The 113,588-nt window shown below is 44.9% G+C and overlaps 1 protein-coding gene across 1 annotated transcript; it reads right to left on the reverse strand.

Moving 5' to 3' along the window:
- Window positions 1-21,311: 21,311 nt before the first annotated feature.
- On the reverse strand, window positions 21,312-113,314 carry LOC148508415 (sulfotransferase 2B1-like). The gene is made up of 7 exons (XM_088444466.1): window positions 113,261-113,314; window positions 107,996-108,137; window positions 68,954-69,162; window positions 54,070-54,196; window positions 34,353-34,447; window positions 26,302-26,482; window positions 21,312-21,451 (listed from the first exon to the last, which is right to left on the reverse strand). The coding sequence occupies exons 2-7, from the start codon at window positions 108,129-108,131 to the stop codon at window positions 21,336-21,338; spliced, it is 864 nt and encodes a 287-aa protein (XP_088300592.1). The 5' UTR covers window positions 108,132-108,137; window positions 113,261-113,314; the 3' UTR covers window positions 21,312-21,335.
- Window positions 113,315-113,588: the final 274 nt, after the last annotated feature.

The following is a 113,588-nucleotide window of genomic DNA, read 5'->3' on the forward strand; positions in this document are numbered from 1 at the left end:
CTTTCCAAACATCCTGGATACAACATGTGGCACATATATAACTTCAAGTGTTCTGAACAAAAATAAAAAGGAAAGATTCATGAATAGACATCACTTACTAAGGGGCTGCTGTAGAGTTTTATGTAAGTGCATTTTTTGGTACAATTTGCTCTTTTTTGTACTGCATATAATGAATTCTAACTCCATGTACATTCGTACACATTTTGTGCTTAAGCCTCTGTACGCTTACTGGGACATATTCAATTAGATGCGAGAATAGCACAAATGTTGCACCTTTGGGATTTTACCCGCAGGTGCGAGATTTTCGCTACAGTATTTAGTTAGGTGCTGGGTTTTTGATTTTTTTGCTAAGGGACACTGTAGGGGCATGGAAGGACATTGTGGGGGCAAGGAGGGACACTGTGGACGCATGAAGGGACACTGTGTGTGTTCAGAGGTTCCTCAGAGAAACCACATATAGGTAAGGCAGATTTTCAAGTGACTGGCCTGTACCTGCCAGGGCCCCCGAGATGGGTGCACCCGTAATAAAATGGGTGTACCGGGCCCCATGATTTCTGTTGCCGGCCATGTCTGGGGCTCCTACGACAACCCCCTAATGACTAATTAAGCAAATGGAAGTTTTCACTTAGCTTAATTAGCCCACTAATTACTCATCTTCCAGCAGCATTGTTTTTCTTCTTAGCTTCCTGGAATGCCTGAAGTGTGTGCAGTCACTTACCCTCTCTGGCTGGCGTCCTTCTTCATGCAGGGGAGCGCAGGAGCTGGTCAAGCAGTCAGAGGATGCAGTAGTCGGCACAGGCGACAGCAGAGCATCCGGAGCAGGTGAGATTCACTTTTGTTTTCTTCTTTTATTCTCACACCGCTGGGTATTTAACGCAGAAAACCCAGTGTGTATTTTTGTTTTAATTGGATACCATGAGTATGGGGAGCATGCATGCCCACAGTAATCCAAAATTGGTTGCGAGGTCCACGTACTGGAATTATTTACGAGGAAAACCAATTGAATATGCCCCATAGAGTCAGAATGGACATTGAAGCGGTTTGCTAGCATTGGCCGAGTACAGTAAAGCCTCACTTGTAGATCATAACAGAGATGCATATGCTCCTATTAGGACGCATATTACTTGCAGCTGATGGAATGAAGATCGGCCTCCACTTGTGATTGGCTTGATCCCCCTCACTGATATTACTATAAATAGTGTGGCTGCTGTAATGTATTCACATTATTATGGAGATATTTGCAATTGGTTCACGGCAGTAGGCAAATTCCCATTCAGTTTTTGAAAGAGGAGGATAACAGATGTTTGTACTTAATTGAACTTATCAAGCACTGTAATGTTGTATTTATGTCTATATTTAAATGTATTTTACATGGCAAATGTGACTTAGTGTTTATTACCGACACTGTCCAGAAACAGGGCCTGATTCAGCAAGGATTGCAACTGGGATTGCAATAGCGATTACGCACGCAGTCTCACTGCGATCATATGCTAATCCATTGCGATCACTATGCCGCCGCAGCACAACATAAGGATGCCCACTTTACCTTACTCACATCCGTAATAGACTTAGCAAGTCTGCGAAACCATCGGTAACATTGAGTAACATTGCAGACTCATGCACATTTGCACAAGCTCTGAGCTTATTCAGAAATTGCTAACCTTCAGGTACGCAGTTAGAGCTCAGGCTGCGTATGGCATCGCAGTGGATAATTTCTGCACCACCTGCAACGGCGTTAAAACACACTGGCATGCCTGCGTGTTACCGACTACTCTCCTGTCACCACCCACAAATGGCACTTCCTGTCAGTCACTGCGATTGCAGCTCCGATTGGAGTGTCTGGATCGCGCACAAGCCCTGCGATGCATACACATGCGCAGTATGCAACACTCAGCCGATTGTGTGTATATTAGCAGTTGCAATCCTTGTTTAATCAGGCCCACAGACAGACATATTATATGTATATGATACATCATTAAAGAACTAAATTGTGTATGAATTTTGTTATGTAAATTTATTATTTACTACTACCACTGTCAAGCTGCATGTCCTGGCGTAAACCAGGTACATATATTACTGTTTTCCAGGACCGGCTCTAGGGGTGTTCGACCAGTGCGGTCGAACAGGGGCGCCACCCATAGAGGGCGCACCCCTCACCAACATCCCGATTTCAGCAAAGTGGCCCGCGGGTGCTAAAATCGGGAGGTTGGGGTGCCGGACTCCGGAGTCTGAATGGATGCTGCGCGCATGCGCGCGGCATCCATTCAGTGACGGAAGAGGGCTGGGGGAAGCCCAGCTAGTGAGGTTATTGGCTTCATTAGGGTTAATATCCAGACGATCGGGATGTCGACTGCCGAAATCACAGTGCGGCAACCCCGACATGACTGGGGATGCTGACGTTGGAATCCCGGCACCCGGCATCCTGATCATAAGGAGTCCGTGGCATGGTATTAGCTGCGCGGGGGGAGGGTTAGCTTTAGGCACCCTGGGGGTACTTAGGGTTAGGCTGTGGGAGGTGGGAGGTTAAGGTTAGGCTCCACACAGGGGGTGTTAGGTTCAGGCACCACCGGGGGGGAGGTTAGGGTTAGGCACTTAGGGGGCAGGGCAGTGGCGTCCCTCCCCGCGGTGACACCTGGTGCGGGGAGGGATGCCTTGTGCGCGGCGAAGCCGCGCGTGCCCCGAACAGGGAGTGTGGTCTCAGAAATGGGTGTGACCTCAGAAAGGGGTGTGACCTCGCAGCCCGAACCCAGTCCCCGGCCCGTGTATCTCTATGGAGTGGTGGGGGGTGCCAGAGGTGCTGGCACTGCAGGCCTCTCACTGTGACAGGACCCGAGTGCTGCACTTAATTCTACAGTGCAGCACGCGGCTCTTGTCACTGAGGGGAAGCCTGCACCTTGATGTCTCCCCTCGGCTGGTGACACCCGGGTGCGGCCCGCGCACCCCTTGTGACACCACTGGGGGAGGGTTAGGGTTAGGCACTTACTGGGAGGGTTAGGCTGCAGGGTAGGGAGGGTTAGTATGAGGGTACAAAAAGGGTTGGGGGGTAAATAGGACAGGGGAACAGTACTTCCCGTTCCCCTGTCGGGATTCCAACCTTCAGGATGCTGCTGTCAGTGTACTGATAGCCGGCATCTCCTCCGTCGGTATTTCATATCGATTCCTTTTAATGATAATACTATACACACAGCACTGCGCATGGTGTGACCATAATATTTTCATATCCCTCTTTCATACATTATAGAAAGAAGTCCAATGCCCAGACCTTTTACATCAGACCAAAGCACACAATTTACATGCTGGCCAGATGACAAGTCCTATTTTCAAACAACTATTATCTTGCAACACAATGGGTAATAGTTCTGTCAACCTATATAAATTTTACACCAAAGTAAAGTGTAGGAAACCATAAAGTGTACTTTAAAACTATTACATGTATTTCCCTGATCGTTGCACAAAAAGACTGATGGACTGCCTGTTTGGCAGTTTGGTGTCTGTATGAGAGGCCAATAGAGACACATGTATATCTGTTCTGCTATTTGCTGAAACGCCAGGTTTAGAACAGAGTTTCTGCTCTGAAGATTAAAACCTCTCATTCTTTACAACAGACACCACAAACTATACATGTTTGACCAGTCTTTACCTCTTTATAAACATTTAAGATAAACGTATTATCAAAATTGTAAGCAGAGACCCGGCACATGTGTTTAAAATGACTGCTGCGGGACTGAAGGGGTTAACCCTTTTGCCATGGTGCCACATTTAAAGGGACAAATCAGAATGTGGCACCATTTTGAAATGTTTAACCAGTGCCAAGCGCTCTATGTTTTAAAAAATATATATTATGTGGTGTGCCGCAGCCCAGACTCCCTTCTTCAAATGTGGGAATGGAATGTTTAAATTCCAAGCAACAAGGGATGTCAGCGAGGTGCATAGGGTCTTTGGAGCCCAAGACAAGTTCAAGAACGGCGCCAGAAAATTGTATTTGACGCGTGGCGAAAAATTGGCGTGGTCATATACTGAAGAGGCGTAACCACTAAAAATGGGCCGTGCCAACATGACATGCCACCCATTTCTCGTCACTCTTTGCCATTACATATGCACCTTACCTATACAGTAGTTTATCACAATGTGGAACCTCTGAAGAAATGTATCCTCCCTGTTCATGTAGGTCACATCATCCGGAAGATTCCTGTTTGTGTAAGAACTAAGAATATTAACAAGGTCATCATCATACAACAGCGGTTCAACCAGACTCATTCCCCCTGTGCAACTTATTGCCCCCTGCATCTCTCAGCCACACCACCTCCCCCTGTGTTGTCTCTTAGCATACCATCACCTCCCCCTGTGTCATCTCTCAGCCACACCATCACCTGCCCCCTGCATCGTCTCTCAGACACCATCGCCTCCTCCCCCCCTGAGTCGTCTCTCAGCCACATCATCACCTCCCCTCCTGCGTCTCTCATCCACACCATCACCTCCCCACCGCATCATCTCTCAGCACACCATCACCTTCCCCCTGCATTGTCTCTCAGAACACCATCGCCTCCTCCCCCTGAGTCATCTCTCAGCCACATCGTCACTTCCCCCCTGCATCTCTCATCCACACCAGCACCTCCCCACCGCATAGTCTCTCAGCACACCATCAGCTCCCCACTGATGCATCTCTCAGCACACCATCACCTCCCCACCGCATCGTCTCAGCACACCATCACCTCTCCACTGCTTCATCTCTCAGCACACCATCACCTGCTCCATGCATCTCTCAGCCACACCATCACCTCCCCCCTGCATTGTCTCTCAGCACACCATCACCTCCCCACTGCATCATCTCTCAGCACACCATCACCCCCCCTGCGTTGTCTCTCAGCACACCATCACCTCCTCCCCCTGAGTCATCTCTCAGCCACATCGTCACCTCCCTCCTGCATCTCTCATACACACCATCACCTCCCCACTGCATCGTCTCTCAGCACACCATCACATCCCCACTGCGTCGTCTCTCAGCACACCAACACCTCTCCACCGCATCGTCTCTCAGCACACCATCACTTCCCCACTGCTTCATCTCTCAGCACACAATCACCTCCCCCTGCATTGTCTCTCAGCACATGATTGCCTCATCCCTGCGTCATCTCGCAACATACCATCGCCTCCCCCCTGCATCATCTCTCAGCACACCATCACCTCCCCACCGCATCATCTCTCAGCACACCATCACCTCCCTCCATGCATCTCTTAGGCACACCATCACCTCTGCCTCTGCATTGTTTCTCAGCACACCATCACCTCCCCACCACGTCATCTTTCAGCACACCATCACATCCCCCCTGCATCGTCTCTCAGCACACCATCACCTCCCCACCGAATCATCTCTCTCAGCACACCATAACTTCCCCCTTCCCCCGCATCGTCCCTCAGCCACACCATCTCCTCCCCCATGTTGTCTCTCAGCACACCATCACCTCCCCACCGCGTCGTCTCTCAGCAAATCATCGCCTCCCCCTGCATCGTTTCTCAACACAGTTGGCTAGTAATGTCCAGCTATGGGATAACATTGTATCCACCCTTCTGTGTCATCAGCATGAGTAATACAACTCATGCTGAAGACACAGATGGGTGGATACAATGTTATGCCATATCTGGACATTACTAGCCAACATCCTTACTGGGATCTAGTATTTAAAGCCAGTTACAATTGGGTTCTTGATCATCTCTCTGCTGAATCAGCTGAATTATAGATAGTGTGTGCATCGAGTCGTGTCCAGGAATTAGAACCTGAGGTCTATCTTGGTTGTTCATGCAGATTTAAAAGTGGTGTATTCCACTTTATAAGGTACACCCCCATTCACACAGAGGGTAACCATATCTGGTGAAGGTTACATATATACCTAATAATATTGCACTAGGAGGCACTCTCTCTCCACACTTTTGATTTATAGGAACTCCACACTGTCTGAACAACAGTATATGGGAGAAGGAGCTGCCACCTGTAATATCTGGGGAGTGCATTAGTTGATGAACACTAACATATTGACTTGATTAAAGGACCTAGTGCCGTAAACTACACTTTTTTCTTTATATATATATATATATATATATATATATATATATAAAAAGCATATATATACAGTACATCCACAGTTCTGCCGGCACTCAATGCATCCCATACAGCGTGATCCTGTGCCAGAATTCAACAAACAAATAGCTCCAACAGATGAACGTCACTAGGACACCATATAAATGTAGAAAAATTCTTGTATTAGAGACAACAGTTTCGGAGCTACCGCCCCTTCGTGAGGAGCATACAAGCATGAAATAACACAAACACGAACATATATACACCTACCCAGATCACAGACATCGCCTCCCACCAGCTGCAGTAATCACCAAACTGAATTCATCTTCCCGCGGCAGTGACCCGGGCGTCACTGCCTCACTTCCTGCATCATGTTGCCACGGATACCGGAGTGCTTGCGTACCACACAGGCACCATCCGGCAACACTAAGCGGATGCACCTGCCGGACACCCAGCAAGCCAACACATACAGTATCCACCGGCAACTGACATAATTATAAAAATACAGTAAATGCAAGAATATGGAGGCATCCATGTATCAGAGCCACAGCCCCGATCCACCCACATCACATAGCCCCGCAAATACATATATGCAACAATACTATAGACACACAATCATCAATATAAAAAAACTGTATCATCAGTCTAATTATACACATTACTAAACAACATCATTGTATGTAACAATTGTATAATTGTATCAAACAGATTACACAGAATAAATTCCAGACACCTAGAATCTTAAAGAGCATTCCAATTGATTTTATCGTTTAAGCCACCTGGATATAACGTGCCTAATCTCAGGATCCAGCTAGTTTCTTTATTTAAAAGAGGCTTAATTCTATCGCCCCCTCTCAATGACATAGGAACATGATCAATGGCAAAGTATCTCAGTGATTCCAAAGAGTGCCCCAAGGTTTTAAAATGATGTGCCACTGATTAATCTCTCTGCCAGCTAAAGTCAGCCGTATGGCTGATCGATGTGCTGACATTCTTTCACTAAATTTACGTGAAGTTTGTCCTACGTAGTATAATCCGCAAGGACAAACTATCACATAAACAACAAAAGAAGAACTACACGTTAATACATACCGAATATCAAAAATCCTGTCAGAGTGAGGATGTTTAACATTTTTACAGGCAATGGTGTAGCGACATGTAGTACAACAACCACACCTATAATAACTGGCTGGTTTCACAAACAGATTAGGAATTTTGGGCACACCTATACCCGTAATATCTGTACGGACCAATCGGTCATGTAAATTTCTGCCCCTTCTAAAAGCAGCCATAGGTTTTGTTTGTCTAAACACTGGCAAATCCAGATCGGTGGACACAATAGGCCACAAAGCCTGCGTAGCTTTACGAATTACGGGGCTCGCTGTAGTGAAATCACTCACCCATGGAATACGTTTCATTTGATTTCTTTGTGAGGGTGTAAGTAAGTCATCCCTGTTCATACCTAATACTTTTAATTTTTGTATTTGTAGTTATTTACGATCATACCCTCTATTTGTCAAATTTATCAATCAAGGTGTCCAAATGTAATGACACCTTAGACTTGTTGCTGGTAATACGAGCAATCCTCATCATTTGGGACAAAGGAAGTCCCTTCTTGAGAGGTTCTGGATGGTGACTAGAGGACATTAGAAAGGTGTTACGATCTGTAGCTTTATTATACACCTCTGTTTCAATAACGCCCTCAGAAATCAATACCTTCACATCCAAAAAAAATGCCTCACTCAGACTACTAGAGTATGTAAACTTAATGAAAGGTGACGTTAGATTAATCTGTGACATCAAAGACTCAAATATAGTGTATGTGTGTATGTATATGTATATATATATATATATATATATATATATATATATATATAATGTTAGTATAGCTAGGAGTGACAGGGCTGACCTGGACAGGGTACCGCTCTGGACAGACAAAATAAATACATTTTTGTTGGCTTGTCTAATTTCCACGTGTGTATTTGATGGACACAGATACACACACACACACACACACACACACACACAGACACACTCACACTGACACAGATACACACACATTGGCAGATACACAGACACACACTGACACAGCTACACACACACTGACAGATACACACACACACTGACATAGATACACACACTGACAGATATGCACACACACACTGACACATACACACACACACTGACAAAGCCTACACAGACACACACACCTCTTTCACACAAATGCAGCCAGCTAAATAAATACAATGCTGGCATCAATTGATTTAAAAATCACCCCACCCCTCCCCCCCAGCAAAAAAAATCTAATACACATCTGCTCTAGAGCGGAGAGAGTGCCAGGGAAGGAAGAATGACTCTGTCACCCGGCGGCAGCTTTCAGTATACAAAATGGGAAGACTGCATGGGAGGGCTGCGCACTCCTACAGCAGCCCAGCCAGCACCAGCAGGCACAGTTTCCTGAGCATTGCATCAAAGTCTTTGGTTATGGTGCAATGGTGATGGGGGGCGGGCGAGCCTTGTGGGTACGATGCCCTGGCCGGCGATGCCCCCTCTGCTGGGCCTACCAATGCGCCCAAGGCACGTGCCCAGCTTTACTCCCCCCTGACATATATATTACTGTTTCTTATGCACTGCAGCATGTGTACTAAGAGCTGCTGTAGCCGGGAAGCAGTCCCGGGCTGCAAGGCTGTATGTCAACCGCTGGGGCTCGGGAGCTTACCTCTCGGCATGGAGCTGCTGGGCTATGAGTGGCTGCATGCTGGGGTCCAGGAGCACTGGCTCCCAGTATCCCAGTGTGTAGAGTGGTGCCAGGTGTGCTGCAGCCTGAAACCATGTCCTGAGACTGCAGCTCCTGTATGCAGTAAAAGTCGGTAGCACTGGGTGACCAGGAAAGCCAGCTCCTAGTACCCTTCAGTTCTGAGAGGGGTCAGCTGCTGAGCGCTGCAGCCATTATAATTAAGGATGAGCGGGTTCGGATTTCTGAAATCCGAGCCCCCCCGATCCGAGTCGTATCCAAGTCAGGCTCGACTTTTCCCGCCTGACTTGGATCTGAAATCGAGGCAAAACGTCATCATCCCGCCTTCTGGATCTCGCAGGTTTTGCAATCTATAAATGGTCCCCACGTCGGCACCATTTCTCACTCCGGCTGTGGACAGTGAAGAGGGAGGCTAGGGCTGGCTGGACAGTGTTGCGCTGCTGTTGTCCATAGGGGCTGTGACCACTCAGTCCATAGGGACTGACTGGGCTGTGTTGTGCTGCTGTTGTCCATAGGGGCTGGCTGGCCTGTGTTGTGCTGCTGTCATAGGGGCTGGCTGGGCTGTGTTGTGCAGTCAGTTGTCCATAGGGGCTGTGTCCACTCCAAAGTCTATAGGGGCTGGCTGGACTGTGTTGTGCAGTGTCCCATAAAGGCTGTAGTCCTAGAGGGGTGCTGTAGTCCAGGGGGTGATCTGTGCATCAGGGGTGCTCCCCCAAAGTGCACTCCAAAAAAAAATTAATTATTTTTTTCTGTGCTTGTGAATAGTGTGCACTGTGGCTGCACGTGCATCAACAAAGAAGCAGTGCCAAGCGTGCGCCTGTGTCATAAGTAAAGGGCGGCTGGATTGCCCATTAAAGGGTGCTGTAAACCCCAAAGTGCACTGCAAAAAAAATATATATGTATTTTTTGTGTTTGTGAATTGTGTGCGCAGTAGCCGCACGTGCATCAACAAAGTAGCGCCAAACGTGCGCCTGTGTCATAAGTAAAGGGCCGGCTGGCTCATCTGTTAAAGGGTGCTGTAACCCCCAAAGTGCACTCCAAACAAAATAAAAAATTATTTTCTGTGTTTGTGAATTGTGTGCAATGTGGCCACACGTGCATCAACAAAGTAGCGCCAAGCGTGCGCCTGTGTCATAAGTAAAGGGTTGGCTGGCTCGTCTGTTAAAGGGTGGTGTAACCCCCAAAGTGCACTCGAAACAAAATAAAAAATTATTTTCTGTGTTTGTGAATTGTGTGCGCCGTAGCCGCACGTCCATCAACAAAGGAGCAGCGCCAAGTGTGCGCCTCTGTCATAAGTAAAGGGCCAGTTGGCTCATCCATTAAAGTGTTCTGTAACCCCCAAAGTGCACTCCAAAAAATATTATTTTTTTTTCTGTGTTTGTGAATTGTCTGCACTGTACGTGCATCCTCAAAGCAGCAGTGCCAAGCGTGCGTCTGTCTGTTAAAGGATGGTGTAACCCTCAAAGTGCGCTCCACAAAAAATAAAAAATTATTTTTTTTCTGTCTTTGTGAATTGTGTGCACTGTAGCTGCACGTGCATCAACACGCTGAGGAGGAAGATGGCGAGGAGGATTCTGATGGTGACGTGGTTGTTTAAATCAGGCTCCAGGGGAGACAGTTGTTGTCCGTGGGATGAAAAAACCCATCACGGTCATGCCTGGGCAGAAGACCAGGTGAAATAAGTAGGGACGTTATCCACCTAGGAACATCCTCCCTTATACGTCACCTGCAGCGCGTTCATAAAAAGTTACTGTCAAGTTCAGAAACTTTGGCTAAGACCGTAAGCAGTCCAGGGACACCTAAATCCCTTCGTCCTGTTGTATCCAAGCGCCTGCAAACCACACCATCAACTCCCTCCTCGTCAATTTCCTCCTTAGTCAAGATCAGAAGTAGTCCTGCAGGCGATGTTACTGGCATGACTGACTCTCCTATCCAGGATTCCTCCTGAGGATCCTGCATTGCTACGCCTACTGCTGCTGCTGTTGCTGCTGGGAGTCGTTCATCATCCCAGAGAGGAAGTAGGAACACCACTACTTTTACTAAACAACTGACCCTCCAACAGTCCTTAGCGAGGAGGATGAAGTACGACAGCAGTCATCCTGAAGCAAAACGTATAACTGAGGCCTTGACTGCTATGTTGGTGTTAGAAGTGCGTCCGGTATCCGCCATTAGTGCAGTGGGATTTAGACAATTGATGGAGGTAGTGTGTCCCCTGTTCCAAATCCCATCTAGATTCCACTTCACTAGGCAGGCGATACAGAGACTGTACAGAAACGTCAAAAAAAAGTGTCCTCAGTGTCCTGAAAAATGTGGTTGTACCCAATGTCCACTTAACCACGGACATGTGGACAAGTGGAACAGGGCAGACTAAAGACTATATGACTGTGACAGCCCACTGGGTAGATGTATCACCTTATGCAGCAACATCAGCAGCATCACCAGTAGCAGCATCTCAGAAACGCCAGCTCATTCCAAGGCAGGCTACGCTGTGTATCACCGGTTTCAGTAAGAGGCACACCACCGACAACCTCTTAGAGAAACTGAGGGAAATCATCACCCAGTGGCTTACCCCACTTAGACTCTCCTGGGGATTTGTGATATCTGACAACACCACCAATATTGTGCGGGCATTACATCTGGGCAAATTAAAGCACGTCCCATGTTTTGCTCACACAATAAATTTGGTGGTGCAGAATTTTCTGAAAAGTGACACGGGCGTGCAGGAGACGCTTTGGGTGGCCCGAAAAATTTCTGCCCACTTTCGGCCATTTAGCGACTGCATGCCGAAGACTGGAGCACCAGCAAACACTCTTGAACCTGCGCTGCCATCACCTAAAGCAAGAGGTTGTGACGCGGTGGAACTCAACCCTCTATATGCTTCAGAGGATGGAGGAGCAGCAAAAGGCCATTCAAGCCTATACATCCACCTATGACATAGGCAAAGGAGGGGTTATGCACCTGACTCAAGCACAGTGGAGAATGATTTCCGTGTTGTGCAAGGTTCTCCAGCCCTTCGAACTTGCCACACGTGAAGTCAGTTCAGACACTGCCAGCTTCAGTCAGGTCATTCCCCTCATCAGGCTTTTGCAGAAGCAGCTGGAGAAAGTGAAGGAGAAGCTAAGACGGAGTGATTCCGCTCGGCATGTGGGACTTGTGGATGAAGCTCTTCATTCGCTTTGCCAGGATTCCAGGGTGGTCAATCTGTTGAAATCAGATCACTACATTTTGGCCACCGTGCTCGATCCTAGGTTTAAAGCCTATGTGGTGTCTCTCTTTCCGGCCGACACAAGCCTGCAGAGGTGCAAAGACCTGCTGGTGAAAACACTGTCAGCTAAAGCGGAACGTGATACGTCAACAGCAATTTCTAATTATTAGGGGTGTGCACCGGCCACTTTTCGTGTTTTGTGTTTTGGTTTTGGATCTGAATCTTTCTTCGTGTTTTGGATCTGGATTTGTTTTGCCAAAACCACCCTTCCGTGTTTTGGGTTCTGGGTTTTGTGTTTTGGATCTGTATTTTTTTTAAAAAAAGAATAAAAACAGCTAAAATCACAGAATGTGTTGGTTTTTCTGCTCCTATGCTATTATTAACCTCAATAACTTTAATTTCCACTCATTTCCAGTCTATTCTGAACACCTCACACCTCACAATAGTCTTTTTATGTCCAAAAGGCTATGTTAAGCGACACGAGTGGGCGGCACAAACACGTGGCCCATCTAGGAGTGGCACTGCAGTGGCAGACAGGATGGCAGTTTGAAAAACTAGGCCCCAAACAGTACATAATGCAAAGAAAAAAAAGAGGTGCAAGATGGAATTGTCCTTGGGCCCTCTCACCCTCCCTTATGTTGTATGAACAGGACATGCACACTTTAACAAACCAATCATTTCAGCGCCAGGGTCTGCCACACGACTGTGGCTGAAAGGATTGGTTCGTTTTGGGCCCCCACAAAACAAGCTGGCAATTAATCTGTCCCTGCACAAACTGGCTCTACGGAGGCAAGATGTCGTCCTCATCCTCCTCATCCACCGATTCCTCACCCTCTTCAGTGTTGTGTACATCCTCATCCTCACAGACTATTAACTCGTCCCCGCTGGAATCCACCACCACAGGTCCCTCTGTACGTTCTGGAGGCTGGTCTCCCTGGAAGAGTTGGTAATTCATTTTTATGAACATCATCTTCTCCACATTTTGTGGAAGCAGCCTCCTACGCCTTTCGCTGACAAGGTTCCCGGCTGCACTAAACACTCTTTCGGAGTACACACTGGAGGGGGGCAACTCAGGTAAAATATAGCCAGTTTGTACAGGGGCCTCCAAATTGCCTCTTTTTCCTGCCAGTACAGGTACAGACTGTCTGACATGCCTACTTGGATGCTGTCACCGATGTAATCCTCCACCATTCTGTCAATGGTGACAATATCATATGCAGTGACAGTAGATGTGTCAGAAATTGTTGCCAGGTCCTTTAGTCCGGACCAGATGTCCAAACTTGGTCCTGCCTGCCCTGCATCACTGCCAGCGGGTTGCTTAGGATACCTAAGTTTTTTCCTGGCAGCCCCAGTTGCGTGAGAAAATGAAGGAGCTGTTGACGTGTCACGTTCCGCTTCAGCTGACAGTGTTTTCACCAGCAGGTCTTTGCACCTCTGCAGGCTTGTGTCGGCCAGAAAGAGAGACACCACATAGGCTTTAAACCTAGGATCGAGCACGGTGGCCAAAATGTAGTGGTCTGATTTCAACAGATTGACCACCCTTTAATCCTGGCAAAGCGAATGAAGGGCTTCATCCACAAGTCCCACATGCCGAGTGGAATCACTCCGTCTTAGCTCCTCCTTTACTTTCTCCAGCTGCTTCTGCAAAAGCCTGATGAGGGGAATGACCTGACTCAAGCTGGCAGTGTCTGAACTGACTTCACGTGTGGCAAGTTCAAGGGGTTGGAAAACCTTGCACAACACAGAAATCATTCTCCACTGCGCTTGAGTCAGGTGCATACCCCCTCCTTTGCCTATGTCATAGGTGGATGTATAGGCTTGAATGGCCTTTTGCTGCTCCTCCATCCTCGGAAGCATCCACCGCATCACAACCTCTTGCTTCAGGTGATGGCTGGGCAGGTTCAAGAGTGTTTGCTGGCACTCCAGTCTTCAGCACGCAGTCGCTGAATGGCGAAAGTGGGCAGAAATTTTTCGAGCCACCCAAAGTGTCTCCTGCACGCCCCAGTCGCTATTCAGAAAATTCTGCACCACCAAGTTTATTGTGTGAGCAAAACATGGGACGTGCTTTAATTTGCCCAGATGTAATGCCCGCACAATATTGGTGGTGTTGTCAGATATCACAAATCCCCAGGAGAGTCTAAGTGGGGTAAGCCACTGGGTGATGATTTCCCTCAGTTTCTCTAAGAGGTTGTCGGTGGTGTGCCTCTTACTGAAACCGGTGATACACAGCGTAGCCTGCCTTGGAACGAGCTGGCATTTCTGAGATGCTGCTACTGGTGACGCTGCTGTTGTTGCTGCGTAAGGTGATACATCTACACAGTGGGCTGTCACAGTCATATAGTCCTTAGTCTGCCCTGTTCCACTTGTCCACATGTCCGTGGTTAAGTGGACATTGGGTACAACCACATTTTTCAGGACACTGAGGACACTTTTTTTGACGTTTCTGTACAGTCTCGGTATTGCCTGCCTAGTGAAGTGGAATCTAGACGGGATTTGGAACCGGGGACACACTACCTCCATTAATTGTCTAAATCCCACTGCACTAATGCCGGATACCGGACGCACGTCTAACACCAGCATACCAGTCAAGGCCTCAGTTATACTTTTTGCTTCAGGATGACTGCTGTCGTACTTCATCCTCCTCGCTAAGGACTGTTGGAGGGTCAATTGTTTAGTAAAAGTAGTGGTGTTCCTACTTCCTCTCTGGGATGATGAACGACTCCCAGGAGCAGCAACAGCAGTATCGGCAGTAGTAGTAGGCATAGCAATGCAGGATCCTCCGGAGAAATCCCGGATAGGAGAGTCAGTCATGCCAGAGACATGGCCTGCAGGACTACTTCCGATCCAGACTAAGGAGGAAATTGATGAGGAGGGAGTTGACTGTGTGGTTTGCAGGTGCTTGGATACAACAGGACAACGGGATTTAGGTGTCCCTGGACTGCTTACGGTCTTAGCCAAAGTTTCTGAACTTGACAGTAACTTTTTATGAACGCGCTGCAGGTGCCGTATAAGGGAGGATGTTCGTAGGTGGTTAACGTCCCTACCCCTACTTATTTCACCTTTACATATGGTACATATGGCAAGACAATTGTTGTCCGGATTTGGATAGAAATATTGCCAGACCAAAGAGGTGGAATGTTTGGTCTTCTGCCCAGGCATGACCGTGATGGGCTTTTTCATCCCACAGACAACAACTGTCTCCCCCGGAGCCTGATTTAAACAAACCACATCACCATCAGAATCCTCCTCGCCAACTTCCTCCTCAGCGCCAGCTACACCAGTATCCTCATCCTGTTGTACTTCAACAGTGACATCTTCAATTTGCATATCTGCAAGTGGACAGTGGGTGCTCCTTTCAGCACTTGCAGGGGGCGTGCAAATGGTGGAAAGAGCCACCTCTTCCCGTCCAGTGCTGGGAAGGTCAGGCATCGCAACCGCCACCACACTTGGACTCTCCTTGGGGATTTGTGATATCTTCTTAAAACGCACAGTTCTTCGCTGTGCTTTTGCCAGCTTAACTCATTTGTTTTTTTTAGCGGGAAGGAGGGCTTCCATCGTCATGTGAAGCTGAACAACTAGTCATGAACATAGGGAAAGACCTTAGCCGTTCCTCCGTGTCATAAATGGCATATTGGCAAGTTTACGTTTCTCTTCAGATGATTTAAATATTTTTTTTAAGGTCATTTTTCTGAACTTTGTCATTTGGGATTGTATGTACCCTCTACTATGACATTGGGCATCGGCCTTGGCAGACGACGTTGATGGCATGTTATCGTCTATGTCATGACTAGTGGCAGCAGCTTCAGCAGTAGGAGGAAGAGGTTCTTGATCTTTCCTTATTTTATTTTTATCGGAGAAAGCTTGGTCCTCCATTTATGTTATATTGATTTGATATATATGTGCGGCTAAGGTGCACACAAATACAGAAATTTTTTTTTATTTTTGCTGGAGAGTAGTGCACTTTGTGGGTTACACCACCCTTTAAGAAATGAGCCAGCCGGCTCTTTACTTATGGGACACAGGCGCACGCTTGGCACTACTTTGTTGATGCACGTGCGGCTACAGTCCACACATTTCACAAACAAAGAAAATATTATTTTTCTTGTCTGGATTGTACTTTGGGGGTTACAGCACCCTTTAACGGACAAGCCAGCCGGCCCTTTACTAATGAGACACGGGCGCACGCTTGGCGCTGCTCCTTTGTTGATGCACGTGCAGCCACAGTGCACACAATTCACAAACACAGAAAATATTTTTTTATTTTGTTTGGAGTGTACTTTGGGGGTTACAGCACCCTTTAACGGACAAGCCAGCTGGCCCTTTACTAATGGGACACAGGCGCACGCTTGGCGCTGCTCCTTTGTTGATGCACGTGCAGCCACAGTGCACACAATTCACAAACACAGAAAATATTTTTTATTTTGTTTGGAGTGCACTTTGGGGGTTACAGCACCCTTTAACGGTCAAGCCAGCTGGCCCTTTACATATGACACAGGCGCACGCTTGGCGCTGCTCCTTTGTTGATGCACGTGCAGCCACAGTGCACACAATTCACAAACACAGAAAATATTTTTTTATTTTGTTTGGAGTGTACTTTGGGGGTTACAGCACACTTTAATGGTCAAGCCAGTCGGCCCTTTACTTATGACACAGGCGCACGCTTGGCACTACTTTGTTGATGCACGTGCGGCTACAGTCCACACATTTCACAAACAAAGAAAATATTTTTTTATTTTGTTTGGAGTGTACTTTGGGGGTTACAGCACACTTTAACGGTCAAGCCAGCCAGCCCTTTACTTATGACACAGGCGCACGCTTGGCACTACTTTGTTGATGCACGTGCGGCTACTGTGCACACAATTCACAAACACAAAAAAATATTTTTTTTTGCACTTGGGGGAGCACCCCTGATGGACAGAGCACCCCCTGGACAACACTACAGCACCCCTTTAGTACTGGGACACTGCACAGGACCTTGGAGTGGACACAGCCCCTATGGACAACTGACTGCACAACACAGTCCAGCCAGCCCCTATGGACTTTGGAGGAGTGGACACAGCCCCTATGGACAACAGCAGCACAGCACAACACTACACAGCCCAGCCAGCCCTAACTCCCCCCCTCCCTCTTCACTGTCCACAGCCGAGTGAGAAAATGGCGCCAACGCGGGTACCTTATATAGGATCCAAAACCCGCGAGACCCGGAAGGCGGGATGATGACGTTTTGCCTCGATTTCAGATCCGAGTCAGGCGGGAAAAGTCGAGCCTGACTCGGATCGGCCTCGGATCGGGGGGCACGGGGCGGTTCAGATTTCAGAAATCCGAACCCGCTCACCCCTACTAATTATAATATGTTTTAGTGTCATAGTGTGTAAAGCCTAGTGCTGAGCACTAGGCACGTAGTATTATATATTCAATGTAAAAAAAAGTTTAAATGCATTTATATTTAAAAGGTAATTTAAAGGTAAAATGCATTTACCCTTCCCTGGTAGTATAAGAGGATCTGGAGCTCTTTGTGGGCTGCTGGGTCACCCACCCCCCCTCCCAGGGAATTGGAATATGCTCCTCTGCAGCCTCATTCCTTAAAGTGGTATGAGGAGACACAGAGAGAGCTGGCAAACACAACCAGCCAATAGTTGTTTTTTTTAGCTACAAAGAGCTTCAACTGGGCAGCCAGGAGCTCTCTGTTTGGGCCTGGAGTTCAGATTTAGCCAGAGAAGGTGGCATGGTCCCAAGCAGAATCCTGGAAGTAAGTTTTGGAGGGAACTATCCCCTCAGTCTAGATGTGCCATCACCTGGGTGGCGATTGTCTGACCAGGAGGGCTCAGGCACTGAGGAGTAATGACTCCCAGTGTTCATAAGGAACAATGTTAAATGTGTGCAGTTCCAGGGGCTGGTTTAGGAGCCTGAGAGAAGTGGCTCCAGGTGCCAGTGAGGGAGCCTTTGAGTGGAAGTAAGCGGTTCCAAGTGCCGATGAAGGAACTTGGTGTTGGCAGTGAGTTACCCACCCACTACGCAGTGGGTGGAGCAAGTAACAGGTGGTTACTGACAGTGAGAAGAAATTCCTAAGAGTGGTTAAGTAAGACCACACTCTTTTCTGATCAGTGGATAAAAATATCTGTGATCGCCTGGCAGGGTGAGGTTATCCGGTCACACCAATATTTTTTACAATCATTAATATTCTAGCCATACTGATAATATTCTTTGTACCCCCATCTAGAATTACTACATTACCACTGCACTCACCTGCCCTTGATCTCATCATAGTGACACTACACAGAAACTAGCCAGGCAGTGGCAGAACTGTGGGAGACAATGGAGCCAGCCCCTGAAGGGGGCACCTCTGCTCCTCCATTGCCCCATTCCATGTCCTCCTGCTGCAGTGCTTTAACAGAGGAGCCGCTGAGCTGAGCACCGATCCTGAAGCTGCCGGGCCAGTTGACAGACACTGCATGTGTCTGTAGTACAAGGGCCGGCTGCTGTGGAACACAAACTGGAAACTCCCAGCTCCTGTGTCCCCTCCCTCAACCTCTGCCACCTCTGTCCATGTCCCACCCCTGCCTCTGTGGATGTTACAGTCGGTCCCACAGGAGCAGTGCAACAGGGTGCTTCTCCTCTCCTTCGCATGATGTCTGACACCTGTGCACCAGCAGCAACAATAAAGACATGGAGCCGGCCCTTTACAGAGCAGCACTAGGTGGGTTCAGCAGCCAGTCCCCAGCGGCTGATGCAGTCTCCATAGAGATGGCCATCGACCATCGAAGATTCAAAATCATTGATGGTTCAAGGCCAATGTTGAATGTTTTTACCATCGATGGGGGGAACTAGATGGTTTCCCTCCAGCATTGGTAGACGTAGACATAACTAAATTTTTTTCTTTGTTTGTTTTTACATGGCACCAGGACACGGAACATAGGGCCCGATTCAGACCCTCTCGCTAGATGCGCTCGATCTCAGCCGTCAGCTGCAAAAGTATGCAAATCCCGTGATCACACAGCAAGACATTAGCATGCCCACTATGTCTTGGTGTGCAATCACATTATGTATTTAGACGTCCACCAGCCTGACACAAGAAGCCCATTTTCCCTTTGTAAAATACTCCAGGAGAAACAATCAGTAACATCGAGTAACATCGGAACCATACGCAGCACTTGTGGCTGACCATACCCTACCGCAAGCACTGCGAATGCAGCAGTGTAAAACAGCCATCTGACGTGTCTGATGATGCTGCGTCTTATTTAAGCACGCCCATGAAATGGCGATACAATGCACAGACTTGCATGTGTTCGCACCACTACTCCCCCGTTCCCATCGACCAACCCGTCACCACCCACAAACGGCTCATCCTGTCACTCTTTCTAGCGAGGCACCTATGTACAAGGGGCAATCGCTTCGCGATCGCATGGACTGGTTGGCACACACGCACTGCGGCTTATACACATGCGCAGATTGCAAACATCAGCAGGCTACGTGCGAACGCATCCTAGTGAGTGGGTCTAAATTGGGCCCATAGCTCCACCCCCGGCACCCGTGAAGCCCCGTCGCCAGGTTCTGATTGGCCCATGGGCCAGTCAAACAATAGGGATGACCATCAGTTGGTGAAACCATCAATGGCCACTTACTATATCTCCATCGATGGCAGCCATCGATGTCAACACCTCCGATGGCCATCCCTATGTCTCCCTGCTGCTGCACTGGACTCTGCACATTACATTAACCCCTCAGCAGTCAGTCAACACCTCTCACTTCTCAACAAAGTATAAGGGAGTATCTGCACAGACCACTTCTTTAAAGATTTTCCTTCCCAATAATTTTTCATATAATTATCTAATTATTATCATATAGTGAGGTGTACCCAGGAATAGAATAATTATGACAAAAAGAGCAAAGTATTGCTATGACGGGGCACTCACGGATTAGTCATACAAAATATTTCATCATCTAGTGAGCCTTAAATTAGTAAAATATAACTTTTATTGAGTCCTTTTAAGATTAGGTCAGCGAAAATATATATAAAAAATGAAAAATTATAATAAACACGCTGTGTGCTGGGCTGCTGTGAGGGGGGGCAGTCTCCTATGCCTTTGGGGGGGAGCGATCACACTGATTGCGCCCCCCCGGCTTTGAGCAGGGCTGAGGTGGCTCAGAGCGCCCCCCCTCCCCAGCGCGCAGCGTTCGCGGCGCTGCAATTAATTTTTTTTCTATTTGCCGGGAAGGGAGCGTGGCCACGTCTACCGCAATTAGGCCACGCCCCCCACTATTACCCGGGCCCGCCGCGGCTCTCAACGGCGCTGCATACATTATCCACACTATCCAGGCCAATTTGCTTGTTTTAGTGTTTTTCCTGTGGGGGGCAATGTCTTTTTATATTTTCCTTTGGGGGCAAAGGGCTTTTTTATTTCCTGTTGGAGTAAATGTTAGTTTTTTCTGTTGGGGCCAATGTGTTTTATTGTTTTCTGTGTTGGCCAATGTGTTTAATTTTTTTTTCTGTGGGGGCTAATGGATGTTTTTTTTCCGTATGAGGGTCAATGTGTTTCATTGTTTTATCTGGGGGCTAAGGTGTATTTTTTTTCTGTGTGGGCCAATGTATTTATTTTTTTCTGTGAGGGCCAATGTGTTTTTTTTTCTGTGAGGGCCAATGTGTCTTTTTTTCTTGTACAAAGTTTTTCATCTGCGATGCTACTGAGTTGCACCGTGCATACTTCGTACAGCGTTGCAGTACAGATACAGACACATGCAGTATATCAAAAATGTGTTTTTGGCATTCCTAGGCGCTTACAGGGGGTTGGCTAAGCAGACACAGATGTAACGTAGTATGGGTGTGTTGTTAACATATCTTGTGTACAGTATAGAGACGCTGAATTGCTCACATTGGAGGCCATATTCAGATGGGTGATATGCATCTAGCATAGGGCTGGTGAAAGTTCCAATGGTGCGACTGATGGTGACATCTAAAGACTACAAAGCATGATTGCAGCGTCTGTAGACACTGGAAGTAGACATCTCAGTCAATGCATATTTGAATGTACACCAGGGAATGGAATCGTAGCGGCATTGGCCTATAGATGTTTCAGACAGGTCATCACATCCTGTGGATCTTCAGATTCTCAATAATAGTTTAGATGGTACAGTACATTATATACATAAAAGTACTTACATAAAATATACAGAACATTTCTATCACACATCAAAAAAATTTCTTAAAAATTCTGTGTGTTACTACTTTACATTACTGAAAAAAATACTATTGATGCCATCAGATTTTTACAGCTTTTTTAAAATAAGGAAAATATTAGATATCAAAATTCTTCCCAGAAAAAATGCATATTTAGATCTTGCATCTTCTCTTGATAAATTTTATCAAAATGCTCATTCTGGGCAACAGTGAAATGGTTCTTCCAGTCTCCAGTGATTCCTGCAAAAAAACATGGAACCTGTTTAATGTTAATAAATCAAAACACACACCAATTAGCACAGTACATTCACATCAGTCTCTGGAGCCTATTTATAAAAGGGAATTTTGCTTCAATTCGCATTCTTAGTTAACACCTATATAAGAACTCTGCTATTCAGCACCAATTGCTATATAGATTGTAAAATGTACAGGAAGCAAACAGCATGAAGGACCTGATGCAGCAAGAAACTCAGTTGCGTATACGCATGCAATCGGTTGATTAATTTGCACTGCGCATGCATATGCACCACAGTGTTCGTGCGCGAGCCAGACGCTGCGGTCAGAACTGCGTATGCAGAGGCTATGCAGGCGCACGACAGAGTGACAGGAAGTGCCATTTGTGGGTGGCGACGGGATGGCCGTGCAAATGCAGGCGTGCCAGTGCATTTCAACACCGTTGCATGGGCGTGCATAAATTATCCACTGTGATACCAGACGCCTCCTGAGTACTCATAGTGTGCACAGAAGTTAGCAATTCCTGAGTGATGTCTGGGCTTCCTAACTGTGCGTCTGTCTGGGTCCAATGTTACTCGATGTTACTGATTGTTTCGCTATGTTGCCCTAGGATACGGATGTGAGTAAGGGGAAGTGGGTGTCCTTATGTCATGCTGCGTTCGCAATGCGAATTGAAACTCTTAAATATCACCGCTGATATTAGCAACTCAGTTGTGTGCGTATAAGCAGAATAGAGATCTATGCTGAATCAGGCCCTGTCTGTTTGTGACAGTATAAACTAAGCAATATCCTAATGTCAAAGCGCAAACAAAGAAAAAACGCCAATTTACAATTCTGCTGGGGAGAGTATGTAAACCTATAACAAAGAATAAAACATAATTCTACTACTGTAGTTACATTATGTTAAAACTGTCCAAGTGCCTATGACAGTAATTTCTCCACTATCTTCAATAACCGTGCTCAATATACAAGACTAATAAAGAAAATTTTAGTCTGAACTCTGAAGAAGTAAAAATGTTATATTATATTTGTTTTGAATGCAGCCGTAAAGTAGAACAACACTTAACACATTTTTTATTATCATTTAGTTATATAGTGCCACCAACCAACACAGCGCTGTACAGAAAATATATCTCAATCATATCGATCTCTGCTCCATTGGAACTTATGGTCCAAGGGCCTGATTCAGAGATGTACCCAATAATGATGTATACGCAGATTGAGCGTTTGTTTGCCATTGCACAATTGTTATGCAACTACGCCTGCACAGAAGATCCATATGCAAAGTGAGTGACAGGTAGTCAGCGTTTGGGGGAGGTAACAGGGGGGGGCTAGGCAAACGCAGGCGTGTCTGACCGTTTAAAAGCCATTTCATGGGCGTGCATAAATTAGCCACTGTGATCTCTTTCACAGCATGAGAGTGCTCTGTGTGAGAGAATACAGCTGCGATTGCATTAGCATACATCTTTGAATTAGGAGCTAAATTTACTGACATACAATGGCACACACACACTAGGGCTAATTTTGACCAATGAACCTATCAGTATATTTTTTCAGTGCAAAAAGGAAACCCACACAAACATGGGGGAAATATACAAAGATAGACCATGACTGAGAATTGAACTCATGATAGTAATGCTATGAGGCAGAAACACTAATCACTGTGCCACCATGCTGCCCACACTCTATGCTGGGTACACACTAGACAGTGTGTACCCCGATGATATGGCGGCGGACAGGCTGACATATCCTATGTGCGGTACACATCAGAACGATGTAATAAAGGATGGAATGATCCCTCGTTCCGTCCTTCATTACCTTGCATGGCACCAGAGCCGTAACTAGACTATTTAGTGCCCTGTGCCAGAAAGAGCAATGGCGCCCCCCTCATTTTTCAAAAGGAAGTAATGCACCCAAAAAAGGGGAATGGCCTCATGGGGAAGGGCCAGAAAAGATATAGGGGAGGCCAGGAGATACTGGGGATGAAATAAGAGGAAGCTACAAGTGAGAATGATAATAAACAGAAATCTGACAGGCCCAAACAGCGCCCCCTGACCTGTGGTGCCCTCTGCGAAGGCACCGGCCGCACTACCCTAGCTACAGCCCTGCATGGCACCACATGCGATATCGTCCGGGTTGACAGTGGGAGCGCGCAGACTGGGTGTACACACTGAACCAATTAGGTCGGAAACTACATATCTGGCCGACATCGCTTCAGTGTGTACCCAGCTTTAGCTTTGGATGAAGTTCATTCAGTAATATAATAAAATACAAAGTCGGTCTTACCTGGAGTGCAGTTATTCTGTCATCCAGCAGGTTGCCATAGCTACATTGGTATAGCACTGCTTTGTTCTCTGGTTAAGGTGAGCCTTTCCAAACATTTTACACAGTAAGGACCTTGATACATTGATTTGGAACAGGGAAGCTTTTCCCGGGGAACCACTTTATTATATGATTACAACACGATAGGTATTTTTTTGTACCATAATGAATTCCACCCAAAACTAAACGTTTAGATTGCTTTAATTTTCTTAAAGAATTTGTACTGTATAAATGGTAAAATGTAACTCTATAATTATGCTTTGGCAAAAACAATGGACAGGGTAAAGGACTGTCAATATGTGCAAAAATAACTAATTTTATGAACAGATAAAAATTATTTTCACTGGGTTCAGAACTTCACATTTCATAAAAAGGACCTTAAATCTATATAATAAGTGAGAAAGTGTGTGTGTGTGTGTTTCTGTCTGTTTGTCCTTTAGTCCTTTATGCACGGTCTGAGGTTTCTACCTAGCTCCACCAAATTTGGCATGGTGGTGCAGTTTGACCAGGGTTAGGTTTTTGGCTATGTTTGAAGTTTGGCAGGGCCATGGAGGTCTACATGGTGACCACCAAGTAGGCCATGGAGTCTCTGATTTGAAATTTTGGTTTAAGCAAATTCACTCAGGATGTCTTCCAGTGCCTAAAACTGCACTGATCTGAAGGCACAGGCTGATATGTACCAGTGGGGAGCAGACAGAGCTCCAAAGGAAGAGTAGTGAATCAGAGGATTAACTGTCACACTGCACCTGCACTGACAGTTACTAACTTCCTCCAAGCACATTTCCATGGGATCGGTATGATTTACTGCTGGCCACATGGGCGGCGGTTCAAATCCCGACAGCGGAAGCCTGGCAGTGAAGATCCCGACAGGTAAGTATATTTTCTATTTTCTAACCTAATCTCCCCCCCTAACCATCACCTTAGGGGTGTCTAACCCTAACCTCCCCCCAAGTGCCTAACCCTCCTCTAAGTGCCTAAACCTAACCCCCCCTTCCCCGCTGCCTAACCCTAAGTCTCCCGAGGGGGTGCCTAACCCTAACCTCTCCCTGGGGGTGTCTAACCCTAACCCCCCCTTCCCCTAGCGTAACCCTAACCTCCCAGGGGTGCCTAAACCTAAGTCCTCCCCGGGAGCCCCTAACCTAACCCTCCCAGCCCGGCAGCTGTCCATGCCCAGCGGGCTCCCAGAGTAGGTCTAATAACAGGCGTCGGGATTTCAACGCCTGTCGTTAGACACTTGCTGGGATTAGACAGTCGGGAAGCCGGTGGTCGTGATTTCGTCCGTTGGCTTCCTGACTGCTTCCCCATTTCTATATGCCATGCTCTCCAATGTTGGTCTGCAATGTAAAAAAAAAATGAAGGCTGCAGATGTACTTCAATGTCCATGCTTCAACTCGGGTAACGCAGAGTATCCCAGCTAGCACTTCATATTTTAAAATTTACGGTATAAGGATCTTTACTGATGACCATTATAATTTGAAGGCATTATTCTCTTGTTTATTAAGACTTATATAGCATCTTTCTATAGCACCAGCATATTAGATTGCACTTTACAATTCACTAAACAGTGATCTTTGCCTTAAGTACTAATCACAGCCTCCTTCATTAATTTTCCATCAAAACTAATAGGGCATACGCACTAGACGATAAAAGTGAACGATAACGATATCGTTCAACAATATATCGCTCATTTCGTCCAGTGTGTATGCACCAATCACCCAATATCTTTCACCACTATCGCTCACACAGCACATCATCTATTGTGTATAAAACTTAGGAAGCACCAGGTGACTTTACTATTGTTAAGGGAACACCAGATAAAATAATTATATTAAAACATAGTGGGCACCAGATGAATTTATTACGGGGGCACCAAAATTATTTTATTATTACCCTGGTATCTGGTATCCTAGGCTCAGTATTGTGCTGGTCATCTGTACTGTAGGTAGGAGGGCCGCATGTTTGTTTTCCCCTCTACCTCACTCATAAAGGATCGGATTAGTATAGGCTTGTTACAGAATGGAAGAGGGGGAAGTTATCTCACTTGTTACAACCACCTCTATTTCCCAACAATTTTTGCTTGGCAGCTATTTTTGAATGCACAGTTTACTACATCTGGCAACTTGAATTCATACATTAAAATACTCTGTTGTGATGATATTCCTGTAACTTTGACTTTAATACATCTGACGATTTGTAACTTGCCCCCCAAAACAATTCTCATAAAACCAGTTGAGCAAATTGCACTGAATTCCTGCTATGACTTCCCTTATCTGGATGTGGTCATGGTTCCCTCAAAACTCAGCAATCGGGGAATTACAGTGTTAAATTGTAACTAGGAAAATGTTTAGGGATCCTCCTCCTTTTTGTATTTCTTAACTTAACACTGGATCTAATTATTTTGCAAAAAAAAATACTCAAGGCTTTGAGGTACAGCAGGATTGGAAAATACATAATGCATCCACAACAGATTAAAATAAAGATTAAAAATAATATTACTGTAAAAAATTCAACAAATATAAGTTTTAACACATTACCTTTGCGCATGAAGGAGCCTTTAGTTTGATCCATAAAATCCTGGGGGATGACACTGTAGTTGGACATCTTATTTTCTTTCATGGCATTAAAAGAGGAATTTTTTACAACCAAATCAATATGTGCGTCATCTAAATCCTTCCCCAGAAATTTACAGATTCTTAACATGCTACTTCGGAGGTCCTGAATAAAAAAGCATTAACTTTCTCATTTAATACTGCTTATGTCTTGCACCATTTATAATCATTTACTGTACATCACCATGTTATTCAGTCACCTAATATATACTACACACTAATTTAAAATGTAAAATGCAGTTATTGCAACAAATGAGATATTATTATTATTTAACCAATGAGCTTAAAGATATGCAATACTGTTCTAGAGTGCATTTTTGTTTGCACATTGGAGTGGGTTGGCCATAGGCTTCAACGGCCCTGTGCTTATTGAAGGTTTTTTTTTTTAATGTTTTTTTTTTTGTTTTACCAATTTCAACCTGGGTCTGGCGGTTGCCTATTAGTGGCTGGCCCAACAGTATATTGCTCCTTGGTGGTTAGTTACTCCCCAGCGACTAGCCACCTTATTATAAGTGCCAGGGATCATGCTGAGTCGATACCGCACATTCTGCCCATTCCTTGTTCCCTAGTCCCTGTCACTTGTGCCTCCATGCATAATGCAGCTAGAGTGGCCTCGTGTGTTTTGGTTTTGAATCTGGATTTTTTTTTTTATATATTTTTTTTAAAAAATAGCTAAAATTACATAATTTTGACATGTTAGCATGCAACACAAAACCTGAGTTCAGTTTTCAAATCCGAGTTCCAAACCATGGGAAGATCCAAACCGGGACTCTGTTTAAATCGGCACCTAAAAAGAGTTTCTTAACTCGTGCTCGGTTCGACTCGGAACCACTAGATTCAGTTAAACAGAGCACAAGTAACAATTAGCACCACAATTCTTAGTACACAATAGGGGTGTGCACCGGCCACTTTTCATGTTTTGTGTTTTGGTTTTGGATCTGGATCTTTCTTCGTGTTTTGAATCTGGATTGGTTTTGCTAAAACCACCCTTCCGTGTTTTGGATTCTGGGTTTTGTGTTTTGGATCTGTAGTTTTTTTTTTAAAAAGCATAAAAACAGATAAAATCACAGAATTTGTGGGTTTTCCTGCTCCTATGCTATTATTAACCTCAATAACATTAATTTCCATTAATTTCCAGTCTATTCTGAACACCTCACACCTCACAATATTGTATTTAGTCCAAAAGGTTGCACCGAGGTAGCTGGATGACTATGCTAAACGACACGAGTGGGAAGCACAAACACGTGGCCCATCTAGGAGTGACACTGCAGTGGCAGACAGGATTGAAGTTTGAAAAACTAGGACCCAAACAGTACATAATGCAAAGAAAAAAAAGAGGTGCAAGATGGAATTGTCCTAGGGCCCTCCGACCCACCCTTATGTTGTATAAACAGGACATGCACACTTTAACAAACCAATCATTTCAGCGCCAGGGTCTGCCATACGACTGTGGCTGAAATGATTGGTTCATTTTGGGCCTCCACAAAACAAGCTGGCAATTAATGTGTCCCTGCACAAACTGGCTCTACGGAGGCAGGATGTCACCCTCATCCTCCTCATCCACCGATTCCTCACCCTCTTCAGTGTTGTGTACATCCTCATCCTCACAGAGTATTCATTTGTCCCCGCTGGAATCCACCACCACAGGTCCCTATGTACATTCTGGAGGCTGGTCTCCCTGGAAGAGTTGATAATTAATTTTTATGAACATCATCTTCTCCACATTTTGTGGAAGCAACCTCCTACGCCTTTCGCTGACAAGGTTCCTGGCTGCACTAAACACTCTTTCGGAGTACACACTGGAGGGGGGGCAACTCAGGTAAAATAGAGCCACTTTGTACAGGGGCCTCCAAATTGCCTTTTTTCCTGCCAGTACAGGTACGGACTGTCTGACATGCCTACTTGGATGCTGTCACCTATGTAATCCTCCACCATTCTGTCAATGGTGACAGTATCATATGCAGTGATAGTAGACATGTCAGAAATTCTTGCCAGGTCCTTCAGTCCGGACCAGATGTCCAAACTTGGTCCTGCCTGCCCTGCATCACTGCCAGCGGGTTGCTTAGGATACCTAAGTTTTTTCCTGGCAGCCCCAGTTGCGTGAGAAAATGAAGAAGGAGCTGTTGACTTGTCATGTTCCGCTTCAGCTGACAGTGTTTTCACCAGCAGGTCTTTGCACCTCTGCAGGCTTGTGTCGGCCAGAAAGAGAGACACCACATAGGCTTTAAACCTAGGATCGAGCACGGTGGCCAAATTGTAGTGGTCTGATTTCAACAGATTGACCACCCTGGAATCCTGGCAAAGCGAATGAAGGGCTTCATCCACAAGTCCCACATGCCGAGCGGAATTAGCTCCTCCTTCACTTTCTCCAGCTGCTTCTGCAAATGCCTGATGAGGGGAATGACCTGACTCAAGCTGGCAGTGTCTGAACTGACTTCATGTGTGGCAAGTTCGAAGGGCTGGAGAACCTTGCACAACACGGAAATCATTTTCCACTGCACTTGAGTCAGGTGCATACCCCCTCCTTTGCCTATGTCATAGGTCAATGTATAGGCTTGAATGGCCTTTTGCTGCTCCTCCATCCTCTGAAGCATATAGAGGGTTGAATTCCACCGCATCACAACCTCTTGCTTCAGGTGATGGCGGGGCAGGTTCAAGAGTGTTTGCTGGCGCTCCAGTCTTCGACACGCAGTCGTTGAATGGCGAAAGTGGGCAGAAATTTTTCGGGCCACCCAAAGCGTCTCCTGCACGCCCCTGTCGCTTTTCAGAAAATTCTGCACCACCAAGCTTATTGTGTGAGCAAAACATGGGACGTGCTGGAATTTGCCCAGATGTAATGCCCGCACAATATTGGTGGCGTTGTCAGATATCACAAATCCCCAGGAGAGTCTAAGTGGGGTAAGCCACTGGGTGATGATTTCCCTCAGTTTCTCTAAGAGGTTGTCGGCGGTGTGCCTCTTACTGAAACCAGTGATGCACAGCGTAGCCTGCCTTGGAACGAGCTGGCGTTTCTGAGATGCTGCTACTGGTGACGCTGCTGTTGTTGCTGCATAAAGTGATACATCTACCCAGTGGGCTGTCACAGTCATTTAGTGCTTAGTCTGCCCTGTTCCACTTGTCCACATGTCCGTGGTTAAGTGGACATTGGGTACAACCGCATTTTTCAGGACACTGAGGACACTTTTTCTGACGTTTCTGTACAGTCTCGGTATCGCCTGCCTAGTGAAGTGGAATCTAGACGGGATTTGGAACCAGGGACACACTACCTCCATCAATTGTCTAAATCCCACTGCACTAATGGCGGATACCAGTTGCACATCTAACACCAACATAGCAGTCAAGCCCTCAGTTATACGTTTTGCTTCAGGATGACTGCTGTCGTACTTCATCCTCCTCGCTAAGGACTGTTGGAGGGTCAATTGTTTAGTAAAAGTAGTAGTGTTCCTACTTCCTCTCTGGGATGATGAACAACTCCCAGCAGCAACAGCAGCAGTGGTAGCAGTAGGCGTAGCAATGCAGGATCCTCCGGAGGAATCCCGGATAGGAGAGTCTGTCATGCCAGGGACATGGCCTGCAGGACTTCTTCCGATCCTGGCTAAGGAGGAAATTGACGAGGAGGGAGTTGACGGTGTGGTTTGCAGGTGCTTGGATACAACAGGACAAAGGGATTTAGGTGTCCCTGGACTGCTTACGGTCTTAGCCAAAGTTTCTGAACTTGACAGTAACTTTTTATGAATGCGCTGCAGGTGACGTATAAGGGAGGATGTTCCTAGTTGGTTAACGTCCCTACCCCTACTTATTTCACCTTTACATATGGTACATATGGCAAGACAGTTGTTGTCCGGATTTGGATAGAAATATTGCCAGACCAAGAGGTGGAATGTTTGGTCTTCTGCCCAGGCATGACCGTGATGGGCTTTTTCATCCCTCGGACAACAACTGTCTCCCCTGTAGCCTGATTTAAACAAGCCAGATCACCATCAGAATCCTCCTTGCCAACTTCCTCCTCAGCGCCAGCTACACCAGTATCCTCATCCTGTTGTACTTCAACAGTGACATCTTCAATTTGCATATCAGCAAGTGGACTGTGGGTGCTCCTTTCAGCACTTGCACAGGGCGTGCAAATGGTGGAAAGAGCCACCTCTTCCTGTCCAGTGCTGGGAAGGTCAGGCATCGCAACCGCCACCACACTTGGACTCTCCTTGGGGATTTGTGATATCTTCTTAGAATGCACAGTTCTTCGCTGTGCTTTTGCCAGCTTAAGTCGTTTGATTTTTTTAGCGGGATGAGAGCTTCCATCGTCATGTGAAGCTGAACCACTAGTCATGAACATAGGGATAGACCTTAGCCGTTCCTTGCCACTCCGTGTCGTAAATGGCATATTGGCAAGTTTACGTTTCTCTTCAGATGATTTAAATGTTTTTTTTTAAGGTAATTTTCCTGAACTTTGTCATTTGGGATTGTATATGCCCTCTACTATGACATTGGGCATCGGCCTTGGCAGACGACGTTGATGGCATGTTATCGTCTATGTCATGACTAGTGGCAGCAGCTTCAGCACTAGGAGGAAGTGGTTCTTGATCTTTCGCTATTTTATTTTTTTATATTGATATATACGTGCGGCTAAGGCGCACACAAACACAGAAAATATTTTTTTATTATTGTTGGAGACTAGTGCACTTTGTGGGTTACACCACCCTTTAAGAAATGAGCCAGCCAGCTCTTTACTTATGGGACACAGGCGCACACTTGGCGCTGCTCCTTTGTTGATGTACGTGCAGCTACAGTGCAGACAATTCACAAAGACAGAAAAAAAGAAGAATTTTTTATTTTTTGTGGAGCGCACTTTGAGGGTTACACCACCCTTTAACAGACAGACGCACGTTTGGCGCTGCTGCTTTGAGGATGCACGTACAGTGCAGACAATTCACAAACCGAGAAGAAAATATTTTATTTTTGTTGGAGTGCACTTTTGGGGTTACACCACCCTTTAACAGACAGACGCACGCTTGGTGCTGCTGCTTTGAGGATGCACGTACAGTGCACACAATTCACAAACACAGAAGAAAATATTAAATTTTTGTTTGGAGTGCACTTTGGGGGTTACAGCACCCTTTATCGGTCAAGCCAGCCGGCCCTTCACTTATGACACAGGCGCACGCTTGGCGCTACTTTGTTGATTCAAGTGTGGCTACTGCGCACACAATTCACAAACACAAAAAATTATTTTTTATTTTGTTTGGAGCGCACTTTGGGGGTTACAGCACCCTTTAACGGACAAGCCAGCCGGCCCTTTACTTATGGGACACAGGCGCAAGCTTGGCACTGCTCCTTTGTTGATTCACGTGCAGCCACAGTGCACACAATTCACAAACACAGAAAATTATTTTTTATTTTGTTTGGAGTGCATTTTGGGGGTTACACCACCCTTTAACAGATGAGCCAGTCGGCCCTTTACTTATGACATAGGCGCACGCTTGGCGCTACTTTGTTGATGCACGTGCGGCTACTGCGCACACAATTCACAAACACAGAAAAAAAAAAAATTTTTTGCACTTGGGGGGAGCACCCCTGATGGACAGAGCACCCCTTGGACAACACTACAGTACCCCTTTAGGACTGGGACACTGCACAGGACTTTGGAGTGGACACAGCCCCTATGGACAACTGACTGCACAACACAGTCCAGCCATCCCCTATGGACTGTGGAGGAGTGGACACAGCCCCTATGGACAACAGCAGCACAGCACAACACAGCCAGCCCCTATAGACTTTGGAGGAGTGGACAAAGCCCCTATGGACAACAGCAGCACAGCACAGCACAACACTACACTGCACTACACTAAACTACACTACACTACACTACACAGCCCAGCCAGCCCTAACTCCCACCCTCCCTCTTCATGTCCACAGCTGAGTGAGAAAATGGCGCCGATGCGGGAACCTTATATAGAATCCAAAACTCGCGAGACTCGTAAGGCGGGATGATGACGTTTTGCCTCGATTTCAGATCCGAGTCAGGCGGGAAAAGTCGAGCCTGACTCGGATCGGCCTCGGATCGGGGGGGTCGGATTTCAGAGATCCGAACCCGCTCACCCCTAATATATATATAGATACAAAGTGATTACTAAGTTCTTTATGTTCTAGTAGAAAATAATACATTGTGATAAAAGTACTTTTTGAGAAACACTTCCTGAAAGTAACAGGTGGCTGCAATTTTCCAAAATTCCTTGCGGCAATCGGAGAGTAATGTGTTGAAAAATATTAATGAAAATGCGCGCCTAATAGTGTAGTATATTTAAAAAAGTTTTAAACTTGTGCTCAAAGTAGGTAATGTACGTACCAAATGAATATATAAATAAGCTTATCTGCTGTCCCAGTGATGTTCCAAATGGCCACACTTCAAGGGGTTTCCCAGGGGTTTTCTTCCTGTAACCTTAGAGTAGGGCTTAAAAATTTTTGCCCATAGAGAGTAATATAGTGTAGTAATTCTCATACAAGGTAGAAATGACAAAGGACTAACATAGATCTGCGTACCAGATAGCACATAACATAATGCATATAACGGTGTCACTCATATGTGTAGCAGGTCACAAACAATCCAGCTCCCAACGTCACCATGTAGTGGACCTCAGACCAAGAAATGGAGAGAGTCTCTGTAAGGGAATTGTTTTTAATTCAGACCAAACACAACACAAATATACAAAGTAAAAACAGAGTTTAAAAAAAGATTTGCTTATCTTTTGAATGGTATGGTAGAATAGTCCACTCAAGGGGTTAAGGAGAACCAGTTCCAACGCATTTCGCCCCACTGGACTTCCTCAGGGGTAGTGACAGGGTTCAGGAGTTGCAGTGCCGGCTCCCTCACAGTGTCAGGAGCCGGGTGCTGCACTTAATACTACAGTGCAGCACCCGGCTACTGTCACTGTGGGGGAATGTGTCAGTCTGCACCTTGGTGTCACCCATCGGCAGGTGACACCCGGGTGCGGCCCGCACCCCCCTTGTGACTCCACTGTATGTGTATATATATATATATATATATATATATCTCAGTGGCATAACTATAAATTTTGCTTTCCCCTGCCAAAAAAGTTTGTTGCAAACCCCCCGCTCCCCCCCTTGTCCACGGGATTTTGGTAAAACGAAAAAAAGAACTCTCACGTGTGGCTTCACCTGTACCCCCGGGCTCCCCGGTCGCTCCATTCCTTTTACCATCGCCACATAAGTCCCTCCCAGAGGTATATGACGGGGACTCGCACCAAAAGAGGGGGCGGGGCACAACTCACAGTTCTCCTCACTAATCGCAGGAGACTTCTGACCGAGTCGAGACCAATCACAGCTTGGGAGGGGCAGAGCGGGGCTGGGGAGACAGTGCTGAGGTTTACAGAGTACCTGCTCTCCCTGACAACCGTGAGGATTGGAACACCAAGGGGGGGACTAGAAAGGCAATACTGTGACGTGGTTGGTCAGCGTTACAAATTATTGCAATACTTTGGAACTAACATTCCCTGGAATTAAAAGTACAGTTGGGAATATAATGGTGAGTGCTGACTTTGTATTATTTTATATGTATATATATATATATATATATATATATATATATATATATATATAGACTGCAAAAGTTCGGCACTCAGTGAAAGCAGCGAGGTGCGGGGTGCCGTCCTAAATGAAAACTATAGACACGATGTTACTCCTATGGGCGGTATGGCAACCCCCAGGGGATACATCTAGTTACTAGATGTACAGTCCTGACGAAAAGGTCAGCGGACCTTGAAACGTTGACATATTGCTGTACCGCCTTTGCATCATGTTATAAGTATATACATTTTTCTTTCTATTTTCTACAAGGGAGTGCCTCCTGTGTTTTGTTTTCTTCCCCTGGGGGTTGCCATACCACCCATAGGAGTAACATCGTGTCTATATATAGATAGATAGATAGATATACATTTAAATATTATATTTTGATATTTTACCTCTTGTAGTTCCTCATATGTAATGGAAAAAAAGTCTTTGCTGTCCTTCATTTGCATCCATCCTTTCACATGATCAAACCATGAGCTATAAAGAACTGCAAAAATTTAAAACATTACTTGATACTGTACAAAGAAACTTAAAACATAAAATAATATATTTTATTCACAAAAATTTACAGAGCCATACAGTCAGGACATACATAATATTACCAGGGCAATGGCATAGAGGACAAACAGGCAAAATACAAAATATTTAAGCACTGAAAGGCTGGGTCTCTCGCTAATTATGGTGTTTTGGTGTCCGCTGTTGAAAGATCAGTCATATGTCCTTTACATGTTTTGTCCCTAATAAAAGTTTTCTTTTAAGAATAAAACATTTAAAATACATATATTTTCATTACAATAAGACCATGGGCTAAATATAATAAGGTTCGAAATGTGGGAGTATAGAGCTATATAACTCACTCTATGTAATAGGGTGTGAGAACATGCAAACGCACATGTCTCTCACACCCCCGCAACTCGCAATGACAAAACTCACACCCGGATGTTTTGCCATTGTGAGGATACAACTCGGCAATGTAATAGAGTCTGAGTTTTTAACTCGCACACTATTACTGACTTAAAACTCGAAAAATAATAGACCTGCTTCAGGCTAGCGAGTATAACCTGAGCAGGTGCGAGCAGGGCCGGTGCCCCTTGGCAACATTTCAGCACCTGCTCCTGCTCCCTCCAAAAAATAATATGCCATGCATCAGAGTCCCCAGTTTATAATATGCACAGCAGTGTCATACACGCACACTAACACTGCCAGCACTCATACATATATACACACACACACACACACACTGCCAGCACTTATACACACACGCTAATCCTGCCAGCACTTATACACACACACACTAACACTGCCAGTACTCATACATACACACACAAACACTAACCCTGCTAGGACTCACGCACACTAACACTGCCAGCACTCATACATATATACACACACACACACTGCCAGCACTCATACACATACACTAATCCTGCCAGCACTTATACACACACACACTAACACTGCCAGTACTCATACATACGCACACAAACACTAACCCTGCTAGGACTCACACACACTAACACTGCCAGCACTCATACATATATACACACACACACTGCCAGCACTTATACACACACACTAACCCTGCCAGCACTTATACACACACACACTAACACTGCCAGTACTCATACATACACACACAAAAACTAACCCTGCTAGGACTCACTCACAATAACACTGCCAGCACTCATACATATACACACACTAACCCTGCCAGCACTCATACACACTCACTAATCCTGCCAGCACACATACATATACATACACACACACTAACACTGCCAGTACTCATACATACACACACAAACACTAACCCTGCTAGGACTCACACACAATAACACTGCCAGCACTCATACATATACACACACTAACCCTGCCAGCACTTATACACACTCACTAATCCTGCCAGCACACATACATATACATACACACATACTAACACTGCCAGTACTCATACAAACACACACTAACCCTGCCAGCACTTATACACACACACTAACACTGCCAGCACACATACATACACACACACACTAACACTGCCAGTACTCATACATACAAACACACACTAACCCTGCTAGGACTCACACACAATAACACTCCCAGCACTCATACATATGCACACACAAACTGCCAGCACTCATACATACACACTAACCCTGCCAGCACACATACATACACACACACTAACATTGCCAGTACTGTCGAAGCCGGATAATTGGCTGAGACAGGATCTATTTAAAATTAGATCGGGACGATGCCATTTTGTGAACGGCAATGAGACGCCATTTTGCGACTGTCCGCCCAGCGCCATTTTAGTGAAACTCGTTATTATAAGTACATACAGCGATGCTATTATTTAGCGTCGTGCGATTCCCACACAATAGAAAGAAGTTAAAAGTCCTCACCATGTAAATACAGACAGTCATTAAAACATATAAAATGATTAACCCTACAAAACACGTACCATGGTGTACTCCACAAAACACATAGTCGCACAGCGTTAACTAGTGTCTTTTCTCAATTCCCCAATACTTGAACACTGCACACTTACATAAAAGGTTCCCTAGCATTAAAGTGTAATATTCAAGGTTTATTCAGTAATTATTAATGTTGTGTAATAAAGATTATTTGATATCTAAGGTTTAGTACATGGTAAGCAGACCGTATTTGGTGTTGTACTGATCCACTGTGTCTCAACAGATTTCCGGTATCATCGGTGAGAAGATCGCAACATGCGTCTGCAAACTATGGACTATAGAGAGTTAAAACATTAAAATGTACTCTGTAATGTTATCAGCTTAGATTAGCATGCAGCAGGAAAAAGGACACAAAGGGCGGTTGGAGGCTTTTTGTGTCCATTCGAATTGACCTATGAACTATCCTGTAACAGAAGCACCTTTAAGAAGAACCAATGTAATCATGCCAATCTGTTCTATTGTATTGCCTATCCCTGTAAGTGTATATATGTGTGCTCTCTGACCCCAGTCGAGAGTCTTCTTGCTGTGCTGTTGACGGAGGTTTCTATTGCTGATGCCGGTATCTGGGCCCAGAGCGCGTGCATATGAAACAACTGTACCTTGGGTCTGTATGATTTATTTGCACTAATTGTCTTTAGATCACAGCGTGTAACCATCTGTTTTATACTGAATAACAACTTTTTGTGCTTTGGAACCACACTCAAAGTCTGAAAGCATTTATTTACTGTGCGACTCATTACACTAAATAGCGACAATTTTAGAAGGTATAGGCAGGATTTTAGAAGGTATAGACAGGATTGCATAGAGGTTTTAAATAGGTATCGATAGTTGGGGGCTCGCAGTGTGAAATCACGCTACCGGTCACTAGGTAAAACTCGGAAGCGATCTCTCAGCAAAAGGGTGGAGGAGCCTAGCAGGAGAACGCATTGTGCCTTCGAAATCTGCTACCACTTTGTTGCTGATATTCCGCTGCCTGTTACTGTGGCTTTAGGAGCGCAGATTAAGTATCCAGGGACGAGGGAGGAAAAAGTTTGTTTTCCTTCATCGATAGTTTTTTTGTGTGCTAAAAAGGGGAAGTCGCATTATTCTGTATGCGACCAGTCGCACTTTAGCGTAAAAGTCATAATACATTTTGTGTAGTGGTCGCATTATTGTGTATGCGACTAGTCGCACAATAGCGTATACGTACTTCCGGTAGTGTTGCCACGTGTTGTGAACAAAGCCGTTGAGAGTGCATTGATAGATAGCATTGTTGTAAGCATCTTGATCAGTGTTGCCATAGTCTGGGAAAACGTGTATTTTTCGGCGCAGGAAAAGGGTGTGTACCAGTGAGTATTTGTTGATAGGGACAACTGTTCCCTAGTTAAGGGTATCGTGGGACCCTTAAGGACTAGGCACAAGGGTCGACCTAGTAGCTCGGTAGTAGATGCCGTTCTAACTAGGGGTGTGCACCGGCCACTTTTCGTGTTTCTGGATCTTTCTTCGTGTTTTGGAACTGGAATGGTTTTGCCAAAACAACCCTCCCGTGTTTTGGGTTCTGGGTTTTGTGTTTTGGATCTGTAGTTTTTTTTTAAAAAGAAGCATAAAAACAGCTAAAATCACAGAATTTGTGGGTTTTTCTGCTCCTATGCTATTATTAACCTCAATAACCTTAATTTCCAGTCTATTCTGAACACCTCACATCTCACAATAGTGTTTTTATGTCCAAAACGTTGCACCGAGGTAGCTGGATGACTATGCTAAGCGACACGAGTGGGCGACACAAACACGTGGTCCATCTAGGAGTGACACTGCAGTGGCAGACAGGATGGCAGTTTGAAAAACTAGGCCCCAAACAGTACATAATGCAAAGAAAAAAAAGAGGTGCAAGATGGAATTGTCCTTGGGCCCTCCCACCAACCCTTATGTTGTATAAACAGGACATGCACACTTTAACAAACCAATCATTTCAGCGCCAGGGTCTGCCACATGACTGTGGCTGAAATGATTGGTTCGTTTGGGCCCCCACAAAACGAGCTGGCAATTAATGTGTCCCTGCACAAACTGGCTCTACGGAGGCAAGATGTCGTCCTCATCCACCGATTCCTTGGATAAAACAGGAAAAAGGGATTTAGGTGTCCCTGGACTGCTTACGGTCTTACCCAAAGTTTCTGAACTTGACATTAACTTTTTATGAATGCGCTGCAGGTGCCGTATAAGGGAGGATGTTCCTAGGTGGTTAACGTCCCTACCCCTACTTATTTCACCTTTACATATGGTACATATGGGAAGACAGTTGTTGTCCGGATTTGGATAGAAATATTGCCAGACCAAAGAGGTGGAATGTTTGGTCTACTGCCCAGGCATGACCGTGATGGGCTTTTTCATCCCACGGACAACAACTGTCTCCCCCGAAGCCTGATTTAAACAAACCACATCACCATCAGAATCCTCCTCACCAACTTCCTCCTCAGCGCCAGCTACACCAGTATCCTCATCCTGTTGTACTTCAACAGTGACATCTTCAATTTGCATATCAGCAAGTGGACTGTGGGTGCTCCTTTCAGCACTTGCAGGGGCGTGCAAATGGTGGAAAGAGCCACCTCTTCCCGTCCAGTGCTGGGAAGGTCAGGCATCGCAACCGCCACCACACTTGGACTCTCCTTGGGGATTTGTGATATCTTCTTAGAACGCACAGTTCTTCGCTGTGCTTTCGCCAGCTTAACTCGTTTGATTTTTTTAGTGGGAGGAGGGCTTCCATCGTCATGTGAAGCTGAACCACTAGTCATGAACATAGGGAAAGACCTTAGCCGGTCCTTGCCACTCCGTGTCGTAAATGGCATATTGGCAAGTTTACGTTACTCTTCAGATGATTTAAATGCTTTTTTAAGGTCATTTTCCTGAACTTTGTCATTTGGGATTGTATGTGCCCTCTACTATGACATTGGGCATCGGCCTTGGCAGACGACGTTGATGGCATGTTATCGTCTATGTCATGACTAGTGGCAGCAGCTTCAACGCTAGGAGGAAGTGGTTCTTTATCTTTCCCTATTTTATTTTTATCGTAGAAAGTTTGGTCCTCCATTTATGTTATATTGATATATAGGTGCGGCTAAGGCGCACACAAACACAGAAAATAATTTTTTATTTTTGTTGGAGACTAGTGCACTTTGTGGGTTACACCACCCTTTAAGAAATGAGCCAGCCGGCTCTTTACTTATGGGACACAGGCGCACGCTTGGCGCTGCTCCTTTGTTGATGCACGTGCAGCCACACTGCAGACAATTCACAAACACAGACAATATTTTTTTATTTTGTTTGGAGTGTACTTTGGGGGTTACAGCACCCTTTAACGGACAAGCCAGCTGGCCCTTTACTAATGGGACACAGGCGCACGCTTGGCGCTGCTCCTTTGTTGATGCACGTGCAGCCACAGTGCACACAATTCACAAACACAGAAAATATTTTTTTATTTTGTTTGGAGTGTACTTTGGGGGTTACAGCACCCTTTAATGGACAAGCCAGGCGGCCCTTTACTAATGGGACACAGGCGCACGCTTGGCGCTACTTTGTTGATGCACGTGCAGCCACAGTGCACACAATTCACAAACACAGAAAATATTTTTTTATTTTGTTTGGAGTGTACTTTGGGGGGTAACAGCACCCTTTAACGGACAAGCCAGCTGGCCCTTTACTTATGGGACACAGGCGCACGCTTGGCGCTACTTTGTTGATGCACGTGCAGCCACAGTGCACACAATTCACAAAGACAGAAAATATTTTTTTATTTTGTTTGGAGTGTACTTTGGGGGTTACAGCACCCTTTAACGGACAAGCCAGCCGGCCCTTTACTTATGGGACACAGGCGCACGCTTGGCGCTGCTCCTTTGTTGATGCACGTGCAGCCACAGTGCACACAATTCACAAACACAGAAAAAATATTTATTTTTTTTGCACTTGGGTGGGAGCACCCCTGATGGACAGAGCACCCCCTGGACAACACTACAGCACCCCTTTAGGACTGGGACACTGCACAGGACTTTGGAGTGGACACTATGGACAACTGACTGCACAACACAGTCCAGCCAGCCCCTATGGACTTTGGAGGAGTGGACACAGCCCCTATGGACAACAGCAGCACAGTGCAGCACAGCACAGCACAACACTACACTGCACTACACTACACTACACTACACAGCCCAGCCAGCCCTAACTCCCACCCTCCCTCTTCACTGTCCACAGCCGAGTGAGAAAATGGCGCCGACGCGGGTACCTTATATAGGATCCAAAACCCGCGAGACCCGGAAGGCGGGATGATGACGTTTTGCCTCGATTTCAGATCCGAGTCAGGCGGGAAAAGCCGACCCTGACTCGGATCGGCCTTGGATCGGGGGGGCTCGGGGGGTTCGGATTTCAGAAATCCGAACCTGCTCACCCCGATTTCTAACACATAAGCAGGTGTAGTTGTTGTCTTTTTTGTAGGTTCGGCTCCCAGTGTGACTACAGTATTCAGTGATCAGTTAGGGTTATTTGAGCATTGTAATTGAACCGCACAGTTTTGGCTAAATTGTGATTGTGAACTGGGTAGAGGGTGGACGAAATAACTGAAAAGGGTAGGTGTTACTGGAATGCCTACATGCTAGCAGTTGAAAGGTAGTCAAACAGGGATTAGGTGCGTGGAAGCAGGCTGGTTATTCTTCCATAGGTGTGTGGGCGCATCCTGTTAACAATCATATCATCCGCAGGTAAGTGAAAGTATCTTGACTGTCTTTCACCAGTTTAAATCTTTATTGAAAAGCTTAGGGTTCTCCCAGGATGGGGGCCAAGCAAACGGTAGAGATGTTAGATGATGTGCTGCTGTTGGAAGTGCCGCTTGGATTGGAACGGCATATTATGCATACTAGGTATGGTGCTTATGCAACTAGGTACTATGATGTATGGTTTAAAATGACGATGAAGAGTGTTAAGCCTTTTCCCAGAATTGGTAGCTTTGACAAGGAGGTATTGAACAATGTCCGAGATAGTATCTGTATGGTGCGTTCTCGAATGAAAAAGGTAAAATATAATGAGTGTTTAAAGTTATGGCAGCATGAGGGGGATGCGTGGCTCAAAGGTGTGCACGCGATGCAAACTAGCGTCACAGGCATGTTACAGGAGAGTGCACCCGCAGCGCTTAACTGCGGTGGGTGCGCGCCACAAAATGGTGCATACGTGCAGCAAGGTAGTGTTGCGGAAGGTATTGCCAGTGGTTCATGAGCACCACCACCGCCCTACGCGGATGGGGGTGCAGGTACATATGTTGAAAAAACCCATAAAAATGTAACAAGTAACTTGTACCCTCTCTTAAGTAATCACAAAGAAAATGTTTATAATGCAGATGATGAGCCTATTGTTATGTCTGCCATTTCCCATTCTGTACAAATGTTAGATGCTCCATCACAACAAGCACAAATGGTGGCCCCATCTTCATCAGTAACAGTACAGGGAGTGTTAACATCCCCTGCACCCGTACATGAAGTTGTTAACCATATACGTAGCAGTAATAGACTGAATCCCCAGCCAGGTAACAAGGTCAAAAGTAGCAGTGCGGCCAGTCTGCATCCCATTAGGACAATAACTGTTCCGAATGGGAATGCGGATGTGAATGGTGTAGTGCCCACAAGGAAAGTAGCAATGCATTGTACTTGGACAAGAGCGGAGCTAAATTCCCTAATGAATTCCTTGACCCTAAAAGGGAATTAGCCAAATGCCAAAGATTTTTAAAGAATTTGGGTAGTGCTCACGAGCCAATCAATAAAGATTGGTGAGTGGTGTTAAGGACTTGTCTTCCATGCAATACCGATGTGAAAAAGTTTATCACGGATTGCATATTGGATGGAGATGTTCCCTTAACAGACGAAATTAACCAAGGTAACATTACCCGCATTATAACTCAATTGGGTGTATATTTTCCAGTAGTAGTTAACTGGAGCAAAATTTTCACCATAAAACAAAAAGAGAGTGAATCTGCAGAGGATTATTGTAACCGAACTCTGCAGGATATCACCCAGTACACTGGGATAGAGGATATTATAGATAGAACTCATCACAGGGGAATGATCATCACTGTACTTATGGATGGTCTAAAAGAGAAGCTAAAGACCCGAGTTCAGACCTCACTACCTGGCTGGAAAGGAGTTACTGTAGACAACCTCATAGAATCCGCTATTGAACATGATAAGAACATTCTTAAAAAGAGAGAGACCCAGAGGGAGAAGCTAATGGCTATTAGTATTCAAGCTCTAGAAGGATTGACTGTTACATCACAGCCAACAGACACACCTGCACCTGTACAACTACACGTTCTCACCAATCCTGTACCACCACAACCACAGCCCTACCCCACTTATCACACACAGCCACAAAACCCATACTATCCACAACCACCATATTTCCCACAATATCCTTATCCACACCCACCATCTTTCCCTTCCACTCAACCCAAACAGCATTCCTTTCACCCACCCCACTCATGAAGGAGCTTTAACTGCAACCAAGTGGGACATGTAAGTAAGAATTGTAAGGTGAAGAGGGCGGGACCCCCTAACCAGGGAGTACCTGGATATCCTCATAAGGGATATACACAGAGTACAGGAAACCCACAACAGTCACCAGCTCCAATTGTGGTCGTAAATTCTGTATTGGAGAGTGAAAATCAACGCTAGGGGTCAGGTCATACCTGTAGTCTATAGATAGTCAGGTTAACGGGAAGTACTAGGGAAGAACCGGTAATGATGGTTGATGTAGCTGGTACTAAATATCCTTTTCTTGTAGACACAGGGGTGACCAGATCAGTGATAAAATCTCCTGCTAACTTACAGGTAACCAGCGAGATGGTACCAGCAATGGGTGTAACGTGTAAAGTGCAACATTATCCTTTAACAAAATCCACAGAGGTCACTATCGGGCCATTGCATACCAGGCATTCTTTCCTCTTGGCAACAGCGGCTCCTACTAACCTACTGGGAAGGGATTTGTTATGTAAAATGGGATGTGTCATATATTGTACCACTGATGGTATATTTCCAGATATCCCAGAGAGAGTTGCGCAGGAGGTGAGGGATATGTTGGACACTCCCCAAAGGATAATGTATCACTCTACTGGTTTAAGTAAAAATCCATCTCAGGTAGATCAAATGTTATCCCAGATTCACTTTGGACCAAGGATGGACAGGACACTGGATTAATGGCAAACGTAAGTCCCGTAATGGTAAATCTAAAAAGTGGTAGGCAAGCTCCAAAAATTCCCCAGTACCCATTAAAACAGGAGGTAGAATTAGGGGTTTATCCCATAATTGAGCGACTGTTACAGCAGGGAATTTTAGTTCATACAGCAAGTGTAGCCAATAGTCCCATCTTTCCTGTAAAGAAGAGTGGTGGGAGGAGTTATAGGCTGGTACAAGACCTTAGAGGGGTTAATAAGGTGGTAGAGAGCCAATTTCCCGTAGTGCCAAATCCAGCTGTCATTCTCATGCAGATCCCACCAAATGCAACCCATTTCACTGTCATTGACCTCTGTTCTGCTTTCTTCTCTGTACCCCTTCATCCTGACTGTCAGTACCTATTCGCTTTTACATATAGGGGTGTACAATACACATGGATACGATTGCCTCAGGGTTTCATAGACAGCCCCAGTATCTTCTCTCAGGCCTTACACGACTGTTTACATACTTTTCAACCTGCCAATGGATCTGTTGTAATACAATATGTGGACGATTTATTGTTATATTCTGATTAGTTTATGTCATGTTTAAATGATACTAAACTTTTGTTGCTTCATCTCTCGCAAACAGGACACAAAGTTGCTAAGGACAAACTGCAGCCATGCCAGTCCAGGGTTAAATACTTGGGACACTGCCTAACCCAGGGGTTACGACATCTCACAAATAACAGTATCCAGGCCATACAGAACTGCTGCAGAACCAACAGAAAATTCATACCTTCTAGGGTATGTGTGGATACTGCAGAATGTGGATCCCAGGTTTTTCTATTTTGGCCTTGCCATTGCAGCGCTTAGGCCCTGATTCAGAGCTGGACGCTTTGACAGAGCGCTCGCTCTGAATCAGGGCCGGCCTTTTTTTAGAGCGGCCTCCTGGCCGCTCGCATAGCTGTGGGTATAGCTATAGCGAGCGGCCAGGAAGATGGTCGCGATGGTCAAGACCATCGCGACCAACGGGCTTGCGACAAGACCCTTGTGGTAGGGTCTTGTTGCCGCAAGCCCAAGAGAGATTTCAGCTTAAACAGAGCAGAAATCTCTCCCACTGACATCACTAGTGATGTCAGTGGGGCCGCACCCAAACGGAGGCGTTCACATGGGAACGCCTCCATTTGGGCAGCCACTCCCCCGGCCTGCCCACCAAAGTGGCATGTTGTCACTCAACATCGACTGCATTCCCCCTTTGGTACGAGACCTGGAGCGATGGTTTGCCCGTCGCAATCCGGGTCTCGCGCATGCGCATGACGGAGCCGGCTCTGTCATGCGCATGTTCACTGGGCCACCATCGACCCGCTTGCGAGCGCATAGCACTCGCGAGCGGGTCTGAATCAGGCCCTTAGTTTCTTCCTCAAAGCCCGATCGTGTCATACACACAGAGGAATCAGAGCAGGCTTTCCTTAATCTTAAGGATAGTCTGACAAGAGCACCTGCATTGGGAATACCTGATTATGAAAAACCTTTTGATTTGCATTGTACGGAAGCCGATGGTTGTGCAGCAGGTGTTCTCACACAAAAACATGGTGATGCCAGTAGGCCCGTAGCATACTACAGTGCCCAATTGGACACTGTGGCAAGATCACTCCCAACATGTTTAAGAAGCAACTGCTCTATTGGTCAGTAACAGTGAGGATGTGGTACTAGGCCATGATATGATTGTCTATACTCCCCATGCTGTATCTGCTTTGCTAAACTCTGCCCAAACCAGACATGTCTCCTCAGCTAGGTTCACAAAATGGGAACTAGCCTTAATAGCACCTGCAAACATCACCATCAAAAGGTGCAGTACGTTAAATCCAGCTACGTATTTACCATATGTGCAACATGATGTACAAAGGGTGGAGAGAGGTGAGTCGCTGGCGAAAGGTGAGCTCTGCAGTTATATTGATGCACATGATTGTATGGAATATCTGAATCAAACCTTTACTGCAAGACCTGACATACAGGATACACCTTTAGAAAATGTAGATGTGACATTTTACACGGATGGGAGTTGTCATAGACAAACTGACACTGGAGAGTTATGTACAGGTTATGCTGTGGTAAATGACGAGGACGTTATAGAAGCCGAACCTTTAGGCCCACTAGACTCGGCCCAAGTGGCGGAACTGGTGGCACTAAAGAGAGCGTGTGAATTAGCGGAAGGTAAATCTGCTAATATCTACACTGACTCTAGGTACGCCTTCGGGGTAGTACACGATTTCGGTGCCTTATGGCATCTGAGAAAGTTTATGACAGCAGCAGGCAAAAAAATTGCACATTCCAAACATATAAAAGGGCTATTAACAGCAATCCAATTGCCAAAGGCAGTGGCAGTAATTAAGTGTAAAGCCCATACATGTGAGGATGATCCGGTGTCACTGGGCAACAACAGGGCAGACAAAGCTGCAAAATGGGCAGCAGGGTTAAAAATGAATGTAACAACTGAACAAATGATGACTTTTCAAACAATTGATATGCTGAAATTAATTGAGATGCAAAATTTGTATTCTATCCAGGAAAAGTCAGTCTGGGGGTCCAAGGGATGTGGGCAAGAGTCCTCTGGACTCTGGAGGGATGGACAAGGTAAGCCAGTGGCTTCCAAGGTATGCTACCCAAGCCTGGCAGAAGCAGTGCACGGTCTGATTCATTTGGGAAAGCAATGTATGTGTAAATTGGTGAGAGCATACTGATGCGCACCGGGTTTTTCGTCTCAAGCGGAAAAGAGAGCAATGTCCTGTCTGACCTGCTTGAGGAAAAACATTGGGAAAATGATCCCTACCAAACCATCAAACATTCCTCCGACTGATGGACCTTTCCAGGTAATACAAATTGATTTCATCCAATTACCACCCTGCAGGAATCTCAATTATGTATTAGTGTGCACTGATGTGTTTTCCAATTGGGTTGAGGCATACCCAGCTGCCACTAATACTGCTGCGTTTACTGCCAAGAAAAATTGTTCAGGAGTTTGTGTGCAGATACGGTATCCCTAAAATCATCGAGAGTGATAGGAGTACTCATTTCACAGGTGATGTTTTTTTGTTTGTGTAAACTGATGGGTATTAATAGTCGACTTCATACCCCCTACCGACCGCAAGCCAGTGCCAAGGTGGAGAGGATGAACGGTACTATTAAAAATAAATTAAGTAAGATCATGGCAGAGACTGGACTAGGATGGCCAGAAGCATTACCGTTGGTCCTACATAGCATAAGGACCACTCCTAGACCCCCTCTAAATCTGTCCCCCTTTGAAATACTGTTTGGTAGACAACCTCATTTGATTAGAAGTCCACAGGAAGACTTGAAAGGTAACAATGAGGTAACTGTAAGGTATCTTATAACAATGAGTAAACAGTTAAAACAGCAACAGCAGAAACTGAAATTGTTGTCCCATGATATGCCTGAAACAAACTGTCATGATGTTGAACCTGGAGAATATATTATGATCAGAAATTTCTTGCGTTCAGGTTGTTTGATTGATTGTTGGGAAGGTCCGTATCAGGTGTTGCTGATGAGTACCACATGAAGGTGGCCGAGAGAGATACCTGGGTCCACTCCACTCACTGCAAAAAGGTCAACCAACCGGTGGCAAAACAAGGCGGAGACTAGGCAGATAACGTGGACCTGTCGGTCGCGAGCTTGTTCCGGGAAGATTAAAAGGTTGCAGTGAGATATCTGAACTAAAGAAATTTGCAGGTCCTTGCTACGTCAATGGACTGGTCTGCTGTGTTCATTTTTGTATTCTCTTCCAGAGTTTCCATCATCCTTGTTTGTTTGGGGATCTCTGGTTTCTGTGACGGGGGACCGATAGAGGAGATGGGAGCTAATGACAGTATTGATGGAGTGGAGTCGAGAGGAGGAGTGCTATGCCAATCAGGGGAGTGTTTGACCAATCTTAGTACAGTAATTGTTAAGAAATCTGCTATTTTGGATACTCAGAGACAGTGTGAAGGTCTATCGTCTGAGGATTATTGTATGTGTGAGTTTTGTGGGTCCGTAATTGATGAGAATTGTATCCAATGGTGTCAACCTAAGTATAATCAGTATTGGGGTGTGTATCCTTTAGAGGACTATCACACCATGGTGGGCAAAATTTTAAACCAAACTGACTGTTGGGTGTGTTCTCATGTGCCCCAAGAACAGCATAATGTAAGATTAGTGCCATTCCCATTAAATGTCTCTGAAATTATAGAAACACAAAGAGGGCATGCACTAGATGGAAAATGTCTTAATACCAAACCACCCCATTTTAAACTCCACCAGTACCAAGTAGATAAATCACTTTTATGGTTAAACATCACCAACTCCAATGAACCAGGAAGTTGGGAGGTGACTGGGAATAATCAGACGAAGACCTTCTCACTAAGAGCTGATCCTGAGCCTATGAATTATGAACTGTTACGCACAATTAGGTTGAGTGGAAGACACTTCTGGTATAAATATACACTGAGTCCCACCAAAGAAATGATTGGTAGGGTACCACAAAGGGTATTGTGCCAAGATATTACAACCCGAAACATGTATGAGTCAAATGGGAGAACCTGAAGTAGGATCACTTGCCAGGCAAATGTGTACGACGATAATTATGTTTACTATTCCTTATGTTCTCCCCAATGATGTATATTTTATATGTGGAAGTAAAGCGTATAAGTGGCTCTCTCCGAGTTCTGAAGGTTTGTGTTATTTGGGAAGAGTAATTCCAGAAGTTATGACCCTTACACATGGTGAAATGCTTAGTATTCATAAAGACACACCATCATCATATCTTCACACACAATATGAACACAGAGACAAAAGAAATATGATACCTGGTGACGTGCATAAAGCCTCTCAGTTAATTAGTGAGACAACTGGCTTTCAAGTTTTAGTAGCATTTTATTCCACCAGGATCGCTCGGGGTACACACAATTTTAGATATATCCAAGATCTTGCTAAATTAATAGATAATTTCACCGAGATGTATGATGACACATTCAGGTATACAGGTAGGGAGTTGCAAGCTTACAAGAAAGAACTCGTGCAACATAGACTAGTGTTCAATTATTTAACAGCTGTCACTGGAGGGTATTGCGTAACTTTGGCCACCCAATTTGGTGTAAAATGTTGCACTTACATTACAAACAATACCAGCGATCCCAAGGAGGTGATAGACCAGAAGATGGATGAAATTCTGCAGCTAAAATGGGAATTTCGAAAGAACCATAATGCTTCAGTGGCTGAAGTAGAGGAGAAGGTAGAGGAATGGGTTTCATGGTTGAACCCAGTGAAATGGTTCTCAGGTCTAGGAGAGTGGGTCCAGGAAATGATTGCAAGCATAGGTAAACTCCTGATCCTTATACTGGGTGTCATCATAGTAATTGGCATACGTGTCAGGTGTGTTCCTATTGTGTTGAAGTGTGGAAAATGTAAAGATAAGGTGAATCAAAGGAATCAAATCATGATGGTGGTCAGTGGTAACAATATGAATACTGAGGTAAATGTAGGACTGCATTATAACCCTGAACTAGGAAATACCATCATATAATGTATAATATTTAGACATGCATAACATGTGTTATTAAAATGTTATTGTTGAATAATGTAAGTCCCTATTCCCCCTCAAGACTTCCTTTATAGGATTGGTGCATCCCCACATCTTTCCCATGATCTCCCAAGATCTGCGGTGTGCATATAAGGGTTGTTTTATGTCCCCTCCTAGAGACACATTATTGATGGATTAAGAACCACCTTGTGCCATCCCATAATATAACATTAAATAATATGTCTTAATGTAAGCCTAAAATTAATTTTGAAGATCAGAGTATGATAGCATGTTGTTTGTTATCAAAGGGTGGACTGTCGAAGTTGGATAATTGGCTGAGACAGGATCAGTTTAAAATTAGATCTGCGCGACGCCATTTTGCGAATGGCAATGAGACGCCATTTTGAGACAGGCCGCCCAGCGCCATTTTAGTGAAACTTGCCATTATAAGTACATACGGCGATGCTATTATTTAGCGTTGTGCGATTCCCACGCAATAGAAAGAAGTAAAAAGTCCTCACCATGTAAATACAGTCACTAAAACATATAAAATGATTATCCATGCAAAACACATACCATAGTGTACTCCATAGTCGCACAGCGCTAACTAGCGTCTTTTCTCAATTCCCCAATACTTACAAATTGCACACTTACATAAAAGGTTCCCTAGTATTAAAGTGTAATATTCAAGGTTTATTCAGTAATTATTAATGTTGTGAAATAAAGATTATTTGATATCTAAGGTTTAGTACATGGTAAGCAGACCGTGTTTGGTGTTGTACTGATCCACTGTGTCTCAACAGATTTCCAGTATCATCGGTGAGAGGATCGGAATATGCGTCTGCAAACTATGGACTTTAGAGAGTTAAAACATTAAAATGTACTCTGAAATGTTAACAGCTTAGATTAGCATGCAGCGGTAAAAAGGACACAAAGGGCGGTTGGAGGCTTTTTGTGTCTATTTGAATTGACCTATGAACTATCCTGTAACAAAAGCACCTTTAAGAAGAACCAATGGAATCATGTCAAACTTGTCTATTGTATTTCCTATCCCTGCAAGAGTATATATGTGCGCTCTCTGACCCCAGTCTTGAGTCTTCTTGCTGTGCTGTTGACGGAGGTTTCTAATGCTGATGCCGGTCTCTGGGCCCAGAGCGCGTGTGTATATAACAACTGTACCTTGGGTCAGTATGATTTATTTGCGCTAATTGTCTTTAGATCACAGCGTGTAACCATCTGTTTTTATATTGAATAATAACTTTTTGTACTTTGAAGCCACTTTAAAGTCTGAAAGCATTTATTTACTGTGCGACTCATTACGTTAAATAGCGACAATTTTAGAAGGTATAGGCAGGATTTTAGATGGTATAGACAGGATTGCATAGAGGTTTTAATCGGGTATCGATAGTACATACATACACACATACACACACTACCCCTGCCAGCACTCAAACACACATACATACACAGTAACACTGCCAGCACTCATACATACACACTAACACTGCCAATGAAAACGCACATGTCTCTCACACCCCCGCAACTCGCAATGGCAAAACTCACACCCGGATGTTTTGCCATTGTGAGGATACAACTCGGCAATGTAATAGAGTCTGAGTTTTTAACTCGCACACTATTACTGACTTAAAACTCGAAAAATAATAGACCTGCTTCAGGCTAGCGAGTATAACCTGAGCAGGTGCGAGCAGGGCCGGTGCCCCTAGGCAACATTTCAGCACCTGCTCCTGCTCCCTCCAAAAAATAATATGCCATGCATCAGAGTCCCCAGTTTATAATATGCACAGCAGTGTCATACACGCACACTAACACTGCCAGCACTCATACACACACACTAATCCTGCCAGCACTTATACACACACACACTAACACTGCCAGTACTCATACATACACACACAAACACTAACCCTGCTAGGACTCACGCACACTAACACTGCCAGCACTCATACATATATACACACACACACTGCCAGCACTTATACACACACACACTAATCCTGCCAGCACTTATACACACACACACTAACACTGCCAGTACTCATACATACACACACAAACACTAACCCTGCTAGGACTCACACACACTAACACTGCCAGCACTCATACATATATACACACACACACTGCCAGCACTCATACACATACACTAATCCTGCCAGCACTTATACACACACACTAACACTGCCAGCACACATACATACACACACACACACACACACTAACACTGCCAGTACTCATACATACACACACACACTAACCCTGCTAGGACTCACACACACTAACACTGCCAGGATGCATACACACATACATGCACACACAGACACACTAACCCTGCCAGCACTCATACACATACACTAATACTGCCAGCACACATACATACACACACTAACACTGCCAGCACACATACATACAAACACTAACCCTGCCAGCACCCAAACACACACACAAACCCTGCTAGGACTCACACACACACACACACACACACACTAACACTGCCAACACTCATACATACAGACACACAAACACACACACTGCCAGCACTCATACATACACACTAACCCTGTCAGTACTGATACACACACACTAACACTGCCAGCACTTATACATACACACTAACACTGCCAGTACTTATACATACATACACACACACACTGCCAACACTTATACATACATACATACACACACACACACACACACACACACACACACACACACACTAACCCTGCCAGCACTCATACACAAATACATACAAACTAACACTGCCAGCACTCATACATAAACACACTAACACTGCCAGCACTCATACACACACACTAACACTGCCGGCATACATACATACATACATATACACTAACACTGCCAGCACTCATACATACACACACACACTGCCAACACTTATACACACACACACACACACTAACCCTGCCAGCACTCATACACAAATACATACAAACTAACACGGCCAGCACTCATACATACACACACTAACACTGACAGAACTCATACACACACACACTAACACTGCCAGCACTCATACACACACACTAACACTGCCGGCATACATACATACTTACACACACTCTAACACTGCCAGCACTCATACATACATACATACATACATACATACGCACACACTGCCAGCACTCATACATACACACTAACCCTGTCAGCACTCATACACACACACTAACACTGCCAGCACTTATACATACACACTAACACTGCCGGCATACATATATACATATACACTAACACTGCCAGCACTCATACATACACACTAACGCTGCCAGCATACATACATACACACACACTAACACTGCCAGCACTCATACATACACACTAACACTGCCAGCACTCATACATACACACTAACACTGCCAACACTCATACTGTATACACACACTAACACCGGAACGGTATGAAATACTGCCGACAACTGAAGATCCCGACAGGTAAGTATTTTAACTATAACTAACCTTTCCCCCCCCTAACCCTCCCTTAGGGGTGCCTAACCCTAACCTCCCCCCCAAGTATCTAACCCTAACCCCCCCCTGTAAATGCCTAAACCTAACTCCCCCCTTCCCCACAGCCTAAACCTCCCGGGGGGGTGCCTAACCATAACCCCCCCCTACCCCTAGCCTAGCCCTCCCAGGGGGTTTCTAACCCTAAGTCCCCCCCCCGGGAGCCCCTAACCTAAACCTCCCCCCCACGGCTGTCTGCGTCCCGCTGCCGGCTTACCTTCATTTGGTATGCCGGGCGTAGTGCTCCCGGCTTAGGTAAAATGACAGGCATCGGGATTTCGATGACTGTCATTAGACCCCTTCCGTGATTAGACAGTCAGGAAGCTGGTGGTCGGCATTTCGATGATTGACAGTCTGCTGCCGTTTCTGGGCGGGGAGGGAGTGGCAACAGCCTCCATTTCCCAAAACGGAGGCATGCAGCTGCCATTGTGCGGGAGTGGAGAGGCCAAGATCAGCTACTAACATGAATAAACAAAAGAATACCCACACAGAAATATATACACAGCCAATATGAAAACGTCCTTCCCTACAATCTCTCAATATTTTAAAGTAATTAGTGGGAGGTGCAGCCAGAAATAAAATATAATAATGAACAAACAAACAAATATGAAAAGAGGTATTTCTGTACAGGGGCACTCACAAACTTATTTTCTTTTTCAAGTAGGGAAGTAGGGGGTACTTCCTATCAACAAAAATATAAAACATAAATTTTAATGTATTTGCCTTAAAATCGTCGACAGCGAAACATTAAAAGAACATGCACATATGTGAACTTAAGAAATAGAAATTGTTATGTTGACCTCCCAACTATACAGTATCTTATTTATTGTCTCCTGAGACAGATGTCTCAATATTCTTGGATCTCGGTATTAGTGGGTATCATGGTATACACAGATGCATTCCTCACAAACTCTTTATGAAATGAATGTCTCCTATAATTGCATTCATTCGGAGGTACAGTTGAAATCTTAGAGTTACATGTCACATTGAAAAAGTAAATACATTCGTGAGTGCCCCTGTACAGGAATACCACTTTTCTTGTTTGTTTGTTTCAGCTATTAACATGTTAGCAGCTGCAATAGCATATCTGTCTGCAGCTGAACCACCCCCTCTGTTCTTGCAGTGATTTCTGAAACTCAAGTGAGTTTGGAAGCTATACTGATGTCTGTTCTGTAAGTCAGTCTGCTCCTGATATACCCCATCCAAACGGTATGAGAATACTTCTGCCTGCAGTGTCATTCACTCCTAATTTGCATAGTTATCCAGGTTATAGGTGAGGACATTGTAAAAAAATGAAGGCTGCAGGTGTACTTCAGGGTCCAGTCTTCAACCTGAATATAACAGCTAGTAGTATATACTCACTGTTGCCTTGCAAAAAGTCTTCAAAGAACTCTTGAAAGTTTTCAGGATCTTTATAGAGGCAAAGCATCTTGGAAAAATGGAATAAAGATACAAGGATATCCTTAGGGTTTCGCATTATGTAGATGATCTGAAAAAAACCCATCATAGCTATCAGTCAAATCAATTGTTCAAACTGGAAGTTGTTGTTCAATTACTTTAAGAATATGGTCAAAATCTATATTTTACATTTTGAAAAAAAATAAACCTGACTGATCATTCAATGTATTGTATTACAAACATTTACAATGTTTTTTTTATTGTAGTGATTTCTTTGCAGGTAAAACTACCTTATGTACAGCTGCAGACCAACTTTAATCCATATAGGTAATAAGTGAGAATAACCAAAATACTGAATACTGCGAAAACAAAATACACTTCAGCTAATGACAGTTTACCTGCTAGTTTATAGCCACACTGTTCACAGTATTTTTTAGTTATGTTACACATTTAGATATGAAAGTGTTGTGTTTTTAATTTTCATTTAATTGTTGACTTTGTGTATCGGTGTGTATTCCTCATACAAAATTGTCAGATACAATGAAAGATCGGGAAAGGGTGCCGCCAGTCCAAGGACACTACAGTCACAGAGGTGCTTTTGTAAACTAGAAAGTGTATAACTGTTTCTGGGCATTGAGTAAAGACACGTATCAGAGATACTCAGAAAAAGAAGTACAGTAATTCTTGGTGTATATTTCTGAGTCTAATAAATAGATAACTATGGAAATCTATGTACTATGTGCATTTGCCTATAAATAAAATGATTTAAACTGTGTGTGTATGAATGTATGTATGTGTGTGTATGTATATGTAATGTGTGTGTGTGTATATATATATATATATATATATATATATATATATGTATATATATATATATATGACACACTGATCGGCGGCACTCCAAGGATCTCAAAGACAAATTCACTCAAACCTGTTTGTTGTTTATCAACGTTTCAGATGACTTTACTGCATCTTTCATCAGGATACAAAAGTATATGCACTCTTACCTTACTTTATATCACCCCATGTGAGCTTGGAGCCCGGGCAGTCCCGGCGCACACCCCGACGTGGACGAACCGACGTCACACATCTGATGGGTAGCGAGAGGGATCATGCCGGTTGCCATAGTGACCGTGTAAACCACCACCATTAAAAGAAGCCGGAGACTCCAGCAACAATACAATACAATGTACAAACCAATAATGAACTACCAGATAAATACATTTACACTGTTACAGACATAAATACTGGCTAACACACAAAACATAGAAGAACAGAACTCCCGCTACTCCCTGTTGGTATAATGACAAGATATACTATTCTTGTGTTTAGCTGAATCCTCAACATGAATATAAAAGACAGATCTTCACATGTTAGCAGATGCAACATCCGCCAACAACACATATATAATTAGGCACCCAACGGTGTCCTATTAGTCAGAAACCTGATATCGCATGAGACCCGAGGAGACATTAACATGTTAACTTAGTGTCATAGATAAACCAACACATTTTCACGTCAGCCTAATACCCTATAACCACGTAGAGACCACATATAGTAGATAGCATGAGATTGAATTTTAAACCATTGACAAAACAAAAAGTGTTAATTAATAGAACTAAACCCATGCTTGACCATACAGTAGATCCTTATAAGAAACAACCTAGCAGTAATTTTTTATTAAGGCCTGGTGGTACTACCGTATTGCATTCGATATACCATAGGGGGGGACATGGTCCTCCAATTTATATCGCAAACTTGCCAGGGACTGCCTGGCTGTTTTAAATCTCTCATAGCTTGAATAACCTCAGCGTGAGGGATATTGGTATACAAACGAAATATACCTCACACTGAAGGTATTCAAGCTATGAGAAATTTATTTACGGATAATGTGAATTATAAGGGTCCAAAGCTGGACTTTTTTTTGACATTATTAGAGAAAACTCTGACAAGGAACTTTTTTTACTACGATGGGGGTTATTATCTTCAACGACTCGGCCATGCTATGGGCTGTAATGTAGCACCAGCGTTTGCGAACGCATATATGTTTGCTGTGGAGCGTAGATTATTTCTACAAAATCCAGCATTTTCCAGAGGAATTAATCAATTCATTCGCTATATAGATGATTTGCTGATAATCTGGTCAGGAAAGGAATCGGATTTTGAGCTACAGATGGTTACCATCAATCGGATGGATGATAATATCAAATTTACTTACACATATAGTATAAGCACTGTCCATTATCTGGATGTAGCTATTACTAGAGTTGGTTCTAAACTACTGACCAACATTTACCATAAACCAACTGATAAGAACACATTACTCCATGCTAGCAGTTATCATCCAGTCCCAATGATAAAGGGACTACCTTATTCGCAATATCTTAGAATTAGACGGATTGTGAGTGGCTATAACCTGGTAGAAAAAGAAATGGATGAAATCACCAAAAAATTCCTTCAGAGGGGATATTCACATCGTAATCTTGAAGTCGCAAAACAGAAGGCATTATCAATGCCACGTGAACAATGTCTTAGCTCTAAAATACAATCAACTCAGAAAAGATTCCCATTTGTCAGTACCTTTTCCACTGCTAGTGGTGTTGTATCTAGCACGTCAAAACAACTATGGCCTCTCATCACGACTGATAAAAAACTGAAATGTCTACAAGACACGAGATTGCTGAACTGCCACAAGCGGGGCCGTAATTTAAAGGACTGGCTTGTCAAGAAGGACATTACTCCATATTCTCAACCGATGTCAACCCATTTTCTTACCAAAACACCGGGCTCTTACAAATGCATTGGATGTATGACTTGCCGTTATTTGGAGACAGGCCCAACAGTGACACATCCTCATTCTGGGAAGAAGATCCCCATTAAACATGTGCTGAGTTGCGCCTCAAAATTCGTGATTTACATGATCAAATGGTATATTAGGCTGACGTGAAAATGTGTTGGTTTATCTATGACACTAAGTTAACATGTTAATGTCTCCTCGGGTCTCATGCGATATCAGGTTTCTGACTAATAGAACACCGTTGGGTGCCTAATTATATATGTGTTTTTGGCAGATGTTGCATCTTCTAACATGTGAAGATCTGTCTTTTATATTCATGTTGAGGATTTAGCTAAACACAAGAATAGTATACCAACAGGGAGTAGCGGGAGTTCTGTTCTTCTATGTTTTGTGTGTTAGCCAGTATTTATGTCTGTAACAGTGTAAATGTATTTGTCTGGTAGTTAATTATTGGTTTGTACATTGTATTGTATTGTTGCTTGAGTCTCCGGCTTCTTTTTATGGTGGTGGTTTACACGGTCATTATGGCAACCGGCATGATCCCTCTCGCTACCCGTCGGACGTGTGACAACAGTTCGTCCACGTCGGGGTGTGCACCGGGACTGCCCGGGCTCAAAGCTCACATGAGGTGATATAAAGTAAGGTAAGAGTGCATATACTTTTGTATCCTGACGAAAGATGCAGTAAAGTCATCTGAAATGTTGCTAAACAACAAACGTGTTTGAGTGAATTTGTCTTTGAAATCCATGGAGTGCCGCTGATCAGTGTGTCTATTACAAGGAAGTTGTTTTCCCCAGGAGGGCACCCAGGTAAACTTGTAGACATATGCGGAGTGCCAGTCACAAGAAGTGTATATATATATATATATATGTGAGTGTGTGTATATATATATATATATATATATATATATATATACATAAACTTTTATCAAGAACAACAGAACAGTGAACAAGTACAAACCTATATACCAAAAGACATCCAAGAAAGTGAAAGTATGTCCTGCCCCTCCACTGGACGAGTGACATCACCAGGGTGGGACTGGCACAAGCGTCATGATGTCACCAGTTGCGACGCCAGCATCATGACATCAGCACTCCAGACACCGATGTTATGATATCACCATGTCAGATGCGGCCTGTGATCTCATAACACTCTCTGGGGTATATTTACTAAAGTGAAAGTTTTTAGAAGTGGAGATGTTGCCCATAGCAATAATCAGATTCTACTTAACATTTAACTAGCACCTTCTAGAAGATAACAGCTAGAATCTGATTGGTTGTTATAGGCAATATCTCCACTTTTAAAACTGTCACTTTAGTAAATATACCCTTCTGTATCAGTCACTGCCGGTATGCTAGACACAGCGGTAGGCAGTGGCGTCACAAAGGGGGTGCGGGTCGCACCCAGGTGTTACCTGCCGTGGGGTGACACCAAAGTGCCAACACCTCCTCAGTGACAGGAGCCGGGTGCTGCACTGTAAAATGAAGTGCAAGAACCAGAGTATAAAAAATAAGGCTACAAGGTCCACAGGAAAAATATTAGTGCAAAAACAATATATATATAATATATATATATATATATATATATATATATATATATATATATATATATATATTAGGGGTGTGCACCGGACACTTTTCGTGTTTTGGTTTTGGATCTGGATCTTTCTTCGTGTTTTGGATCTGGATTGGTTTTGCCAAAACCACCCTTCCGTGTTTTGGGTTCTGGGTTTTGTGTTTTGGATCTGTATTTTTTTTTAAAAAAGCATAAAAACAGCTAAAATCACAGAATGTGTTGGTTTTTCTGCTCCTATGCTATTATTAACCCCAATAACCTTAATTTCCACTAATTTCCAGTCTATTCTGAACACCTTTTTATGTCCAAAAGGTTGCACCGAGGTAGCTGGATGACTATGCTAAGCGACACGAGTGGGCGGCACAAACACGTGACCCATCTAGGAGTGATACTGCAGTGGCAGACAGGATGGCAGTTTGAAAAACTAGGCCCCAAACTGTACATAATGCAAAGAAAAAAAAGAGGTGCAAAATGGAATTGTCCTTGGGCCCTCCCACCCACCCTTATGTTGTATAAACAGGACATGCACACTTTAACAAAGCAATCATTTCAGCGCCAGGGTCTGCCACACAACTGTGGCTGAAATGATTGGTTCGTTTGGGCCCCCACAAAACAAGCTGGCAATTAATCTGTCCCTGCACAAACTGGCTCTACGGAGGCAAGATGTCGTCCTCATCCTCCTCATCCACCGATTCCTCACCCTCTTCAGTATTGTGTACATCCTCATCCTCACAGAGTATTAACTCGTCCCCACTGGAATCCACCACCACAGGTCCCTATGTACATTCTGGAGGCTGGACTCCCAGGAAGAGTTGATAAATCATTTTTATGAACATCAACTTCTCCACATTTTGTGGAAGCAACCTCCTACGCCATTCGCTGACAAGGTTCCCGGCTGCACTAAACACTCTTTCGGAGTACACACTGGAGGGGGGGCAACTCAGGTAAAATAGAGCCAGTTTGTACAGGGGCCTCCAAATTGCCTCTTTTTCCTGCCAGTACAGGTATGGACTGTCTGACATGCCTACTTGGATGCTGTCACCGATGTAATTCTCCACCATTCTATCAATGGTGACAGTATCATATGTAGTGACAGTAGACATGTCAGAAATTGTTGCCAGGTCCTTCAGTTCAGACCAGATGTCCAAACTTGGTTCTGCCTGCCCTGCATCACCGCCAGCGGGTTGCTTAGGATACCTACGTTTTTTCCTGACAGCCCCAGTTGCGGGAGAAAATGAAGAAGGAGCTGTTGACGTGTCACGTTCCGCTTCAGCTGACAGTGTGTTCACCAGCAGGTCTTTGCACCTCTGCAGGCTTGTGTCGGCCGGAAAGAGAGACACCACATAGGCTTTAAACCTAGGATCGAGCACGGTGGCCAAAATGTAGTGGTCTGATTTCAACAGATTGACCACCCTGGAATCCTGGCAAAGCGAATGAAGGGCTTCATCCACAAGTCCCACATGCCGAGCGGAATCGCTCCGTCTTAGCTCCTCCTTCACTTTCTCCAGCTGCTTCTGCAAAAGCCTGATGAGGGGAATGACCTGACTCAAGCTGGCAGTGTCTGAACTGACTTCACGTGTGGCAAGTTCGAAGGGCTGGAGAACCTTGCACAACACGGAAATCATTCTCCACTGCGCTTGAGTCAAGTGCATACCCCCTCCTTTGCCTATGTCATAGGTGGATGTATAGGCTTGAATGGCCTTTTGCTGCTCCTCCATCCTCTGAAGCATATAGAGGGTTGAGTTCCACCGCGTCACAACCTCTTGCTTCAGGTGATGGCGGGGCAGGTTCAAGAGTGTTTGCTGGCGCTCCAGTCTTTGGCACGCAGTCGCTGAATGGCGAAAGTGGCCAGAAATTTTTCGGGCCACCCAAAGCGTCTCCTGCACGCCCCTGTCGCTTTTCAGAAAATTCTGCACCACCAAGTTTATTGTGTGAGCAAAACATGGGACGTGCTGGAATTTGCCCAGATGTAATGCCCGCACAATATTGGTGGCGTTGTCAGATATCACAAATCCCCAGGAGAGTCTAAGTGGGGTAAGCCACTGGGCGATGATTTCCCTCAGTTTCTCTAAGAGGTTGTCGGCGGTGTGCCTCTTACTGAAACCGGTGATACACAGCGTAGCCTGCCTTGGAATGAGCTGGCGTTTCTGAGATGCTGCTACTGGTGACGCTGCTGCTGTTGCTGCGTAAGGTGATACATCTACCCAGTGGGCTGTCACAGTCATATAGTCCTTAGCCTGCCCTGTTCCACTTGTCCACATGTCCGTGGTTAAGTGGACATTGGGTACAACCACATTTTTCAGGACACTGAGGACACTTTTTCTGACGTTTCTGTACAGTCTCGGTATCGCCTGCCTAGTGAAGTGGAATCTAGACGGGATTTGGAACCGGGGACACACTACCTCCATCAATTGTCTAAATCCCACTGCACTAATTGCGGATACCGGACGCACGTCTAACACCAACATAGCAGTCAAGGCCTCAGTTATACGTTTTGCTTCAGGATGACTGCTGTCGTACTTCATCCTCCTCGCTAAGGACTGTTGGAGAGTCAATTGTTTAGTAAAAGTAGTGGTGTTCCTACTTCCTCTCTGGGATGATGAACGACTCCCAGCAGCAGCAACAGCAGCAGCGGCAGCAGTAGGCGTAGCAATGCAGGATCCTCTGGAGGAATCCCGGATAGGAGAGTCAGTCATGCCAGTGACATGGCCTGCAGGACTACTTCCGATCCTGACTAAGGAGGAAATTGACGAGGAGGGAGTTGACGGTGTGGTTTGCAGGCGCTTGGATACAACAGGACAACGGGATTTAGGTGTCCCTGGACTGCTTACGGTCTTAGCCAAAGTTTCTGAACTTGACAGTAACTTATTATGAACGTGCTGCAGGTGCCGTATAAGGGAGGATGTTCCTAGGTGGTTAACGTCCCTACCCCTACTTATTCCACCTTTACATATGGTACATATGGCAAGACAGTTGTTGTCCGGATTTGGATAGAATTATTGCCAGACCAAAGAGGTGGAATGTTTGGTCTTCTGCCCAGGCATGACCGTGATGGGCTTTTTCATCCCACGGACAACAACTGTCTCCCCCGGAGCCTGATTTAAACAAACCACATCACCATCAGAATCCTCCTTGCCAACTTCCTCAGCGCCAGCTACACCAGTATCCTCATCCTGTTGTACTTCAACAGTGACATCTTCAATTTGCATATCAGCAAGTGGACTGTGGGTGCTCCTTTCAGCACTTGCAGGGGGCGTGCAAATGGTGGAAAGAGCCACCTCTTCCCGTCCAGTGCTGGGAAGGTCAGGCATCGCAACCGCCACCACACTTGGACTCTCCTTGGGGATTTGTGATATCTTCTTAGAACGCACAGTTCTTCGCTGTGCTTTTGCCAGCTTAACTCGTTTGATTTTTTAGTGGGAGGAGGGCTTCCATCGTCATGTGAAGCTGAACCACTAGTCATGAACATAGGGAAAGACCTTAGCCGTTCCTTGCCACTCCGTGTCATAAATGGCATATTGGCAAGTTTACGTTTCTCTTCAGATGATTTAAATGTTTTTTTAAGGTCATTTTCCTGAACTTTGTCATTTGGGATTGTATGTGGCTTCTACTATGACATTGGGCATCGGCCTTGGCAGACGACGTTGATGGCATGTTATCGTCTATGTCATGACTAGTGGCAGCAGCTTCAGCACTAGGAGGAAGTGGTTCTTGATCTTTCTCTATTTTATTTTTATCGGAGAAAGTTTGGTCCTCCATTTATGTTATATCGATTTGATATATACGTGCGGCTAAGGCGCACACAAACACAGAAAATATTTTTTTAATTTTGCTGGAGACTAGTGCACTTTGTGGGTTACACCACCCTTTAAGAAATGAGCCAGCCGCCTCTTTACTTATGGGACAGAGGCGCACGCTTGGCTCTGCTCCTTTGTTGATGCACGTGCGGCTACTGCGCACACAATTCACAAACACAGAAAATATTTTTTTATTTGGTTTGGAGTGTACTTTGGGGGTTACAGCACCCTTTAATTGTCAAGCCATCCAGCCCCTTACTTATGACACAGGCGCACGCTTGGCACTACTTTGTTGATGCACGTGCGGCTACTGCGCACACAATTCACAAACACAGAAAATATTTTTTTATTTGGTTTGGAGTGTACTTTGGGGGTTACAGCACCCTTTAATTGTCAAGCCAGCCGGCCCTTTACTTATGACACAGGCGCACGCTTGGCACTACTTTGTTGATGCACGTGCGGCTACTGCGCACACAATTCACAAACACAGAAAATATTTTGTTGTTTGGTTTGGAGTGTACTTTGGGGGTTACAGCACCCTTTAATGGTCAAGCCAGCCGGCCCTTTACTTATGACACAGGCGCACGCTTGGCACTACTTTGTTGATGCACGTGCGGCTACTGCGCACACAATTCACAAACACAGAAAATATTTTGTTATTTGGTTTGGAGTGTTCTTTGGGGGTTACAGCACCCTTTAACGGTCAAGCCAGCCGGCCCTTTACTTATGACACAGGCGCACGCTTGGCACTACTTTGTTGATGCACGTGCGGCTACTGCGCACACAATTCACAAACACAGAAAAAATATTTTGTTATTTGGTTTGGAGTGTACTTTGGGGGTTACAGCACCCTTTAACGGTCAAGCCAGCCGGCCCTTTACTTATGACACAGGCGCACGCTTGGCACTACTTTGTTGATGCACGTGCGGCTACTGCGCACACAATTCACAAACACAGAAAATATTTTTTTATTTGGTTTGGAGTGTACTTTGGGGGTTACAGCACTTTTTAACGGTCAAGCCAGCCGGCCCTTTACTTATGACACAGGCGCACGCTTGGCACTACTTTGTTGATGAACGTGCGGCTACTGCGCACACAATTCACAAACACAGAAAATATTTTTTTATTTGGTTTGGAGTGTACTTTGGGGGTTACAGCACCCTTTAACGGTCAAGCCAGCCGGCCCTTTACTTATGACACAGGCGCACGCTTGGCACTACTTTGTTGATGCACGTGCGGCTACTGCGCACACAATTCACAAACACAGAAAAAATATTTTGTTATTTGGTTTGGAGTGTACTTTGGGGGTTACAGCACCCTTTAAACGGTCAAGCCAGCCGGCCCTTTACTTATGACACAGGCGCACGCTTGGCACTACTTTGTTGATGCACGTGCGGCTACTGCGCACACAATTCACAAACACAGAAAATATTTTTTTATTTGGTTTGGAGTGTACTTTGGGGGTTACAGCACTTTTTAACGGTCAAGCCAGCCGGCCCTTTACTTATGACACAGGCGCACGCTTGGCACTACTTTGTTGATGAACGTGCGGCTACTGCGCACACAATTCACAAACACAGAAAATATTTTTTTATTTGGTTTGGAGTGTACTTTGGGGGTTACAGCACCCTTTAACGGTCAAGCCAGCCGGCCCTTTACTTATGACACAGGCGCACGATTGGCACTACTTTGTTGATGCACGTGCGGCTACTGCGCACACAATTAACAAACACAGAAAATATTTTTTTATTTGGTTTGGAGTGTACTTTGGGAGTTACAGCACCCTTTAACGGTCAAGCCAGCCGGCCCTTTACTTATGACACAGGCGCACGCTTGGCACTACTTTGTTGATGCACGTGCGGCTACTGCGCCACACAATTCACAAACACAGAAAATATGTTTTTATTTGGTTTGGAGTGTACTTTGGGGGTTACAGCACCCTTTAACGGTCAAGCCAGCCGGCCCTTTACTTATGACACAGGCGCACGCTTGGCACTACTTTGTTGATGCACGTGCGGCTACTGCGCACACAATTCACAAACACAGAAAATATTTTGTTATTTGGTTTGGAGTGTACTTTGGGGGTTACAGCACCCTTTAACGGTCAAGCCAGCCGGCCCTTCACTTATGACACAGGCGCACGCTTGGCACTACTTTATTGATGCACGTGCGGCTATTGCGCACACAATTCACAAACAAATTTTTTTTTAGCACTTGGGGAGCACCCCTGACCGGACAGAGCACCCCCTGGACAACACTACAGCACCCCTTTAGGACTGGGACACTGCACAGGACTTTGGAGTGGACACTGCCCCTATGGACAACTGACTGCACAACACAGTCCAGCCAGCCCCTATGGACTTTGAAGTAGTGGACACAGCTCCTATGGACAACAGCAGCACAGCACAACACAGCCAGCCCCTATGGACTTTGAAGTAGTGGACACAGCCCCTATGGACAACAGCAGCACAGCGCAGCACAACACTACTCTGCACTACACTACACTACACTACACAGCCCAGCCCAGCCAGCCCTAACTCCCACCCTCCCTCTTCACTGTCCACAGCCGAGTGAGAAAATGGCGCCGACGCGGGTACCTTATATAGGATCCAAAACCCGCGAGATCCGGAAGGCGGGATGATGACGTTTTGCCTCGATTTCAGATCCGAGTCAGGCGGGAAAAGTCGAGCCTGACTCGGATCGGCCTCGGATCGGGGGGGCTCGGGGGGGTTCGGATTTCAGAAATCCGAACCCGCTCACCCCTAATATATATATATATATATATATATATATATTGTGGCAGTATCACCAGAGATGGCGTTGGTGAGCAGCACATTCTGAGATCCTCCCACACAGGGTTGAAATACTGAGTGGTGATACACCTGCCAGGAGGAGAGAGCTCAGGTGTGAGCTAGTGAGAAGGCCAAGCAGTCAGGCCGGGAGAGACAGTCTAGTTGGGACTATAACAGCCAGAGAGCCCAGTGAAGCTGAGCGAGCCATTGGAGGCCAGGAGGCCGGTGTCCGGGCCTTGCAGGAGGCAAGGGGGGACCACAAAACTCTCTGACCGTGGGACATTGAAGACAGTCCAGTTGGGACTGTAACAGCCAGAGAGCCCAGTGAAGCTGAGCAAGCCATTGGGGGCCAGGAGGCCGGTGTCCAGACCTTGCAGGAGGCAAGGGGGGACCACAAAACTCTCTGACCATGGGACATTGAAGCAGTAAAGCTGCGGGCTGAGAAAGCCGGGGCCTATATCTGTGTGATACAGGGAAGCCCACCAGGATTGTGTTTTGTTATTTTCTGTATCCTGAATTCACAAGCTGGAAGTAAAAGCATCGTTTATTTACTTGAAAACCGGGTGTGGACCCTCAATAAGCACCTAAACACTGCACCCATCCACCCTCTGCCGAGCTAAATACCCCAAGTCATTACAATATATATATATATATATACGAAATTAGAAAAAAATTAAAAGTTAAAAAAAAATAAGGAAAATCAGAAAGACCAGTTCTGAAAAAAATTAGGCAATACACTGGGATGACTAATGATAATCCAGAAATATACTGATGCTTTACTGTTGGCATGACACAGGACTGATGGTAGCGCTCACCTTTCCTTCTCCGTACAAGCATTTTTTCAGATGCCCCAAACAATCTGGAAGGAGATTCATCAGAGAAAATAACTTTACCCCAGTCCTCAGCAGTCCAATCCCTGTACCTTTTGCAGAATATCAGTCTGTCCCTGATGTTTTTCCTGGAGAAAAGTGGCTTCTTTGCTGCCCTTCTTGACACCATCCTCCAAAAGTCTTCATCCTGTGTCATGCCAACAGTAAAGCATCCTGAGACCATTCATGTGTGTGGTTGCTTCTCAGCCTAGGGAGTGGGATCACTCACAATTTTGCCTAAGAACACATCCATGAATAAAGAATAGTACCAAAGCATACTCCAAGAGCAACTTCTCCCAACCATCCAAGAACAGTTTGGTGAAGAACAATGCCTTTTCCAGCATGATGGAGCACCTTGCCATAAGGCAAAAGTGATAACTGAGTGGCTCAGGGAACAAAACATCGACATTTTGAGTCCATGGCCAGGAAACTCCCCAGACCTTAATCCAATTGAGATTCAATCCTCAGAGGCGGGTGGACAAACAAAAACTCACAAATTCTGACAAACTCCAAGCATTGATTAGGCAAGAATGGGCGGCCATCAGTCAGTATGTGACCCAGAAGTTGATTGACAGCATGCCAGGGCGAACTGCAGAGGTCTTGTAAAAGAAGGGTCAACATTGCAAATATTAACTATTTGCATAAACTTAATGTAATTGTCAATAAAAGCCTTTGACACTTATGAAATGCTTGTCATTTTACTTCAGTATACCATAGTAACATCTGACAAAAAGGTCTAAAAACACTGAAGCAGCAAACTTTGTGAAAACCAATACTTGTCATTCTCAAAACTGTTGACCATGGCTGTACTAGTCACATCACAAAACATCTTACTATACTTTCTCTGCCCAGGAACAATTAGAGCAAAAACAGCATGCCTTGTAAGTGAGATTTCCACCTATTCTTCTGTCCTCAGGCCTGGATGTCTACTTTCCTGCCTCATTACTCTGAATGCAGGTAAAGCATTAAAGGAGGCTGCACAAGTATTGAGGATGACTCAAGCAGTGTTGCTGAATTGGTACAATGGGCAGGATGCATGACGCATCACACTTGCGATGCGATGCATTCTGACGGTCATCACATGCATGCCGGCGTTGGTAACGCCTGTATGCATGACGTTCACTGCAAAGGACCGCTCTGTCGGTAAGAGTGGCCCTTTGCGATGGAGGGACTTCTGGGACTATGACCCAGAAGCCCCTCCGGCGTCTTTCTGTGCATGCACAGAAGGACGCACGTGCCACGGTGGGTGCTGGGAGGGATCCAATTGGATCCCTCTCTCAGCTCATTCCGATAGGAGCCCATAGGCTTCTATGGGTAATGCCTTTAGGAAGATGGCATTACCTAACGCAACCAAACCCCGAAGTGCATAGCACTCCGGGGCTTGGTGCATATGAGAAATGTGGTCAGACCTGCATTTTCGGAGTTTGACCGCATTTTTCTCATTGATGCATCCCGCCTAGTGTGTTTCTAATAGAGGTGAACCCCAGTGTTTTTGTTTTAAATCATAGGGGCCTGTTCATGATGTTAATTATCGAGGAGATGCGAAATCAGCTGTCCCCACAAGCAGCTTCACCGCTCCATTCGGAGCAGTGAATGTTTTCACTGCTCCTTTCGGAGCAGTGACGGGAGTGCGCATGCGTGACCTACAGGTCACGCATGCGTGCAAGAGCTCCGACGTCCGGCAGAAGGAGCCGGACAGGGACGGAGGGATCTGAAATGATCTTTGCGGGTGTCGGGAGCATTCGCCATCTGAAGATGGCGAATGCTACTTCACTCAAGCTCCGAAAGTATTGTATTTTCGGAGCTTGATGAAGTCTGTCCCCATACTAGTGTAAGGGGGCAGCAGGCCATTCCGCAAAATGAAGGTAAGTAGGAGATATCTGTGATATCTCCTGCTTTACCTTCTTGATGACTGGTCCGATAACTTAATTTTTACAATTGCAGGTGAAAATGTTCATTTTCACATGCTTTTGTAAAAATTAAGTGATGATGAATAAGCCCCATAATCATATTTTGGTTTTGGCAAAACCACCCTCAAGTGTTTTGGTTCAAATTCGGTTTTGGTTCGGTTTTGGATTCCCTAAAAATCGATAAAAACAGCTAAGTCATGTAATTTGGACCTGTTTACATGCACTCCAAACTCCGAGTTCAGTTTGGTCTTTAAATCAGAGTACAGAACTGACAGCAGACCCGAGTCAGAACTCTGGGCCTGATTCAGAGACGGATGCTCTGAAAGAGCGCTCTCTCTGAATCAGGGCGATTTGGTTTTTTTTGGAGCGGCCTCCTGGCCGCTCGCATAACTGTAGGTGTCCACCCACAGCTATAGCGAGCGGCCAGGTTGATGGTTGCGATGGTCAAGACCATCGCGACCATCGGGTTTGCGACGAGACCCTTGTGGTAGGGTCTCGTGGCCGCAAGCCCCAGAGAGCTTTCGGCTCTAACAGAGCTGGAAGCTCTCTCACTGACATCACTGGTGATGTCAGTGGGGCCGCCCCCAAATGGCAATCATTCCATTGGGAATGCCTCCATTTGGCCGGCCACCGGCCCGCCCACCAAACGGGGCGAGCTGTCACTCACCACCGACAGCTCGCCCCCTTTGGTGCGAGACCCGGAGCGACGGAGCACCCGTCGCTAGCCGGGTCTCGCGCATGCGCATGACAGAGCCGGCTTCATCGTGCGCATGCCCAGTGGTCAAACATCGACCCGGTTGCGAGCGCTCAGCTCTTGCGACCGGGTCTGAATCAGGCCCTCTGTTCGACTCGGAAACCCCATAGTGATTCCAAACTGGAACTCAATTCAATTTGGGTCCCCTAAGTTCGGGTGTGTTCATACTTCAGGAAAACCGAACCGTACATCTGTAGTTAATAATAGATATAAGTTTTCTATAAGTTAATACATAGTGCACTAGAGATCACAGGCCCTTTAATGGTGTAAAATACCCCATGGCATATAAGGATTAAAGAAACTGAACGAAAAGACTACTTTATTTTTTTCTGTTTCAGTTATTATCTTACATACCTTAGCATTGGATGTGAAAAAAGACTTTGCAAAGATGTGGCATGGGAAGTGAGAAGTAAGTACCCTTGGAGGAATAACATCTTTGATCTGTGACTGGCCTTCTATGGTTTCATACCATGGAGATCGGAGCCAAATTGGGACAGTGTTGCACCAGGTAGGGTCTCCTTTTGTCTTAAGCAAACTTAAAATTTCTATCATCCAGTTCGTGCCTAAAGGAAAACAGAGTCATACTGTTAAATAAAATTATAATATAAGTGTATGATTTTGCTTTGTGTACTGTGATTTTTTTCATAGCTTACAGAGGTGTCGTCATACACCCAGCTTCAATATACCATACAGGGGTCTATTTACCTAGCCTCGGAGAGAGATAAAGTGGATGGAAATAAAATACCAGCCAATCAGCTCCTAACTGTCACTTTACAGCCTGTGTTTAAAAAATGACAGGAGCTGATTGGTTGGTACTTTTTACTCCATCCACTAAATCACTCTTCAGGGCTTGGGGAAGATGTACTAAGCTCTGGAAAGTGATAAATTGGAGAGTGATAAACTACCAGCCACTCAACTCCTAACTGTCATGTTACAGGTTGTGTTTAAAAAATGACAGGAGCTGATTGTTGGTACTTTATCACTCTCCAAATTATCACTTTCTAGAGCTTAGTACATCTGCCCCTTAGTAAATAAACCCCACGGTGTGAGACGCCTGACAAAACTGATATACTGTGTACTGTGTACTGTGTACTGTGTTATATTTGCATCGCGGAAGCCACAACACACCACCCAAAGTGTACTAGAGACGCTGTGCGGCAACATTAACCGCACAGGAATTCATTTTAAATAGGACGTAGTCAAAAGGTCTACAGTAATAATGTCGACAGTTATGATGTTAAAATGTCAAAAGGCAACTGACTGACATTTTCAGAATGTCGACAGATTAAATATCGACAGTGTCAGAATGCTGACATTAGGGTTAGGCTGTGGGCAGGATGGTTAGGCTGCGGGAGGGAGGTTAGTGTTAGGCTGCAGAGGGGGGTGGAGGTTAGGGTTAGGATGCGGGGGCTGGAGGATACGGTTAGGCACTAGAAAGAGGGTTAGGGGTAGAGAGTAAGGGTAGTGGTAGCAAAGAAATACATACTTGAACGCTGAAGGATTGGTGCTCTGACCAGGAAGTGACAGTTACATGACCGCTGGGACCCGGAAGATGCCACTGGAGACGCTGCAGCCGCCAGGAGAAAGTAAATCACGTTGTTGTAAATAATAATATGTTGACATTCTGACATGTCGACATTCCATCACTGTCTACATGATGAATGTCGAAATCAGGGCCGTAGGGAGGGTGACAGGGCGGAATCCTCCAGCGTCACCGGACACGAATTGCCCGGCTCCGGAGGTCTGCAGGAAGAGACCTCCTGCAGTGCTGTGCAGTGCACCAGCAACGCTGATGAAGATCCCAGCCCTCCGCTCACCTCCTAGAGGAAAAGGTATGCGCTCAGGGGACACGGGGAGCAGAAAGGGTGGCAATGCAGCACAGGGCACACTGCTGTCATGATACGGCGCTGGTCGACATTATTGCTGTCGCCATTTCTTACCCAACCCGTTTTAAAGAAATGCAGAGTCGTACATGAACCACAATGGACATGGCCTGAGAAAAAGCTGCAGCCGCTGTATTGTAGCACTTTGTATACAGATTCAGATTAATTCACACAGATGTACAAATGTTGCACATCAAATTGATCAGTGCAATCTAGCAATGTAGTTTTGTCATTTCCAGTTGTTTTACTTGAGCAAAAAATATGCTGAGCGCGGCTGAGTAACCTGGGACCTGGCGCACTGGGAGGGGCTGTTTGGCAGGACAGAAGCCACAGTGTATGAGGACACATCTGTATTTCCGTTTCATTCTAATGCAATATATTCAATCTATGTGAAGTCACGTACAGTTATGGTAGTAACTGGCGGGCTCACTAATAACCCTTTATGTTGGAGTTGGTAAGAGACCATTGAATATCTCAGACTTTAAACTGCAAGAGATGACGATGGGTTCAGTCCCTTGAAAAAGCTAGAGGAAGTGAACACACTGCCAGAAGTCTGAATCATTATGACACGACCACCTAGCACATAGTAATATTAATTAATCATTCTACCTACATACAGAGCCAGATTAAGACCACATAGGGTCCTAAGCAAGATACTGGTTTGGGGTCTCTTTCCAATCCATCCATAGTACTAATCTATCTACTCACCCTACACAAACTGATAATCATTTATTTGCATACAAATGCTGTAGTGCACTACATAAAAGACAACATATACATGGATAGGCAGGTATATGGATACAATTGAGCCGAATAATATGTACATGGATGCAATTAACAGAACATATTGCAGGCACTGATCAGTATACACAGGACACACAGCCATCACATACCTGATACACACTGATCACTATACACAGGCAGGCCCAGCGACAGGGGGGGTATAAGGGGACACCTGTACTGGGCCCGATATCCAGAGGGTCCCCAGGGTCCACAGGGGCACAAAATGGAGTCATGGTCTCACTGCTCCAGTCGGTGCAGTGCGGAGGCCGTCGGGACCCATAAACACTGCTGCGCATCTCCCTTGCAGCCTTTGCCCGGGCAGCACTGGGCTCTGCCAGGTTGGTCAGATGTGAGCCGGGCCAGGCATGGCCTTGCAGTTGGTGATGCGGTGGCGTGACGTCATAGGTCACGTCGCCGGCACCACACATCCGACACATGCATCCGCAACTTTCACTGAAGGAGCAGCTGACTCGGCAGGCTGTAATGGTGAGGGAATAGGGTCTGAGGAAGAGAATGGGGACTGAGGAAAGTTGATGGGGGCTGTGGAAGGTGATTGAGGATGTGATGGGGGCTTAGGAATGTTGATGGGGGCTGAGGAAGGTGATGTGGGCTGAGGATGGTGATGAGAGGCTGTGGGCTGACAAAGGTGATGGGGCTGAGGATGGTGACAGGGGCTGAGGATGGTGATGGGGGCTGAGAAAGGTGATGGGGGCTGAGGATGGTGATGAGAGGCTGCGGGCTGAAAAAGGTGATGGGGCTGAGGATGGTGATGAGAGGCTGCAGGCTGAAAAAGGTGATGGGGCTGTGGATGGTGATGGGGGCTGACAAAGTAAGGTGGAGGCCCCAGAGACATCAGTGTACTAGGCCCCAAGATTTCTGTTGCCGGCCCTGTACACGGGTACACTGCTATCTAGAGATGTGCGTCGACCCCCGTGTTTTGGTTTTGGATCTGTATCTCCTAGTGCAGTGGTTCTCAAACTCTGGGCCTGATTCAGACCCGGTCGCGAGCGCTGAGCGATCGCAACCGGGTCGATGGTGACCCAGAGTGCATGCGCACGACGTAGCCGGGTCCGTCATGCGCATGCACGAGACCCGGATAGCGACGGGCAAGCCGTCGCTCCGGGTCTTGTACCAAAGGGGGCATGCTGTCGATGTTGAGTGACAGCATGCCCCCTTTGGCAGGGGGCTGGGGGAGTGGCTGCCCAAACGGAGGCGTTCCCATGTGAACGCCTCCGTTTGGGGCCGGCCCCACTGACATCACGAGTGATGTCAGTGGGAGAGATTTCGGCTCTGTTAGAGCCGAAATCTCTCTGGGGCTTGCGGCAACGAGGCCCTACCACAAGAGTCTCGTCGCAAGCCCAATGGTCGCGATGGTCAAGACCATTGCGACCATCTTCCTGGCCGCTCGCTATAGCTGTGGGTGGTCACCCACAGCTATGCGAGCAGCCAGGAGGCCGCTCTAAATAAAAAATAGCCCGGCCCTGATTCAGAGCGAGCGCTCTGTCAGAGCGTCCGGCTCTGAATCAGGGCCTCAGTCCTCAGGACCCCACTCAGGTCACATTTTCCAGGTCACCCAGCAGCTGCACAGGTGTATTCATTACTCACTAACACATTTTATAAGATCCACAGGTGGAGCTAATTATTGCACTTGTGATTCTGTGAGGAGACCTGAAAATATATATTGTTTGGGGTCCTGAGGGCCGAGTTTGAGAACCTGTGTCCTAGTGTTTTGGATCTGGATTGGTTTTGCCAAAATCGCCCTTGCGTGTTTTGTTTTTGGTTTTGGTTTTGGATCTGTAATTTTTCTAAAAAAATCATAAAAACAGCTAAAATCACATAATTTATGCCTGTTTTTGTACCCACAGTATTATTAACCTCAATAACATTTATATCCAGTAATTTTCAGTCAATTTTGACCACCTCACAATATTGATTTTTTCATCTAGTTTCGGGCCAAATGGTTGCATCCAGCTAGCTAGCTGGCTGACTAAGCAAAGCGACAACAGTGGGCGGCACTAACATGTGGCAGTTCAGCTTCGAACATGGCACAGAGTGGCATTGCAGTGGTGACATGATGGCAGTTCAATAAACTATACGACCCCTAGGAATTTTAAAAACCAAGAATGTTTTCCTTAACTAGGTCAGAGGCCCGATGGAGTTGGAATATGTTTATGGACTGAAGACAGGAAAAGGACGGAAGGATTGATGAGTTTTTAATTTATTTAATTTAATGTTTTGAGTCTTAAAAAAAATTATGAGGTAAGATCAATCTAGGATCAAGTTCTTGAGTTCCTAAAAGACATCTTTGATCTGGAGGAGGTTTTTTACTTTTTTATACATCATGATCTAATAAAAAAAAATAGGTGGCCTTGATTGTGGAGGTGCTGCTAGAACATACTGTAAACAGATGTTTACTAGTTTGTACTCAGGGAGGTTGTTAGGGATAATGGGACCAAGACTTTCTGTTTACATCAGAAGAAAGCAGCCTGTAGTTCTCCGGCTGAATTAGAACTCCCAGCATCTGTGATGTTTTCTGGGCCTACTGGAAGTTATTTGTCAACAACAGGTGGCGTGCTTCAGGTTACCTCAGCCTGCTTTATGCACTGTATGTATGTACCATGTAAATATATTTTTATGTGACCAAATTACACAATTAATTTTTGTATTAAACGTATTTGCAGTGCACTTTATTGCACACATCCTGGCAAGAAGATGCTCTATGCTGCTGCTGCTATTTACCCACCCCATCAATTTGGTGGTTCAGAATTTTCTTTAAAAAAATTAAAGGGGCATGCAGGAGATGCTGTCTGTGGCCATTACAATTTCTGGACATTCATAAACCATAAAATTAAAAATGTCAGGCAGCAATGCCCCAAACAGCATATAATGCAAATAAAAGAGGTGCAAGATGGAATTGTCCTGGACCCTCCAACCCACCCTTATGTTATATATATGAATGAAACAGGACATACACAGTTTAACAAAACAATCACATTTCAGTGACAGGGACTGCCACTTGTGGCTGAAATGATTGGTTTGTTTGGACCCCCCACAAAACAATCTGCCAATGCACAGTGGACATTAGTGGCAATGACCCCATACACAAACTGGCTTTACAACATAGGTAAGATCAGATGTCATCATCATCCCCATCGGAGTGTACATCCTCTTTACACAATATTGTGAACATGCTGGAATCCATCATTACAGGTGCTTCTGTATTTTTCGGACTTAATTTCTGGTAAAGGTCTTCCTCATGGAATTTGTAATTCATTTTGATGTACATCATCTTTACCACATTTTGGGGAAGTAACCTCCTACACCGATCACTGACAAGGTTCCCGGCTGCGCTGAAAACTCTTTCAGAGTACACACTGGAGGGTGGGCAACTTTAGTACAGCAAATCCAGTTTGTGTAAGGGACTCCAAATTGCCTCTTTGTCCTGCCAGTAGTGAAACGGAGTGTGTGACATGCCTATTAGGATGCTTTCCCTAAAATAATCATTCACCATTCTCTGAATGATGACCATATCAGACAAAGTCACGGTAGAAATGTCACTAAGTGTAGGCAGTTATTTCAGACCCAACCAGATCATTACGTTTTGCTGACTGATCTGCATCACCACCAGCAGTGGGTCTCTTAGGAAAATTTAGTTTTTTCCTGGCAGCCGCAGAAACTGAAGGAGGAGATGCTTCCGTGTCACGTGCCGGTTGAGCTGACAATTTTTTCACCAACAGCTCTTTGCATCTTTTCAGATTTATGTCCATCGGAAAGAAAGACACAAGTTATGACTTAAACCTAGGATCAAGTATGGTCGCCAAAACATAGTGACCTGATTTCAATAGACTGAAGACCCTTGGATCCTGGCGAAGTGAATGAAGGGCTTGATCTACAAGTCCAACATACTTAGTGGAATCACTCCGTTTCAGCTCCTCCTTTTGCAAAAGTCTGATTAGGGGAATGACCTGACTCAAGCTGGCAGTGACTGAACTAACTTCACATGTGGCAAGTTCAAAGGGTTTAAGAACCATGCACAACACGAAAATTATTCTCCACTGCGCTTGATTAAGGTGCTTTCCCACTCCTTTTCCTATGTCATGGGCCGTAGTGTAGCCATGGATGGCCTTTTGCTGCTCCTCCACCCGCTGAAGCAAATAGAGGGTAGAATTCCACCTAGTTACTACCTCTTGCTTCAGCTGATGTCAGGGCAAATTCAACAGTTCTTGCTGGTGCAGCAAACTTCGGCACGCAGTTGCTGCGAAAATGTCTCAAAATCTTTCTGGCCACTGAGAGAATCTCCTGCACGCCCCTGTCATTTTCAAAAAAATGTTGCACCACCAAATTAATTGTGTGAGCAAAACATGGGACGTGTTCGAATTCGCCCAAATGTAATGCTCGCACAATATTGCTGGTATTGTCAGAAATCACAAATCCCGAGGGAAGTCCAAGTGGGGTAAGCCATTTTGCAATGATTTCCCTGAGTTTATCTAAGAGGTTCTCAGCGGTATGCCTCTTAGGGAAACCGATGATACACAGAGTAGCCTGCCTCTGAATAAGTTGGCATTTGTTAGATGCTGCTGCTGCTGTTTGCACTATTGGAGTCAATACACCTACCCAGTGGGCTGTCACAGTCATGTAATCTTTAGTTTGCCCGGTCCCACTTGTCCACATATCTGTGGTTAAGTGGACAGTGGGCACAACAGCATTTCAGAGGACATTAATAAGATTTTTTTAATGTCCTCGTACAGAATGGGAATTGCTATTCTAGAGAAGTGGAATCTAGAAGGGACATGGTAGCGGGGTCACAGGACCTCAATGAACTGTCTAAAACCCACTGCATTAATGACGGACTCTGAGACGCACATCTAATACCAGCATAGCTGTTATGGCGTCAGTAATCTGCTGTTCAACTGGGTGTCTGCTGTCATACTTGTTCATCATTGCAAAGGATTGTTTGAGAGTCAATTGTTTGGTTAAACTACTAAAGGTAGTCTTCTTCCTGGTCCTCTTCTGGGATGAAGATCCACTCGCAGCAGCAGTGCAACAGGCATAGCACTCAAGGATCCTTCTGAGGAACCACAGATAGGAGAGTCAGTCAGTCTTAAGAAATTGTATGCAGTACTACTTCCAATTACGATTGAGGATGTTGATGATGATGCAGTTGTTGGTGGTGGAGATTGCAGGTGCTTGGATCTAACAGAGATAAGGGAGCAGCTAGGTGACACTGGGCTGATTGTTACTTTTTTTTTAGCCAAAGTTTCTGAATTTGAAAAAAACACTTTCCAATTTGATGAATGCACTGCAAGTCATAACAGGGAGGAGTTTCCTAGATGGTTAAGGTCCTTACCTCTACTCACTCTTGCTAGGCAAAGGTTACAGTTGGCTTGACAACTGTTGTCCAGATTTAGGTGGAAATAATTCCAAACATGAGAAGTGGATTTTTTGGTCCTTTGCCCAGGCATGACATCAATGGGCTTTTTCCTTCCATGGGCAACAACTGTTGCCTGATTTACAGTTTTTACACAAACATAATCGGCATCAAGATTATCATCATCATCAACATCCTCATCATCCTTGTTAGCGCCAACTACAGAAATATCCTCCTCATCCTCCTGGTGCAATTCCAGAGAAGCATCCTCGATTTCAACATCAGCATGTTGACTTGTGCTGCTCATCCCTACATTTGCAGAGGGCCCACAAATGGTGGAAGGAGGATCCTCTTCAAGTACAGTATTAGAAAGGTCAGGCTCACACATGGCAACCACGGACACACTTGGACTCTCCTCGGGGATCTGTGACTTTTCTGAGCACACAGTTGGTTCATGTGCCTTAGCAATTTTTTTTTTTTTTACACTTCTACAGGTAGAAGGGCTTACATCATCATAAGATGCAGAACCACCAGTCATAAATAAAGGCCAAGGCCTTATCCTTTCCTTGCAACTTTGTGTAGTAAATGGCATATTGCCAATTTTTTGTTTCTCTGCAGCTAACTTAGATTTACATTTTTTGTTCTTTATCACTGTAAAACATTGATTGCTTGATTTTAGATGCCTTGACTTAAGCCCTGTATTCCCTTGGGCATTGGCTTTAGTAGATGATGTAGATGGACTAGCATTGTCATGACTGGTGGCACTGGCAGCAGCTCCACCACTAGTATGTGGTTCCTGCTCTCCTCTCAACTGATATTTCTCCATACTAACAAACATGAAGTGGGGTACAGCACACGCATCAATTTGTACCAATTTTGAATATTACACTGTGGTATCAATGACCTACAGTGTGAATATTTTTTACGAATACACTGTGTTTTCCACTTACAGCGTGAATATATTTTATGAATACACTGTGTTTTCCACTAACAGTGTGACAATATTTTTTACTAATACACAGCATTTTCAACTAACAGTGTGACTATTTTTTACGAATACACTGCGTTTTCCTCTTACAGTTTGACAAAAAAATTTACGAATACACTGCATTTCCACTAACAGTGTGACAAAATTTTTACAAATACACCCCTGCAGCCCCTACCCCTGGATGGACACAGCAGCCATTGTCCCTGGATGGACACAGCAACCCCTGGATGGGCACAGCAAACCCTGGATAGACACAGAAGCCCCTGCCCTTGATGAACACAGCAACCCCTGGATGGACACAGCAGCCCCTGGATGGACACAGCAGCCACTGCCCCTGGATGGACAGTAATCCCTTGATGGACACAGCAGACCCTGCTCTAGATGGACATAACAAACCCTGAATGGACACAGCAGCCACTGCCCCTGGATGGACACAACAACTGCTGGATGGACACAGCAGACCATGGATAGACACAGAAGTCCCTGCCCTTGATGGACACAGCAACCCCTGGATGGACACAGCAGCCTTTGGATGGACACAGCAGCCCCTTTTGGATGAAGCACAGCCCTGACAGCCTGGGACTCAGCAAGCAAATGGCACCAATCACAATTGGGGAGGGTCTTTTATACAATCCAAAACCCGCGAGAATCCGAGAGTGGGTTGATGACGTTTTGCCTCGCTTTGAAATCCGAGTCAGGCGGGAAAACCTGTGCCGGACTCGGATCTTGCCTCGTATCTGCCAGTTTGGGTGGGTCTCATTCTCGGAGAACCAGACCCGCTCATCTCTACTGCTATCACATACTTGAAACACACTAATCCATATACACAGGTCACACTGACATCATACATCTGGTACACTCTGATCACACTACGCAAGTCGCATCAATATCACATACCTGATACACATGGAACACTATTAACAAGTCAACAATAGAGACTTCAGCATATACATTACCTGGGAATAAGTTAAGGCCCCCATACATCAGCAATCAGAAAAACACAATTGGACAATTTGAAGATTTGTTGCCCAATTTTAGGATTTCCCAATCTAGCAATCTGCACCCATGCATTACAGATATTTTTCAGTGATTTGCAGATCGTTTCAACAAATACAGATCTGCCAATCCTGAAAGGTCCATAATTTTACTAGTAACGGTCTGCAAATCTTACCATACATTAGCAATCTACAGCCCCAATCGATCTGTGAAATCCAACATGCTGGACAACCTGATTTAACAATTCCAATAAATTTTTCGTTGGAATATGCGATCTGTGAAGCCCATACATTGCAGATTTTTTTATACAATCATCAGCAAAACACAGAATTGCCACAATCGATTGCTGATGTATGGGAGACTTAACTTGACTGAGACCTATGGAAAAAGTGATTTTCTGCAACTGCATAAATATCTCATCCTACAACAATGTATGTAATAAATGTATTATTTATTACAGTTATTTATATAGTGCACACATATTCCGCAGCACTTTCACAGACAAAATTTGGCCATTAACATCAGTCCCTGCCCCAGTTGAATTTACAATCTATGGGGCCGATTCAGCAAGTGCAATGCTGAATGCAGATTCCTGATTAACGGTTGCCTGATTGACAGGCTGAGGCATTTAGGGGGTGGTGTGGGCGTGAGGATGGCCGGCGTTCCTGGAAACGGGGCGAGTCGGCTCCGTTTTCAGGAAGTGGCAAGGCCATGGGCTGCGGCTTATTCAGCTGGCCGGCAGCCCAGCGCCGTTCATCATCACGACCATGTCCCAGCCTGCGACCTCGGTCACACTACTGGGAACACAAATGCAGTGGAGGGTGTCATACACCTCCTGCTGCATTTGCATATTAGCAAGGACGGAATTGCAAAGCTGCTTGCGTGCAGCTTTGCAATTCTGTCCTAAGCTGAATCACCCCCTATATTCCCTACCACATGTACACACACATATACATTAGGGTTAATTGTTTTTATGAGGAGCCAATTAACCTACCAGTATATTTTTGGATTGTGGATGGAAACCGCAGCACACTCACACAAGCATGTGTTATGCTACAGTGTGTTATGATTCATCACTAAAGAGGACCCCATGAACACTCTCACGGATCCGGTAATCTTTTATCTACAGCTGGATTTCTCAGACTGTATAAAGGGCCACAAGCATGCTATATTGGCCCATTGCTTTAATCACCTAAACGGTACAATTTGTGAAAAGGGAACTTTTTTCACGGCTTAACATTTATTAACCGCACGCTGGAACATTTAATACTCAAGGCTATTTTAAGTTTTAACTTATTATTATGTTTATTTTGTCCTGTTTCTTAATATTAATTATTTTTGGTCCAATTTATTGTTATATCAAATAAATGTTTCCTTTTTTTATACATTCCATCTGCATTATAATTGGTTGACTATAAAGGTTGCTTAGCCTATTGTGATTGCTGTTTACTTGTTATCTCTATTCTGAGTAAAAGACATTCTGCAGCACTCCAGCATCCTGTCCTGTGTTCTGTACACATATTAAAGGGCCTATTCATTATTACATAATTATCACTAGTGAAAATGATGTTGTAAACACGCTGCGAGTATACACAACCTCTCAGATGCATTCATCATGCCTTTTTGCCTAAAGTATCACCTCCAAAAAGCTGCTCTTTTTGCAAAGTCAGCTTTTTTGGAATTGTGATAATTTTCCCCTTACAGCTGAGTAGGGATGTTTTTCTTGTGATGGTAGTGTTTTTACCATTCGATGGCAGCTTTCCGATGTTTGCCTCCATCAAATGGTAATTTTTTGATGTTGTTGTGATGGGGGTTTTTTTCTTAATGCTGAGAGCTGCACAGTCGCTGCCTGTAGCTCTCAGCATCGGGCATCATGCCGCGCCCCCGATCCCACCCCACCTCCAGTGCCACCCCGTCCCACATTGCCGTCCCCTGCTAGCCCTGAAATAGGGCTATTGCGCATGCGCAAAAGACCCAAACAATTTAAATGAATAGTTTTTTTATCTAATACTTTTGATGCGATGGTTACATTACCATCTCATCAAAAGTTTTGATGGTGGAAGCCCAGCCATCATTTGATGGTGGGCTTCCGATGTCCATCCCTACAGCTGAGGTGTTTATAAGGACTTCCCCCACCTTCAGCTGTCTGCAAGGATCCCTATGGGAAGGAATCCTGGGTTGTGAAGAGGGATCCTTTTGAATCTCTTCCACTGGACGCCAATACTTTGTGCGCCTGAGTGAACTCTAGGTCACGCAGGCGCACTAGTTTCACTGCTCCAAAAGGATTGGTGAAAAAATTTGGGGAGACAGAAGATTTTTGGATCAGCTGTCTCTGTGCCGGAGCAATGATTAACTCGTGGTGAGTTGAAATGTTAATTATCGGGGTCTGCTCGAAATTGTAAGTAGGATGGAGGCAGGAGGAGAGATGTTACCAAATATGAATTATACTTATCAGATGCAATACAATAAAACCTGGTTTACATTATACAATGTATTCACTAAGCTAATACAGCATGGCTTCTGTGTAAAGCATTTATGTATGCCACAGATTCCCAATGTATGGTATAGCAATTGCCTCGTAGATTAGCATTGCAGTCAGGGTCGAACTGGTGAGCTGGGTAGCCCAAGAAAATCCCCAGTGTGGCCCACAGACTTAAAATTTCCATTCACTACTATGGGGGCGGGGCCTTGTGTGCCAACCATTCTCTTCTGTGTCGTTGCCCGTAAACTGCCTCGCTTAATACACTGGCAACAGGCGGCAGGTCTGTGGGTGTCAACAGATAACAGGCTAATGACATAGGTGGAAGGAGCATGCACTAGCCCGGCAGCCCCTCCCAAGGCCCACGTCTGCAGCGAGCACACTGACATAGCTGTCAGTCACACAGCTTTCTTGCTGAATTGCTGTTGCCGAAGAACCCCGTAGGGAGAGCCCTGCCAAACTACGGATGCCCCATTACACTGCAGAAAAAACTAAAGAAAAGAGAGAAACCAGACAAAAAAAGTATCAGGATTAAAAAAAAGAAAAGAGAAGGAAAAAGGAAGAGTGCAGTAAATGATTAGAGTTGGGATTGAGAAACACAGAGGGAGAGAAACAGCTAAAAGAGGAGGAACAAATGGAAGAAATCTTCTCTGCACCATGGCCATGTGAGGAATATGACCTTAGAGAAGGCAGCATAAGGCCATATGGATTAAACAATGCTCACCTCCCCCACCTTTTCTCAATATTTAAAAAAATGCTTTATTGAAAGACCCAATGATTTTTCCAATGACATTCATCTAGTATTGCTAGTCACAACTAGCCTACAAAGTTCACCTCCTCAACCTTGGCACTGCACTCTGACTAGAGATGTGCGGTTCGGTTCTCCAGAAATCCGAATCCACCCGAATTTCGTGAATCCGGGTAAATCCGAGTCATGGTTCTAATCTCCTGAGGAGATCCGGGTAAATCCGGGTCGCAGTTCTGATCTTTTTGCGGTTCGGAATTTGGATTTTAAATGATTGCATAAATTACATGATTTTAGCTGTTTTTAAAACTTTTTATCTATTTTTTATTTAAAAAATCCAGATCCAAAACCAAAACTCTTGAGGGTGGTTTGCAAAACCAAATCCAGACCCAAAACCTTGAAGGAGATACAGATCTAAAACCAAAACCAAAACACAGGGGGCGGCACACATCCTTAACTCTGACCTGATTTTTTTTTTTCAAATTAATTCTCTTTCTATATCTTTTGTATCCATCTCTTTTTTTTAAAACAGATTCCCAAAATTCCAGGAGCAAGAAAAGCTGCAGCAGGTACAGAAATCTGCAGGCAAAGGTAGGGATAGAGCAGGATAGTCTGCCAACTGTCCAGATTCTGGTCGAAAAGTTATGATTTTTGGTTACTGCCCTATTCAGTCAGGCCCTTTGTTGTCAGTGCAAAGACAGTTACGAGGTATGTCCCACGTCAACTTTTTTGTGAAGGGCAATCTATGTGCACCTAACAGTAGTGCACACAGCATTACCCATACATTTCAAGTGGATGGCAAGAGGTCAAAGAGCAGCCTCACACTGGTTACTACCCTTTGCACTGTGCCAGAAGAAAATAACAATCACTCAGGTGAGGTGGCCACGGCAGTTATTTTTCTTTCCATCTGCCCGTCCTGGTGACTGGCTATGCCCCCTCAAGCAGCTGGCCACCCCCTTCAGATTTGCACCCTCACCCTTCAGTGGGTCCCTATATTACATTACCCCAGTGGGCCCTTCACGTCCAAGTTCGACACAGATTGCAGTAATTAAAATTCAAAAACCGTTTAATACTGAGAAAATATAATTAAAATGAAAACACCATACAGTACACAACTGTCTGCACAGACTTCACGTCTCCTTTGGGGGATTCACCAGCCCTACTGTATTATAGTCATAGGGCCGTATTCAATTTGTCTGCAAAAAGTCGGAATCGGCAATAAATTAATTACGTCATTTTCGCATGTTTCAATTATCCCCGTATTCAATTACAAAGACTTTTCACCGGTGCGAAAAGTCTTTGTAAAAAAACAGGGATATCTTTTCACCATGTTTTACATGGCGAAAAAAAAGTGCAGAATTGGGGTTTAGGGGTGCAGGCTTAAACAAAATAGCCTGCACCCCTGGGAATGACAAATAAAAATGATCTCTGTAAAAAATAAAAAATCGGGATAACCCCAAAAATGATGTTTAATTTTGGGGGGTGAAAAAAAAATTAGCAAAATTGATTCCAGAGGGGTTCCATTAAATGCAGCAGGTGTTTTCTTCATTGCAGGAGTAGCAGCAGGTGCATTTTTGCTGAATTTTTAATTATCATTTTAGGGACTTAAAAATATGCTTACCCCCCATTTTCATGTACCCCAAATTTGATAGGTTTTTTTTTGTAAAAATAACTATTCCTAAGTGCTATTCTTCACCACTTCTTCATAGCCGCAAATATGCACCTGCCGCGGCTATTAGATACCCCAACTTCCTTCAGCAGGTAAAAATGGGGGTACCCATAGTGATCCCCCATGTCTAGACATCTTTAGGAGAGTCCCGGGAATGTTTCCCGAAAATTCCCGTTTTTTGGCGATACCTTTCCGCCGGCTCCTGTTTTCGTTGATCTCTAATTGAATATGGGGATAAAACGGGCACGCACCCGATACTTTATCCCCGGAAAACCTCCGATGTGAAGCAAAAAATCCAGCACGGACTTTTCGCTCCAAATTGAATACCCCCATAGACTCAACTCGTGAGCTATCTGTCATCAAAGGTTACAACAGACAATACACTTACACTTGCCCCCAATGTGGAGCATATTGCCTTAAAAAATATCTAAATAGAAAAAATATGCATTATGCATTCATCATATTGTATACCCAACTGTCAATCATCTTTTGGCTTTGGATTTGTATATTTACTGTGACTAGTACTAGATATGAATTTGCGGGAGGACTTGTTTTGACTTTATGCAAAGTTTCACTAATCACTATTCCCCCCCTTTTTTATTTTTTAAACGCGTGTTTGACCTCTAGGCCAATGGAATGCAGGATATCTAAATCACTTATGAAAATGCACAAAATACAGATTTGAAATAAGAAAAGTAACAAATCGTTCCATTCAGTATGGACAAAACAGGCCCCAGAAGATTGTACTCCAGACACCTGCATTTGTCACTGTAATAAACCCGCAGACGGAGCAGAGCAATGCACTGACCACCCTGCAGTTGCACTATGCATTGCAGTTTTCTAGTTATTTGACCGTCATATACCTACTAGTGCAAAAGTTTTCCCATATTCCCTTTCCCTTTTATACCAGTTTAGAGAACGGCCAATAACATGGTGCTTAAATGTATTCGTTTTTACAGCACAAGATAGAGGTGTCTTGTGTGAGATCTGAGCAAAGTTTACTTAGGAGTCAGGACACATCTGCACATTATGTGAAAACGAATGATCAGAGGGTGCCAGCAGAAATAAGTGTTACCTGCTGCATTGAAGCTTTTCCCTTTATTCAACAATAAGTAATTAACTCATACTTGCCAACTCTCCCTGATTGTCAGGGAGACTCCCTGAAATAGCAGCAATCTCCCTGACTCCCTGAAAAGTCTGCCAATCTCCCTGATTGCATCTTACCCCCATTATGAAGCTATTATATATAAAAAAAATCAGAGATATATAAATTAAAATTGGATCATTAGTATCATTTTCCTTCATTGGTTATAAGGCACAATGGCCCTCATTCAGACCCACTCGCAAGCGGGCGCACGTACGTTAGGCGTACGTACAAAAATATTTAAATTCAATGGCTCGCTCGTATTTTCGTTCGCATCTAAAATTCCTCCCTAAACTCTGACGACCCCTCCTCTAACTAACGAGCGTACGAAATAGCGAGCGTACATCCCCGAAATGGCTTGAAAGGAACGCACGCACAAGTATAAACAGGAAGTGGCCTTGTCAGATGTCGATTACCTGCTCCTTTATTCTGCCTACCTCCCTCAATCGTATCATGCCAATCAATGTATCAATTAGCTTAATTGTTTGTTTTTTTTCAACACAATGCAAGAAACTTTACTCTTGTCCGTGTTTGTGTTTACCCGCAGAATACGTACGGATGAAACATTCGCTTTTATTGTTCAAAAAACATGTGAACCACAATTAAACAATTGTTCTATTGCTGTGGATCCCCGCATATTTCCCTGGGTTCATTTCTTTATTTAAATTTGCTTACGCATGTCACTGCATCAAGCCTATCATAACTCTCCAGAGATTTCTGGCCCTGTCGAACACATGACTCATACACTAACCAATAAAATTGCTCCTGTTAATTTCCAAAATACATTAGCCAATCAGAAAATTTTTACACACTTTATCAAAAATGATTTTTAAGAAAAACACCATTGCCATCATGAGAGCCTCCGCATTCACCAGGCGCGAGCTGCTGGTGCTTACGGAGGTCATGGATCGCCGGATCACCAGCCAACCTCAACCCATGACCAACCGGCAGAAGCGCTCCGCGTATGCGGAGGCACGGTCCCGCCTGCGGTCCTTCGGCTCACGCCGCAACATCGGGCAGCTGGAGCGCAGGTGGTCCGACCTGCAACGGCGAACGCCCCGCTTGCTGGCATGCTTTCGCATGCAGATCCTGGAAAGTAAGTGTTATGTATTGTGGCTTTAATGTTTGTGTTTGTGGGGCAAACTGCGTGTGCATGTTTTCCTGTCTGTCCTATTTATTATTTGTACTCATATCTGCGTGTGCATGTTTTCCTGTCTGTCCTATTTATTATTTGTACTCATATCTGCGTGTGCATGTTTTCCTGTCTGTCCTATTTATTATTTGTACTCATATCTGCGTGTGCATGTTTTCCCTCTATTTCTGATTTATTCATTCTACTCCTATTTGGCTTATTTTTTGGGTTTTTTTTTTTTTTTAGTTTTGGTCCCCGGATTTGTCCATAAACTAACCGCAATTTCTTTGTCATATTTTAGGGGGACAGCCAAGACTCCGCCGTCACCGTCCGTCCAGACGGCGTTCCCGGCCACTATCCCCAACCCCCAGCCAACACTCCACCCCAAATCTTTCCCCTATTCCCCACTCCTCCCCATCCTTCCCAGACCCTCTCCCGGAAATGTCGGGCCTCCTTCCCCTCCGTCCCACTTCCCCCTCTCCTCCACCCACCCCTCTTCCAATTACCCCCTCCCCGGAGTCCATCATAACTCCTCCCCATTCTTTGGGGAATGACGGATCCTCCGAGGAGGATCATGGAGGCATTTCCGGAGCTCCCGTTTTGGCTCCCGGTATGTTTTTATTTTGTTTTTTTTTAAAGCACAAACTGTTTGTATGTAATCATGTGTCGGGCCTTTCTTCGTGTTTTTGTGGCTTGACTTTTGGTGATTTTGCAGTTTGCCTTTACCTCTTCCTGGTGATTTCAACATACACATATCACACCTGTGGGAATTTGTACATAGGCCTTGTATTTTTGGCAGCACCCCCTTTTTTATTTTTTTTTTAGGTTTAGGAGTGATTTCGTTGTGTTTTTGTTTTTTTAATGTGGATTCCCTATTGTTGTATTAACCCACACACTTTTCTCACCCACAGAGGAACAGAGGCGTCGGCAAGAGGTGGCGGATTGTGTTGGCCAGATGCGGCAACATGTAATCGGCATTCTGGTGGCCCTCGACCGGCTGTCTGGCCTCCTTCGCCAGTAGTTATTTTATTTTTGTTAACGTTTCTAAATAAATTTATTCAGACAAATATACGTTCTGGCTCATTTTTAAATCCAAAACCAAGATAGTTTAGCATGACATAAGTAGACTGTTCCTGCAAGGATTTCCCTTTTTTAAACGTTAGATTGTGTTTTGTCTTTGTATGTCAAACAGACACAAGAAACACATAACAGTAACAATGTCATTTCCCTTTTTGGGTGTAGTGGCAATTACATATTTCTACATTTTACAGGTTCCTAGTTGGTGCGCAAGCTGCTTAGGCCAATCTTACAAATCCCAAGGTTGGGCCAGGCTTCCTTTTGGTGTGGGTTGGGAAGCTGAAAACATATTTCAGTTTAGCTCAACTGGCGTCAGTACTGGATTACCCCTTAGTCAAATGTAACTTGTGTTAACCTGGTTACACTTGCTGTTAACGTCCCAAAAAAGGAAGACCATTTCACTCTCCAAACATTTATTCACAACATAACAGAGAAAACAAAGTGGTCACTCCCAAAAAAAGAACACAGTGATAAATTCAAATACAACACATACCAAGAAATAATTAAATAAAAACAAAAAATCAAGAACTGGTTGACGAAGGACCATGCCAACATGATTCCACAAACATGGCGTTGCAATATGGGTTCCAGAATATATGCCCAAAAGGACCAGATCCAGGTTTGGTAAGGGTAGCAGGAAGTAGTGAGCGTTGGAGTGCCAAAGATTATGTGAACAAACAGAAGATGGTGAGAAAAAAAACACAAAATTAGATGTTCGCAAACAAACACAAACACATTAGGTATAAACACTGTAGTTTTGTTACAACTTACCTAAAAAATCTGGCCACCACATCATCGCGTATGGCCCCCCCACATACTGACCTCCGACCAACCTCGGGGGGGCCATCCTCAGGTAAGGCATCCTCTGGCTGCATTGGGACACCACTCCTTATGGCAATGTTGTGAAATATCCCACACAGGACCACAATTTTAGACACCATATCCGGCACATACATGAGCTCGCCACCAGAGCGGTGGAGGCATCTGAATCGGCCTTTTAAAAGGCCGATACAGCGCTCCACCACTTGCCTGGTGGCTGTAAGTGCGGAATTATACGCACTTTGTGGCCCTGGTGTGGGAGCCAAATAAGGAGTGAGCAGCCAGGACATGCAAGGGTATCCACTGTCTCCTGTGAAAAAAAATAGCCAACATCAGGAACACTGTGTATCAAGCTTAACATTGTTATGTACTAAAGGTCTCCACTTACCCAGAAGCCACGCATCACCAGCTTGTAGGTTGGTTAATTTCTGCCATATCCCTGATTGCCGGATGACGAAGGAGTCATGAGCACTTCCTGGTAATTTAGCATTCAGGGACAGGATCTGGAGGGAGGCATCACATACCACCATTACATTCTGGGAGTGATAGTGTTTACGGTTTCTAAATATTGCCTCCAGCCGTGCTGGAGGCTGAAGTGGTATGTGAGTACCATCCACAACCCCTATGATGTGTGGGAAGCCAGCTATTTGGTAAAAATTGGCCTTGGCCACACTAAGGGCACCCATATCCAAAGGCATTTTAATAAAATGATGGAGGTGCTTGAAAAGTGCCTCCATCACTGCCCTCAGGATCCGGGAAAAGGAGGATTGGGAGATGCCCGCCACTATTCCCACCGTTGTTTGAAACGATCCTGAGGCACAGAAATGTAACACCGCCATAAATTGCGTCAGTGGTGGTATTGCTGTTGGACTGTCAATTTGCCGCTCAAGATCACTTTCTATTAATGAGAGAGTGTCTATGATGATTTTGGGAGGTAGACGGTAGCGTCTTAAAACCTCATCATCGGGCATTCCAAAAAGGGTGACACGTGTTCGAAATATCTGGGGCCTTGCATGCCTACGATGCCTACGCCTGGGACGAGTTTGAGGTTGGTCGTCTTCCGGGAGCAGGGCCAGAACAATTCGCCCCAGATCTACCTGAAATTCAAAGTTTACAATGTAAGGCTTTTGAGCCACCCCAAAAGTAACATAAAACAACTTAGCTTTATGATACCATCCATAGCTGCTTACATGCCGGGGTATTGTCATGATACGTATAAACTGTAAAAAAGCCAAAAATGAGACATCAAAAATTTAGAGGGTGATTTTTTGTTTGTCAAATTGGTGCAAGCCAACACATAAAATAGGCGAAACACACATTTGGCCATCGATGAAAACGACATTGCACACCGTACGTCAAATAGGGGTCAAATGGACCCCAAAAATGGAAAAGGGAAAAGCAAAACTGGTTTACATGATGAATAAGCCTCGAAAAATGCGTTAATTAGTTCGCAAATGCAAGTCACTACACCAACAGTCAAAAATGCGTTAATTAGTTCGCAAATGCAAGTCACTACACCAACAGTCAAAAATGCGTTAATTAGTTCGCAAATGCAAGTCACTACACCAACAGTCAAAAATGCGTTAATTAGTTCGCAAATGCAAGTCACTACACCAACAGTCAAAAATGCGTTAATTAGTTCGCAAATGCAAGTCACTACACCAACAGTCAAAAATGCGTTAATTAGTTCGCAAATGCAAGTCACTACACCAACAGTCAAAAATGCGTTAATTAGTTCGCAAATGCAAGTCACTACACCAACAGTCAAAAATGCGTTAATTAGTTCGCAAATGCAAGAAAAAAAATGGACTTATCCAACTCGAATATATAAGATTTCCAACAAAAAGGTCTTTGGGTCCGAAAGCCAAAACAAACTAAAATAGATGAAATTAGTGTAAAAAAAAATATATAAAACCAAAAACCAGAAGTAGACACCAATTGGCCACAAATTAGACTGCACAAAACTTACCAAATCAGGAAACGATGGAAAAAAATAATCCAAAAAAATGCGAACGGAAAACCAAAACAACTGTAGCAAAACAAAAAAAAAACAAACTCCGCCAAATCCTCCAACCGCAAACAACCAAATCCAACCAACTTAACCGCCAACAATCCAACAACGCAACCTCGACTCCACACACACCAACCCATAAATAGTGTTCATTTTCCCGCACAAATTAAGGATGAATCATAGGGACGCACAATCAATGATGCGGCCGCAAACTAAGGACGCATGTATAAATACGTCACGAAATCACATTTAATTTCTGGTTGATTTCATTCTGGAAGCAGAGACATGGCTTCAGACCAGGGAAACAATGGCCAAAAATCCGGCGGTAAGGCCTTCATGCATTTTGTCTCAATGATTCTTTTAAAACATAATATTGTGCAAGTTGTGAAGTGGCTAAATCTGCATATTTACCCAAATAGGTGAGGAGGATGACATGGAAGAGACTGCTGGCCCCAGTCAACCCGCCAAAGCTGCCAAAAAAAAAAGGCAGCCACATTTCACAAGCAAGGAGATGGAGGTTTTGATCCAGAAGTGCGTTGACATCCTGCCCCAGGCAGCCAGGAATATGAGCCAAAGCCAGAAGTGGAGAATGTGGGAGGAGGTCGCCGTTGCTGTCAATAGGGTGGGTGATTATGTCCGTCTAGCCCGGGATGTCAAACGGCGGTAAGTAAACACTTTCCCATCCTATAAACAAACCCCATTGTAAAACAAAGGATAATGGTTCCAATTTCATTCCACAGATGGGCAGACTTCAAATATCGTCTCAAGCAAAAACTTGCCGACAGGGCTAGGCATGCAAGGGGGACAGGTGGGGGTCCCACCCCTGTGTCATTGGAGTTGACAGACTTAGAAGAGCTGGCACAGGGGTGTGTGCAGGCTGTGGAGGTGTTTGGCGTGTCCAACATGGATACGGACATGCCAGACTTTGCGGCTCCTCATGTTGGCCAAGGTAAGTCTTGTGATGTCACCAACTCTGAAATGCTATTGTGCCAATATGTAGATTCTAATGTGAGTCTTTTCGCAATTTTCCTAACAGAGACAGAGGCGGATGAGTCTGCTCCAGAGGGGAGCCTTGGCCGCAGAATTTCTGCTGGCTCTGCAGGGGAGGAACCAGTACATCCGGCTGAGGACCCTGCAGAAGCCAGTCCAGGGCGTGCCCCCTCGCAGGCAGTGGGCCTCCTCACAGAACTCAATTTTAAATCGGATTTCCATACGGAGATTCTGCAGAGGATGGACGCCAGTCTGATACGGGTGGCTGAGGCCCTGGAGCAAAATGCTGCGGCCAACGTGACCATTGCTCAGGCCCTGGCGGAAAATACCAGGGCCAACATCCGCATCGCCGATGCCCTGGAGCAGCTCGTTCGCCAGCACATGGTGGAGCCGACCTCCCTTCCTGCCGGAACATCCGGATCCTCCACCTCTGGCACAACATCAGCCAATCCTCCAAATGTGCCTAGCCCTGTGCCTAGTCCAGAGGCCACAACATCTGCCTCTGGACAGGCCAGCCCGATGGCATCCCGGACCCGGTCTGGCGCCCACCCTCACCCAGCCAAACGGGCGAGAAAACGGTGACAGCAATGGCGACTTTGCCCACACTCCTTCTGTGCTTGGCTCATATTCCTTTCTGGTCAAAACTTCCCTCTCCTTTCTTGTGAAATTTTTTTAAATTTGGTATTTACGTTTATGTTACCAGTTTTTTTTTTTATTTTAACAAATATCTTTGCCACAAAAAAAAGGCCAAAAAATATTAGGCCAATTTGTTTGTGTTTAAACAATAAATTTAAAACAAAAAACTGACATTGTATTGTGACATTATTGTACAAATGGGTTACATTTAATCCTGGCCCTAAAGGCAAAAACTGACCCTCTTAAAAAAAAAAAAAGGCCTCTTTAAGGAACGTTTAAAAAATCACATAGCGATGCAAATTCCACAGTAAACCAAAAAAAAGGGGAGCTAATTAAAACATGATGACATTATTGTTACAATAGGCCATAACCAACAAATTGTGGCCAAAATAAAACACCCAAAATGTACGCTAATTGATTGTGTAATCATGACATTAGCAGCTCTGATTTCCACCTGCGTACGCTTTTGTGCTATCCCAATAAACTGCTTTCCAAACACATACCAAGCCGGTTTTCAATCCAACACTAATTACTTTACTGACCAGCCGCGATTAATCGCAGCACCATCCTTGAGTCCCGGGACGGAGGAGAAGGCCATCGCCAATGTGGTCGAGTAATCCTGACCCTAAGCTGTGCGAGCATTTTGAAGGGAAAGCGGATGTTCCAGTGACGTATGAGACGGTCCGAACACATTTCACGTTCGCATCTGCTAATGTATGTACGCCCCAAAAACGTCTCGCCACGCCTGCGTTTTTTCATCTCCACCCCCGTCAACACCCAAAAACGCCCTGTTCTGTCAATCACATTTGACATGTCACTTCCTGTACGCTATTTTAGGAACGAGAGAAAAAAAGCTCGCAATCTGCCGTACGCACATGCGCAGTGTAACACCAACGCATGCGCGGTTAGTCAACATCGGAACGCAACGAGCGTACTGTTGTTAACGTGCGGCTCTGAATGAGGGCCAATGATCCCTATGGCTACATGTATTTTCTGAAAAGTATCAGTGTGTTTTCATCAACAAGTAGATCTTTCTAACTGTTTTTGGGCTCGTTTACATGTGGATGTAAGTCAGATTTATGACACGTCTCTCAGATGTAGCAGTACACGCCCACTTTACCACCGCACTCATAGGTATTGCTTTCAGAATCTCCCTGAAAAGCTTTTTCAAAAGTAGACAAGCATGAATTAACTTGTTTTATAGTTTCTTATTTAGTTATATCATTGGTTATTATCTTACAGGAGTGAAATTAAATAAAAACAACTTTCCAAGCCATTTAGGGGTAAATTTACTAAGATGGGAGTTCTATCTAAGAAGTGATGTTGCCCATAGCAACCAATCAGATTCTACTTCTCATTTGGGAAACAGTCGGGAAGCCGTTGGACAGAATCCCGACCGCCGGCTTCCCGACTGTATAATCCCGGCAAGGGTTAAATGACAGGTGTCGAAATCCCAACGCCTGTCGTTTTCCCTACTCTACTACTCTGGGAGACCGACACCCAGCTTACCGATCGAAGGTAAGCCGGGCTATGAACGCGGACAGCTGCGCGGGGGGGGAGGGTTAGGTTTAGGGATCCCGGGGGGGACTTAGGGTTAGGTACCTCCCCGGGAGGTTAGGTTTAGGCTAGGGGAAGAGGGGGTTAGGGTTAGGCTAGGGGAAGGGGGGGTTAGGGTTAGGCACCCACCCGGGGGACTTAGGTATAGGCGGCGGGGAAGGGGGGGTTAGGTTTAGGCACAGAGGGGGGATTAGGGTTAGGCACTTAGGGGGGAGGTTAGGGTTAGGCACCCCTAAGGGAGGGTTAGGCTTAGGGTGTAGAATAGGTTAGTGAATACTTACCTTGGGGCGATCTGGATTTTCATCCTTGTCGGGCTTGTCGGGCTGCCATTGCCATGCAGCCGGTGGTAAATCATACTGAATCCTTTTCATTTATCTAGCACCTTCTAGAATATAGTACCTGCAATCTGATTGGTTGCTATGGGCAACATAATTTCTTAATAGAACTCCCATCTTAATAAATGTACCCCTTAGAGCAGTGGTTCCCAAACTTTATTAAATCACGGTGCCCTAGAGTATCAACATTGTTTTCACGGCACCCCTAAGCCAAAAGTTTGTTATTGAGAAATTCAAAAATGCAGTAAAGTAGTAAAGTGAAGTAAATTGTGCCTACCTGTCATCCTTAGGTTCAGTTATGTGGTGGTGGACAGGTTTGCACTTCTGTTTGTCCACATATTTACATTACATTTACCATAAATAATTTGATTTGGTGCTGGACCACCAACCTGAGGGCACCCCAGGGTGCCACGGCGCACAGTTTGGGAACCACTGCCTTAGAGTAATGGAATCGGTATGATTTACTGCCGGCCGCAGGTTGCCTAACCTTAACCCCCCTCTAAGTGCCTAAACCTTCCCCACAGTCTAACCCTAAGTCTCCCGGGGGCGGGGTGCCTAACCCTAACCTCCCCCCGGGAGGTGCCTAACCCTATCCCCCCCTTCCCCTAGCCTAACCCTAAACCTCCCGAGGGGGTGCCTAACCCTAAGTCCCCTACGGGAGCCCCTAACCTAACCCTCCCCCCCCCCCGCGCGCCCGGTTTACCTTCGATTGGGATGCCGGGCTCCCGGCGTAGGTAAAATGACAGGTGTCAGGATTTCGACGCCTGTCATTAGACCCCTGCCGGGATTAGACAGTCGGGATGCCGACGGTCGGCATTCATACCATCGGCATCCCGACTGCATACCACAGTGACATCCCCTGATTCTCTACTTGCAGTCTCACTGTGAACTACTTTGCTAAATCCAATAAGCAAATAGTATACCTATAACTACAATACAGTACATGTTAATAAAAGAAGCTAATCTCTAGGTATACTCGTAATATGTTCAATGTGGATAAAAATATAATGATGAAATAATAAAATGCAGAATACTTAGGTTTAGGCGCTGTAGTTTGGCAGTGTCTCTCCTGTAGTGGAGTGCACATTGTGTTTCATTTGAACAGATGGTGTGGTTATGTCACAGAAGGAGGGCGGTGTGGCCGTTGCCGCCACAGATCGCGAGATTCTCCATGTTCACTGGCCGCCGCAGCCTGCCCGGCTCTGGAAGTGTGTGAGGAGACATGCACAGCTTCTTGCAGTGCAGGAGTTGCCCAGCGATGCAGATCCCTTCCATTCTCAACAGGACCAGATTAAGGTTTGTGGGGGCCCCAAGCAACTAAGTTGTGGGGGCCCCACAATAAAACTGACACCCCACTCTACGCCGCGCCACTATTCCACCAATAAAATTGACACCACAAGCACCACGCCACTATGCTAAGCTAAGCTATGTAAAATGATGTATTTCTTTTTCAAATCAATTTTTATTTAAAATGATAGTGCTCCAATGTATACTAAATAATACAGACTTTAATGGAGTATCTGAAAAAAATATATATATATGTGCTTGCGACTCACTGTGCTTTGTGGGAGCACAAAACTAGTCCTCCTTGCAACCCCCAGCCCGCATTCGTGACAACGATGCAAACACAGCAGCACGGTCCTGGCTAAGGTGGCTGGCGGGTACTCATTCCCTTGGTAAGAGAGAACCAGACACAGACCCAGCAGCGCACAATGCAGGCAGGGGCGCCGAGAGGGGGGGGGAGCGGGTACAGTTTACCTGGGCCCGGGCTTCCAGAGGGGCCCGGCACTTCCTCCCTCCCTCCCTCTGCAGCAGCCCAGCGCTGCAGCGGGAGATTGCTTGCGGCTGCTAAGTAGCAGCCACAGCAATCTCCTATGCCTGAAGGGGGGAGCGATCACACTGATCGCGCCCCCCACTGGCTTTGCGCCGGGCTGAGGGGCTCACATACGTGAGGACATCATATCCCATCAGGCCCTCAGCACTCCTGCCCCTCCTTTTCCTGAGCACCCCTCCCCATCTGTCTCATCAGTATGCAGTCGGGAAACCGGCTGCCTTAATACCGACACCCAGCTTCCCAGCTGCTTTATCCCAGCGTGGGATAAATGACCGGCGTCTATATCTAGACGCCTGTCATTTACCCGATGCCGGGAGACCGGCGCCCGGCATCCCGATCGAAGGGATGCCGGGCGCCGCGAGCGGACAGCCGCCGGGGGAAGGGTTAGGTTTAGGGCACCCGGGGGGGACTTAGGGATAGGCACCCCCCGGGAGGATTAGGGTTAGGCACCCCCGGGGGGAGGTTAGGGTTAGGCACCCCCCAGGGGGACTTAGGCAGCAGGGATGGGGGGGTTAGGATTAGTTAGGCACTTAGAGGGGGAATTAGGGTTAGGCACTTGGGGGGAGGTTAGGGTTAGGCACCCCTAAGGAGGGTTAGGGTTAGGGGGGTAGGTTAGGTTAGTTTATACTTACCTTAGGGACGATTGGGATTTCCAGTGCTGTCAGGCTTCCGCTGCCGGGCTCTGCTGATCTGTCGGGCTGCCGCTGCCGGGAGTCGAACTACCGGCCATGCGGCAGCCGGCATTCCATACCGATTCCGTCTCGCCAACTCTGACATCCTTCTCCCCTGTTTCTGGAGAGGAAGTCATGGCCCTCATCCAGTCCTCCCCTCCTTCCACCTTCCCCCTTGACCCTATCCCTTCTGTCAGGTTTCGGCCTAAGATCAGCTGTTACTACCACAGCACCGACTTCCCCTGACTTCTCGTGCAGTCAGACATCAGGTGCGGCGGCGAGTGACGTGCTGAGGATTATGCCTTAGGTGCACTTGGACATCCATGTGCTGCTCGATGATTTGGTTAATGATTGCCGTTATGGGCGCAGCCATGACAGTCTTCATCACCTGACTGACCCTTCGTCCACTGGTAGCATGGTTGTTGTCCGCTTACGCTGACCTCCAGTGGACTGCTAACTTGGGGTATATTACTTTGCTCTGGACAACAGGAAGTTGACTGTACAATGTAATTTCTACTAGTGTTTGCTTGCCGTCACTTCGTTCCAGGTTTCCTTGCTATTCTGCTCTCGAGTCATTTCTAGTTTCTCTCCAATGACAGCGGTGCATCTGATACCTTGCCCGCGTACTCAGTACAACATCTGAGTACAACTACAGTGTCACATTCCTATGCCAGCGGTGCATCTGACACTTTGCCCGCGTACTCAGTACAACATCCAAGTACAACTACAGTGTCACTCTCCTGTGCCAGCGGTGCGTCTGATACCTTGCCCGTGTACTGAGTACAACATCCGAGTATAACTACAGTGTCACTCTCCTGTGCCAGCGGTGCGTCTGATACCTTGCCTGCACACTCAGTATAATATCCAAGTACAGAATCCTCGCTAGTGCTTCCATTAGAAGTACACTTACCTGGGCCTCATCGGTGTTATGTCCCTCAATTTCCCACCTGTATCGGATACCTGAACAAAGGGCGATGACTTGCTTGTTGGGTGCAGCTTAAACCCACTTCCCGCTTGGAGGGGTCACTGGTGAACACCTCCCAGCAGGATAGATTCTGTGCCTTTGGTCAGGTCTCACCAACATCCGATACTTGTGGATGAGGAGGACATAAATCCAGGCCCCTCGCCTCTGATTCCCTCCACAACCCGGTACCTCAGCTTTCAGCTCCTCAATAGGAGATCCTCCTGAGCCAGTCGTGACACCTTCCCATTCCCTCTGTTACCTGTCTCCTTCTGCCTGTCTCCATCTAGCCCGCCTCCTTAATTTTTCCCTATCATCTGGCACTGTCCCTTCTGCATTCATACATGCCTTTGTCTCCCCCATTCTTAAAAAACTTAACATTGATCCTAACTTTTATGGATCCTTAGGCTAATCCATGTAAACCTCCTAGAACCTAGGGTAACGAGGTCCTCCGCCACTAACAGCCACCTGTTGTTCCCTTAGAACTAGAAGCATTCACCAGTACTTAAGTGGCCATCTGGCCTTAAAACTCGGAGTTGTAGTAGTTCACATGGATTACCTGTGGGAACCAGAGAATAGCATGAGATGCTGAATACTAGTAAAAAGTCAGTGGAGCAGTCTGGGAGCCGCTGGTGTGACTATGCAGCCGGTAGTGCAACTTGGAGAATTGATGGAGTGGCTTGAGAGTCGGTGGTATGGCTTTGAAAGCTGAAGTTGCGGCCTTGAACCGATGGTGCGGATCAGAGCTGGTAGTAGAATTTGGAGTATTGATGGAGCGGCTTGAGAGCCGGTGATGCAGCTTTGAGAGCCAATGGTGTGGCTTTAAGCGCAGATGGTGCTGCTTTGAATGCCAATGGTGTAGCATTGAGCTGGTGGTGCGGTTTAGGGCTGGAAGTAGAATTTGGAGAATTGATGAGCGGCTTGAGACCCGATGCTCCAGCTTAGAGCCGGTGGTTTAATGTGGTGAATTGACGGAGGGGTTTGGGAGCCAATGATGTGGCTTTGAGAGCCAGTTGCAGCTTGATGGCTGGCAGAGTGGATTGAGACCCATTGGATCAGCTAGGGAGTCGGTTGCAGCTTGGAGGCTGACGGAGTGCTTGAGAGCCGGTGGACCGGCTAAGGAACTAGTTGCAGCTTGGAGGCTGATAGAGCGGCTTAAGAGCTGGTGGAGTGGTTAGGGAGCCGGTAGTAACTTGGAAGCTGATGGAGTGACTTGAGATCCGGTGGAGCGGCTAGAGAGCCAGTAGCAGCTTGGAGGCGGAGTGGATTGAGAGCTGGAGAAACAGGATTCACAACAGGCAAGATAACAATAAAGCTGACCATGCAGCAGAGCCGAGGGATCCACAAGGAATGCTATAGTCGGCGAGGTGGCAAAAGACCAGCATGAACAAATAAGAAAAGGATCCAATCATGCTGCATTGTGGTTCACATATGACATCCTATGGCGTCTGGATCACCTAGCAACCAACGGAACGACTCCAGACGAAATACAGGAAGGTGAAGGTACATTGCTGGAGGGAAATAAGTCGTGACTGCGACTTGTAACAGAACCACCAAAACCCGGTTTGTCAGAAAAATCCCGTAAAAAAGCCCTCTTCAGTCTTGGAGCATGTAAAGCACTCTCAGGAACCCAGAAACGTTCATCTGGGCCATACCCCTTCAAGTGAACCAAAAACTGCAAACGGCCTCTGGAAATCTTAGGGTCCAGGAACTTCTTGATAACAAATTCATGTTGCTGTGGACGACCACCGAAGCAGGCCTGCATGGAAATTTGCCTTTCAATTTGACAGAGCTGAAGACTGGTTTTAATAGGGAAGAATGAATAGTGTTATTAATACAGAGAGATGAGTAATTGAAACTTGAAGGCCACTGGATTCACCTGAGCAATGATGCAAAAAGGACCATAAATCTCGGACCCAATTTCTGAGTAGGTTGGAGAAGCTTGATATTATTGGTAGAAAACCAAATCACCCTTCCTGAATGTACATGACCTCCGATGCTCGTCAGCTGACTTCTTGGAGCAGAGAGAAACTTTATGAAGACTTTGATGCACCTTGCTCCAAATACGACAGAGCCGAGAGACAGAAGGTGAATCAGGCAATTTGGAGAACCTGGAATTAAACAAATTTGCTCTGGGATGTTGACCAGTTATACAAAAGAAAGGAGAGACCGAAGATGCTGAATGACACAAGTTGTTAAATGCAAATTCCGCGAGCGGCAGATGAGAAACCCAGACGTTATGGCATTTGGAAATGTAGCAGCGTAAATATTGTCCCAGAGACTGGTTGGCGCGTTCCGTTTGCCCATTGGATTGAGGATGATTCTGAAGAAAGGCTGAGGCAGATGCCTAACGAGGAACAGAAGGCTCTCCAGAACTGAGCAACAAATTGTGTTCCCTTTTCCAACAATATGGGTCTGATTCAGATCTGCTCACTCGATGCAGACACTCGCTCCCTGTGTAAGTAAATTCATCAAGTGACGTCAAGGCAGGCACTCGCATGGCAAGGCATAAGCACGCCCACTATGTCTTGGCGAGCGATCACTTTGACGCCCATCAGCCCGTCTTTAGCTGCCCACTAGCGTACGTCATCTCCAGGAAGTATATACAACTATCGGTACATCGGGTTCCATCGGATCTGACTGCAGCTCTTGCGGTTGACAGTACCCTACCACAAGCACTGCGAGCAGTTCAGTGTAAAATTCAAGCAGGTGACATGTACTATGACGCTGCCTGTTAATTATGCACACCTCTGAAACGGCATGAAAACACTCTGGGACACCTGCGTCCGCCACTCCACTTCCCCGTTACTACTGGCCTGCCCCTGTTACCACCCACAAACGGCCTCTCCTGTCACTCATTCCACTGGGCTGTCTGTGCTGGGCGAGTGAGCACATTTCGATCACTCGTACTGGTGTGCGCACACGAACTACACGCATGCGCATATTAGCAAACATCGTCAGCAATGAGCGGCTGCTTGCTAGCGAGCAGGTCTGAATCAGGTCCTATGTCCACAGGCAATCTGGCACGTGAAAGATATGCTGGAGGAACAACACAGAGAGGAGTTCTTTGGCAGTGGGCAATTTAGACAAAGGAATAAAATCTGCCATTTTGCTGAAGAGGTCCACAACTGTCCAGATAATGGAGCATCGAGTAGAAACTGGGAGGTCGACAATAAAGTCCATGGCAATGTGGGTCCAAGGTTTCTTAGGTATAGAGAGAGGAAGTAACAAACCTGAAGCGGCTGTCCGAGGCATTTTATTTCAGGCACAAACCTCACATGCCAGGACAAACTCGTTAAAATCTTTGGTCAGAGAAGGCCACCAAACTGAGTGGAAAAGTAATTTCAGAGTCTTGTTAATGCCAGGATGACCAAAAACTCATTGAGAGTGGAAATCCAATAAGATTGACTTCCTAAATTTTTCTGGTACAAACAAAAGATCAGGAGGTTTATCCGGAGGTGTTTCCAAGTGACAGGCCCGAATAAGCTCAGCCAAATTCCGGGTGATAGCAAAGTGAATGTGAGAATTAGGAATAATAGGTTAATCAGAGACAGTGGTCTGTTCTTGGACCTCTTCTTTTCCTTCTATATACGTCCTCTTTAAGTGAACTTGTCAACTCTTTTCATCTCCAATATCACCTCTATGCTGATGATACTCAAATCTACCTTTCCACCCCTGACCTCTCCCCCTCTCTCCTCACCCATATCTCCAACTGTCTCTCTGCTATCTCTTCCTAGATGTCCCAGTGCTTTCTTAAACTTAACATGTCTAAGACTGAGCTGATCATCTTCCCACCCTCTTCCATTACCTCACTTCCCACAATTTCATTTAATTTCATTATCTATTGTTGGCACAACTATCTCCTCTAACCCCAAAGTGCACTGTATTCAAGTTATCCTAGACTCCTCCCTCTCCTTTAAACCACACATTCAGCACATCTCACAGTTCTCTAATTTCCATCTCAAATTTTTTTCCGGGATTAGACCCTTCCTCACCCTGGATGCTACTAAACCCTCATCCACTCGCTGCTCATCTTCAGAGTGGGCTACTGTACCTTCTCCTAGCTGGCCTCCCAGTCTTACACCTCTCTTCACTACAATCGGTCCTCAATGCTGCTGCTCATCAAACATTCTATAACTGCTTCCCCTCTCCTTCAAGCCCTACACTGGCTCCCCTTCCCCTTCAGATGTCAATTCAAGGTTCTTACACTCGCCTACAAAGCCTTCACCCAATCCTCTCCCACTTACATCTCTGACCTCATCTCCCTTCACATTCCCGCCTGTCCACTTCGCTCAATAAATGCATGCCACCTCTCTTGCCAACTGACTACTTCCTCCCACTCCCACCTCCAAGATTTTGCCCATGTTGCTCTCTACCATTGGAACTCTCTCCCTCTCCCTATCACACTCTCCACCTCTCTACAAATCTTCAAGAGGGCTCTCAGGACCCACTACTTCATCAAGGCCTTCCAGCTCTCATCCTAGCCCACTTCATGCTCTTTCCTCCCTATCTACCCCATCTGTGTCATGCCTGTCTGTTTGCTCCTCCCCTTTAGAATGTAAGCTCTCACGAGCAGGGACCTCTACCCTCATGTGCTTCTCCTCACTCCCCAGTAGGGTACCTAACACTTGACTGCTAACTCCCTGCTGCTTATTCTGAGTGTTTTAATCGCTATTGCAGCAATGTATATAAACCATGTCCTTGTCCTGCACTGTAATGTACTGTAAGTTACTAAGTTACTTGTTTCTTGTTCACTTATTAATTTATGTACTCTGTAAGGCACTACAGAACACTTGTGGCGCATATAAATAAAGGATAATAATAATAATAATAATAATAATCATAATAATATGCAAACCATTTAGTTTGCATACATCTCAGGACCTAAAAGGAGGAATAATTTGAGGATTAAGAGATAAAGAGATATGCCTCCAACTACAACTTAAGTTTGTAAGAGTGTCTAGTGATTACCATCTGCGGCTGGTGGAAGGAACATTCCTAGGGGTATATTTACTAAAGTGAGAGTTTTTAGAAATGGAGATGTTGCCAACAGCAACCAATCAGATTCTACTTAACATTGAACTAGCACCTTGTAGAAGATAATAGCTAGAATCTGATTGGTTGCTATGGGTAACATCTCCACTTATAAATCTCTCACTTTAGTAAGTATACCCCCTATAATCTATTTTTGGTGAAGATACACAATTATCTGGCTAACTGTTAAAACAAGGATGTGTTTGTGATTAATTGCATTACCCATATGGTTTATTTAGGATTTTGTTTAGAAATGTATACATGTTGGGAATCTGAATTGAAAATAACCACTTTGAGAGGAATAAGAAACACAATGCCTAATTGTAAATATTCGGCATATTATTAAGAGGGCTGATTGAAAAGTAATGAGACTGTCTCTGTTTTTCTGTCCCATAGGTAGACGTGGCAATGCTATGCTGATTAATGTGAAGCTCATACATCGATGTGTCTGAACCTGCGGTTGGACTGCCTTAGTCTTCTTGTTCGGTCACAGCGAGTGGAAGATCTTCGTACATTTCGTCATTGCGGATGAGGAAGACGTGTCTGTGAGATTACGTCAGAGATGTGTGATTGAATTTTGTGTTAAACTTGGATAAAGCGGAAATAAAACTCATGAAATGTTACGGAAAGCATGCGCTGGAGAAACAATTAGCAATGCTGCAGTCTTTTCGGTGGTGGAAGCACTTCAAAGAGGGTAATACGCGAGTGACTGATGAAAGACCATCCACCGTGGTAACCAACTGCAACATTGGCAAAGCTGCAGAGATGTTGCAAAATGACAGAAGGTTAACTTTATACAAACTTTCGGCTTCACTTGGCATCTCATTCAAACTGGTACAGCATATTGTGCAAAGGAACTAAAAATGCGTTGCATATGTGCCAGGTGGGTTCCCAGAAATCTCACAGAAGAGCAGATACGATGATGAGTTGAATCGTGCAAGAACACCGTTCGAATGTCGGAAAGGATACCCGATTTCCTGACACTGGATTCGTCATTATGATCCGGAATCCAAACAACAGTCCAGTGTATGGGAACACGCGAATTCGCCTCCGCCCAAAATATTCCGTGTGATTCCTTTGGCATGTAAAGTCATGCTTCTGCTGTTCTTTGATGCACATGGTATGATCCTACAGCACTGGGTTCCCTGTGGACAGACAATTAATGGTGACTACTATGCAAACATCCTGAAAACCCATTTGTGTGGAGCCATGAGGAAGAAAAGATCAAATTTTCTGAAGAAACAGTGATTTTTGCTCCAAGACAATGCCCAACCTCATGTTGCATGTTGCATTGACAGCACTGAGTGAAATTAATGGGACAGCACTGGAACACCCTCCTTATAGACCGGTCTTGGCACCCTGTGATTTCTGATGTGATGCCACAAAACTGTCTACTGCACATCTTTGAATCGTGTTTAAATGCTGCAAAAAATGTATTGAATATGAAGGACGCTACTTTGAAAAAGAATAATGTGTAGAGACTCCTGTAGAGTCATCTTGATTGTGAATAAACAAATCATTAATTTTTAATCTTCCCTCGTATTTCACATTTCTTTTTTGTGGTTAGTGTCATTGTTTTGGGCATTTATATTAGGAGAAATGCTCAGTGCCCTGATTTTGGAAATACTTTGTACATGAAAAAATAGCATGATCACTGGATTGCAAAAGTGACTGTGTATCTAGTATGCAATAAATCACAGCAATAATTCAGTTACTAAAACTACACCAATTATCCACACATTTCATAACCAGAAGGCAGAAATCAAATTTTATATGGAATATTTATCTCCATATGAGAAACTAAAGATCTAAATACCTGTATTTTATACAAGTGTGTATCTGTATCCCTATTATAAAGATAAGGACAGCTATGAATTTAAATATACAGTATCTCCTTCTTGTGAGAAGATACAAAATAAGAGACACTGATAATATTTTAAAAAAAGTGATTTAATAAACTAATTTTAAGTCATATATTTATATTAAGGCTGAATAAAAAAAAACAGCATTCTACCACAGAGAATTCCCGCCGGGGAGGCATGGTGTTTTAGGGGCTACACCTCAAAAGCTTTTAGATGCACCTGAAATTTGGCATGGACGGGTAGAACTGTCACCCAGTGCTGCATGCCAAATTTTAGGTAGACGTACTATTTACATGTGATTACCAAACAATGGGTATGCCCACAGTTACATCTTTGATACTGGAGCTTCCTGTTGTAAAACTGCTTCCTGTTTTCTTTTAGATTCACTTTTTCACTATTTTAACCAGGCGTGACAATGACTTCATCAGTGGGCATTTTTCATTGCCGGACCCGGAAGCCACGGCGCTGCATGTGGTGTTGGTGGGGTATAAAATTAGTACCATATTTAATGCAAATTTGTATCCTGAAGACGATGTATTAAACATCGAAACGTTGGCAGATTTTTCCTGCGTCTGCGTGCTGCTTAATGCCAACGTCATGAGCTGTATATTGAGAGCCCCAGTGTGGAGCATCGATGAAGGGCACCTAGAACTGGTATTATAATTACATGGGAGGGCCGCCTGACTGGTAACTCTATATACATATTTATTTATTTATATATATATATATATATATTATAAGGCTGCATCTAAAAAACGGAAATCTCCATAGAGAATTCCGGAGGGGGGGGGCATGGTGTTTAAGGGGCTACACCTCAAAAGCTGTTGGAGGTACGGAGTTGAAATTTGGCATGGCCAGGTAGAACTGTCGCTCGGTGCTGCATGCTAAATTTCAGGGCAAAAACATAAAAAATGAGGATATGGGAGTAATCTAAAGGTCCAAATGTCACTTTTTTCTAACACTCTCAATTAGGACAACTTTTCTGCTGTTCTCTATGTGGGATTTTTGGGAAGGCATAACTCAGGGTAGGGGGCGAATTTTGACTTGGGGTTTGTTTTATTAGGTAGCTATTGTGCCAGGGTACGTGCTTTTGGTGTTCAGGTAAATTAGAAAGTTACAGTTTTTAAACTACTATCTTAAGAAAGGGACTCAGCGGCAGGGGAGGAACCGGTGGTGGTGTGGGCGTTGGCGGCGGGCATGGATCCGAGAGGATTCAGTCTATGCCTGCCATTGTGCAGAGTTCGTCAGCAGTGCCCACTTCAAAAATGGTGCCTCAGCGCCATTTTGAAATTCAAAGATGACCACCATGTGCCAATCATGGCTCGCAACGTCATCAGTGGGAGTGCCGGGTCCGAAAGCGGCAGCATCGTTAATTGGCTGCCACCACCCAGACGAAGACGCCAAAGCCCTGATGGGTTGGCGCCCGCCAGGCGAAGACTCAGAAGCCGTGGTAGGTTGGCACCCGCCAGGCGAAGATGCTAGGTGTCCTAGTGGGCAGCGGCCATGCAAAAGAGCTGACATGGCTGCCGAACACTAGTCAAAAACGCCGAAGCCCTGGTAGGTTGGCGCCCACGAGGCAAAGTTGTCAAAGCCCTGGTCGGTTGGCATCCACCAGGCGAAGACGCCAGAAGTCCTAGTTAGTGGCAGCCATGCAACAAAGCTTACAGGCTGCCACCCACTAGATGAAGATGCCAAAGCCCTGTCAGGTTGGCGCATGCCAGGCAAAGATGCCAAAGCCTTGGTGGGTTGATGCCCGCCAAATGAAGACGTCGAAGCCCTGGTGGGTTGGTGCCCATCAGACGAAGACGCCAGAAGTCCTAGTGGGCGGCGGCCATGCAAAAGAGCTGACACAAGCTGCTGCCAGCTAGGCGAAGACGCCAAAGCCCTGGCAGGTTGGCGCCCGCCACATGAAGATGCGGAAGCCCTGGTGGGTTGGCATCCACCAGGCAAAGATGCTAGAAGTCCTAGTTGATGGCGGCCATGCAAAAGAGCTGACACAGGCTGCCACCCACTAGGCGAAGACACCGAAGCCCTGGCAGGTTGGCACCCGTGAGGCGAAGTCGCCGAATCCCTGGTGGGTTGGCGCCTGCCAGGCAAAGATGCCGGAAGTCTTAGTGGGTGGCGGCCATGCAAAAGAGCTGACACAGGCTGCCACTTACTAGATGAAGATGCCAAAGCCCTGTTAGGTTGGCACCCACCAGACGAAGACGCTGAAGCCCTGGTGGGTTGGCGCACGCCAAGTGACTTTTGTCCAGGAATGATGATGTTCGTCCATGCAAGATGACGTTTTGCCTCTTTCTGAGTACCGTTTTTTTGGAGGGAAAAATCCGAACTCCACGTGCAAACTCGAACCTATCCGAGCCTGCACATCCCTAATATATATATAGCAGAATAAGCCTGGCACTCAGGACGATGAGGGTAGGAACGCGGGTGCCATCCTAAAGAAATGTAAACACGAAATCCTTCTGGCTTGGGTATGCACCCAGCACAATAAAAAGGAAGGCGGCACTCCAATGGGTGAATAAAGTCAATATGTATTAATAATACAACAACATGATAACATCCATGTGTCAACGTTTCAAGGCTGTAAGCCTTTTCATCAGGACACGCCTTTGCACCCATTGGAGTGCCGCCTTCCTTTTTATTGTGCTGGGTGCATACCCAAGCCAGAAGGATTTCGTGTATATATATATATATATATATATATATATATATATATATATATATATATATTGGACCATTCTATTACAATAAACATGTTATTCACAAGTGATATGATAACTCTGTATTTATTATATGTTAAAGAATCACAATAGGTCTGGAGTCTCCAAGATAATTGCTCTTGTGTGGAGATTACAAAATACGAGAGTTATTAACTCTATATATCCACACAGACACACTATTGGCCTGATTCATTAAGGATCGCTATTGTGATCTCAGCTCTGTAGTTGCACACAGGTCTGCTGCAAAAATATGCTAATGAATGCTATCGCAATGCCGTCTCATTGCCAGCATAGAGACGCCCACTGCCTCCCACTACTGCTACTGTATCTCACATCCATAATACCTTGCAGTCATGCGTATACATCTGTAACATTGAGTACAATCGGTACCTCACGCAGAATTCCAGCAGCCCTGACCTTACTGAGAAATTGCTAACTTTGTTGTACGCAGTGAGTACTCAAGCTGTGCATGCAATCACAATGGCATTCAAATGGTCAGGCACGCCTGCGTTTTTCCTACCCCCCCCCCCGTCACTACCCCCAAATGCTCACTGCCTGTCAATCACTCTGCAATGGTTCTGCGTGGTATCCGTGATCACACTGTGATCGCATTGGTGCCTTCACGCACATGCACTGCAATGCTTACGCATGCGCAGTACACAACAATCGGCTGTCTCCGTACGCTTTAGCAATAGCAATCCTTAATGAATCAGGCCCTATATCCCATACATGCTCAGGAATATTATTGAGTAATTAAATCAAATATTGAGGGCTAAAATTTAAAGGTAGAGATGTCTCGAAGCTTATTAGAGAGAGAACGTGGAGAGAGACAAAGTAGGCCTACTAACCAATCAGCTTTTAACTGTCATTTTACAGACTAGTAGGTGATTGGTTGGTACTTTATCTCTCTCCAAACTTTGATACATTCCCCCCAAAGTACCAATGACAGTGGACATTTTTTTAAAAAATTCACTTCCTGCACACTCTATAATTGTTTTTAAAATTATTGTGCTCATCTTTAAAGATATGACGTTCTAATCTAAAATCAATCTAGTGGTCCCCAGTGCACTACATACAAGGAACTTACTTGCTCTTTTTTTGCACTTTAACTTTACATGAGTTCAGTAGTAGCACCTCATGTAGGAATTTTGGAAGTATAATTAAACATATACTGTATGTATACAGTTATAGGAGAGTTTATTTCAGTTAAAAAATAGTATATACAATTTATAAATACATCTCTTTGCACTGTAGGCAAGCTTCAGCCCAGTGCCCCCCCTTATGTACTAAGGACATGTGCTTCCTGCACACAGGAGGGTAACACACATATACACATATACAGCACCAAGTAACCATAGCGACAAGGGACAGCTAGAATAGCAGGAAAGGACAGCAGCACCTATTGCATCCTCTGCCTGTGGAGCTAGCACACGGAGGGGTTGGGGTACAAACTCTGGGGAACATGACAATAAAAATTTTATGGAACATCATAAGCAGCAGCAAAACTCATCAGAGATTACCCTCCACACACACACAGCAACAATAATGACCCCACTCCCTCCCCGACACTCACACCATACACAGCAGCATGGCAAGGGCACAGTCCGGACAGCGCCCTCCACCCATTGAAAAACATGTAAACTATACAATAGTGAGTACGGTAAGTATAGAATAAGTAGCAAGAGATTAGTTACTGTACCTGATTTAGGATAAGTAACAATGTAGACATCATCATCCAGCACTGTGAATTCATTTTCTGCAAAACTGAGAGCCTTTTCTGAGTATGATCCAGGAGAAAAGTTTACTCCTTTATATGTAAAGTATTTAAATGACATTTGTATCTATGAATGAAATAAACAAAATTATACTTATTTAGACTCAGTTGATAAAATAACACATAGTTCTAATGAAACAGAAGAGATTATTTGCATCTTTGACAACATACAAAATAATCATAACATAACATGTTCTATATTAACATGCCCATTTAGAATGCCCACTGTAATTTAACTATTGGCAATGGTTTAGGTTTAAAATGTATAAAAAACATAGAAAAAATAATGTAAAAATTCTAAATTAAATTAAATGTAGACAAGGATAGGAAAAAATACAAGACCAAGGTGACCAGCTTAATAGGATATAATACATGAATCCTACAAATGCCATGAAAATTCTACCCAAATTTATTACATAGACATTTGAAATTGAAACAATCTATATATATATAAGCTTGCCTATCTATAACTAGAATTATTCCCAAATCTAGAGATGTGCAGGCTCGGTTCGGATTTTCCTGCCAAGTTCAGATTTTTGCCACCAAAATTGGATCTCAGAAAGAAGCAAAACGTCATCTTTCTTGGAAAGTCCATGAAAGATGATGTTTGTCTTTCATGGACATCATCTTTCATGGACAAACATCATCTTTTATGGACTTTCCATGAAAGAATATGTTTGTCCATGAAAGGTGACGTTTTGCCGCTTTCTGAGATTCGATTTTTGGAGGGAAAAATCTGAACTTGGCGGGAAAATCCGAACCAAACTGAGCCTGCACATCTCTAACCATAACCTTTTGTAACAAAGGGTATTATAGTTTTCAAACACTCATAGTATATTCTAAAGTTGATCAACTAGATTTGTAGAAATCTATGAATCATGAGAAGCTTTCAAATATTCTTAAGGTAAGGTAATAATTTTCTTGTGCCCTTTTTGACCAGTTAACAACATTGGCTAACATTATTGCTGTGCCAGAGCCATGTAGTGATCCACTTTATGTGCTAACTGCAGGTCAATCTAAATGTTGACCTTAAAATGTATACAAAAATCTTAACTTACAATTTTCCTTCAATCAAGTAGACTTAATAAATGGCCATCAGGTCCTTGATGAATGGGACAGACCATTGACCTTATCCACTCAATTAATCAACAAAAATGCCCTTGTTGAGATATAGCAATAGATGCCGAAAATGTTTTCTATTGTATTTCTTGGCTGAGCATGGTTAGGATGCTCAGATCAATGAGTTTTAAGGGGAAGTTTCTTACAGGAAACCTGGCTTTATAACGTTCTCCTACTGCACCATGTTGTTCAATGGTGTCAGCTCAAATGAGATGCACGTGGGCTGCCCCCCTATTCAATTACATTTGCACTGCTAATCGAATCCCTTGCAGCCAAGAATCAACGTCATTCTTGCATTTCAGGTGTTAAGGAAAGTGTTTGGAACACAAGATCGCCTTATACGTGGGTGATGTTCTTCTGACATTCTCTAATCCAACTTAATCTATTGCTCCTCTGCTTCAAGAAATTGAGTCTTATGGTCAAATTTCCTTTTAACTATTTATTTTACAGGGGGACTACAGGCACCTGCAGGCACCTTGTGATTCTCCAAGTACCAGCAAGCGGGGCAGGCTAGCTGAAACAATAGTATTTTTCTATCTTTTACACCATGAACTCAGCACCACCAGGGGTGCCCAGCATAGCCCAGGCTATCAGCCTGGGCCTGGGGTGTCCCAGGAGGGGGAACCCCTTTATTGGGGGGTGCCCACTTCCCAAGGAATCCCCAGTCTCGGCTGACTAGCTAGGGATGCTGAATGCTTCGGCCAGGGGTAACAATATAAGCGTGTCTCCAGGCTGTGGTATTACATCCCCTCTAGAAAGCGCCTGGTGCTGGTTGTGTAAATTATGGGGGACCCTTATTTAATTTTTCCCCCGTATTTTCACAACCAGGTCCAGCTCAGGAGCCCGGTGCTGGTTGTGTAAAATACGGGGGACCCCTACATTTATTTCCCCTGTATTTTTCCAACCAGGACCGGCTTAAAAGCCCAGCGCTGGTTGAGTTTTGGAGGGGGGGGGGACCCACGCCATTTTATTTTAATCTTTTTTTACACTTCTATGATTCACTTGTATGATTCAACCAAAGGCTGCTACCATGGTAACATGTTGCTGGTTGGCTGAGAATTGTTGTCACTCAGCCAGCGCTTTCCCATAGACTTCAATGGGCCCATTAAAGTCTATGGGGACATGTTGATTGGATGAGAGACAGCCATTCTCAGCCAACCAGCGGCCTTTTACCATGGTAGCGGCCACTGGTTGGATGTGACAGTCTTCACTCCGGATCCAAAACACTGGTGATCAGACACTGCAAGGATGGTGTTTTGTCCCATTTTTGGATCCATGGTGGGCAAGAAGATCTGAGGTGGAACCCAGATCTTCTCAAAACAGGTAAGTTCAGGTGGGTTTGCTTTGCAGGAAACCGGATCCGCTCATCTCTAGTTGCCATGTACATGACTGGTTGAACTTTCACAAAACTGTAGCCCAGTGACATTGAAGGAGCGTTATTAATGGAGGAAAAGAAGACTGGGGTGACAGAAAAGCTCTGATTTTCACTGTTCGTGGAAGTGCCAGTATATGGATGTCAGCCTTTATTTTCAATGGGATGCATTTGACACCAACTATGTGCACTTATACAGAATAGTGCATTTATAGATGCAATTCTATCAATGTAATAAAAATATTCTAAATAACATAGGTGACACGATAGAAAGACTGTCCCAAAGATACATTAGTCTTATCACTAATTTATAACCACATGTAAGAAACAGTAGCCCTGATTCAGAACCGGACGCTCTGACAGAGCGCTCACTCTGAATCAGGGCCGTCCTTCTTAATTTTTAGAGCGACCTCCTGGTCGCTCGTATAGCTGTGGGTGACCACCCACAGCTATAGCGAGCAGCCAGGAAGATGGTCGCGATGGTCAAGACCATCGTGACCATCGGGCTTGCGACGAGACCCTTGTGGTAGGGTCTCATTGCCACAAGCCCTGGAGTGCTTTCGGCTCTATCAGAGCCAAGAGCACTCCCACTGACATCACTTGTGATGTCAGTGGGGCCGGCCCCAGACGGTAGGCGTTCCCATGGGAACGCCTCTGTCTGGGCAGCCACGCCCTCGGCACACCCACCAAAGGGGACGTGCTGTCACTCAACATCGACAGCACACCCCCTTTGGTACAAGACCCAGAGCGACGGCTTGCCTGTCGCTATCCGGGTCTCGCGCAGGCGCACGACGGAGCCGGCTCCATCATGTGCATGTGCACTTGGCCACCATCGACCCGCTTGTGAGCGTTCAGCGCTCGCGAGCGGGTCTGAATCAGGCCCAGTATTCTTTCCACCATTCACACTGTAATGTGAGCCCGTAGTCTGGCTAATGTTAATGCAAACCATTTATATAGAGGCATTTCCACAAAAAAGTAGACACAAAGACAAAACCAAACCTTCTACATACCTACATATTTTGTGATAAGTAAATAACTTTTTCTCTTATTCTCTTATTGTAATATTATGGAAAGGTATTTTTTTCCTCTAGAAGCTCATTAATTTAAAAACTGTTCTAGTGTTCGCACAGGAAAGTTAAATGCTTTAGTTTTGAATAAAGGTGTGTGGAAATTTTGAACTGGTTTGAAATTTGGTAAAATTTCACCAGTTAAAAGGCCCCAAATACAGTATATTTGTAGTATAACTGTCAATAGACCTCGTTTTAAAGTGTGGGTTTAGACTTTGTATGCCGCTTTCAGAGTTCATAGGTCAGGTTTACTGTTCACGTTAAAAATACCCCTCCCTTTTTGGGAACGGTTAAGTCTATTTGCTCCAGACCCTGTATTATGATAGACAAGCAGTTTTCCCTGCGTTGGAAGCAGGGATTACATCCTTTTATAACAAATGGGGCACATATATTCAATCACTCAACTCCCCTACACAAGCTCAGATTTTGAAGGAGTTTGAGACTACCTCATGGTATTTACACAGACAGTTATCTTGATATGGAAGTTCTTATGTATAGTATTTCCTTTTGATCAATTGTAAACCTGGATGTTCCTATATATAGTATGTATGCTGAGGGGACATGCTCTGTACATCACCCTGATATTGACCACATATTCTCTCTTCATTGATTCTACTGCAACGCTGCCTTTATTTCTTCCTCCACCCCCTCTCCTATTTTCTAATATTTGTATTTTTTGCTGTTATTTTTGTGTTTTGATCCAGATATCCATTTGTATTGTTTTATTTTTCTTTGGATATTATAATATTGTTCATGGGCTATTTTTGCAGTTTTATACAATTGTTATTCGAACTGGAACTATATTTCTACTTCCCTAATGTATGTTTAGCGGCTGAATCTATATACCAGTTTGCTTTTTCCATGTTACCTTTATATAACTATTGCACATTGTGATTTACTGTTATTGATATCTGCCTGTAACATTTTCTATTTTTTCTGTCACTTGATTTCTGAAAATCCAAAATAAACAGATCTTTAAAAAAAAATAAGTGTTTAGCTTATGAAATAAACACAATTTAAATAATATTTTTAATTAAATAAAAAGCATTTAAACTTTTATAAACACAACTGTTTTAAACATTATTGTGTTTGGAATTTGCCGTTCGAGTTGCGCCATCTGCTGTTTTTGTTTAAAAATCACAACCACCTCAGACATGTGCGATCCTGCTCCAGCACTGTCAAACAGGCTCAAAAATAGTCAAACTGGCTCTAACCTGTTCAATTTTCTTTTAATGGTTCTAAAAATCGGGAATCGGGAACATCTCTAGTTCTGGACATAGTATGATAGGATCCTAAGAGACAGATCTAGCTACATTGATTGTTATCACTCCCTCTCCTATTTCCTTTTCTTCCCACAAATGTTCTGCTTGCAGCTGCTTTTCATGAAAATACAGCACACCAGAGTTTTTCCAGATACGCATTGTCAAGATCTTGGCTTTTGTAATCAGTGTGGTGTGAGGGGTGTGAATGGAACTATTTATACCAGTGTATATTTAACAAAGCATTTATGTTTTTTGCATAATTTTATTATATTTCTCTACTTATTGAAATTGTGTGCCATAAAAACAAAATAAACAATAAACAAAAATATTAAATCTGCACAGTTTTTGAAAGCAATAAAGAAAAATGTACCTTTAACTGGAGTTTTTGATTCTTGGCAATGAACAGGAAAATGCAGCTGCAATAGACAAGACGTCCTTTAACATGCCGTGTCAGGAGGCTGGGCTTACAGCTTACATTACCCAGAAGCCTACCTCGCCTTCTACTGCAGCTCTTAAGGGAGATTACAACAGCAAACAATATAGAGAACAAAGACCATAGATAATTCAGTTTTTCTAACGCTTGCATCATGATTTACACCAACATTCCATTCATACAAACTTAAGACTATTGACATTTTTTACATATTGTTTTACGTAATAATATTGCTCTCTAACCCGCAGAACACATAGGCAAAGTG

This window comes from Taudactylus pleione, unplaced genomic scaffold, assembly GCF_031769625.1.
Source record: "Taudactylus pleione unplaced genomic scaffold, aTauple2 ptg000366l, whole genome shotgun sequence".
Lineage (NCBI taxonomy): Eukaryota > Metazoa > Chordata > Amphibia > Anura > Myobatrachidae > Taudactylus > Taudactylus pleione.

Bases quoted from the DNA above. Each gene is read 5' to 3' on its own strand.
- LOC148508415 (XM_088444466.1), bottom strand. From the start codon at position 108,131: ATGTCATTTAAATACTTTACATATAAAGGAGTAAACTTTTCTCCTGGA. The intron at 54,197-68,953 runs GTATGTAAGATA...GGTTTTTTTCAG, and splicing joins TTTTCACATCCAATGCTAAG to ATCATCTACATAATGCGAAA. The intron at 26,483-34,352 runs GTAAAATATCAA...TTTTTTATTCAG, and splicing joins CATATGAGGAACTACAAGAG to GACCTCCGAAGTAGCATGTT.